Source organism: Cydia strobilella, chromosome 1 (genome assembly GCF_947568885.1).
Source record: "Cydia strobilella chromosome 1, ilCydStro3.1, whole genome shotgun sequence".
NCBI lineage: Eukaryota > Metazoa > Arthropoda > Insecta > Lepidoptera > Tortricidae > Cydia > Cydia strobilella.
In genome coordinates, this window is record NC_086041.1 from 29,463,632 (window position 1) to 29,607,810 (window position 144,179).

At 37.1% G+C, this 144,179-nt stretch overlaps 1 protein-coding gene and 1 long non-coding RNA gene across 2 annotated transcripts; both read right to left on the reverse strand.

Moving 5' to 3' along the window:
* Positions 1-21,569: 21,569 nt before the first annotated feature.
* Positions 21,570-107,232, reverse strand: LOC134743585 (uncharacterized). Its single transcript, XM_063677145.1, has 2 exons — positions 106,914-107,232; positions 21,570-25,385 (listed from the first exon to the last, which is right to left on the reverse strand). Exon 2 carries the CDS (start codon positions 25,341-25,343, stop codon positions 23,040-23,042), a length of 2,304 nt encoding a protein of 767 aa, XP_063533215.1. The 5' UTR covers positions 25,344-25,385; positions 106,914-107,232; the 3' UTR covers positions 21,570-23,039.
* On the reverse strand, positions 35,594-36,201 carry LOC134747490 (uncharacterized). The gene is made up of 2 exons (XR_010128332.1): positions 35,935-36,201; positions 35,594-35,902 (listed from the first exon to the last, which is right to left on the reverse strand). It is a non-coding gene; the product is annotated as an uncharacterized LOC134747490 (long non-coding RNA).
* Positions 107,233-144,179: the final 36,947 nt, after the last annotated feature.

Sequence of the window (144,179 nt, forward strand, 5' to 3'; positions counted from 1 at the left end):
CCTTTCTTATGTATGGTACTATCCCTTTCGGCTATTTGATGATGATGATGTATTCCTGTTATCCCTCATTAGGGACATAGGGCTCGCAGAAGAATCCTCCATTTGTCACGATCTTCGGCTATTTAGGGTTGTCAAAATTCAGGTCATTATCTTATCTATGGTCGTACACGCAAAGGGACGTCAATTTGTGCCAACCCTAAATAATTGCTCGGAGCAATGCTGAGCCTAACGGAGCCGAGAATGCCTGAAAGGATCAGAGGGCCTACCGCGAACCGCGTTCGATGTGTTGCCTCCCTGTCACATTTACGTACGAATTTACAAGTGCGACAAGAGGCAACATGTTTCGCCCCTTGAGCCCCTTCAGTCGACATCGAGTGGTCGGAGGCGGATGCTTCGCTATTTGTTGCCGATATTTGTAATTGTATTTAATATTTTTTATGAGTTATTTTTATTGCTTGTAAAATGTGCCCCTGTGCACTTTTTGTTTGCTGAATAAATGTTTTAATTTAATTTATTTATTCTATATTAAAATCTTACATTGAATCAAACAGAACATTGCCGTGAAACCCTATCTATCGGGTTTGTATCGTCACTACATTCGTGGATACATTTTAGGTATATCAAAAATTGTCGTGATACATAGGACAAACATAAATTATTAGTTAGGGCGGGCGAAGCGAACCCTCAACAACATTAGGTACATTTAATAGTAGCCTTTCAATAATTTTATTTTTTTCGAACTTGAATTCGTAGGCTAAGTAAGTGCAGTGAGTATGCACTTTTGTCTCAGGCGATGCCCCTTGGCACGATTGTCCCTGGTCAAACAAAGCTGATTTGGCCCGGTAGCCACGAGATCATATTACAGACCTTGAGTAAATACGATTTGATAAAGGAACGTGTACATTAAGTCAACACGCGTTTTCATTAGTTAGACCTAGTTTTATTTTCATTGACTTGGTTAAAACTATTCTCCATATTTTTTCAGTCAAAATCAGTTTTCGCAAACCAACTTGGTTTTTCTTGTTAAAACTACAAAGTGAAAATAGTTAATGCTTTAACCAAGGAACTCTCCAAAAACTATTTTCAACTGAAAAAACCCAATGACAACATCCAATGAATTTAGAAAAAAATATATTTTGTGACTGGTGAAAACGCATTTTTACTTACAAATAGTTTTAACTGTGTCATAACCATAATGTAACCATTCGACTCAATATAATTTTTACCACTTTTTACTTACTTACATAAAACTGCACACCTCACTTTAAATAGTAGATTGTATGACTAGGGAATAAAACGATCCATTTCAGGCGAGGTGTGCATATAGCTACCCGAGCCGGAACGGCGAGGGTCCATAGGCACAGCGAAGTTAAAAATGGGTTTTATTACCGAGTTATACACTCTACTTTTCACTTTGAATAAAAAAAACAAGGTAGGTACTTATTTTATATTTTATGAAATATTAAAAGTACAATTGGTACAATTTTTAATATGTACCTAGAGCTATATTTTTCCCGGGTAGATTAATTGTATTCTGAGTAAATTGGGGATTTATTGAATTCTGAGTCGATTCGGGAGTAAATGTAGGCGAAATCAAAAATATGTATACATATTTTCCCTAGGGACTAAAATACGATTTTTGCCCCGCTTTGCAGGTCTAATATGAAGCACTTTTAGAGCATGAGAAGTGAAAAAGTTATTTTTATACCTGCATTTTCCCTTCATTATGCAGCTCTGTAAGCGAATGCAACCAGAGCAAAGCCAACCGTATAAATTATAATAATTTAGTTCACATGCGTCGAACCGACACCTGCTCGGGATCGGGACGGAGTTCGGGATAGTACATGATTTAGAAATTTCAGATTAATTATTCAACACATAGATTAGCGCTAGTTTCCTAGCGGTAAAACGTGCGACTACCAAACCAGAGGTTGCGGGTTCTAACCCAGGCTCATAATAATGACTTTCTTGGAACTTATGTAGGAAAAAATTGCCGCCTGGCGCTGGAAAGACTTGTTGGTTCGCGACTTCGGCAAAGTACAAATTAAAAGCTAAATTTGACAATTAGTCAAGTGAGACAATACCTGTGAGGTACAAGACAGTACAAGTGAGGCAGTATCCTGTGTTAGTATACTTCTGTATTTGTTCTAGATAGATCAAACAAAGTCAACTTATTGATTTGCTCTTAGCAATTCTGATCGAATTACATACAAATAATTTTGTTTACCGTAGTTCACTTCCGCCCCTTACAAACTCCGGTATTGTTGGCCGAAGCCTTTTCATAATGTTATTGCTTTACTAAAACGGTTTACTTATCCTGGAGTTAATTCAGTTTATATTAACAGCATCCGTAAGCAAACAGCTATTTGCAAGCTATAGTAAATTATTTAAAAACCTAAAGCTTCATGGTTTATATGTCAGTTTAGTTCAATTCTGTGATGGCTCTTGTTTTTGTTTTGGCTTAGGTATTTAGATTTCTCTCTCTCTCATATAATCCTCAGATACTGCTTCGGAGTACAAGATCCAATTCCAACTTTTTCTCCAGTTCACGATCTTGAGCATTTATTTACGACTCGATGGGCACCCTAGCTTTGCGCTTTGTAGATGCGATTATTTTATAACCAGTACTATTTTAAGCCCGGATTCGCAACTACGAGGAGAAAATCTTCATGCTCGCGTGCGTGTGCACCAGGGACCGGCCCGCTATCCCTTATCGGGGTTTTATAAGGGTCATAGAGCGGTACTGCCATAGTAAATTTTGTAACCCCAGTAAATTCACTGCCATCTGTCGACACACTTTAAAACTAAAAATTAAGATTTATAAAAATACGATAAAATGTATTTAAATATAGATAAATGATTTTTTTTATATGCATTAATTATTTTTATGATTTTGACCCATGTTCTTTCACTGATATGCGTTAAAATTGTTAAATAACAAACGAAACAGTCAACGCCATCTATACGACAGTGGGCCAAAACTAGTGGCGCCCTCTGAACGTGAATCAAATTTTCTTGATTTTCGAGGCACGTTTTTTCCTTAGACTGTAAACATCTATTACGGAGTTATATCTATCTTTGATAAGGGTATTGCATAAGGCTTAACTCACCATACCTTTTTCCAGACGAAACCCTTTGTTTTGCTTTTAAAAACCCTTATATAAAGCTACCACATTTGAGTAATCGGTAGCCCAAATACCCTTACAAAACCCTTATCATCCGCTCACCAACACCTTGCATATTGCTTATAAGGGTTAGCCTTAAAAAGGGCTTCACTTTTAGCATATAAGCGTGCTAATTTACCTTGTTCATAAAGCACACATTACTTCGAATCCGAGCGATCGTCGGCGGCGATGGCGGCGTTCTTTGACTAGGCACGTATTTTCTTTCCTTTTCATACACTACCGTAGATATATACTAATCCTGTCTCTTTCACGCAAAGGGAAACCTTTATAAAAAGCGCTTAAAGATAAGGGTAACCCTTATTAAGGGCTAGCCTTATTTTTGGTTAGCTTTTCGGTAAGGGTTAGTCAAAGGTAGGGGTATGAATGGGCTTGCAGTTCAAAAGGGAAAGTCTTTCATCAATGTGTTAGCCGTGTTTAAGTGTTGCCCATTGAAAGGGTTTTATCGCGGAAAGGGTTGTCCGGTCCCTGGTGTGCACACACTGGGAGAAAACCCGGATGAAAGGAAACTAGAATAGCAGTACTGTGGTAGAAACACCCGTTAAAGTAGAAAATTTGTTGAACTTTAAACTACCGCCAGGGTTAGAAAACTTGGCTTGAAGGCCTAAGTCTTTGCATACTGAGCATCCTGTAAAAAGTGGATCACAGGGTATTTTAGTGCAAGGGACGTACCTATACTGCGTTTGTAGGTTACGGGATTAGCATGGTTTTCGAAAAGCTTTAAATCATGGGCAAAGAAAGTGCCAAGTTTTTTCATTAGCGCAGTACATTTCGTCCCTTTGCTTTTCGCTTTGAATAATTAAGTGGAAATTATTTAGTACGATAATAATAAATTAAAATTACGCAGCGAGTGTTCGCTCGCCCTTTGAGACTTTGGACGCAGTTTAAATAAACATACAGCAGAGCGACTTCCTTATACATTGTATTAGATTTTATTGTTTGTGATACTAAATAACATAGTAATAGGTACTAGGTCTTATACCTACTTATAAAATGCCAGGGTTCCGACATAGCCGTAGACAACCGAAAGTTGAATTAGTCAAACCTACTCGTAAAGCATAATCTCTTGTGTTATTAGACTAACGGCGCGATTCGAGAAATGAATTAGAGATTCACTAGATATGAAATAGTAAAGATATGTGACGTTCCACGGCAAAAGGTACCTTATGGCGACTGGCGCTTACGTCGCATAGCACCGCAATAATTTGCGCCACCCAATATTAATTGGAGCGGCGTTAATAATAGCGTAAGCGCCAACCGCCATAAGATACCTATACCCGTGGGACGTCACATATCTTTACTATTTCATATCTAGTGAATCTCTAATTAATTTCCCGAATCGCGCCGTAAGAGGAGTTCGTTGGCAACCCTAAGTACCTCATCAGGTAGCTAGATTCGGCATGCATTTGTTACAATTAAAAAAAATATATTTATTAGTACTTAGGATGTTGCCCGACTTAATCTGGAATATTTCGAATGCAGCCTACTTCTAGGAGTGTAGCCGTATAATATGCATGATTGCTCATCTACGAACGCAGACGCTTCGGCTGTGGAATGAGCTTCCATGCCGAGGTTTTCCCGAGGGGCTACTTGGGTATTGGTTCTTCAAAAAAGGAGTGTACAGGTTTTTAAAGGGTCGGCAATGCGCATGTAATATCGCTGGTGTTGCAGGCGTCCATAGGCTACGGTAACTGCTTACCATCAGCCGGGCCGTATGCTTGATTGCCACCGACGTGGTATAAAAAATGCCCTTTCCCGGCTTCCGCAATAATGTACTATTATCACTGTTAATTTTTCTTCGGTCGGCCCACTGTTCTGTACTCCCTGTGCTTGCCCGGGAGTGCACGTAATAACAATACGTTTGCACGATTTACGGCCCTTTTATTACGGTTGCACGAGATCATCAAATTGCGCTCTTACCGCTCTTTGTATTGAAATATACGTCTGAGGTGAACGCCCGATCAATTTATGTGTAATCAACAAAATTAATCTTTTCGATTAAATATTTGACACAACACGTAGCTTCTAGAATTTTAAAGACAATAAGTACATAGTTTCTTAAATTAGAAACAAAGTTTACAGTATTTAAATAAAACTATGAAATCGGATTATATTGCCTATATTAAATTTTAAATACATCCATACGCGATATAATCCGATTTGATAGTTTTATTTCATGAGTAACTATCGCGGTAACCGAAAACAATATTATTTACAGTATTTAAAATTAGCAAATTGCGTTTAAAAGGAGACACAGAGATACAGAGTATTTCGACTCAAAATCCTAACTTCTTTTCTCTTATTTCAATAGAAAGACATATATTGAATATAACGTTTTAATTGTAGATATTAAGCTCCATTAAATATTCGCTTCAAGAAGACTCAAAATTATTTCACTTTAAAACAAAGTTTGAGATCATTTTCTGTAAGTACTATAGTTTTCAAGTAGGTTCAAAAGTTTTCACGCCTGCTACAAACATAGAAAATAATCGTGATTTTACTCTCTAAATACCACATGGGGCCTGGGCCTGGGGGTGTTCATACAACATCATTATTTGTATAGGGTAAGTGATTTACTTGTACTTGATAGGCTTATTAGGACATGAATCCAGAGAAAATTGTTGTTTATCACCACGGTGGTGGCGGTGGTGCCGGTGGCATCACCCCACCACTTTAAGACGAAAGAGGACCCGCGCGAAATCGTCTTTTCATACAAACGTAGTGCTCATTTTCCTCTCTGGATATCAACATTATTGAAAATATTTTGACACAGTTTGTTGTATATCAACCACAGCTATGCTCTTCGTTTGGTTTTTATTAGGGTTCCGTACCCAAAGGGTAAAAACGGGACCCTATTACTAAGACTCCGCTGTCCGTCTGTCACCAGGCTGTATCTCATGATCCGTGATAGCTAGACAGTTGAAATTTTCACAGATGATGTATTTCTGTTGCCGCTATAACAACAAATACTAAAAAGTACGGAACCCTCGGTGCGCGAGTCCGACTCGCACTTGGCCGGTTTTCTTTAATTTTTAATTATTATAAGAGTTAGAAGCATTTAATTTGTATGAAATCTGTTTTTCGCTCCTAATTTTTACCATAATCAAAAAATATAAAAAAGTCAAATGTAAGGGCATAGCTATGGTAAATATACATACAATTATGTAAAAATATTTTCCATAATGTCGATATCCAGAGAGGAAAATGGGGACTACGTTTGTATGGAGAAACGGCCGTCCCCTTTCCTCTTTTACCTACTGACTAGCTTCTAGTCTGTGACACTGATCGATCTTTCATTTTCTGACCTTATCCTTTACGATAGAATACATTGCACTAAATTGCAAGATATATTCGTCCTTTACAACTGTATTCCCACGTGCAAATTTCCTTTTAATTGAAGAAAAAATGGAGTCAGCGGCAAACAGGGGGCTATTGTAAAGCGATCGTAAAAAAACTACCATTTCAGTAGGCTTGTACGTGAAAGTCCGAATCAGTGTAAGCTCTAGCTCTGGCCCTTTTGCTCCTATGTCGCTCGCCGAGCTCATTTCATCCCACTAGTGTATGAAGGACCTTGAGGTCCTTAACAATAATTCGAAATTGAAGGCCAAACTTAAGTTTGTTGGTTGAGGTTGGCGCTAGGCAAATGTTGGGAATAAAGTCACTGTTTTTTGTGCTACGGGCGTCAGACGGCAGGCGGCGGCGTGTGGACATATGGGTATAGATCCGGACGCGGCAATTTTTGTGGTGTGGTTTTTGAAGAATAGCAGTAAAATATTCAATAACTCCCTCGTAAGTATGATAAAATTAAGACTTGCCAGTTGTTAAATAGCTACCATTTAACAACTGGCAAGTCTTAATTTTAACTTATAAACGCACTATTGCTGTTTTAATATAAATAAAATTACAAAAATACGAAAAACCTATTTAAAAAAACTATTACGATATGTTACGCTATTTTAAACAAATTCTTCTCAAAACATTCGTTTAAAACGCAGCGCCGGACTAGGGTGCCGCCAGCAGCGAGGCAAGGCCCAAGCTGCCAGTGATCAGCACGGCAGAGAGAGGAACCGGCGGACTATCCGCGCGCCATGTCCAAGATCACCGCCTTCTGCATCTGACCCTTGATCCAACCACCTAGCGAGTCTCTCAAGATGTTGGTCGAGACTCTTCGCTATTAACCCGTTCGCTGAAACGACTATCGGAACAATGATCGTCGAATCAACATCCCACATGGCGGTTATCTCGTGAGCCAAGTCTGAGTACTTACTGGACTTGCATTCTCGGCTTTCACGAGATACTCATCATGGGGGATGGTGATGTCAACAAGTACGGCCCGGCATTGCGATCGATCTATTGTCACAATGTCAGGCTTATTGGCTACAATAGTCCCTGATAATGAATAGTAGATGATAGATCGACCCCAATAGAGCGTGGCATGACCATTCACTAGAACTGGCGCAGGTATATAAATACTTGTAGTACGGTACTTCGCGGTCCACAAGGCCGTATAGAAGAGCAAGACAGGAAAATAAAAGTAGGTAACTATGTTAAAACTTAACAATGTTGTATGTTTGTTTTTAATAAATTGTAGAATTTGACAGGTAAATTTGGAATTTTATGAATCAATAAACTTGTTGGCGATTGTCGATTTGGAACCAGCGTTCCATTAAAAATATCTTTGAAAGTATACCTATCATAAAAATGTTTTCACGAAATAGGTAGGTAAGCGATATTTTTTAAAATGGACTGCCGTGTGTTCACATTGGTATCTCGACTGCGCGTGAAAAACGCGACGTGATTTATGCCGGGCTACCTCGGATAAGTTATGGCGACGCGGATGCACGTCGCGGCCGTGCGTCGGATGAACCAGTAAATGGCCGGGTTCCGGATTCGAGAGAAGAACTGACCGGATGGCAGAATCGACAAAACATAGCAAGACTTTTTGGCACACATGTAAGGTTCACTCTTGTCTTGTAAATCCATGATTCTGCGTTACGATAAGGGTTTACTTTCAGTCACGGAAACCGACATGGCTGAATTCTAGAATCGACGGTACTGGTCAGGCACAGTAAACATTAAGAAGCGTTTACAAAGTGGCGCTCACATACACCTATAAGTCATGCCGTAGAGTAAATAAGGATGAAAGAAGGTACCATTTATTTGTTAATTAGAGGTCATGATTAAGTTTCATAAATCAAGGCAAAATTTTGAATATGAAGTATAAGATATAAATAATTAAATTAAATAAATAGACATATAATATGCATACATTGATTTTTCCTTTCTTTAACCCACGATAATGCCACTGGTTTATTTTAATATAACTACGTACTTAAGAACTTTTTAGATTTTCATCACAATTTTAGTAAGTATATAAAAGTTTTGATGTTTAATTAAAATAAGCCACTGCTCCTCCTATTGCTACCATAAAATTTTAATTGACAGTTAATCTTTTAAAGTTTTTATGGTCATCACAACTTTGAACGCCTATATAGTCGAGTTAAAAACTCAGAATAACTACTTCAAGAAGTCTTTAAATTAGCAAGTGACCTCCAAAAATGACTTAAATATTTCAAATTCTCGTTGCCATGTGCAAGAACCATCCGAACGATCCTTCCTATTTCGAAGATCCGTGTGCCGCTTTTAAAAACTTCACTTAACGGATACATTTTTAAATGCCCAGAAACGATTACGGTATGATCTTCGACTCCTTGAGGAGTCAGAAACGTGGAATACTAAAACATGGATGTTTTATTGGAATGGCTTGGAAGTAAGTACCTAATCGCTTAGCGGTTTCATTTTCATTTGCAAAAAGGTAAAATTTCTTATGTTCGTCTTTCGTTTATATAATTTTCCAACTTTTTACCAACCATTTACTATTCCTTAGAATCTAAGGCATATAACATGTATAACATACTTATCTATAGGTATATTTAACAATAAGATAACAATTAAACATTACAACTACACATTTTAATAAAAATAAAAATACACGAACAAAACGCTCCCCGCCGTCCCCTTTCTTTTAGGTTTATCAAGCTACAATCATTTAAATTGTTACTGACAATATCCAGATTTACAAATAATCAGATGAGATACGAATGTCTCATCTGATATTCATAATATAATTAATCAAGGACAAAAACAACAACTAAAACTTGGAATCTGTAAATAAAACAGTTAAACAAAATTACAATCCTGAATAATAAATGTGTATTTAAATTACCGTGATAAGTAGGTATGTCACACAAATAAAGAGACTTAACGAGCGAAGTTTTATCAAGGAAAAAAGTTGAAGATGGTATTCACGTGACAAATTAAGAAAGAAAGTATCTGGTGAGAGGACAAAAGTTAAGAAAGGACATTGAGAAAAGATATTAAAAGGACATACAGAATATAAATTTGGCCGTTACCGTTTGTGTTCATAACGCAAAAGTATTTAACATAATATAGCTGGTTATAATTTAGATAGGTATAAGGGGAAGTCCCGTAACCACGGACGGCATATAGTGCCGGACACACGTACTATCTCGGCAACTAACAACGCGAGCAATTCAAGGATAAAAGTAAAAGTGGCGCGGGGGACGTACCATGGACGTGCACGGGACGCGCATTGCTTGTGACGCCCGCAGCTACTGTGGGAGCGTTTTTTTTTTGTGTTTTTGTAGGGAAGGTGCTGCGTCGCATAAGTTTCGGGTGAGTGTTTCGGCCTAAGTACATTTTGTGTTCAGCGGAATGTGTTTAGTTTTAATAAACTTACTGATCACTTAAATTTCGTAGTCCATAAAAGTTTGTTTACATAATTGAAATTGTGTACGTCAACTAGGTACACAATAAAACATTATAATGATTTCCTATCCCTCAGTACCGGCCACAAAAAGTAAAGAAAAAGGTTAAGCTGAGGGGAAAATAAATAAACAAGTGAAGAGCAAAGTTGAAAAAGGAGGAACAACAGCAATCATTGGTCGATGCAGCCTGTAGTATGTTTAGACCATGAAGAAGACTGGATACAGTGCTCCAGTTGCCATGGGTAGGCAAAGGAAGCCTGTGCTTGGCATTCCAGAATGTTCAGAAGATTATATTTGTGATCGGTGTTAAATGTTTTTAAACCGTCCGGTGCTAGGCGTTCCAAATGTAGTCCGTCCGGTACTAGGTGCCTCTTGCAAAGAATGAATTTTTTTCACTAGTTTACTTTTCGTTTTGAATTAGTTTATGTAGAAGTTGCATTTTTTGTGTTTTTTTCATTTTGATTCTAAAGTTTCTTGACTAAAGTAATTCATAAATAAAGATATATTCTTTTAAATACTTTTTTATTTTCTTCAAAAAGGTTTAGGTGTCGGGGACTCCCCCCTACCTAAGCTATTTTACTTCATCAATTTTTTAGGGTTCCGTACCCAAAGGGTAAAAACGGGACCTTATTACTAAGACTCCACTGTCCGTCTGTCCGTCTGTCCGTCTATCTGTCACCAGGCTGTATCTCATGAACCGTGATAGCTAGACAGTTGAAATTTTCACAGATGATGTATTTCTGTTGCCGCTATAACAACAGAGCCCTCGGTGGGCGAGTCCGACTCGCACTTGTCCGGTTTTTATAATATATCTTCTGCTATTAATATTTGTGGATGGTTTTGATTATAGTTATGTTTATTTGAAATACCTACGCATTATTAATACTTCATAATTATATCTTTGCTTTATATCAAACAATTTAAGTTATATCAGTCGCTGTTATAAAACTTCTATAAAATTATTGTAATACAATACCTTAATTGTATAAAAAAAAATCTAACAAAATCTTTAAAAGTTAAAGAGACATTCAATATTCGAATTTAAACTATCGTGAGACATACTAACTTGAAGCAAATATTACTTTAAAAAAAATCTTTTAATTTTTTTTTGCGAGTGACTAAGACTGAAACCGTCAAATTTGCTTAGAATTCAATGTTTTTTCAAATTTCCGTGGGGCACAAATATCCCTATACTATCTAACTTATACCTAGGTACTATTTAATATTATAAATGCGAAGGTAATTCTGTCTGTTTGTCTAGTTTGAGTCCTGTGGAAGGATATAGAATAGTTTTTGTCAGGGCTCGGAACCGGTATTTTTTTTAAACCCTTAAATCGCCCAATATTTTGAATTTTTTTATGCTCATTACGTAGGACTGAATCATGTATTTAGGAAACAATTTTGCATTATTAAAACGTCCCATTAAAAATGAAATTATAAACAAAAGAACGAAAAAGAACGTAATAATACCGGTATTTTTGTATGGAGCAAATACCGGTTTCCGACCCCTGGTTTTTGTTACTGAATTCATCATTCTACGTAGACAGTCGTAGGCAGAAGCATACATTAAACATATTTAAAATATTAGTCACACGATTATTGCCAAAAGGGTAACAAACATTATTACAGCCTTTTTGTTTGAAGAGAAAATGTTTGTATCAGAGCTCGGTACCGTGTGTCGCCGGCCGACTAAGTTGAGACGAGCACCGTAAGTTAATGTGATCTCAAAGTTTCTCTGCTCCATGATAAGTAGTTGAGCCAACCCTATTCAAATTTGTTATAATGCATTTAGTTCCTTTTCTGCTACTGACTTGATTTCCAACAAACTTAGGTTACTAATTAGTTTAGTTTAGTGATGATGGGAGACTTGATATAGGCAGCATTAGAACAAAAAAATTTCATTCGGTATTGATTGTTTAATCAATAGGATAAGAAGATAATTAATATTATAGACAATACCCTCTTCAATAAGGTTTTCTATAAATTAATTATCTCAGCTAATTGACAGGCATATGAAACCAACCACGTATTGATAAATGTGGTAAATAAATGTATTATAGCTTTTCATACATACCTACCTATAACAATGTGAACACAAGTCTCCTTTTCCCTAGGTAAGTACTAAGTACATATACAGTGTGGAAAGAATGAATGGGCCCTGGAGGGATTTAGCTGATTTTGCTCAAAGGAAATATTCTTTTATTTTTAAAAATAAACAACACTGCATTCAAAGATTTTTTGAAATTCGCTTGTTTCACCCGGGAATCGAACCGACAAAAAAAACCACGCTATTTTATTCTACTATTAGAAAAACATGAAAAATCTGTGAATGCAGTTTTGCAGTTGTGTGTTGCAGTTTATTTTTAAAAATAAAAGAATATTTCCTTTAAGCAAAATGAGCTAACTTAAGGTTTTGAGGTACTTTCCCTCGAGGGCCCATTCATTCTTTCCACACGCACTGTATATAGGTATTGAGGCAGACAGCTAACAGGTGAATTACATAATAAAAAGATTTATTAAATAAATAAGCTGCCACTGTATAAGTCACGGAGTAGGATAGAGATGGCAAGTGGGCGTTCCTGTGTATTCTACATATTGTCGTGGTCGACTTACTTTTTTCATATTAGACTTCTGCAGATATTCGGCGAGCGGCTCGCCGGCGCCGACTCGCTGTCGGCACAGTGCAGCCTAAAGACGTGCCGCTCGGCGATCTCTGATCGCTGCGGCTCTAGATGATCAGTTCATAACTTTACCAGCTCTTCAAATGTTTTGGCCTCGGGAAGTGTCGGTGAACACAAATCACACATAAGAGCATACGTGACCTCCCCGACAACTGTTATCAACTGGGGCACCTTCAGTTCGTGTACTGTTGCACTCTGCAGATAATTATTTATCACTTGCACTCGGCCACTGTTTAGATGTCAAGTCAAACGTTTCGAACTTCGCGATGGGCCATTTTAAATACTAAATAGCACGATAAATTAACCGAAAACACGAATAAAATCCGAAATCCTATCGCCAATGTGATAATTGAAAGCCGGTTTATTGCTGACTGACGTTTATTGTCAAATCATCTTAAGTGCAAGTATAATAACAAGTACAAAGCCTTTTTACAATCGTAGCAGAGGTTCTATAACCTCCCATGTAATGAATTCGTTTTAAAATAATTCGCTTCGAGATCAATAACAATAACCATTAAAATGCCTTTGTTTTTCAGTGTTTTATAGTTCAATTTAACTGCGATGAAAAATCCGATACTAAGTAATGTATGTATAATATGTATATAAGAACTTCTATTTACACGAATTGTGACTTGAGTGTAGGTATTTACCCGCCAGCATCTTAAGATATCCGAATGACTAGTAACTTTTATCAACCACCTATCTTGTTCAGCCACGTCCACGTTGGTAGCAGAAGATACCTTGTCCAGTACAGCATAAAGCTCACATTATTACATACTTTTACTTATAAAACCAGATCTGAGGGGAAAATCGATTGGGTCCGACGCTTATTCTACAAGCCGTGTATTTATACAAATTTCTCGAATGGCTGGCGAGTCGATTGCTCGAGAATTAGCGGCAAAGTATACGTAGGTAAGTATGACTAGTACATACTGTCCGCGCGCCAATTCCGTGCATTCGGAGGTCGAGGAAGTGGGAGGGTGTGCAAAATGACACTACTCTGTCATGACGCCCAACATTCCTAACATTCCTCAGCCGTGCACGGAATTCGCGCGCGGACAGTACACATACTAGTAGAATCAATTTAAAATCACGGCTATATTTTATCTTTTAGGGTTCTGTACCTCAAAAGGAAAAAACGGAACCCTTATAGGATCACTCGTGCGTCTGTCTGTCTGTCCGTCTGTCACAGCCTATTTTCTACGAAACTACTGGACCAATTAAGTTGAAATTTGGTATACATATGTAAGTTTGTGACCCAAAGACGGGCATGTAACGTAAACAAATGAATTTTAAACATGGGGGCCACTTGTAAATGAGAAAATTAAAAAATAAAGTTTTTCAAACTATATCGTGTTATATATCAAATGAAAGAGCTCATTGTGAGAATCTCAAGTATTATTTTTTTATAATTTTAGAATAAACAATTTAGTAGCTATTCAAGAAAATCGGCAAAAAATGACCATTCCCCCTTTATCTCCGAAACTACTGGGTCTAAATTTTTGAAAACAATACATAAAATAGATCTTTACCTATAGATTACAGGAAAACCTATTAGAAGTTGCAGTCAAGCGTGAGTCGAACTTAATTACTTAGTTTTTGATCCGACCCCTACGGGTTTTTTAAAGACATTTCGCTCACGTTTCACATAAAAAATACATTGTTTAAATTGTGTAATGTACGGAACCCTTGGAATGCGAGTCCTACTCACACTTGGGCGGTCTAGTTTCACTAAACTTCTTGTTACTCGACAACTAGGAAATAGCAAACGGGGCATTTCTAGGAACCTCTCAATAAAGAAGGATTTTGTTGCTCGGGAAAGAGAAACAGTAATAAGGATTCCCTATAAGGTCCGATACAGACGGACTGCAATCCGACTGCAACTTGTATGGGAACTGCACGCCGATGTTGCAGTTGGCGTGCAGTCAGCCCTAAGTGTTTCTCTTGTCTCAGTATTTCTTTGAACCTCATAATTTAAGCGGCATCTACTAATCAAGGATATTTAACAAGCGTTAATGCGCTGTGTCAAGGTCACTTGCCTTACCTTTAGTGAATCCAAAGATATAACTCCGTAATAGATGGATACAGTCTAAGGAAAAAACGTGCCTCGAAAATCACGAAAATTTTATTCTCGATCAGATGGCGCCACTAGTTTTGGCCTACTCTCGTATAGAGGGCGTTGACTGTTTCGTTTGTTATTTATAATTTTAACGCATATCAGTGAAAGAACATGGGTCAAAATCATATAAAAATAATAAATGCAAATAAAAAAATCATTTATCCATATTTAAATACATTTTAACGTATTTTTATAAATCTTCATTTTTAATTTTAAAGAATGTCGATAGACGGCAGTGAATTTACTGTGGTTACAAAATTTACTATGACAATACCGCTCTATCTTATTATATCCTCTTTGGTGAATCTATAGGTATTCAAAAAACACAATTGGTTCTTCTGGAACCCACGACACGTCTGTGTCCGGAAAGGAATGGGAATGACACCCCACAGGCTCGCTAGATAAGGCAAATAATGTTTCAAGTCCATTCCGTATGATAAGCTCTTTGAAAGCTCCTACGTTGCTACAGAATTGTTTGTTCTGCTCTATTATTACATTACTAGTTATTACGGTAGTGGTTGTAATGCTTCCACTGGCCTTTACCTTTTGGCTGAATCCTCTGTATACAACGTTTATTATTGTATAATCCATCAATTTAAAGGGATTATAATTAGGTATTCCGCTCTTGACACAGCGTTGCAACAATCATCCGTCAGGGATGCAGTGGCCATTGATGATGAATTAGGTATTAATATGAAAGCTACTATGTACTATCAGCATTGTTTGTATACAGTGTGTAAATCCAATCATCATCTTCCTCGCGTTATCCCGGCATTTCGCCACGGCTCATGGGAGCCTGGGGTCAGCTTGGCAACGAATTCCGAGACTTGGCGTAGGCACTAGTTTTTACGAAAGAGACTGCCATCTGACCTTCCAACCCAGAGGGTAAACTAGACCTTATTGGGATTAGTCCGGTTTCCTAACGATGTTAGACCTCATCAGTATTGAATATGCTAGTGATTCTGAGTTGAAAAAACCCAAAAACACCAGGATCTGTGAGAATCAGGTTTTCAATATTTACTTTAGAAAACGTCTAAGTAACTCCAAATGTACTTATTTGTGTCATTCTCAACCAAAAAGGTACTTATTGTCGGTTGACAATAAGGCGCTATTTCCATATAGCTTCAATTTGAAATCAACCTTATCGACAAGCGACAATGTGGTAGGTACCTTTTGGTTGAAAACGTCATATTTTAGGATTTCATGCAAACGTATAAATGAAGTTAATTAAAGGCTTGCGGCGTGGGTTTATCGATGTAGTTTATTGATTTTATTTTAGGTCTTCACACCAAAGTTACCTATTGAGGATTTCATACCTAAAAGGAAGAATTTGTTATATTGTAGTACAGATTAGGATGTACCTAGTTTTGTACAGCGTAGCCAGGAGCGTCTGTCCTGGGTTGTCTCAGGAGATAATTTTGCGACTGTGGGTTTTTTTTACCGAATTCCTTAGGTACATAAAAAGTACAGTAATTCCGCTCAAAGCTATTAAAAGAGTATTAATTTGCCACCTGCTGTACAAGTATTGACAGAAACTATCCTGGCACGTAGTTACTTACCACTTCGTAGACACGCTGCAAGTGTAGCAAGATTTGGGCCTTTACAACTTGTCAGCGCCTGCTTGGGAAATTAAACCACACTCAAAATTTAATAGAGGAGTTAGTGAATTCCGGGAATTACGTAGGTAACGTTAAACAGGGTATTAGGATTGTACCTAAGCTGTATCCTTAGGGTGTTCCAGGCATACACAGGCAACACAGAGGTTACTATTACTATACTATTACGAATTTCCTGCGGACGCAATTGGCCGGACTGACCTTAAGTACTTAATCCCTATCTAATCCCTATTAATATTATAAATGCGAAAGTAACTCTCTGTCTGTCAGTGTTACCTCTTCACGCTTAAACTGCTGCACCGATTTAGATGGGTAAGGTAATAATTTGCGACTCGGGGAAGGACACAGGTTAGTTTTGGGGTTCCGTACCCAAAGGGTAAAAACGGGACCCTATATTACTAAGACTCCACTGCACGTCTGTCTGTCTGTCACCAGGCTGTATCTCGTGAACCGTGATAGCTAGACAGTTGAAATTTTCACAGATGATGTATTTCTATTGCCGCTATAACAACAGATACTAAAACAGAATAAAATAAATATTTAAGTGGGGCTCCCATACAACAAATGTGATTTTTTTGCCGTTTTTTTGCGTAATGGTACGGAACCCTTCGTGCGCGAGTCCGACTCGTACTTGGCCGGTTTTTTATCAATTATCATCATTCTACAAAAACGAAGTCGCGGGCAAAAGCTAGTATGGAAATAAAAATAAACTGATTATAATAAAAAAAGTACGAGATTATTTTTACATTACATAACTCGGGTCGTCTCATAGTCGACCTAAGTTTATTATATCTCATTCTGGGTGCGACTGTAGCTTTGATCGTGCTTTGATCCTATTAACTAAAATGAGAAAAAATAGTAACGGTTCTTTGAGAGGGTGATGTGAATTCCACTTCCGAGGTTAGATCCACCCATTAATACTGATCGTGTTGTCTATGGTGCCCTTAAAATCACAGCTGCAATCGTAGTTTGGCTTAGTCACCTTTTGGACTTTTGCTAATCTTTATAAGGGTACATCTTTCATATTCTTTTGTTTTAATTTGTGAAGCCATCATATATTTTAAATTGTTATTTTGTATCGAAAATCAATTTCTTTAAGAGGGGGCGTAAAGCTAGGAATTTATAGGGGAACGAATTAAACCTATGGCGAGCCGCAGGAAACTTGTATAACCTCAATTACTCTGATTGTATACTTCTAAACTGAAATAGATGTGAGATAGATATGTGAAATAGATGTGTTTATGTGGGGCCACCCCGCCACTAAGGCCAAGGCCTAGGTGTTCAAGGCGTTAGCCCGGATTGCTAAAGGCGCCGGTTCGAATCCGGCCTTCACAACTGGAGGGCTTCGTCACTTTTCTTTAATATTTCTAAAAAAAAAACCTGGGTTAGGTGATTTCAATGTCGATATTGAACCGACCATTGGAAAGGGTCAGGAAAAGTAATGAAAAGCGCATTTCCTCGTAAAATAATAAATTGGACGCGCACTTCGACTTTTTTATTTCAAAAGGACTTAAAGCAGCAAAAAACTACGCCACTTTCGACGTTTGTTGTCGCAAAGCTCACTAACTTCTAAAGGGCGTAAGTGTCAACTTAGGTCTTATTCACGTAGGTCCTTTTAGCCTTACTTTAGTGAAGGGCAGACTTGACCCGTTCCACTTCCCTAAGCCAAGAAAAATAGCCGCTCCCCAGTTAATCGGACTTTTTGTTTTAGTCGTAAGAACCCCTGAACCTATGGAACTATAGATAGGTAAGTTTTATGAAAGTAGGTCGGAACATTAATAATTGTTACACCCTCTTTCTTTGAGTGTCTTCGAGAACTTAATGTATCTAGATAAAGAGTGATACGTGCCTGGGTTTCTGTTGGAAAACTTTTATTCTGCCTTTTCGTTTTTTGTTAGCTGTAATTTGTGAAATGTAACCCATTTGTGGTGTGCATCTTACAACGGCAGATAGTGAAGGTTTGTAATATGTAGTACCGTTAAGACGCCATTAAGCAGGATTTACATTACGAAATTAGTGGCGTGAAGTTAATGTCGTGACATTAGTTTTACCAACAGTTTTACGTGTAATTTATAACTTTCGTAATGCATGCATAACTTTCGTAATACATGCATTACGAAAGTATTAAATTACACGTGAAACTGTTGGTAAAGCTACTGTCACGAAATTAATTTCACGCCACTAATTTCGTAATGTAAACCCGCTTTAAGTTCAGACTGCGCCCGCGTCACTGCTTCAGTATTGCGGTGCGACATTTATTTATTATGAGATTTACGCAGCAATATCACGCCGCAATACTGCAGCAATAAAACTGCCGATTTAATTGCATTGATTTAAAATGTCAAAGTCAACGCAGAGCAATCAATGTATGGCATAATCTGTATTCGTTCCCTGGCTAAGTACCTCAATAAAAAAACAACTACTTAAAAATACACATTTTATTCCAGTTTCATGCACATCTACAGTTTGTTTACTAAAGAGTAACAGTGTGATATCGTGCTCTATCCAGTCAGTCCTATAAAAACCTCCAATCTATACTAAACAATTACAAAAGATAATGTAAAGTGCTGCCGAATGCAACAGGCTTGAGCAGTATATACTCGTACTTTCGAAAAGTTGGATATTTGTGACCGAAGTGTGAAGTCAGCGGCAGTAACTATTTTAATGGTTGATTTGATGGTTAACAGTTAACTATGGTCAACTAATTGAAACCTGCGGCAATCACAATATATCCCCGTCTGCCACAAAATGTGGGAAATTGGGAATGACGCTAAAACTTAAAGCTTAAGGAATTTACTAATTTACATATTTTCATGGTCAGAACATAAACTTAAACCAACTCTATGTTCATGCCAATTAAAATATGATTCACGTTGGAATGATCGGGGTCCGGGGCGAGGCTTCTGACACTTCGTTTTCTATGACTGGTAATCGGTGGTCACGTGATGCTTTCTGTAGAAAGCTGAAGCATCGGACCCGGTCCGGGCCCGGACCTTTCTAGCCTGATTCCTGATATCCTTAGCGGGATTGTTTTTTTAATTTGTACGTCATTCATAAACCAATTGCCATAGTAATAGAGGTAAACATATAACCGTACTGCCGCAACCACGCCATGTGTTCCACCACGGTCCAAAACGGTTTGAGGCACGGGGGCTTCTAAGTCATAACGCGGCCACCCTCATTTTTGTGGTATTAGTAGATGGTTACGTCATGAACTTGACGAATATAGTCTCATTATTCTAGACTGGTTTTTCATATGATTGCTGTGCTGTTGCGACCTTAGCAATATTTCTATTTAAGCTTATTAAAAAAAAATTCACGTATACAAAATTGAACAGAAACTTTCAACATAACTTTCTGGTTACTACTAAGTAAATACAAGATATATATCTTAATATATGTACTGACAAGCCTGTCTCATTAAGCTAACGTAAATCAGTAAGACTAGAAACCTATTTCGGTGAATGATCAGAGCACCTAGTACCTACTATATTTATGAGTGTAATTTCAACCAAGATTCATACAGTTAACGAAATTAAATTCTAGTAAATATCATAACATTTTGTTCATGTAGGTAACATGCAAGAATACAGAACGTTCGATCGAAAAAAAAATATATTTGAAATTCGCAATGGAAGAAGATAGGTACTGGGAAACTTTTTTATTCAAACACGTCACTCAAATTCACAAAATTATTCAATAGTCTATTGTATGGAATACATTGTCATTTAAATATATTTAACTCTAGTATTCTTGCATGTGTTATACTTACTACATTCATAGTGGCTTCAGAGGCCGTACCATGAGTCACTAAAAGTGTCAAAACTAACATATACGCTAACGTCTACGTAATTTACTTTCTATACATCTCGCTCGCACTAATATGCGAGTACGAGCGAGATGCGTAGACAGTAACTTACGTTCTCGATAGCGTTTATGTCAGTGCCAAATCGGTGGTAGCCACACAGGTAACTTGAGGAGGAAGTTGAAAGTGAACTTGTAAGTTATTATATCCTTCCAGTATATTTATTTAATTATTGCTTTCATTTTAGCTAAATTGGGTTTTTCGTTAATATTACTTTAAACACCAAATTACCACGTCCTTTGAAGAATCACCTTCCATTCATAGTTAAATGTTTTGACATTTGTATTGAACATATTTCCTTACAAAACTTTATTGAAGAAATGTACAACTAACAGAGGCCCCAAACTAATACTGCTCAAATACAAAATGTTGTGTCCATCATTAAATATACGTAACACTTCCCTAGTTGACTGACTCTTTCATATTTCATGCTTTAAATCGCAATTGTAAAAAAACCCTCTAATATTAGATATTACAGTCAGCTGCAATAGTATAGAATTGTGTTGTTGGTTTACGATAAGTGCAATATGTTTACCTTACTGTTTAACAGTTTCTGTGAGTAGGCCGTCTTTTTTCTCTTGCTCGGGAAAAATAATCTTTTATTATTGTTCTCCAAAGGAATAATGAGACAATACTAGATATTTAGTTTTTTTTACATTCCGTAGTAAATTATGTACCTATGTTATAATTTTATTATAAATATGTACTTTATCGAAAATCACTTTACGTAACTGGACTGTAGTACCGGTCAAAAGTTTAAGTTCACCTCTTGTGTTCGGTACAAATGAGTACTTTTGTGCGAAACTTTTTGCAGTTCGGATGTCGACATTTGTTTCCAACTGATCCGGGATTGTTTACAGAGATGTGTTTGATTAGTCAGACACAATTTACGTACATTTCTAAACCACTCATTTCCTAAAATCTTATAGGAATGACTGCAAATGCTAGGCCATATGGTCTTGCCACTTTAGACGTACAATGCTCAGAGCTTTGTCGGTTACCTTAGACTGAGAAACTGAAACAAATTTAGGCAGATAATATGGAGTCATACGCACACACGTCGGACACGTCCGGTGTCCCCGCCGACGCAATTCGTTGCGATTCTAATTCTAACCCGTCATACCCATAAGATTTTAGAGAATGATTTGTTTAGAAATGTACGTAAATTCTGTCTGACTAATCAAACACATCTCTGGAAACAAAACGGATCAGTTGGAAACAAACTGCAAAAAAAATCCGCACAAAAGTACTCATTTGTACCGAAAACAAAGGGTGAACTTAAACTGTTGACCGGTACAGTACATGAATAACGAACGACAAATGTGTCTACTTATTAATCTGCTTTGAAATAAAACCGCAAATTTTTTATTTTGAAATATCAAAGAGCCAACCTTTTTAATTTAAGGGAGATACCCTGATATCGATTTACTATACTTATTGATCACTACATACATAATTCCATTCGGAAAATGTCCATAGTAAAATCTAGTATTTACACTGTATTTACATTTACTAAGAAATCTACTTACTTAATACTTATAGTCTTAAATTTAAAACATGAGTGGGTGAAACTTTGGTATTGTATTTATGCGGCGCGAATGTCCAATTTTATATCTTAAGCTACTGACAATAAAGTACAAATAGCTTTTTCTTACTCAAGCTCCAAGGAATCAATGATCCAACCTCTTTCTACTGAGAGAATTCAAGTCCCGCCAGATTACATACACGTTTGCAGAAACAAGCAAACCTCGCTGAATTGTTAAATTGATATTCAACTTCGAATCTTAGCATTATAAGAACAGTGCTTAGAATAAATCGTCGGTTAGAATCTCTACGCAGGAGAAGTTCATTGCAGCAATTTATTTTCTGCTTTTAGGCCGTTTCAGTTACCAAGAAATGGTTATAGCGTACCACAGGAGGTAATCCAGTAAGCATAGATATAAGCATTTTAATGGAACTTCCATTTATGACAAGGCTATTGGAAATTTAATCACAATCGATTTTTACACACAGCTTTTTGCATCTTTCGAAATGTGAGATTAGTATATAAAATTTAATTAAAAATACTACTGAGTTACCTATTGTTTTAAAAATAGAAATTCTGTAAAAAGATTATTTTACTAAAACATTTACGGTTTGGCTTTGTGAACAAAACTAGGACACTTTATTTGATTTTGTGAACCAACTTTTTGGGAGCTGTCCCAAACAGCTATTGCATATACGATCTCCAATTTAACTCGTGGAATAATTTTACTGATCGTCTTAAAATATTTACTAAGACTTGGCCTACTTTCGAGAGGTGCTTATTTTAATGCGGTGACCTAAGTACAATGGTTCCGCAGTCATTCTGCTTTCAGATAATTTGCATAATTCTTTAAAATAACACTTAATAAGAGGGAGCCGGGATTCAACCCCCTCCTTTTCAGAAAATGGGAGCAAACTTTCAGGAATTTCCAAACAAAACTGTTTTCGTATCAATTATACCGTACATTGTAAAAGCTTCTAAAGGTGACGTTCGGATGTCAAGCGCAGCTGCATAATTCCTTGATAAAATGAGTGACGTTCGCCGCCGCATTTATGATGTTCTTTCAGTCACTTATTTTATCAAGTGAATTGTCAGATACAGCGGCTGCAATAATGACGTCGCAACAGTAATACTGCTGCAGTTGACATCCGAACGTCACCTTAATGGTACCCACTCGAACTTACGAACAATAGTATAAATTCAGTCGCTTTATCACTTCGTTAGCGTTCCGAATATTCTTCACGCATTGTCGTGTCGCCGACGTCACATATCGTTCGCTTCACCGACGTAGCCCTCATCTGGGCTTTCCGAACAAATGTCGGACGCGCATTTAGCGTTGGACACTTGAGGTAGCGGCTTGAGCACGGCCTCCGTGCCTTCCCCGGGTAATCTATCGGTCGTTTGTGTATCCACACATCTCGTTTCAACCTGATAACCGCACCGTCCCGTACCCTCCGCTATCCCTACAGGTACCATCACTGCACAGGTTCCCTTAGGATTCACCCAAGAGGAGCAAGGCTCAACCTGCGCGCAGCATGGTCCAACGGATTCTGTCTTATACCCCTCCGGCGGTGACGGCACAAATTCTTCGTTGTAATACACGGTCCCGTTCCCTACGTAAGCGATTTGTCGGTTCCGCGGCACGGGGTACCCTTCCAGAGTCCGCCTTACATTTGTTCCGTTAACCATTTCTAAATTGGCACAAGGCGGCGTATTGAATTCCATGTCCTTAGCAAATTTGCATACAAGCTTTTGACCTTTCGGCCTATTGTGAGGCAAAGTTTGATAAAAAGGTCCTATTACGGAATAATTGGACAATATTGGAGGCCGACATGGGTGTTTTGGTAGGCCGTAATCGTAGGGGTAGCCTTCGCTGTCAAGGAAGCAGCCGGGGTTGAGATGTACATCGGCCGAGTGTTGGTACATATTGTTGACAGGATTATGCGGAATGTTAACGTTGCTGAGCGCCTGCTGATCCTGCCACGTCACTTGGCGCGGCGGCGTAGGCGCGGAGAACGTCGTCTCCTCTTCGAATCCGTCACTCGCGACCTGTGCTTTGTACACGGAGAGCGCGGTGGTCTCATTTTGCGCATTGTTAGCGACGGTTTCAGCGTCGCTAATTAGGTCAGGGTTCCTGTCGACGAAGCCTTTGATGTTGTTGCTTTGATACAACTCGCTCGGCTCATAGTCACGGCCCTGCACCATATAGTGTAGAGAGTGTCGCGAGTGTGCGTTCACTATCACCGAGCCGTTATTCTTGGTTAGCAGGCCGTTATTCCGCGTCGCGGGCAACAGCTGGTTGCACAGCGCTACGTCTTTCCCACTTTCCTTCTTTTTACGACTTCTAGTATCCGTTTTAAATTTTAGTAGAAAAACTGCTATTATTGCAATAAGTAGGACAATTATTAGAAAAACTATTGTAACTATTACCACTAAATGCCGCTGAGGAAACGTAACTACTATCACTACTGGCTCCTCTTTGACGATTATTTTTACAGTGTAGTTGGCCAGCGCCCGCCCTGCTGGATTTTCGGCCAAGCACGAATAAGTACCGTTGTGTTCGCTACCTACATTATACATGAAAAGTTCACTTTTTTTCTCAGTTTCACCGCTTTCCACATAATACATGTCACGAATCTCCGATTGTTGATTCGAGGAATTGTGTATTACTAGCCCTCGGTACAACCAGGTCAATTTAACTTCCGGGAAGGCCTTCACGACGCATTCAAGCGTCACATTGTGCCCCTCATTTGTTTCTAAATACACGGAGGCTGGCGTTAGTTTTGGCAAACAAGCCAGCTCGGCCTCAGCGACTGCGGTGATGGCGCGTTTCTGCAAACGCGCGGGGAGCGAGCAAATTGGCTCCACAGCGTGCGGCATGTTGAAATTTAACAACCACCCGTGTAAATCCCTCAAATGGCAGTCACAGTTCCAATTATTATTCTGCAGGTAGATCCCTCGCAACGTGTCAGGGAATAAATTGTCACCTTTGATATTCGACAGTCTATTTCCATTCAATCGCAGCCATTCCAAATGATTTAACCCGGAAAATGCGTCGTTCTCGATTGTTTCGATTTTACAATCGCTCAATTCCAGCGTGTTCAAGTAAGAAAGACGCTGAAAACAATGAGTTTTGATACTCGTTATAGGGTTATTATTGATTGAAAGTCTCATCAGCGAAGGAAAATAAACAAAATTGGTCGAAGGCACGACCGTGAGATAGTTATTAGAGAGGTCTAACTCGACAAGATTCGCGAGTCCTTTGAACGCGTGATTATCGATCTTTTGGAGCTTGCACCGCGGCAGATGGATCTTCTGCAAGTCGAGTAATCCGAGTTTTTGGAAAGTTTCCTTCTGAAGGACTTGAAGATCGTTGCCTGAGAAATCGAGGACCTGGGTCTCGGAGTCCAGCGAGCTGGGGATAGTTTTGAGTTCCTTTTCGGAGCACTCGACGTAGCGCTTCCCGTTCTTCCACTTGCAAATGCACTGTTGAGGGCAGGCGATGGCGGGCACCAGAAGACACGTGGTGCACAGCGCCAGAAGACGCATGTCAAGGCTCACTCTCATCGTTTCTCACGCCATTCGCGTCTCACTCGCCGCGATCATTATCTGGAACAAACAAAACACCGATTAGAACGTCGCCGCAGGCGTTGACATCCGAGCCTACCCATTGTTTTATCTGTCCCTATTCAAAGGAAGGATCATTAAATCGTTGTTACAAATAGATTTTATCCTCGAGTGCACATGTGCTGACGCGACCCATGTCTTAATGTAAAGGTATTAAAACGACCCAATGAAATTCGGGTACAAAATATATGGATATTACAATTCCTACATCAATACGCCATTCAAAAAATAATTTCATCTAGACGAATTTTCTGTTCAGTATTATACATACATATACATTAACATAAATACGAAGCTAATTACAGAAGTTAACAAATTCAAACGAGGATAATTTTTTTCGAGGGGTCGTAGATTGTTTCATTTGTAAATATTATATCCAGAGATCGAGACGAGGGGTAATGCAAAATACAACATGAAAATGAAACAGAGTATTAAAGTTAAACAGAATTTAATGGACTTAAATTAAAAGTAACGGGACTGACAGTGACGAAGGTTGGCGACAATTCGTTTTTTATTTATTTTGAATCAAATTGTAGGTCGACGGCTCGTCGTCAAACGCTGGTAATTTTTGTGTTCCTCTTACTTTTACTACATATTTTACTTGGGGAAGAAGCCAAGCTCATGCATTATTTAAGGGTGATGCATTATTTATGCGCATCGACCGCGCTATATTTTCTTCGCTTATTTGTAAACCTTATTTGTGATATTACGTTTCGGAAACGTATCCTTTATTTATTGTTTAGTAAGGACGGTGATAAAATTCGCTGTTATTTCTGGTATTTATTTAACGCAAACTAATGACTAACGACGTACGATGATACAGAGAACCTACTAATAGTCGTAACATGATTGTGTACTTTGAAATTTAATACTTAAGACCCATTTTGTTAAGGCGATAAGACTTCTATTGTGTAAGTACTACTATTAATTTATAATTAAGTGAATAATTAAAAATTGATTAATTTTGTCCTTCGCTGCCTGAAACACAGGAACTCCTAGTTCAGGCATTCGTAAACCACTTTCCTCTACTAACAACTCTTAGTCTTTAAGATGAACCTCTGTACAATACTTTTTTAATAAATTATTTGTATTTGTATTTGTAATGTTCCGGGTGGAAAACTTTAATTATACTCAATTAAATGAGTTAGACTCTGATATTAATTGTGTGCATAATTGTGAAAATAGGTTCAAATATTTAGATTTAAAACAGCTCGAGTGAGGCAGCGTCTGGAGGTTTGATTCAAGCTTCTATTCGAGTATTTAAAATGGATAATTGTCAACTAGATATTTAGGTATCAAAGACTTAACATATTTAGGCTAACCCACGCAGTCTTTACTTAGTTGAATATGTTCCCTGATTTCGTTGATGAAGCGTGATTTTCAATTGTTTACGGATATTATGGAAAATCGAAACTGGAGTTTAGTTTTACCTTCGAAATGTATTGTATTCGAGGAACTGTTTTGCTAAACTTTTCGTGGGGTTGTTTGATCGAGGTTTTTGGGTGGTTTTAAGTACATACAGTATACAGATGATGTAGTGTAGATTTGTCATGCTACTTCAGTCAACCTCAGTCCTTTTTGTACCGAGACTGACTGAAATAGCAAGACACGTTCGTACGTTTCCGTGAAAACACGAAGGAAAATAATAGGCTATTTGACTAATTTTTGAAAATGGTTTTAATTTATTGTTTATGACTTAATAATCACACTACATTGATATTTCCGTAAAATTTCCTGTATTAAATATAAAAAAAACAATGTTAAAGTTTATTTATTTTGAACGCGCCTTAAACGCTGTTTTTGCAAAGGGGCTAATCACGTGACACGTGTGACGTCACGCGCCAGTAAACTCAGTCAATGACCTTAGTTAATCTTATGGTTTATGTGCATTGAATTCATTATTTCACTGTAAAATGGTATATAAATGGTGTATAGTGCCGCAATGTTCAAGTACGACTATAAAAAATCCAGACAAATCGTTTGTTTCCATTCTAACGAATCCCAAAAAAAGAAAAATGTGTTTAAAACTAGCGCGAAGAGACCCAAAGAGCATTTTAGCGCATACAAATGTTTTTATGTGTGAAGACCACTTCGATGTAAGTAATATTTAACTGTAAATAAATATGGTAATTAAAGCAGCGGATTTTGTTATTTAACGAAACAAGATTTAATGTATTACTACATAACCTCATAACATAGCTCTTTCAGCATTAGTAGGTATTAGTTAGTAGCATACTTTCTCTTTCAAACTAAAGTGCAGTATGGAGATACTATTCTCATCATCGTATTCTATATATATATCGTCGTCGTATTCGTATCATCGAAATCGAAATATTCGTAAATAAACAATTTCTACGTATACTCACACAGCTGTTTTTACATTTCTAAGTTCCGCAGCATAGTAATCCGGATTATCTTTAAAGAAAAGTGCAACCATTAATGCGTCTATGTCTGGTAGATTGCCGCTATCAGCTTTCACATATTTCGGCTCCATTTTGAGATTCTTATGAATATTGTGCCACTAGATATACGGATAAATCGGAATATATCAGAAAACTGTGGAACAATAACTAAAATTAACTAAATACAAATAAAACAGTTAAAACACTCAAGTCAATCAAGAATGTTTACCCGCGTGTGACGTCATCCGAGCGTTGACCAATCAGAGAGTGTTAAAGTGTTAAGATTAATGTTTGTTAGATTAATAAGATTTTGTGCTAGATTTCGCTGTACTGGCCACAAACTGAGTGCGTACAACGTATGTCCCTGCCCAATCGTTCGCTAGATGTCGCTGTTCCCACGGCAAACTAGGTAACGATATGTTATTATAAAATGTACAGGGATTATTCATATTATTTTTAATAACTTAATTTCTCGCTAGATGTCGTTGTACCGGCTACAAACTAGCTAACGGCATTCCGCTGGTAATTATATATAATAAGATTGTATTTTTTAATTAATGTCTTCTTTTTGGAAAATAAATGTGTGTTGAAAAATTGCATTTGCGTTTTCGTTGAATGTGAACAACACGGAAGTTAAACAGAGAGCGTTCATTTCAAAAAATATTAAATTTTCTTTAGTTTATTTTCCAAAAAATAAGCATAATTTACATTTAGGTTTTTAAAGGGTCGGCAACGCGCGTGTAATATCTCTGGTGTTGCAGGCGTTCATAGGCTACGGTAACTGCTTACCATCAGGCGGGCCGTATGCTTGATTGCCACCGACGTGGTATAAAAAAAAAAAAAAAAATTCAAATATAGTGAAATATACTTTATTAGTTTATTATCTTTCAGGATGACAGCAATTCGTTATATATTTTTAATGTTGTCAAATACCCTATTATGCAACATATCTGTACTTAGTTAATAAGGGAAATAAAAAGGGTAACTTTCATTAATTTCGTTTCCGCCCTCAGGCTATTTATGGGTCTACCATCTATCTATGGTTGGTAGCTAAGTTTTTCGGTATTTTTTTTAGCAGAAGGTAGCTGAGCGTTATTATTAAAATTAGTTTATAATATTATATATGGCATTATTTACGACTATTGACTTATCATTTGACAAGTTCATTAGTACAAATCTCGATTAACTTTAAAAGTGTCAAAAAACAATCGCAATACATAAGGTGCCGCTCGGTTGCCAACATATCATTATTTTCCAACGATTACTATAACAACAACAGGTAAAATATTGTACTAGGTAATGTCGCAACGGTACTGCATTTCGTTAACATTAAAAGTTAACTGTGCACGACATAGGATAGTAGGTTAGTGACAAAAAAACACCTTGCGTGATGGAAACGCCGCGTCAAGTCTAAATGTCGTCACTAACTGACACGAAAAAGTTAACAATCAGATCGCAAAAGTCATCAGTAGGCCGAGCACATGATTGACGCGACAGTATCTCGCCGCGAGATAATACTACCTGTCTTTTACTAACTGTATGAATGTATATGTATGAAGCGGGACGGGTAGTCTATGTCGCGGCGAGATACTCTCGCGCCAATCATGTGCTAGCTGAACCATAGACCCTCTTAAGCGTTTAGTTCCAATACAAAGCAATTACAGGCGCAGCAGCCCTTCTAAGGCTGTTTACACAGGCTTTGATCTCAACTAGGTATGTAAATTACGGGTCGTGTTTGTGATTTTGTGCAACCAGTCTATGAGGATAAAGCCTCCCTAAAACATAATATCAGACGTGATGCCGCTTTTAATGTGCAATATTTAGTGGACAGCGGGGCTAAAACGTCCACAGGCAAAAAGGTCCAAGTCTAACTCTGAAAAAAATACAGGACGATGTTATACAAATCCACCTAACCCCACAATGAGCTTAATAAGCCCCTGTGTTGCGTGTACTATAAGAAGATATTTACAGCGTTATCTAAGCTATGTATTTCAATGTGCATTTTGCTTATTTTAAGCAAAATAACACAAGTTGACCCTGATTTAACATTGCGCTGCACCATGTACACTTTTTTTTATTTCCATTTCCTTAAAGTTCTCAAAAGGTCTGGCCGGTTACAGGAAAGACAAACAAAATTAATGCTAAAGCCCCGTTATGACCCAGATACATACGACCCACCTGACTCGAAGTGACATGACAAATCGATTGTCATTTGTCAAAATAGTTTGAGATTACAGGATGGTACATTCATAAACCCTAGCTGCGGCATAGTTAGTAAATTGTGGTTGAAATAGGCTATGGTGACTTATTTATTTATACTAATAATATAATTTATCATGATAAAATATTTGACCATTTTAAGGCGGCCATGCAGGGCTGTTTTTATAAAAAAGTGCAATTTCCTCCCCATCCTTCTTCTTCTCACGCATGGTACCTTCGGTAATTAACCCACTAAAAACATTTCATGTATCAAGTGCAACTTAAAATAGTAAAAATTAAATAAAATTGAACTAAAAAATTTCGATACTAAATTGCTGCCATGTTTAAGCATTTTTCATCAAAGATGTGACTGTTACGTAGGAAGTGGCGCCCTCATTTATTTTTTACATTTTTTGTCGGACTATAAAGCGAAACTTCAAACATCATAAATAGGCCACAAGGGCACTTTTACACTTCAACATTGAATTTATATACAAGCAAAAAAAAATACGTCAACAATTATAGTTACCTTCCAAGCGATTCGGTTGTGGAATGCTCTGCCGTCGGAGCTAAGACGAGCTAAATCACTCCCCATTTTTAAGGCTCAGCTCAAAATCCACTATCTGTCCCTTCCTCAAACTCGTTAATTATTAGATTCTGTCTGTCTATCTGTATTGTGTGATATGTTTATATATATATATATATATATATATATATATATATATATATATATATATATTTATTTATTGTATATATTACATTTATGCATGTATTGATATTGTTATATATTTAATTGTGCTGATATATTTTTTTTTTCCTGTACTCGTTCTCCATTTATTTTTGCTACCCTTATACATATTTCTTCCTTGCGCTAATTTCTACTACCTGAAGGTTGTCTGGAAGAGATCGCTTTTAAGCGATAAGACCGCCTGTTGCTGCTTAGTTTTTTATGTTAATTTGCTGTATTTAATCATGTTTCATTGTGCACAATAAAGAATATTATTATTATTATTATTATTTTCTCTAAGATTTCTCTTTCTCAGCCTAAGCTGGTAATTAATATTATCTACGGGCCGGAGCCAAGTAGATGATATGTGACACCTAAGTTAAATTAGTATTTTCATCTTCTTGCAGGAACTTTATTATTATTATAGTTATAATATACAACTAACTGCATACTAACTAACTGGCCATAGCAATCCAGCGCGGGAACGCTGCCTGCGTGATGGGCACCCTACCAAGGGCACAAAATTTTGATAGGTATTTTTAATTTTTAGCTTTAGTTATTATAATTGTAGTTAGTTTTATTATTAACTAACTGCAACTACCAATTCAAACTAACGTATTACAATTACTTAGAGATGTATAAGGTCTCTTAATGTCGAATTACATACAAACCCTATAATAATAACAGATACCTACATAAAAAAAATCTCTCTCTCTCCTTAGCATTATTATTGCCATCCGATTGAGGGGTCTGTTTTCCTTGTCCTTTCTCTCCACTTCGCACGATCGGACGTGTCGTCTACTGAAACGTCGCAGGATGTCTAATTAAAATGTTGGTGGCAAACAAGCACACCGCCCGTCCGACGGTTAGCGGTTACCGTAGCCTTTGGCCGTCAGTAACAGTGATGTCGACAATTGTCGCACCTGTCACCGTGGTGAAATAGGGGCCTGGTATCATTTTATCTGTCAATCTCATGTCAATTTAGTTCGCGAGATTCAGGAGGCGACTAGCTGTTAGTCTTGACAGTAATTTACATGAAATGTTTTTGGGGGGATTTTATTACTTTTTTGTAAATTTTGTCATACCAGCTAGAAAGGTCATATTATTCGCTTAAAGAATGTAGAGAAGAATACAGTCATATAAACCGGTAAATTTCAAAAATGAGTCAGTTCAAATCTGCATTGTGAATAAAATAGTTTTTGTTTTATTGTTGTTTTTTTATTAGCATTGTAATCACTACTACAAAAAACTCCCTTTTACAAACAACCGTTTCCTACAGGTCTATTCCAACTGTCTAATGGAATAACTAACTTTATCGTTTAAAGATGCCCGTGGAAAGAAATGTACAGTCAGCGATAAAAGCTTGCACCAATTTTTTTTGCCAAAAACTTATTAACTAAAGGTAAAGTTAGATTATCTTTCTACGTTTTACGGTTTCACGTCGATAAGAGTGGCCGAAATATAAAGATTGCCTCTACTCAGACCAGAGCCGACCGTAATAAATAAAAGGTTTTCGACCCCTGTAATCAGGGGTACGAATCACGTAGGTGACCGCCGTATAAAATAAGAAGCCTATTCGAATTTTAAGAATTAGAAATGCCGAAGGGCCTGCTTTAATTATTTAACCTGACAACCGCGAATTGTTGTCTATCAAAGCATCCAGTAGACCGTATGCTTGTGCCAACAACGTGACAAATAGAACAATGTCAAATAGTGAGACCAACATTTTAAAACTTAAAAGACCATTGTGTTTTACTAGCCCACGTCGTAGCCATCGTCGATGCCCTCTTAAGATGATCTGGTGCACAGGTGTACCTTACCTACACATAACTTCTGCTGATTTAGTCCTTATACCAGGTGAAACGTATTTTATGGCAATATTGGCAATGTCCTTAGATTTAAACATGTCAAAACTTTTCTATGGAAGCGGTGGTGGCCGAGTGGATCTGACGTCCGACTTTCAATCCGGAGGTTGCGGGTTCAAATCTTGGCTCGTACCAATGAGTTTGTCGGAACTTATATACGGAATATCGCTTGATATCAAGGAACACATCGTGAGGAAACCTGCATACATCCGCGAAGAAATTTAAAGGTGTATGTGAAGTCCCCAACCTGCATTGGGCTAGCGTGGTGACTATAGCCCAATCCCTCGTGCATAAGAGGAGGCCTGTGCCCAGCAGTGGGACGTATATAGGTTGAAATATTAATATTATATTAATATTAAAACTTTTCTAATAAGTAAGAACATAGCGCTATCATACCAGTTCGACAGCTATGAAATTAGGGTCTTATTCTCCTAAAATGAAATTAATCATTATGAATCATTCTAAAAACAACTGAAATTTCATGTTAATCTTTCGTGTGTGTGTTGTTAATGTGACGATTATTATGTGCTTTATTTTAATTTTTAAATTTCTTTAAGTTTTACAAGCGATTTAAAAAAAAAATGTTGTCGGTCTGCTCTTTATATGCTACCTATGAGTTTAATTCTAAGTATTCTGTCTGGAATAACATTTTTAGAATTTTAGAAAACTCTATTTTAGTATCCTAAATATTAAAATGACTGTTCGATTATTCCAATCTAATCGGTCTAATTATGTACTAAAATGACAGTTGGGTTGGTTGAATAGTAAATTGGCCAATCGGGTATAAAAACAGTGTACTTATAGTGTGAAAAATGGTCATAAATGGTGAAATTTAGTGTCAAGATTTAATGTAACACATTTTCCTCCATCCTTCTTTGCGGGTTCGATGATGGCGTCAAACAAATAGGCCCAGTTGTCCCAAATAGGCAATCAGTTTTATTGAACATCGGACAGTAAAAATGGCTGGTGTTGGGGATTCATTAGTGAAGGTAAGTTCGCTGATCGATCTTAATTAACATTGATTTATCGGATGCGGCGGGCCGGGGCTTGGAACAAATTTATATGCGAAATGAATGGATTGCTTGCGATTTCTCTTCCGCGTATACATAATAGTTGTGGGCGGACTAGACCTGTTAGTAAGAATTAAATTAATATTCCTCTAAGAATAATTTGTGTTTTTTTTACAAGTAGTCACACTACTATTTAATCTATAAGTAAACGAAATAAATATCATATACAAAGGAAAAAAAGTAGAGAAGGAAAGTCGGGTGGCCGAGCGGTTCAGGCATCTGTCGCGTAAACGGAGGACGCTGGTTCGATTCCAGCCCCGGGCACTGGAGGCCTTGGTCATTTTTTCCTTTGTATACTTATGATATTTATTTCGTTTATTCAAAGTTCAAAGTTCAAAAAATTTGTAAATATTCCTTTTTATTTTCATATTGCTTCATTTAATTATTATGTCAGGCTATATTTAAATTTGGTAAGCATGGTGAAAATCAATATAGGGTTGGCTGGTCGAAGTATTTTACAGACAGATGGCGCTAGTATAGGTTTTACCTTACTTCGAATTTAGTGTCATAATTCTCGTTTTTTTATTTTTTTTATGGTCTTTTAAGGCAAATATGAGTATCATAGAACAAAACTAGAGGCAGGAAAAATCTATGCTGGCGCCATGTGTGAGAACCTTTGACAGTTGCCAACCCCATTGCTCGTCCCGGGCTATCGGCTAACGAAGCTCAAAAGTGAATGCTGTGGGTGTGGGTACGTTTACATGACATTACAGTACGTACGTATACATTAGGGAATGCAAATCTGTTTTTAATTGTATGGAAAAACCGGTTAATAACCGGTTATCAACCGAAATTTCATACAAATAAAAACCGGTTTGCATTCCCTAGTATACATTACAGTGTATAACTAATGCGCCATGAAAGTTAGTTACCTACATGTAAATTACAGTATTATGATACATTTATAAGACTAAATTATTACAGTTGAACAACTATCATCCATCCTATCACAGAACCTCAGACATACACTGCACACAGCCGTCCGTCGCCACGCAAACATATCGCAGTCAGTAGCTGATGTCAGGAACTCAGGAGCGCATTCAACAGTGTGCATGAGAGCACAAGTGTGCACCTGCCAATAAGGCTATGTGCACACTTAGCGGCTGGCCGCGGGTTGCGGTTGCACTTGCGGCCAACCGAACGGCCAGCCGCAGCGCGGCCAGCCGGATAGTGCGTACAGCGACCGTGCGGTTGAGTCGATTCGACCATTTCCAAGATGGACGTCGAAGAGGCTGTCGGTATTTATTATATTTACGCGCGTTACTTAAAGAAAAAGAAACGAAGACAGATTCTCGGTGCATCCATTATTTTCATTTGTATTTTCTCGGAAACGTTCGTATTTGTCATGCTACTTCAACCTCACTAACCTTAGTACTTTTTGTAACGAAACCGACTTAAATATCAAGAGACGTTCGTACGTTTCCGTGAAAATACGAAGGAAAATAATTTTTCAACACACTTGCTCAAAACGACGATTTTATTCCACCGATTTTTGGCTCATAATCCTAGATATTAAACATGTTAGTTCAAAGAGGTTTTATCTCTCCAAACATAGTTTTTAGATTAAATTATCTCGTAAATTACATTAATGAATAAACGTATTTTTTATACAATTTTGGTGTTTGACGATCCTTTTGTGAATTCTTATTATTAAGTTTGACATATCTATAATAATTCAATGTTTTTAAGAATAATAATAACTGCATCAATAAATTGCTCTGATATTTAGATTAAGGTAATATTTAAAACTTGACAATTTAAAAGTGCTTGTTGCTAGGCCTATTTGAATAAAGAATATATTGAATTGAATTGAATTGAATTGAATTGACGTAATATTTTATCTATTTGATCTCTATCCGTCGGTTAGAAATACGAAATTATTAGCTTTTTTTAATTTTTTTTATTGGCTGTTTGTCTATTTCGATCGCGCCTTTGCCTTGCGCGCGCATTTGAATCGTGCGTAAAAAAAATAACGCGCAAGCCATTTTCCGTATTTGTCATAAAATTGGAATAGTTTTGCATATTTTTAGTTTATATATTGACGAAAGTGTCATTTTCAAGCATTGAAAATGAAGAATACATATAATTGACGCTGCCAGTAAATCTAATAAAGGCAAGAGCCGAGCCTTTTACCATCAAAACCGGGTGAAAAATAATTGGCGGCATATGAAACTTTTATACAATGGAAAATCAGCAAAAACGCCCAGTCTTTCTTGGAAAACGTGTTGGTAGCTTACTTCAATGAACTGGCGAATTTTAAGTGCTTACAAGCCCAGCACGCTTTTGTGCAATTATTCGATGTTAAAACTGCAGCCACCATTTTGAAAATTGTAGGTACTTTTACTGTTTTGACAAAAAAAAACTAATTTATAAGTTTTGTTTTTTCCTCGCAAGTGTGTTGAAAAACGTCGTATGAAACGCGTGTGCATTGGTCAATACATACATCGGCTTTCTTATTGCGCGCTCGCTTACAGCTCGCGCGCACAATATCGCCTCGTGTGTAGTGGCCAACGTAGCCCAATTGTATCATAATGTACTAATGCACTACATCTGTAAATAGCTTTCGGTTTACTTGATTGCTTTGGATAATACTTTTTTTATATTTTTTGTATTTAATTAAGTTCCCTTTCAGCATTTCTGCTTTAATTCACTAGTGGAAACTGTTTTGGATTGTATCTTATGAATATTAGTTTATATTGTGTAAGATTGTAAGCTGTCTGATTACCAATAAAATAAATTGTCAAGCAGTTTAAGAAGGTATCGCATAAATCTTGACGAAATTCAACAATTTATCTTTCACGAAGTCAACAAAACTTCGTAGACTGACAACACCACCTTCAAACACCCAAGAAGCATCTTAATTATATTCCATTTAACTATATTTAAACTCAAACTTGATATCATGTTAATTTTACAATAATATTTTATTTTATAGGTTTATCTCGTAACTCAGGCGGTTCGTGAGAAGTTATTCACGGTCAACTGACAATAATTATAGATTTATTATAGATTTGGCTACATACAACCGATTATATTATGTGTTAATTACACTATTTGATTAAAAGTGTATCAACAGTCTGTGCTGAGTGATAGGGTTCAACTGTGACAAGGATTTTTAGTGAAATAGATAGAATCTAGGAATAGATGAGTTAATTTAATAATTATTGTTGTGAAAACTATCAGGTCACACGGTAAAAAGGGAATCCCTTTGAAAATATGATATGAAAAAGATAGTTATATCACTCGCATTAAAATTATTTTTAACAAAAGAAGGTAAGTAAGTAGAAATTAAATGACTCTTACATAGCCGCCTGCTTAACTAAAACTTTTAATACGCAGGACGGTTTATAGCGGTAACTTTTTCCACGTCTGTTAAAGCAGCTGGTCACAATATCTAGTTGCAATTGCATTTCCGTTCTAGATACAGTGAATCTAAGTTTCACTGTATGAATAATGCCACGAACAATCCCTGTCCTATAGGCTACGAAATTAATTAAAACTTTCTCATTAACTTGCTCTCAGCTAGTCTGGATAGAACAGAGAGTGATTAAATAGTGTTTTATCAACACTGAGAGTTCAGAGCTAAGTTAACAACTTGGCTGTACAAGATTGCACTTATTTAACTAATTCTACTCAAAAATCGACGATAATTTAAAGGCTATTTATATTTACATACATAATATATGTTTCATCTGGTTTTTAGGGGGTAAACGCGCAAATATATTTAATTATAAATTATATCTAGCGAAACACAAGAAAATTTAAAATGTCTGTTTATGGTCCAGTTCGTTTTTAATTTGTTGTATTTATTTTTGTAATTGTTAAGTTATCTGTTGTCTGGCACCTGCCGTGCTTTCAATGCCGTGTCATTATTTACAGGTGGATGGATTCTGCTACGGGCGTTAATTTGAGTGGTGCATGTGCGCGGAATAGTTTTGATTGCTTTTTTGAGTAAAAAGTTGTCTTTTTGGAGTGTAATTGTGTATGTTTTTGTCCATCTGTGTTGTATAGTGTCCGTTTTCGTGATTGTATTGTTAGTAGGCGGCAACTACTCGCATGTGAGGCAGATGTCCCCTTCTCCTAGGCTCCGCAAAATGGAGTCCGACCAATTTGATCCAGGGATTAATTGAAAACCCACCTTCACCAGCTTACAACATGGAAGTTGAAGAAACTCCGGCTGCGGTTTCCCTGGATCAAATTCTCCTACTAATTCAAACTTAACTTCAATTATCACGATCAATGACCTGAAACCTAACAAAACTTTCAAAAAAAGAGAATTTGCTTCAATTATTGCTGCAATTATAGCTAGATCATAGCTAGATCAAATATCATAGACAGAGGTCGCCCCCGTCTCGCCGCAGTCCCCGCTGAAGCCTTGCGTTTCGTTCCAACATGCCCGCCCACGTTGAAAGCTTGGTCTTAAAACTGAAGATTTACTTTTCGACTGGCAGTGGACATATTTTGCTGAACGCACGACGGATGATCCCAGACGATATCCGGATGTAGGCCACGCGATTGATGCCATCATATCCAGGGATGACGCTAACGATTCTGCCAAGCTTCCATTTCATTTGATTTGAGGCAGGTTGTCTTCTTTGATGAGGTATCGGTTTCTTGCCTCCATTTGGTTCGCTCCTGAAGTTCAGAAACATATTTTTTATACCAGCGAACCCAGTAGTGTTGCCTCAATTGTTCGATCCTCAGTAAATTAATAATCTAAAGTTCAATAGGTATACAGCGCGATTCGTAACCACTTTACAGACCTGTAACTTTGTACGTAGTTCAGTTGACTGTATGTTACAATATCAGTGCATCGTTTGCACTGATATTGGAAACATCAAATAGATAGGTAGGTACAAATGCGACAATGTGAGTACGTCCTATTAATATTAAAATCTAATTAGTTAGGTAATAGAAAGTATGTTTCTCAAATACAAAATGTTTGTCGTCAGGGCTATTTATTGAAATCAAATATAAAATAGGCAAAATATTTTATATTTCTCGAACACGCCCCCCTGCCTCGAAAACTAGGGCTTACAGCTGAACCGCAAAGCCATATATTTTCAAAACATTAAATCATTTCCATAACAACGGCGTTCCACATATAATTTATAGAAAAAGTAATAAATGTAACGGCCAATTTTTGCCGACGAAGCGAAATCGTGTGCACAATGTGTCCTCGGCCGCCAACGTCGACAAAGAAACTTTTCACAATGAAATCCACATTAGTTTGGTAGTTTTGCAAATGTAAATAGGTGGGCAATTTGGCGCTGAATGTAGGGAAAAGCATTTAAACGGGACGGAAGATTAAGGCTGGATAAGAGGTCTTATTCCGCTTTTGAGTTCCTTGGAATTCAAGGAAGCTTCCTATTAATTTAACTAATCTTGTACCACGTTTATTAACACCTACAACTACACCGCTACACCGGCTGCACTTAGCTGAGCGGCTAATAAAGAAAGCGTTAATAAGATTTAGGTAATAAGAGTGAGCCGCCGAACTGGATCTGGTTAAAAAAAGAATAAGCAAGACCATCTGGGCCAGGAGAAGAATCGGAAAGTGAGTCCATGACAAGGCGCAATTCGGAAAGATGAAAAGGGGAATAATGAAAGTCGTTATTTTTAGGGTGATCAGTGGAGTAAGACGGAAGTCTGGACCGGTAGCCATAAGGAGGAGCCAATCTATCCGAAAATTCGTTCAACCAAGAAGGTGAATTAAAAGAAGATGAGGGCGGAAACGTCGAGGAGCAGGCATATCGAAAAGTTTTAATATTTCGCCTAACAACAGAAGGATGAGTTGCAGGGGATGTTGACTCACAGAACTTTAAAACAGTAAAATGCAACAATTTAGTATGTATTTTTTTTAGTTCCACTTTATTTAATTTCTACTATTTTATGTCGCAATTGTCAGGAAGAATTTGGCCGTCGAACGTCAACACCACCGTCTCTGACGGGGCCCATTGGGTAGTGTTGTCTGTTTGGTTCCTTTTCTTGAAGTTTAATCGCCTTGCCTTCACAACCTTACCGCATTCGTATGGAGTCCTAATTAAATTTAGCATGTCTTCGTTTGAAAAATCTGATGGGATATTTCTGGAAATTCCAGTCTTCGTAATATGGTAGGAGGGAATGTACTTTTTGCAATTTTTGGTGGCGAGAGAGCTAGACAGAAACTGATTAGCACCAGCAAGTAAGAACAATATCTTGAGAATTTGATTGAGAGGGCGGACTTTCATTATTCTCAACACCACTGTGTTCTGGGCTTCCTGAGACAGGGTTGGCAACTGATTAGCAGAGGGGGCTACATTAGGCGACTGGGAGGATGCGTTTATCAAATTTGGGGTACCATGAGCAGGTGGCATAGAAGCCGGTAAATATTGCTTTGTACACAGATATACCCCCCGTATTTTAGAAACATCGTCCTGATTATTCAAGCTAGAGCCATCAGCATTCTGCAGGCCTTGTTCTTCTAGTCTCTGGTCAAACAGTCATATCATATCACTAAAACGTTTCGCGATTTGGGTATGTTTTAAGTTTCAAGGTTTGGATCAATCAAGTTTTAAGAAGTTCCCTCAATTTCTCCTGGAACCCATCTTTAGAACTGGACCTTCAAACTTTCGAAAAAGACAAATCGCCAAACTTAAAATACGCGTCGTTGAAGCTCTCTTCATCAGCAGTTCCACTTCATCAAAATGGTACTTTTTTAAAATGCAAATACTAGGTTTATTGATAAAAATACAAATATTGGACCAATCTGGAACGATATACTTTTTTAAACAAAAAATTGTTTAAAAATTTGGTTCATAAATGACGCAGTTCTGAGGTAATAAACACACAAAACGAACAGTCGAATTGATAATTTTTTTAAGTCGGTTAAAAAGCGTGGCAGTCTCTCTACAACACGTGTCGCGGTAAAATATTGCTGAGCCTAAAGTACCCAAATATATACACGTTCACGTTTATTCATGCGGAAATACTTACAACACTAAATCCGGCCTGTATATAAATAAGCCTTTCTAATTATCCCTAAAAATCCCCTTTAGATCCTTTTGGGACCACGATAATGGATTATTTTCCTCTTTTGTGGGACACTTGTTTATTGGGAGGAAAACAATTATGAAATGGAGCGCGGATGAATTTTTGACAAGCTGTGACAAAGGGGACTTGTGTGTAGGTTGTATTAAAGACATATTAGGTTTTGCCTGCGACTTCGTTTGCATGGGATGATGCTGATGATTGATAAAAAAGTATCCTTCATATGTCCTTCCTACACCAAATATAATCTTAATCGGTTCAGCGGTTTGAAAGTGAAGAGGTAATAGACAGGCAGGCAGACTTTCTCATTTGTAATATACTTACGCATTTATATCAGTAGGGATTATAGGTATGACGTGAATCTTAGATTAATCTTCTAAGTTGTTTACCTTTATGTCGTTAAGGATCATACGGTGATAGGTGCGAGTTTCTTGCCTTGGACGTACAATCGTAACACGAGATAAAATAGAAATTATACTGTTTATAAATTACTTACAAGAACGATATCGCACTATTCGCACTTCAAAGAGTGACTAGATATTTAAATAAAAAGTTTTATGAATGCAGTCTACGACAGCTCGTTATAGAAATCACTTACCTTTAGTTTTCAGCAAAGGTATTTTGTCTAGTAATTGTTTATCCCAGCCCTGGATGCAGTGTTAGCCGAACGTTAATTCAATTGACCATTAAAAAATACACATTGAAAAGGTTAATTAAAATTAACCACTAACAATTGAAGAAAAATTAATTTCAATTGCATTGAACATTAATTTGCATTAATAATAATTTATTTCGAATAACTAACAATTAAAAATAATTAATGGTTATTGCTTCACAAATCATTAAAAAAATTAAATATTTTTTAATGTAAATTACAAAAGTGTTTGATAATTCGCAAGAATAGATGTACAAGTTTGGGAACAAATCAAATTATTTGATTAAATATTTTGATTTGGGTTTTTTTAAGTAGTCACACTACTATATATAAATTAAAAACTGTAATAAATGTCATATATTAAAGAAAAAGTGACGAAGCCCTCCAGTGGTGACGGCCGGATTCGAACCGGCGTCTTGAGCTATCGCGGCTAACGCCATGAACCCCTAGGCCACCTCGCCGCATTTTTGAGCGAGGTGGCGAGGTGGCCTAGGGGTTCATGGCGTTAGCCGCGATAGCTAAAGACACCGGTTCGAATCCGGCCTTCACCACTGGAGGGCTTCGTCACTTTTTCTTTAATATATGACATCTATTAGAGTTTTTAAGAATAAATGTCGTAATTTTATAAAAGGCGTCCAATGGATCAAAGGTCTGCAACACTGAACTTGTTTTGAGTAGGTATATATTACTCGTCCTCCGTATGAACTCTGACAGTACCAGTACCTAGTGGAACTCAGGTTTGGTTCGACATAGGCACACGCTGTTTTGATCATCAGACATGTCTTGATAAGCACTTGGGAGAGCAGTACCCAAGATAGAACTGATGCTGAACCCCGGTAGTACCTAGTGGAACTCAGGTTTGGTGCAATATGGGTACTGCCAGGGTTCAGACACGCACACAAAACAGCATGTGCCTATGTTGCACCAAACCTGGGTTCCACTATGTACTGAAAGGGTTCAGCATCAGCTCTATCTTGGGTACTGCTCTCCCAAATGCTCATCAAGAAGTCGGATGACCAAAAAAGCGTATGCCTATGTCACATCAAACCTGAGTTCCATTAGGTACAGCCAGGGTTCAGCATTAGCTCTATCTTGGGTACTGTTCTCCCAAGTGCTCATCCAGACGAGCCGGATGACTAAAACAGCGTGTGCCTATGTCGCACCAAACCTGAGTTTCACTAGATACTGCCAGAGATAAGCATCAGCCTTATCTTGGGTACGGCTCTCCCAAGTGCTCATTAAGACGAGTCGGATGACTAAAACGGCGTGTGTCTATGTTTACACCAAACTTTAGTTCCACTAGGTACTGCAAGGGTCTTTTGTTGAGTGTCATTTTAAAATATCACGATCTTACAAGTCACTGAAGCTTGTATTAATATGTTTTTTTATTTACAATTTTAGTATTTCCAATCAATTAGTTCCATTCCGTTACTTATTAGTTTGTGAAAAAAATAATTTAATTCCATTAAACGTTAATGCAATTGAGAGTAATTTTAATTAAGTTTTTGAAACTTTAATGCCTTTTAATAGGCCATTAGATTGACGGTCAATGTAATTAAACGTCTCAAAAATTAAATTCTAATTAACTTTAGTTCAATTGATGCGTAATGCAATTAATTAATTGCGGAATTAATGGTTAATGCAATTGATTAATGATTAGTTCGAATTAACGATTACGGCCAACACTGCCTGGATGATCTAGGCAGTTTTAACCAAACTTGTAGGCTTGAGTCTTAACTCTAATTACTATGAATCGGTTCATCTTCCTAACATAAGGTTATATCGAGGTTGTGTAACAATTCTGTACGGTACGGTAAGTGGAATAGCTACATTAGGATATAACCAGGAGGTACCTAGGCCTCCTGGTTATATCCTAATGTAGTTATTCTACTTTATATTTAAATCTATGACAGAAAGTCTATGTTACGAATATAAAACTGTATAGTTGCCAATTGCCCTGAAGGCTTCGCCCTCCAGGCTACGCTCGCCGCGATTCATATTTATATCATCTTAGGAATAATCCTACACGCCTTTACACAACTAGGTACAGCCCGAATTATAGAAAGTACATTTCTGAATAGAATAATATTAACAAAATTCCTTGTTAACGCAGGTCCTGACCAAATCTTATATTAAAATACGAAATGGGATAGGTACGTAATGAATAACAATCCAACAAATATCATAACATAACAGCATTAATCCGAGGAAATCGTGTTAACATCCCGAATAGGCGACTAATATTATTCAGCTTCGCCCATATGCGGCCCATATTATGTACGCTACTGGCTATTCCCGTGCCAGCTAAACCACGTACAAGTCGAGTCCAGCCAGTTAAACATGTTCTAAATGTCCCTGATAATGTCCTCGAACCGGCTCGCAAGAGGCCTCGACAAGCCAGTCAACTAGAATGACACTCTTGAGTGGTCTGTAGGACCTCAATTGCCAACTAAATCTAGCATATTAGCATAATACCTAACCTACCTAACTCAATTCTAAGGAAAAACTGCAAAAATATGATAGTCGTTCTTTTCTACGTGACAGCGTGATAAAACGGTGTCCGTCACTTTCAATCCAGCGGTATTAAAAAATGACGGTTATTTTATCACGTGGATAAAGCCATCCATAATACGCCTGCTGGATGCGACTAGCGGTGAAGTTATTCTATTAATATTAAAAATGTGAAAATGTATATACTTATTTGGTTATTTGTATGTGTAGAAGGAAGAACAAACTAAATAGATTTAAATGAAAGGTACATGGTTAGTGGAAATATAACCTGCAAGAACATTCGAGTATTTAAAATTATTTATAAGATGTGAAATAGGGCTCGCAAATTCACAATTCGGTATGAGTTAATTTGAAGTAAGTACTTATTTTACTAACGAGGAGCGAATGGGGGATATTTGTTTCATACAAGTAAGGAAAGTACATGTTTATGGCGACTGCTTAACGCTTCATGAAGCGGGGTCTGTAGGAAGCAGTCTACTGTAGGCTCATTCAGCTTATACAATATCTAACGTAGGTGCACGGGCTTTAGCAAAGGTATTCAATAATAATACAATCGTCATTCAGGGATAGACATGATCACAATTGCATGTTCTAGCAGGTAATGTGCTGTATAAATTACGTTGCTGGTTAGATCTGACTCTCGTGAAATTACGTATTATGTCACAACTGGACTAGACCGCCGTCGACGTCCTGTCATCGGCACAGTCGCGTGAGAGTTGTCTCAATATTTTATGAATAGTACAAAGGAATGTTTTTCTTCCACATTACCTTTTATTGGTCCAAGTTTTATGTTATGATATTTTTGCAGTCACTTTTGTACCACGTCGGTGGCAAACAAGCATATCGCTCGCCTGATAGTAAGCGGTTATCGTAGCCTATGAACGCCTGCAACTCTATACGTGTCGCATGCACCGTGCCGATCTTTTGACTCCTGTAGCTCCTACTTTTTAGGGTTCCGTACGTCAAAAGGAAAAAAACGGAACCCTTATAGGATCACTCGTGCGTCTGTCTGTCTGTCTGTCCGTCTGTCACAGCCTATTTTCTCCGAAACCACTGGACCAATTAAGTTGAAATTTGGTACACATATGTAAGTTTGTGACCCAATGACGGATATGTAAAGTAAACAAATTAATTTTAAACATGGGGGCCACTTTTGGGGGGATAAAAAAATAAAAAAATTCAAACTACATCGTATTATATATCAAATGAAAGAGGCCATTGTGAGGATCTCAAATATATACTTTTTTATCATTTTAGGATAAACATTTAAGAAGTTATTAAAGAAAATTGGCAAAAAATGACCATTCCACCCCCCCCCCCCCCCCTTTATCTCCGAAACTACTGGGTCTAAAATTTTGAAAATAATACACAAAATAGATCTTTACCTATAGATTACAGGAAAACCTATTAGAAATTTCAGTCAAGCGTGAGTCGGCCTTAATTACTTGGTTTTTTAATACTGAACACCTACGGGTTTTTTAAAGACATTTCACTCACGTTTCACATAAAAAATACATTGTTTAAATTGTGTAATGTACGAACCCTTGGAACGCGAGTCCGACTCGCACTTGGCCGGTTTTTTGGAAACACCATGCTGTAGTTATCATGTTGATGTTCGCTTCAATTTTGCCTCGTAACCCATGTCACCTGCCTTTTTCTTATACATTTGTTGCATAAAATATGTACAATAGGACATCGGACAAGACTCGGGGTCTTATTGGAGTTTTCAAATATAAGGCTCGAATCTGTACATACAGATATATATTAAAACAAACAAAACTTAACTTTTACCTAACGATAATTTAAAATGTTTGGATTTAAAGCTAAATACGTAGTAGCCCCAGGACTATAGAGCGAGTACGGCTGTTACTGGCATTTAGGTTTGTGTATTTTCTAAAATATTAGTCCTTTGAAGTAGATTTGCTTTATTTCATGGCTTTAAATTAGGTTTTATTTTAAAGTTTATTTATTTATTTTTATTTATTTAATACAATTATGGTTAAACGGCATTACAGTAAAAACCAATGCGCCGAGAATCTTGAGCTGACAGAATATTTCATTTCAAGAAAAATATAATACAAAAGTATTATTATACGGTATACAGTTTTATAACACTTAACTCGTACCTACAGTGTTTAGATTTTTTTTTCATGGAAACTCAAATAACTAAAATTCCAGTTATACAAGTGGAAACAAATATCCTTAAATAGATATAAATTGCAATTAAGGGTAATTAGATGTTTATAGTTATTCTGCGATACTATTAACAAAGATAGATATAACTCCGTAATAGATGGATACAGTCTAAGGAAAAAACGTGCCTCGAAAATCACGAAAATTTGATTCTCGATCAGATGGCGCCACTAGTTTTGGCCTACACTCGTATAGAGGGCGTTGACTGTTTCGTTTGTTATTTATAATTTTAACGCATACCAGTGAAAGAACATGGGTCAAAATCATATAAAAGTAATTATTGCAAATAAAAAAAACATTTATTCATATTTAAAAACATTTTATCCTATTTTTATAAATATTTATTTTTAGTTTTAAAGTGTGTCGACAGATGGCAGTGAATTTACTGGGGTTACAAAATTTACTATGACAGTACCGCTCTAGTATAAGTTACTCTATGCTATTAATATTTAATTTAATTTAGTTTTTAAATTGCTGTATCCTATGCTGCTAAATAAATAAATAAACATAAGACAGAATTTAACATGGAACAAATTCTGGAGCTATAAAGAAATACTTAAGTCAGACCTCCTAGTAAAGCTCAAGAAAAAGGTTCTAGATTCCTGTATACTCCTATGCCTCTCATACGGCATAAAACATGGATTTACTGTAACTACACAACAAATAAAATTTAAAACAGACATGTCAAAGAGCCATGGAACGAAGTATATTAAAAATAAACAGGAGGGACAGGCAACGTAATACATACATAAGAAGAAGAAAAAACCTAATTAACGCCTTACAATACAACATTGTAGAAAACTAAAATGGAAGTGGGCAGGCGATGTAGCACGAATGAGCTAGGACAAATGGGCAAATAAAGTAACTACGTGGCCAGGACCAATCGGTAAACGAACTCATGGAAAACTGAGAGACGTGGTCAGACGAGATTGTTTGAGTTGCTTGAAAGGACTGGACTACAAACTAAAGGCAACGGATAGTGATACTTGGAAGTAGGGATGTAACGATACATGATTTTGCCGATACAATACCGATACCAATTTTTTAACCGACTTCAAGATTTCAAAAGGAGGTTATCAATTCGGTTGTATGTTTTTTTTTTAATGTTTTCCATTTTGAAAATTATTTTTTTGATTGTAAGTATATACATACAGATTGGTCCCGTTTTTGTCAAAACGCAGTTCTGATGATGGGATCCATGAGGAATCGAGGGAACTCCTCAAATGTTAAAGGCTTACATATAGTGATTTTAGTATTTTCATCAACAAATCAAGCACTTACATTTAAAAAAGTGACATTTGATGAAGTGGAACTGCTAATGATGATCAGAACGGAACTCTTCAATGACGCATAGTTCACGTTTGGCGATTTGTCCTCTTCGTTATGTTTGTTAAGCAAGTTAGGTTTTCAAGAAACATTTTTGTCAAGCTCGAGTTCTGATGATGGGATCCATGAGGAATCGAGGGAACTCCTCAAATGTGAAAGGCATACATATAGTGATTTTTGTATTTTTATCAACAAATCCAGCATTTCCATTTTAAAAAATGACATTTTATGAAGTGGAACTGCTGATGATGATCAGAATGGAACTCTTTAATGACGCATAGTTTACGTTTGAAGATTTGTCCTCTTCTTTATGTTTGTTAAGCAACTTAAGTTTTTAAGGCATATTTTTGTCAAGCTCGAGTTCTGATGATGAGACCCATGAGGAACCGAGGGAACTCCTCAAATGTGAAATGCATACATATTGTGATTTTTTTATTTTCATCAACAAATCCAGCATTTACATTTAAAAAAGTGACATTTGATTAAGTGGAACTGCTGATGATGATCAGAATGGAACTCTTCAATGACACATGGTTCACGTTTGGCGATTTGTTCTCTTCCTTATGGACCCAGACTCAAACATGGACCCGGACTCGGACCCGGACCCGGGTCTGGACATGGACCCGGACTCGGACCCGGACCCGGGTCTGGACATGGACCCCAACTCGGATCCGGACCCGGACCGAACTCTGACCCAAACTTGGACCCGGACAGCCGGACACGGACCCGGACTCGGATCCGGACCCAGACCCGGACCCGGAAATGCTACTAGAAAAGTGGGTTAGGTTAGGTTAGAACTGTGACCCTTACAGAAACGAAATGCTATCAGAAAAGTAGGTTAGGTTAGGTTAGAACTGCGACCCTTACAAAAACGAAATGCTACTAGAAAAGTGGGTGGTTTTACCTCCTTTTCTACATTATTAGGCAATATTATAATAATTAGGTAATTATGCAAAATTAGTCAAAAGATGGATTAGGATAATTACGGAAAATATGCTGTCTATTTCATTTCATTGTCTGGAATCTAAGAGTGCACCATCAACAATAAGTAAACATTCAGCGGCATCCCCCATTGAAGTCGGTTTTTTTTTCTTAAAAATTATGAAGTAAATAATCGGCGATACCGATAATGTAATGATATCAATGCCATAGTAGTTAATAAATCAAATAAATATGGAATTATACACTTAATATGCATAAAACATACTTATGTCCTATATTAGACACTCGATTTTTTGAAGTGTTAAGAGGCCGGTGTCGATTTTAGTCGCAAAAATGTAAAATTGATAGATTTAGTCCGTGAAATTTTACACCTTTTGTTACCTAATTGAAATAACAAGTACTGGTTTCTATTAGCATGTCTTCTTATCTTACCTTTTATCAGATCAATTTTTTGAAAACAGACTCACAAAATTAGTAATGTTTTGCTTTTCTGATGGACGTTTAGGTAAACGCGCGTAAAGCACTGATTTTGTCGCTCTTATTTGTAAATTTCGTAAAGTTTGGACGGCTAAACATGGTAATTTTGTATTACACATATCCTGTACTTTTCGTTTATCAGACCACATTTGTATTATTATGACTTTGAAGTAGTGTAAATGAAAGTTAGACGAAATCAATTTTCTCCAGAAATTACATCAAAACAAGTGACAATTTCTCTAACAATCGACTTAATTTCAAAGTAATTTTGATACTTAAACAATCTACAACATTTGCTGAAACTATTCTTGTACATCAATTTGTATAATTTACCACCATGATTTTTTGATGATTTTTTAAAAACTGCCCCTTCTCTTCATGCATTACCGGTGACGCACGCTCGCGACCTCATTATTAAAAGGCAAGATGAGAAGACGTGCTAATAGAAATCAATACTTGTTATTTAGATATTACGTAACAAAACGTGTATAATTTCAACGACTAAATCTATCAATTTTACATTTTTGCTCCAAAATCGACTACGGCCTCTTAAAAACTGTAACAAAAATAAAGAAAAATGCCAAATCAAAATCAAAGAAAACATTTATTTAGGTAACCATCGAGGGCATCGAGCAATCAAAGCAAAAGTAAGTCCAAATCAGTAGTTATACTTAGTTCAATTTAGGTAGATGTTTGGTAACAAAGTTTATTCAAATTATTAGCAGCATAATATCGGCTGAATTTAAATCAACGATGCCGATATATCGGCCGATATATATATCGGTATCGGTACATCCCTACTTGGAAGGATGTGGAGGAGGCCTTTACTCGTAGAGAGGTCCTTAAATAAATAATTATGTGTAATTTATTAATGTATATATATTTTTCTGTATAAAATGTACTTATTCATGAAAGAATAATGTTGGAATGTTATATGTAAGATACGAGTATAGTAATGAATAAAATGAAATTTAAATTTAACTAAGAAATATATGATACTGTGCATTATGTGGCCATTATGATTGTTTATTAAGGAATAAAGAGGCTATATTGTTATTTGTTTGTCCTTTCCATATCTCAGGACCATGGGGTCACGGACTTTTGGAAGGCGTGTGTGGGGCCGAAGCCAACAGCGCAGAGCCCCTTTAGACAATTTAATCTAAAAGCAAGGAATACACATGGCGGATACCATCCCCGAGCGTCTGCGGTACCCAGTTTCCGGTAATCCGTTCAGCAGGCCGCCGGCGTTATGACTTTTACACTTTCAACCTGGAGCATAGGTCCCGCTCTTGCGACTCCACTCTGGCCAGCCAGTCAAGGCAAGCACAGATGCGAGGGCCAGATCCAGCTTGCCACAAGCGGGGATATTTATTATTATGCTGCCATATCCTCCCATGGTGCATGTTGCGACTATACTAAAGGGGCCCACTGTTTACCAGTCCGCCGGACGATATCAGCCTGTCAGTTATTCGGCTGTCAATTTTTTTTCTAACTGACAGGCTGATATTGTCTGCGGACTGATAATCAGTGGGCCACTTTAGTTCTAAGGTCCCTCTGTGCTCATAAAATGCAATAAAGTAAATATTTGAATCGAGTTGAAATTTGATGTCATCTAGCGCCTGACAAGGCAGTGTTTAGATACCTACAATTATTATGCTGACCGGTTGTTTACGGCGTTACCTTTTCGTTTTAACCAGTCCCAGGTTCACTTAAATTCAGTCACTGCAAATTGCCGATCGATTTTCAGAAATGCTCGGCTGACCTCCATTTTTTAATTGTAAATCTTCATCAACTAAAGGATTATGTAACGTAAAAGTACTTCACAAAATACAACCTTTCAGTACGTTAATTGCTAGAAAAGCATCGAATTGTTCTGGACCTCGAGTAAAGGCCAGACGAGGGTAGAAGGTTCCTATTCTTATGCAGATTTCGACGTCGTGATTAATTGTGGATGGCCGCCGCGGAATAATCTCTTCATTTCGGAGACGGCTCGATCGATTCAGCGCTTGGTGCAAATATGCAGGGAAAAAGTTATAATATTAAATCACATTTACAATTGGGTCTATCGCAAATTTATTTTACCTGCGAAGAATTAAAGAACCCGTCGCGGCGCGTCGCATGGTTTTGACTTCTTTACTGTGTAGGATGGGCGAGAGCTTAGGTAGGTAATTTTAACAATTATAGTGTTATGTATCGTAATTCGCAACATTTTCATGTCATTCTAAACTTAATCTAAAGTATATACTTTCGTAAGTGTGCGTAAAGGATGACTCACTTTAGTTCGGCTCGGGTCCAGGCCGGGGCGTCCGACACTTCGTTTTCTATGACAGGTGATTGGTGATCACGTGATGCTGTCTATAGAAAAATAAAGTGTCGGACGCCCCGGCCCGGCCCCGGGCCGTTCTAAATGTGCCATGCGGGAAAACTTAGTCATGGATCAGGTCTCAAGACAAGACTTTTATCCATCAAAACGCTTATATCACATGCCTTAAGCCTTCAAACCACGCTCACGCCATTCAGAATACAGCTCGGTGTAAGTGTGTGCGAATGTGCCCGCCGGGCGAACTTAGTTGTGAACCAGAATGTAACCGATCACGGCAATCTCTACTTATACGTATTCTACCGCTTTCTAGTTGAGCGGTAGCAATTGTACCTAAGCAAAGTTATTAAAGTTTAATCCGTTACTCCTCTATTTATATGTGTCTCTATATGTACCTATACCTAAGAACCTACCTACCTAGAATGCGAACTGGAGGGATATACCTACCTATAGGTATACCTATTTCAAAAATAAATTATATGTACGTCACACTTATAGGAATGTCTCATATCACGAAGGCGGGGTACACGCGGATTCTAGTCTCTAATACCCTATAATAAGAAACATCATTGCCGACTTCGTAAAATGAAATACATACTCCATAGCACAAAAATGTATACACTAAACCTATAAGATAATATTAAGAGTAAATAAGAGCGATTACAGCGGCAGTTAAGCCTTAGGGCTTTGTTCGCTGTCATAATTTAGAATGTACATGTGTGTACATGTGTATGTGTGTTTGTATATGATTCAAACTAAATTTCTTATTTAATACTAAATGCTGTTTAAAAGTAATTGTGATAAATTAGTTCTAAATACACACAGACACTTTATTATTATGTATTTTTCTATAGATGATATTTTTTAACGAAACTACCTTTTTATAGACATAGTCAAAAAGTTTTATTTAAATACTGCTACAATAAAGTAAATTTAGTTTTTATTTAACTACGAGCTACCAAAAACAGTAACCGCAAATTATAACTGAAGCTCGTCTACCAGATAGCAAATAAATGTATAGGCCATTTGTGGTTATGTGATACCTAGAGATCATCTGATATTATATCATATGGATGCAAATTCGGCCCAATAACATGTCGAAAGCTTCTATATCGAGTTGCTAAAAGGACTCACGCTATAACCAAAGCTACTACACTCAACCTAATTGCTAGTAAAGGTAACGAAAATGTTAAAAAAACCGGCCAAGTGCGAGTCGGACTCGCGTTCCAAGGGTTCCGTACATTACCATTGTGAGTGTGAGGTCTTGCAGTACTTAACGAGGTGCTGTGAAATCATTCTTGAAAACAAACAACCATGGTGATCATAGACCGCGAGCCAGGAACAGATTTCCATGACCAATCGCCTCCCGGGCGATAACTCGTATAGTGGTTAAGGCTATGTATGATGAACCCTCGTGGACGTCAGCTGCCGCTCCGTTGGTGGGTTGAGGAATTGCAACCATTTTAGACAAGCCAAGGGGCTTGAATAAACGTGCCAAATTTCATGTGTGTAAGTTAAATAGGTTTCAAGTGGTGAAGGGGTCAAAAGTAGCTCGAAATGGTTCGTGTAATATTACACAGCTGCTGCGTCGCCAGTTCCTTTTCCTTTGAACTTGGCTACCGCTACCGCGTGTCTAGATATGTATGTGAACTAAACGTGCTTTAAAAATACTAAAAACCGGGCTGTGGTACAGTGTAAGTTAAAATAGGATATTTTAATTTAATTTAATTTTATAGGACACATTTCGGAGAGTGTGCCGAGGAACTGCACATCCTTATTCCTTCGTCTCATTTTTACCATCGGACTACAAGACAAACGGCACTCCGGCATCGCTTCATGGTAGGAACTCCAAAAATACGCACGAAGCGTTTTGCTTCCACATTTCTTATGCCAACTGCCAAAGAGTGGAACGCCCTGCCCGAGTCTGTGTTTCCGCATGAGTACATACAATCTGGGGCTCTTCAAGGCAGGAGTTAATAGGTATCTCATAGGTAAGCGTGCTCCACCGTAGACCGCATCATCACTTACCATCAGGTGAGATCGTGGTCAAACGCCTGCCTATTCATCATTAAAAAAAAAAACAGTTAAAACACTTAAAAACAAGAATTATATAACTAATCTATATTAATGTACCTTATATAAGTTTTATTGGAGGAAATATTGTATTTATCATTGAAATAATATCTACTAAAGTACCTATGTTCCTATATATACCCAATAATAACCAACGTTGATAAGATCCAATTCAAAGCAGCAGCATAACTTAGTAAAATACAACAGAGATAACTGTCATCATTCCAAAATACAAGAAAATTAAACAAAAAACAACCGTGTGCCAAGTGCGTTTAAGTTCAAAATCCTATGGGTTGTTTGAATGAATTTCTTAACCAGAATATTCACGAGTATTCCTTAAGCGATAATGTTTTGTACGAATTTCTTATGTTTATGTTGGCAACAATGTAAGCGCCTTAGAGATGATAGAAGAACGTGGGGATGTCGCACAAAAGCTGTGAACCGGGAAAAGAAACCGATATTGAAAATACCGGTATTTACCTGTAGGCCTGTAGCTACTAACTGGTAACAACAATGAAAACAGGTATATATACCATGGAATTTGTACTATTTTTAATTAGATACCCATTAAACTGTAGGTAGTATTAAAGAATGCGAAATCATGGAAATTCATTCATGGAAAATCTCATTCGAATACCTACTCATTAAATTATTTATTATTGCATAATAAATTCCATGTTCAGACTGATTTTCCAATCCAATGTCACACACGTTAACGTGGTGGGGCAGAATATCTACCTACCTATCTATGTTCAAAATATGACAAACCCAAAGGTAATCCGCCACATGCTCATATTAGTAAGAAATGTAGGCACGACTTTGACGATCACCTATCTTAACTAACTAGTTTTTGGTTGGCCGTCACTACAAGTATGTGCGCGGAAGCATTCGAGCGGAGATTTTGAGGTAAACCGCAAGTTGAGCAAAAACGTAACGGTTGGTTCAAACTGTTCAACATATACACATTTTCGTAACCATTTAAATATAAATGCGGCCCTTATATATGTAAGTATCTGATATTAATGTATGCCACCCTGAGAGCATTAGACGGCTCACAGCCCATTACTTATGCACGATCAATGTCAAGACGATATGTATGAGACACGTGGAAGGGAACATGACGGGGACACAGCTCGAAATCGGGCATTCCAACTGCCCGACGCCCGCAGGCGAGTCCATCGCTTAAGCCCAATGATTAAGTACCAGTCCGCCGGACGATATGGGCCCGCCAGTTGTTCGGAACTGTCAAATTTTTGTTCTACGTGACAGGCTGATATCGTCCAGCGGACTGATAACCAGTGGGTCCCTTTAAAGGTTCCAGTAACTTACCATTATTATTCTAAATGACGTGACTGTGAGGTCAAAATGAGGGCAGGGGTGCGAAACTCCTCGCTTCGGGTGTTTCGGACAAACTTGGCTCCATTCGGCTCAGCATTGCTCCGAGCAAATATTAGGGTTGGCACTTCGGTTTTGTAGCAAGTTTCCTTTCTGTACAGTAGTACTATTATTAATTCTGTGATGAGGGATAAAACAATTGAAACGGATTAATGGTATAGGTATCATGCATTTGAATATTTTGACGTTCCGCACCCTTTACAGCGTCAAAGACATCACAATTTATTAATGAATTTAGCAGTGACATCGACTGCGTCAGTGCTGCAGCAGTAAAGGTGACATTTGGATGTTATATAATTACTTACTGTTGCGACATTAATAATAAGTATTATTGACTAATCGTAGGTAATGCGACAGCGAATTAACAGCGAAAGCGCCGCGTCTATGCCGCAATAGAAATAGGGTTGTTGACAATGTTGACACATGTTGAATTTTATAACTAAACCTAGTTAAATAGATAGAAAATGAGAAATTTATCACAATAAATTGGAAACTTAAAAATATATAAGAATAATAAAAAAATACAAGACCTGTTTAATTTTTGTTTTAACTTCCAAATAGGAAAAAAATAATGATACTTACCATTCGTTTGTTTACATTATATTTTTAAATATATTGTACAGCAACTCTATATGCATAAACGCAATATTTCACCGACAAAATCGCAATTTCCTTATTTTCCGTACATCGAAACTGCTTCTGTTACATATGACGTATGTTTTGCATTGCCATTTTGTTAGAAGAGTTTCGTCAGTAAAGTGCGGGACTTTGACCATAATTTGTGACTTTTGTATTGCTTTAAGATAATGGGTCCCATACATACATTTGATCCTCAGAACAAACCTGATCGACTGATACCATTTTTAAAAATTGTCAAATACCCTGTGCTACAATAGCTGCAGCAATCTAGCTGCAATTGGCACCTAAACGTCACTTTGACGCTATAATAATAGTAGCACTGCTTTGGTCGCAGTCCAAGTTTTGATAAAAACTGAATGCTCACTTCCATTTTACTGGAACATGGTAACTAAACTAAAAAAAAAAAAATTTCCGCATAGTACAAGAACAGTATTTAAGAGTCCCCGGCAAGCTCGCGGCCGAACTTCACCTTCCCATACAAACGGAGTTTCGTTCACATTTTAAAACTACATGCTGGATTGTAATGAAACTTTGTACATACAATGGCATGAGGTATATCTAGGTCTGAAATTAGTTTATATAGCTCTAGTATATAAAACAAACGAAATAGAGCAAAAACAAGTTTTGTATGAAAAACTTAAATTCGCTGTATTTTTTTAAATATGGTATTTGAACCTACATAAACTAATTACAAACTTAGAACCTTACCCTATTGTAAGTACAAAGTTTCAGAGCAATCTAGCTAGCCGTTTTAAAATGAGAGCGTAACTACGTTTGTATGGAGAACCGAGCTTGCCGGGGACTCTTAAGTATCTTATTATATCATGTATTACGAGATCGTATCATCAAAGTGCAACGGAGCGCAATTTCAAACGCCGTCACTCGGCAGTTGGCTGCTCCCCCGTGCCTCGCCAAAAGACATTATGTTACTTCTTCACTTGAAGAAGCTTCGACGTTTTGGCCTTGTTCAAGTCATGCGGCCGCGGAAATTGAAAACGTCTTCTGAACTTGAGAGTGGGTTGCCAGGTTTCCCAATCGATTGGAAGTCAAATAGTACTTAACTATAGTAATTAGCAACCAGCTGGTTAATATGCGATGCGATCCTTTTAGCACCTGTTATTATTACATGTAGACAAAACAAATATTATTTTATTTATTAGCCATACAATCAAGTTATAATTGAAGAAAAGGGTATGGCATAGGCATTTTTTTATATACATACAAAAAGTATACAGACACTAAAACAGATGGTTTCAGCATTACTTTACTTCAAAGCACTAGAATTCGTAATAAATCAAGATATTTCTCTAAGTTTTACAAAAATAGAAACACAGATAATAGAGATAACATTACTTAAGTAAAATACATAATGCATTAGATATGAAAAGTGACCTGCCTAATATATTTTATGAGAAAAGTAACTGGCGGAGCAACACTTTGAAGCGGCCTGAGGAGGCTTTTGGGAGTCATTTGGCAATCTAAATGACATACCTCATTCCAACATCTTGACACAAGCTTCTTGAAAACATTGGTGTTCAGGATTCCGTACACAGTGTGCCAAACGGGACCTCACTTAATATATAAGCTTTCGCCGCCGCCATCTACGAGTCAGCTTGGTAACAAATAATTAGGCTGTAGATAGACGGCGGTGGTAGGTAACCTATAGGAAGTAGGATAAGCATTAAGCACCAAAGTTTTGTTCTCAGGGGACGCGAATTAAGGAAAAGTCAAAGTTTCAAAATCTGTTTGAGACAATTTAAAAATACTAGATAGGATATAGTTCTGCAACTAAACTAAAGCAATTTCAACTTCATGTGGTAATCCGTACGCAGAGAAAAATTCCAATCCTGAGAGAACTCACACAATGGAGTTTTCAAACGGTTTACATTCCTCAAACTTTAAACTGCATATCTGACCAAATTCTCTTTTCTATATAGGTACTGTTGTTATATAGTTGCCACGAGAATCAATTAAAGACATTTGCAATTAGGCATTAAACGAACTAACGTTCTTAATTAGGTAATAATGTTTACTTCAAGGAGGAATTAAAACTTTTTAGGGTTCCTTAGTCAACCAGGAACCCTTATAGTTTCGCCATGTACGTCTGTCTGTCCGTCCGCGGCTTTGCTCCGTGATCGTAAGTTCTGGAAAGCTGCAATTTGGCATGGATACATAAATCAATCATGGCATCAAAATGGTAAAAAAATTGTTTGCTTCCGAAAAACCGGGGTTGACGACCCTATCCCCCGCTGGCTTTACAAGGCGAACTGATGGGGTATATATATATGAGCTACTTCGCGGACGTGAGCGCCCCCGAAACTATGAAAAAAAGTACGCCTGAATGTTATAATTATAAAATATAACATTATTTAAGAACAAGAGTGATAATCGGACAAATATCTGGGCCAAACATTTCAAGTTTTGTTTGTTTGTTTGCATTTGTTTTTTTCCTTATATTCATTAACACATTACAAGGTCATTTTTGTAAATTATATCAACGCCAAATAAAGGCCTTAAGATAGGTACGCCAAAAATTTGTCAAAGATACGATATGGATCGGATGTCAGTGACAAAAGTGACATTTTTGTTAGAAGGAACGTCACTTTTGACACTGACAGTCTGACATATCCGATCCATACCGTATCTCTAGCAAATTTTTGCCGTATTTTAAAGTTCGAAACAGGCAGTAACATTTTAAAATTAAAATGTTACTTTGGGGTAGGTATATATGCTACCGTAAAACCAGTTTTAAGTGAAAACGTGTTTTCCATAGTTAAAACTAGTTTTCCATATCGCCTTGGTGAAAATGCGTTTTTACTGTCTAGTGAAAACCAGTTTTCAACAAGGCACTTTGCGAAAACTAAAAAATCCCAGCTAAAGCTAGTTTTCACTGAGGCCTTACGCAAAACTAGTTTTTGTTTCGCAAAACGATTTTGATAGCTTACGCAGTGCAAGTGTTATTTATACGTCATAATACTCATAATTTCATAGAAGTTTGACGTTTAAAATAACACTTGCACTGCGTATGCATGCAGACTTCATGTCACGTTTCACTAAAAACGGGTTTTTACGGTAACAAATATAATTTTTAATATTAAATATATATTTCTTTATGTAGGTAGGTACCTACACAAAAAAAACGTTGTTATATAGGCTGTAAAATTCCTCGATAAATATACATATAAATATTTAAAACATCATTTTTATAAAAATGTTTTCAATATTCCGCTTATAACGAATCGACTTTCATTCCCAAGAGATATTCCGACAATTTTTAAGGGACCGGAAAATAAAGATCTGTACAATATTGTGCATTTTTTCTTTCATCTTATTTTTTGCGTCTTCGGGCCAGTATCGCTGAAAAGATATAATGATGTCAATTTAGAAAACCAATCGTGGGAATTACAAAAATAATTTATTTTTGGCGACATTGAGATAAAAATTGTATTTGATAGTAAGAGCCCCGCCTGTATTCTATGTTTTGTAAATCACTTTTGATGGTTATGTAGAAGGTATATTATACATATAGATAATTTTCTTGTAAAGTTTCTTTATAGGTTTAATATTATTAAAACGTTAGGTCATTATAAAAAATTACTCTTGTTTACCTACTGCAAATCCTTGATATAATTTGATAGGTATAGGTATAGGTATAGGATAGATAACGATCTTAACTCATTTTTCAAAAGAAATTGACAGTGACAGTAAAGTTCTCTTGTCAATGCCACAGCAGTAAAATTTAATAAGTGTTTGGTACTGTACTTTTCTTTTCACATGCAACTAATACAACCGAAATTATTCTAACAACCCCAAACACAATTATTTTGCGTTTTTATCACAAAGTTCCCATTTCCACCTCTTGTCTCCATCATCAGATCAGCTCCATGTCACCATAAAAGTGTCAAAAAAGCATTGTCATCCGATTTACATAATAATGTATGCAAAATTTCAGCTCAATCTGAAATCGGGAAGGGGATCAAATTTAGCTTTCAAGATTTGACCAACACAGAGCAACTAACATACTAAACAGGGCAAGTTAAATAAAAACTTGTAAAAAGTAATGCTGCTAATACAGCCGTCATTCGAATGTCACATTTATTCAGTTTAAATTGTCATTACTGATTGAACGCTTTTATTGAGCTTTAAGGGATTTTATGGGTGTGTAAGAGCTGAGGGTTGTCTCGAATATTTTATTAAAAGTGATGTTTATACGAGTAAACCCTTGTATATGAGTCTGTATCTGCCAAAATCGTTCGTGAGCTCTCGCGCGCGCTGTATGTGAGAGTCTATGTGTGGTGAGGTTGAGTCACCTCAAATTTTCCGTCTAGTATAAAAGATCTGTAGCAAAACGCTCAATAAGTTCTTGTATTCCAGACTCCGCCACATTGCCAGAATAACTCTCCAAAATTGATTTTCCACTTTTATCCCGGTGAAGCTCGTTAATCGATGTGTCACTTTTCACAATAGAGGGTACAGTGGGATTTAAAAAAGGTTTAACGAGTTACACCTATGTGTTGAGGTTCAGCGTACGTGACAGCCATTTCGTAACAGACTTTTTATCACATAATGACTACTAAAGCCAAAAGGCATAAAATAATGTAAAATCGTATGTAGGTAGATTAAAATCATCTGTAACACCATGGTTGCGACGAATAAAGATTATGATTATTGTACTTGGTACTTTTAGAACATAAGTTGGCTCTCTTCATGAGACATTATTAATAGTAAGACATTGTGCAACAAGGGGGGTAAGTGAGATATTGTAAACGAGGGGAATTAAAGGACCGAGTTTGCAATATTCTTAGCCCCGGAATTACACACAATGATTTTCATCACACTTCCGAAGTAAAAACTAAATTTTAAGCGAAATAATTCCTAAATACGGTGACATTTCAAACATTCGTCCGCCATATTGTGATTTGTGACAGGTTAGACAACGGAAGGCACAGACCCATCCGGCATTCAGCCACGATTGAAAATTGTGTAAAAATATTTTAACGGCTATTAAATTAATCAAATTAAATATTTATAAACATATACTAAAAAAAGTCAGTATTTTTAAAGTAAAACTAATTTATACCTACTTGAAAAAAACATTATGCCCAATATGCCCACGGCCATAATGAAATTAAAATAAAAAACTTACGCCCGTGGTCATAATATTAGCTCATTCCATCTCAGTATGCTGGCATACTATACGCCGTTCACGAGCAAGTGTGATGAAAAGAATAAACCTCGATACGGAATAATTCGTAAAACCCATTACTTCATATATTAGAGTTATAATATAAATAACTAGGTGTAGCAAACATCGCTCCCTCAACGTGAAACTAAGTAAGTTTACTCTGAAAACGTAGAAACTAGTAGACAAAGAGGAACTTACATGAGGAACTTGCGTTTAGGTACTAATGAAGGATAGTTTTGTAACTGAAGTTTAGACTCAAATAGTGCTGAGAAACGTTTCAATAGTATTTGATGTCCTAATATGATTTATACACAGGTACGTATTTAATGCTGTGATTCATTTCAGGTAGTCTGTAGCAACGTTACTGTTATAGCGTGGTGATATTCGAATGTCAAATGCAAGTGATCGCAAGTGTGATGAAAAGTATTATGTGTAACTGAACTCTCGTACAATATTTCACTTACCCCCCACGTTGTACAATGTACTATTTTCTATTCCAGCACTATTATTTGTAGATTAAATGACTGCTAGTGAGATCGAAATCAACTTCATAAGAAGCGCGGCGCGCAGGGCCCCGGCGCAGTGTTATAAGGATCCTAACAGCTGCAGTGTTCTTAGGGATATTCATACAATATTATGCAACATTAACATTACTGTTGTTTTTAGGGTTCCGTACCTCAAAAGGAAAAAAACGGAACCCTTATAGGATGACTCGTGCGTCTGTCTGTCTGTCTGTCTGTCCGTCTGTCCGTCTGTCACAGCCCATTTTCTCCACTTAACACGACCAATTAATTTGGTACCTATATGTAAATTTAAGACACAAAGACGGGCATGTAACGTAAACAAATGAATTTTAAAATAAAATAAATAGTTTAGACCTTATTTAAAAAATGGACAAAAATTACCAATCCCCCCCCCCTTTATCTCCGAAACTACTGGGTCAAGTTTTAAAAAAATATACAAAACAGTTAAACCTATACATGACAGGAAAACCTATCAGAAATGTGCAGTCAAGCGTGAGTCGGACGTAATTTCTTAGTTTTTGATCCGACCTCTATGGGTTTTTTAAAGAAATTTCACTCACGTTTAACATAAAAAAATACATTGTTAAAAATTGTGTAATGTACGGAACCCTTGGAACGCGAGTCTGACTCGCACTTGGCCGGTTTTTTTTAAATCTTACTTCTAGGCAAAGAATACTTTTTTCTAATTTTAGGTGTCTGCCGTTGCTGTCTTATATAAAAAAATATTGTTTGCAGCGGTACATAATTAAGTCTTAAAATTCTCGGGCCAATCTTTACAAAACTCAACTTCGTTTCGCCCTGGAATCAACTTTGGCCCTTGAATTTTAAGAACCCTTATTATATACCTGTTGTACAAAATACAAATGAATTATAATCGCGGACTTAATGCGGCGGCGAAAGTCTCTCATTTTATTAAGGAAATTGACAGATACAGTGGCGGCATTAACGCGAAAATCGGAACAGTAATGCAGCAACAGTTCACATCCGAATATCGCTTTTGCTGCGTAGACGAGGTCGGGCAATGTCAGCTTCAATTAAAAAACCGGCCAAGTGCGAGTCGGACTCGCGCACGAAGGGTTCCGTACAATTACGCAAGAAACGGCAAAAAAACACGTTTGTTGTATGGGAACCCCACTTAAATATTTATTTTATTCTGTTTTTAGTATTTGTTGTTATAGCGGCAACAGAAACACATCATCTGTGAAAATTTCAACTGTCTAGTTATCACGGTTCATGAGATACAGCCTGGTGACAGGCAGACGGACAGACGAACAGACGGACTGACGGACAGACGAACATACGGACTGATGGACAGACGGACATACGGACAGACGGACAGACGGAAAGACGGACAGACGGACAGACTGACAGACGGACTGACGGACAGACGGACAGCGGAGTCTTACTAATAGGGTCCCGTTTTTACCCTTTGGGTACGGCACCCTAAAAACAAAGACTTATTTTATACTTACCCTGAAATATAATAAAACCTTAATATAATTATTTTGATTTCGAAACAAAGGCATTTTCCCAACTAACCTTATCGCTAATTATACTAACGCAATTCACAGGGCCTAATCAAATCAATAAATTTAAATAATCTATTATTAGTTCCACACAATTGTGCGTGTACTGCTCCCTATATCGCATGTAATTTTACGAATTGGTATGTTCCACCCTCGAGATACGGTGCTATTAGTAATAAATATATTGGCGATTTGTAGGTATTTGCTTGATTTATATGGGTAGGGTATAATATTCTGTTGTGCTTGCAGTTTTGCCAACAGTAAGTTTATTTAGGGAATTAGACGATATTACCGACATTACCTACTACTTATAGGGGAAATCGGGGCAAGATGAACCTCGGGATAGGACGGTAAATGTGCTAAAATTAAAATTTCAACTGTCTAGCTATCATGGTTCATGAGATGCAGCCTGGTGACAGACGGACATACATACAGACAGATAGACAGACGGACAGCGGAGTCCCGTTTTTACCTTTTGGGTACCGAACCGTAAAAACGAGATCTTAATATTGAGGATAAAATATAATTTCTGTAAAATGCGAATTAGATTTTAGACGATTTTATTTATTACGAAATCCAATTCCCGTGCCTCTATTTCTAGGCACGGGAATTTGAAATGATCATTTATTTTATTAATTAAACGCTATTACTATGGATGTTATATGTCTTTCAGCGTTATTTAGGTCATGTATCGTGGAACACTTACAACTGGACCATATATTATACGAATTTTAATGAATATAGGTACATAGCAAAAAATATAACTTTTTTATTAGTTCGCTGCGAATCCAAGAGTGCTAACAAATTCTATTATTAAAGCTAGAATCGTAAGCGTAACTCAGTCAGACTCATTTTAAAACCAAACCAAATTTGTTTATCGCTTTTTTTTATTTAGTCACTAATTCATACGAACCAGGTGGCTCATACCCAATTTTACTTATAAAATACTGATGCCTATAATATTTTTTATTAAAAGTAACTAATTTGCTTAATTTAATAGCCGTTTAAAGTACTTTCACACAATTTTCAATCGTGGCTGTGCCTTCGATGCCTCCTAAGCTGTAAAAAATTATAATATAGCGGACGAATGTTTGTTAAGTTTTTTTCTTCGCAAGTCTAAAGAAATGCATTGTGTGTAACTCCGGGGGTAAGAATGTTGCAATCTGCGGCTGTCGTAAATCAAAAATACTTCGTTTTCAATAATTTCACTTACCCCCCTCATTGCCCAACTAGTTCAGGCTACTTCTTGTTGCCAGCCTCATTGTTTCTTATTAAATTAACCTGAAAGCTAATATCCTTTGTTAAACATCATTTCGCCAAATTTAATAAGTATTGTATTTACATCAACGCGGACAAATTTAATAATGTAAACGAAGATGAACTTACAAAACCATAATTGTTATTTTATAATGAAACAGAATTATGTAGACATTTTTTTTCAGAGATGTTTCATCTTAACACTTTGTACGCCTTAATTTCAAATACTTCGAGTTGCTAAGGGGTCCACCAGAGCAAGTACTTTGTGTAACCATATAATATAATGATAAATATTGAAATGCGATGAATATACCCATATATTTACTAAATTAAGATATTACACAATTATGATTTAACAATCAACAGTTTATAATTAGCGAACTGTCGCAAAATTAAAATAATTTCAAAAGTTTGCTTTATTTGGTACTTTTATTTGGCACTTTTGAGACACGATATAAGATTTATTTTTATCTCAAAAATCATTATTTATAGGTGTGAAGTGGGGTGTGGGGGGAACTTAGCTTCTTCGTCGAAGCTGAATTCCTTAGGTTAATACTGTTAAAGTTTAGGTTTGATGTATACCATCCCAAATTTTATTTAAATCGGTTCAACGGTTATTGATTCCCCATACAAACTTCCACCCCACTTTTCACACCCTCAAAAATGATTTTGGTTATAAAAACCATCCTATATCCTGTTACGGGACTCAAACTATCTTTTTAGTGTTTGTCTGATTGTAGATAAAGTAATAAGATAAATCAATGGAGTAGTCGGTTTATCTCGTTCACCGTTATTAATTCGATTTTAATTTCAACTGTTACAGATAACACCGGTATATTCGTAACAGTTACGATTCTAGGACGTTGGTTCAGTCAGTATTAAAAGTAGCGTATACATAGAAGAACTCGCCAGAAGTATCCGGTACCCTCTTATAAGTTTGAACATAGATATGTCGACGCGCAGGTGATATAATTAGTAAATTCACATAATGGTCGATTGTATGACATACTTACGATTCATCATAAAAACTTGTACCCGGCATTTATGCTCAACACCGTAATAAAGATCTTGTCAAGTGGCTTTGGAACGAATTATATGGCGTCGGGCGTTTTTATAACGTCTGTATGTGTTCTCTGAATTAGACTGCATTGGTAATAAATTAACTGATGGTTTTTGTAGACTAATCAGTGAGAGTGAAGTGCCAAGACCCCATGGACCGCATTGAGAACAAATGAGTCCATTCTGAGAGAACTAAAAATCGCCAAACGACTCTCAACAATCTGCCAGGAGAGGGCTCTCAGATTCTTTGGGCACATAATGCGATCGCCACACCACAGCCTCGAACGTGACATCATACTGGGGCAAGTTGAAGGCAAGCGCGCTAGAGGAAGAGCCCCGGCAAGATGGTCGGATTCCATTAGACAAGCATGTGGTTCCATGCAGAGGGCAGCCCACATAGCCCTTGATCGCGTTAAATGGAGGGATATAGTTCTTGGTCACGATCCTTGACCCATGAGGGAACGACGAAGAAGAAGAAGTGCCAAGAAGGGCGCACTCTGGGACTGAACGCTGTCCAGTGAGCACTGTGCAGTCGCAATAAGGAGACTGCCTTACGCCTCGCGTTATTATCTAGTTCGTGTTGAGTACCTACGCCTGGGATACCTAGGGACTGTACTATACCTAGCGCAATACCTACATTACGCTCTTATATATATGTCTACAGTTTGCGTTCGTGGTACTACATTCTACACATACTTAAGTAAAGACATGCTGACTGTACAAAGTTTTCGAAATATATTCTTCTATTGCTGACTCTACAATTAGTTTTACTATGAATATCACAACTGAACAGCATTTGATTTAATGGTATGTTAATTGGAATAATTACGCTCGCGCAGGGACTGAAACTTAACGTCGTAAATTTAAGCAAAATGTTTGCTACAAGTGTTTAGTCCCAATGTTTGCGGCACATGTTTTGATTGTAAATCATTTGAACTTAAAGTTCAGTTCACGTGTAGAATTTATAAAGAGTAATGCGAAACGTTTTGGTATATTAATTTGTTTGGGTTCTGGTCTCAATTTGTTTTACAAGTACTGTTTAATTTGGTTTCAGTACCTACTTTTAGAATGATCATTCATTTAATCTACCTTTGGTATCAAATGTAAATAGTGTGCTGTTTGCCGCCGAACTTGACGTTAGGGTGCGGCCAGACATGCAGGGATTCGCCGAATGCCGAGCCGATTATTCATGTTCATACATTCCAAACAGTTCTTTTTTTTTCTTTGAAATAATCGGCTCGGCATTCTGCGAATCAATGCATGTCTGACCGCACCATTACGTTAGCACGAAAATCTCAAAAAATGACTATTTAAAAAGTAAGGTCTCATTCAATGTAATAATTTAAGAATTTCTTCGATACAAAAGAGCACTTTTCTTTCACAATTAATCAAGCTACATTAGCAAAAGGCGAGGGGCGATACTTTTCATCAATCTACAAAAGAACAAGGTTAAAAATGAATTAAGTTAAAAATTACATTACAGACTTTGTCCGAGCGACGACAAAGCGGCCGTCTCGATACTTGATAACTTGATTTATTTCCAATTTTCCCTCAAGGTACTTTACCCGTTAGTTTTGAATAATTCACGTTTAGTTTCACTAGACTTATATTGACCGGGATATAGACCGTGATGGGATGGGTTTAAACTGTCAATTGTGTGGAATCCTGTGAAATCAAACACGCGTAGTGACACTGTGAGTGTAGTATGCTTGGACAGACCAACGAGTGTGAACGCGACCAGACCAACAAGTGTGAATGCGACCGATGGTAACGTTGAAAGCGAACGCAGGCGACGCGCAAGAATGAGGGTAGACCGAGCGCGGTCTACACAACTTTGACACCCACCCGCTATCTTCAGTAACCCGTGAACTTGATGCATGTAACTGCGGCGAAATATCGGGAGCTCATAAATAATACAAAAGGTAATCATCGTCTATATTTTGAAGATCGAATCGGTACGGGGTTCGACTTTGACTCTCAAATCTGAATTTCGTATTGTTTATATTCGTTAGCTACTGCAACGCCGCAGCAAAACAGGTGACATTCGGATCGTAACTGCAACTGCATTACTGTTGCAGCATTACTGCCGCGGCATAGAGGCGGGCGCGGTCACTGTCAATTTTCTTTATAAAATGAGTGATGGATTGACCGTCCTAATCGCGACAGTAATGCAGCAGTTACCAGCACGGGTGCTGCTGCATTACTGCTGACTGCGTTGCTGCAGGGAATGCCTCTTACCCAGTTCATCGACTTTTGTTTTGACATTTCCTGCAGCATTGCAGCAATGCTGCAGACTGTATTACTAGAAGTATTATCAATTAAAGTTTATTTAATTTAAATGGCTTTACTCCTATTTATTTAAACGAATAAAGGATGACTCACGTTAGACCGGGCCGGAGCCAGGCCGGAGCTTCCGGCGCTTCGTTGTCTACGGAAAGCACCACGTGATCACCGATCAAACGTCATAGATGCACATGTTGGACACCTCGGCCCGGGCACGGCCCGGTCTAGCGTGAGTCATCCTTAAATCCCATAATCCTAAAATATTTGTAGTATGTCGATTTAGATAATAGAATTCTGTTTAAGTAGGTTTGTTACAGAATATACGCCTCAGTCCAATTATTGAGACTTGAATTCAACTCCCACTCGACTACTTAACCACTAATAATAATCCTAACTTTATAATGGCTACTTTTAAAGTCAACATCCCACAATGGGCCTCTCCCGACTAGGAAGTCCTTTGAGGCAGCCCAGCCGCAGTTCGAGTGCAAATTGAAGATTCCTTGGCATTAGCAAGGGAAATCAGTTGGAGACAAATACTACGGACAATCGTGTACTTAACTATGTAGTGATTATATACTCACTCAGATATATGTACTTATGTAAATACACTGAGGAAGTCGTTTTATTTAGGTATACCTAGAGTAATTATGTTATTATTCATATTCAAATATAAAACGTTTGTGTATTTGTAAATTTCGGAGCCTTAAAACATCCTTGCAATTTTTTAAACATCCATGAAACTAAATACAATCCATGACAGGAAATAGGTTATTTGATTAGTTTTTAAAGTTTAATTTAGTTTTTGTTTTATTAATAGTACCTAAATTTCTTAGTTCTTAGTGATTGTTTTTTTATGTATGTGTAAATTTAGAAATTTGAAATGTGTTTGGGAGGTTAGCGATTCAGGTCTCAGGAGCAGCAGGCGGGGCTCTTCAATGACGGCTTCTTATTTTGATTTTACAAAATTGTTTTTATTTTAAATTAATTAAATGCAAATTTACAGTGGTTGAAAGTAAGGCGATTTTTATATAAAAATGCAAATAATCGCGTGAGCGGCTTGTGTGTCGTGCCGTGTAGATGGTAAAGTGTGGGGCTATCGCCGCGCTCCCGCGCGGCCGTGGTTGGAACTCCGCCTCTTCTTGGGAAGCCCGCTAGGTGGCGTTAGGCTCGCGAACATGCCCCCGGCCTTGAAAGCACCCGCTTTCAAAGTGATTGTGGTGATGTGGATGGGGCTGGCGCAGCTTCACTCTCTGGCGGCATCAAGAGAGGGCAAAGCTTGGTAAAAGCCCTGCGTATGACCCCACTCGCTGTTTTTACGTCAGCGACGCGGGAAACTCTGTCGTGGCCTGTGAACAGAGCTACCACCCGTCCCAAACGCCATTTGAGGGGTGGTAGATTATCTTCTTTGACCAGAACTAAGGAGTTGTGAACGATATCCTGGCCGTGCGTCTGCCATTTCGTTCTGGTCTGCAGCTCAAAAATGTATTGTTTCGACCATCGCTGCCAAAAGTGTTGTCGCATTTTCTCCAGCATCTCGTAGCGTGGGAGCCGGCCCGTCTCTGCCGTCAAGTCCTTGCAGGGCGGCGCTGTCAGCGGTCGGCCAATAAGGAAATGAGCTGGGGTTAATGCGGAAAGGTCGTTTGGGTCTGTGGAAAGAGGATGCATAGGTCTGGAATTCAGTAGGGCCTCGGACTGAGCCAAAATCGTGCTAAATTCCTCAAAAGTTAAATTCGCGTTGCCAATAACGCGCTTCAGGTGATATTTGCAAGACTGTACAGCTCTCTCACACAAACCTGACATATGTGGAGCATAAGGGGGGTTAAAATGCAAATTAATGTTATCATTAGCGGCACACTCAATAATATTATCCGCGTTGCCTTGTAGAAACGATGAAAGTTCTTTCATTGCCCCTACAAAGCACCGGCCATTGTCCGAATATATGACGTTAGGCTTACCACGGCGCGAAATAAAGCGTTTAAGTGCGAGTAGGTATCCTTCGGTACTAAGACTTGTGACCAAATCAAGATACACCGCGCGCGTCGTGAAGCATACTATTAGACAGATGTAAGCCTTTTGAGGCTTCGCTCCCCTACCCCTACGGTTAAGTACATATACTGGCCCCGCGTAGTCTACCCCGCAGCTCATAAAGGCGAACCCGGGTTCCAAACGTAGTGAAGGTAAGTTACCCATAATAGGCGCGAACGTCTTCGCCTTCATGCGAATGCAGGTTACACAGGTGCGTACCACTCGCTTTGCTAAATTAGTGCCTCCGAGAGGCCACCAGCAGTCTTTGATAGTAGCAAGCAGGAGACTAGGAGGCGCATGCAGTAATCGTATGTGCTCACTTTGAAACAATAGTTGTGTGAAACGATGTTTCGAACAAAGCAAAATCGGATGTTTTTTGTCGTATGAAAAACTAGTCGCATTACTAATACGACCACCGACCCTTATTAGTTTATCTGTGTCTAAAAAGACATTTAATTTATTAATACCGCGCGTGTGTTTAACAGGTAAGTTATTTATCATCTTATCATACTCAACAGGAAAAGATTTCATTTGCGAAAGACGCGCCAGGTGTTGCATCGATGCATTCAATTCGTCAACAGTCAGCGGGCCAGTTTAACGATTTATTTTGTTTGTAATGCGTGTGTTGTTTATAAATCGTAAAACACAAGCACCCGCGCGCCGTAAGCGGTTAAAAGACGAAAACCTGTCGAATTCGAATACATCGGTGTTAATTTGGCTTGTCATACTAATTGTATTTGTTTTTATTTCAGGTAAATCGTCCGGTATTATTTGCGAAGTGCGAGATAAAGTACTAGGTAACCAGTCGGATTCCGGTTCATGCAAAAAGGGCGGTCCATTGAACCAGAACGAATTATCAATAAGCGCGTCAAGTTCAAGGCCGCGGCTAACTAAATCAGCTGCGTTATTTTTGCTACTTACATGTAACCACTGCGCGCTCCCGGTTAACTCGTTTATCTCCGACACTCTGTTTTGAACAAAAGTTTTAAGCGTGTGGGGTGACATTCGGACCCACCCAAGAACGATTGTGCTATCACACCAAAAATACACAGAATCGAACTTCACTTTAAGCGATTTAATTACTTTCGAGTACAGCCTAGCAGCTAACAGCGCGCCTAATAATTCAAGTTTCGCGATACTGACTGATTTCAAGGGAGCGACCTTACTCTTAGAACACAACAGATGCACTGTTATGACCTCATTATTATTTCCCGAAAGCGTACGTACATATGCACAGGCTCCATAGGCCGCTTGACTAGCATCACAAAAAAAGTGCAGCTGTGTGCAATGCGCAGACGCATTCATTACATAACGAGGAATGCGGAGGCTATGTATGTGTTGTGTATGTATGAGTATGTATCTACGCCAGGCTGATGCGACATCCTCAGGTACTTCCGAGTCCCAATCTAAACGGTAAAGCCATAGTTTTTGAAGTAAAATTTTGGCAATAATTATGGCCGGCGAAAGTAGCCCGAGAGGATCATACATTTGTGAAATTACAGATAATATTTTGCGTTTTGTTATCGGTTCGTTATTATTATCCATTTGTATTTTTGCCGTGTAATAAAATTCGTCAGTGTTGTTAGTCCATCCTAAGCCGAGTGTTTTACTTTGACAGTTGTCGCCTAAACATAATTCGCGTGACGTAATTTTTGACGAGGATAATTCCGAAACGTCAAAGTTAAACACCCATTTTCGGAGTGGGAAACAACCTGACTGCAGTACGTCGGTGACCTTTTCACAGATATCAATTAAAGCGTGTTTATCATTATTTCCTGTAATTAGGTCATCCACGTAACAGTCTTCCAATATAGTGCGAGAGACCGCTTCGTCTGCACATTCCTTTGCCAGCTGATTGAGACAACGGATGGCTAAAAAGGCCCCAGAAGAAGTACCGAAAGTTACCGTATTAAGTTGGTAAACATTTAGCGGCGCCGAAGGGTTCTCTCGCCACAATATTAGTTGAAGGTTCCGTTGGTCGGGTTGAATAAGGACTTGTCTATACATTTTCGCCACGTCTGCGCAGGCGACGTATTTATGTTCGCGAAAACGTAACAATATAGAAAAAATATCGTTTTGTATGGTCGGCCCGACTAATTGCAAATCGTTCAGGGATTTCCCAGAACTAGTGGGCATTGATCCATTAAATACAACCCTTAAGCGTGTAGTGAGACTATCTTTTAATACAGAGTGGTGTACAAGAAAGCAGTAAGGCTTTGTGTATGTGTGTATAAGTGACATGTGCCCTAGCTCAATGTATTCACGCATAAAATCGGAGTACATCTTTTTGTGCTCGGGGAACCGCTCGAGTTTGCGTTCTAAAGATAAGAACCTACTCCTAGCTACATCGTAGGTATCGCCGAGCGCATCAGCTGATTCCTTTAGGGGTAAACGTACTAAAAAACGACCATGTTTATCGCGTTGCGTAGTCGAAGCGAACAGCTGTTCACAGGCGCGTTCGTCGTCTGTCAGTCCGTCTCCTATCTTCGAAACCTCCTCGAGCTCCCAAAACTGTTTTAATTGCGTGTCTAAAGTTTGCGTGAAATGACAAGTAGTCTTATTTAATTTAATGCGTTTATTATTTATAGGACCCACGACGATCCAACCAAGTTTAGTATCTTGTAAATAAGGCCCTTCTGCGAGAGGAAATCTATCCTTATTTAACAAGCCCCAGAAATAATCACCGCCTAACAATATATCAATATCTGATGATTTGAAATAATTAGGGTCCGCGAGTTGAATATTGTCTGGAATGCGAATGGAATGCGCGCTTATCACTGCTGACGGCAGTGGTTCCGTTAAGACAGGAAGTACCATGCAATTGATGCGTGTATGGTAGTCACCTTTAATAGAATGTAGGTTAAGCTGACACGAGTGTGTGGTTTGCGTGACTAATTTACCTAACCCTGAAATATTGCAAGTGGACTGTACCAAAGGCGTATTTAATTTATCTATGAAAGATTGCGTGACATAACTGTGTTCTGAGCCATTATCGAGAAAAACTCTAGCCCTATGTAATTTATTGTTGCTATCGGCAACTTCTGCTATTGCAGTACTCATTAATACCGGTTTTAAAGGCGGTGAGAGTGTGTGCGAATTAAGTGTGAGAGTGTGATAAGTCGAGGTGGCGGGGACGGCACTCGCCGGTGGCTTATTGTTTACATTGCCAGCCGTAGCGGATGCACCGTCACTGTCACTACTCAGGCTATGGATCAAGCTATTATGTTTTTTCTGGCAGATCCTACACGGGCCAAAAAAGCAGTTGTCAACTGTGTGACCAGCGCGAAGACAATTGTGACATAGTTTCTTATCTTCAATTAATTTTACTCGATCGGGAACAGTTAAATCAAGGAAACTATTACACGAATAAAGCGGATGATTAGCGCTACACATTTGACAAATGCGAGGCGAAGTGCGTTTGGAACTGGATTTGTTTGTGTGTGATTGTGAAACCGTGGAGCTAGAAGCATAACTATGCGTTGCGTGTAAATTGTGTGATTGCGACTGATTTGATGACTTTTTATTTTCATGCGTATTTGAGTGCGTATTTTTGGAATGATTAGCCGCAATAGATTCCAACATATCTGCACGGTTTTGTAAAAAAGTAATCAAATCAGTTAGTTAATACGAGAGGTAGAATCCTGCCGATTAGAGTTGATCGAGCCCTTGTGTTCCTCCCACTCGCGCTCCGTAGCCGCGTCTAGTTTCGTGACAATTAAATAAATGACTAGCGTGTCCCAGGAGTCCGTAGGTTCTCCTAGGGTCTTCAGGGCACGAAGGGAACGGAACACCGAGTCAATCAGCTTTCTAATCTGTGTAGCAGATTCTTTGTTTAATGATTGCGTGTTGAAAAGTGACTTTACGTAATTGTGTGTTAGTAACCTATGATTATTGAAACGGTTTTCGAGAATCTCCCATGCGATCGTATAGTTCTCTGCTGAAAATTCCAAGGACTTGATTACTTCCAAAGCGGTACCGGTTAGGGCTGCGCGTAGGTAATGGAACTTTTGTATGGCACCCAGGTCCTTAGAATCGTGTATCAGAGAAGTATACGTGTCCCTAAACCCTAACCAATGCTCGTACGAACCGTCGAAGGTGGGGAGTGATATCGTAGGTAATTTAACCTTATAACCCACGGAATCTGCGCTGGCAGGGGCAGCGGCGCTGCCGTTAGCAACAGCGGGACTGTTGCCAACGTCAGCTAATTCGGACGCTGCGGCCACTGTCTGATAATATTTCCCCTCGAACTCTTCGCGGTATTCTAAATGGTTAGGGAGGTCACTCGACTCTGCTAACTCCTCGATTCTAGTTTGCACGACATCGAAATCTTGATAATAACTCGCGGCATTATTTATGCGTAATTGCAACTCGACTTTTTGAATATTCGTTAAATTAGCCTTATTAAGCGTAGCGACATATTTAGCGAACAACGTGAGTTTACCCTTGAGTGTGCCTCGTCTTTGCGTCAAGATACGCGGACCGTTTAAATCAATAGTTAAAGAAATTGGAGTCACTGATTTAGGAGTAGCCATGGTGTGTGAGAGAGAATGTAAAGCACTTACAGTTTATTCCCGAAACTCGTTGTCGGCACGTAATGGCGGCCGCGTGCACCACGCGACACGTGCTCGACGCTGGAAGGTTACAAAATAGACACGATATTAGCACAATGCCGATTGAAGGGAAGAAGGTGAAGAATGGATGGCCTGACCGTTTCTTGCTGATCCTGGCGCTGGTTGATAGCATCCGGTTCGAAGGACCAATGTTTGGGAGGTTAGCGATTCAGGTCTCAGGAGCAGCAGGCGGGGCTCTTCAATGACGGCTTCTTATTTTGATTTTACAAAATTGTTTTTATTTTAAATTAATTAAATGCAAATTTACAGTGGTTGAAAGTAAGGCGATTTTTATATAAAAATGCAAATAATCGCGTGAGCGGCTTGTGTGTCGTGCCGTGTAGATGGTAAAGTGTGGGGCTATCGCCGCGCTCCCGCGCGGCCGTGGTTGGAACTCCGCCTCTTCTTGGGAAGCCCGCTAGGTGGCGTTAGGCTCGCGAACAAAATGTATGTTTAAGATGTAACGACTTAATGAAAGGGATGAAATTTGCTGACAGGAAATAAGTTCTAGTTTAATTCAATCGATTTTGACATTTGCAGCAGCAATTTCTCGCCGCAATGCCACAGCCAAACGTTATAAATTTACTTGTTAGTTGAAACAAAACAAGGACGCGTTCATATGACCCACTTAAATAACTTTCTTGTAGCCTATCTAAAGAATTTGAAATAGCTGCATTTCGAAATGCAAAGCGAACATTGCGAGGACATCCAAGTTTTCATGACCATGCATACGAAATAAGGTTTTGTTTTATGCGGCGGGATAAGTATGTTTATTTAAAAAGCATCATGTTTGAAATCGAAATAATCATAAATTTCAATTTCGGTTAACATAATCGAATTTAAACTGTTGTGAGTCACACTAACATTAAATAATTTCACGGTTTAGACTCACTTGTTTTAGTCACTCGCGCGACATGTTTCGGAGAGCCTAGGTCTTCTTTCTCAAGCACTAATAGTGCGAGCAGCGTTCACATGTCTCGCGAGTGACTAAAACAAGTGAGTCTACACCATGAAATTATTTAATGTCGTTTAACATGTTGCCTATAAAGCCAATTCGAACATATACTGACATCAGTATGATGTGTTGATGATGTCATTTAGTTATCGGTCATTTCGCTTGTACTTGTCCGTACATGTATTGGCGCGAGCGAGTCGCACTCTGATGTGTTTAGTTATCACTAAATGACATCGTTTAGATATAATTCTGAGGTCACAAAAACGAATCGATTCACATATTATTAAAAACATACCCAGATACATATACAAATATTGTTAAAAACCTAACACTTCCCATAGTCGGGTAGATATATAATATATATATATATATAAATTACCCACACCATATATCAGTACTGCTACTCGACACTATTACAATAGCCCACATCGAACAGAATTACAACCCTACTTAAATAAATTACCAGTCTATACCTCCAGATGTTTATTTCCAGGTCAGCTCTACTCTATATATAAAGATGAGAAACTTTTATGTACCTACCTACCCACTGATTTAAATATAAATCTAATAACAAGATCATTTAAATGAAAAATAAAAACGAGTTTCTCAATAAAATGAGGTAATTCTCTACAGGCTGGAAAACCTACCGCAATCTCAGCCAAGAGCCCAGTATTTACCAGCCATTCTCGTCCGTCTAACTAGTCTCAACTTAAACGAAAGAACCTATCTAACTCTAAAATTCCTCAACTCAAGTCCTTTCAGTTGTAGTTCACTGTTTTCAAACAACACCCTGTAGTCGGGGAAATTCAACGACAAAAAAATCCATCTCAACCCCCCTAACTACGCGATTATGCGGGGAGGGGTTATCGCGAGCTTTGAGGGGAACGACGGATTTATGTCGTGCAGGGACGACATTCCAATCGTTTACCGAGCGCAGGCGTTTCGAACCAGGGACCGGCCCGCTATCCCTTATCGGGGTTTTATAAGGGTATTGCATAAGGCTTAACTCACCATACCCTTTGCCAGACGAAACCCTTTGTTTTGGTTTTAAAAACCCTTATATAAAGCTACCACATTTGAGTAATCGGTAGCCCAAATACCCTTACAAAACCCTTATCATCCGCTCACCAACACCTTGCATATTGCTTATAAGGGTTAGCCTTATAAAGGGCTTCCCTTTTAGCATATAAGCGTGCTAATTTAAGTCGTCTACCTTGTTCATAAAGCACACATTACTTCAAATAAGAGCGATCGTCGGCGGCGACGGCGGCGTTCTTTGACTAGGCACGTATTTTCTTTCCTTTTCATACACTACCGTAGATATATACTAATCCTATCTCTTTCACGCAAAGGGAAACCTTTATAAAAAGCGCTTAAAGATAAGGGTAACCCTTATTAAGAGCTAGCCTTATTTTTGGTTAGCTTTTCGGTAAGGGTTAGTCAAAGGTAAGGGTATGAATGGACTTGCAGTTCAAAAGGGAAAGTCTTTCAATGTGTTAGCCGTGTTTAAGTGTCGCCCATTGAAAGGGTTTTATCGCGGAAAGGGTTGTCCGGTCCCTGTTTCGAACAAACGGTTTAAGGGGCCCACTGAGTACCAGTTGTTCGGCACTCAAATCTTTGTTCTAACTAACAGGCCGATATCGTCCGGCGGACTGATATAATGTGAGCCCCTTTACACAGTTGCCGCAATTTAAACTCGCATACAACACGCCAGATGTAGACATGAAAGTTTCTATTTGAATTTTAATTTCGTAACTCTCTATATATCTATTGTGTAAATAAATGAGTATTTATAGTATAATATTTATCACATGTTTAAAATGCTTCCATAGTAAATCAAAATTAATTCATCATCTAACCATTTATCTGACGAGCTTTACGTGGTACCTATGGTATAATTTTACCACTTATTTTAAGTTTGTGTGTTTATAGGTCTTAAGACCCCAATACACTGGTCAATTCACTGGGCTATCCTGAACTCGCGTCTTTAAAGAGAACACTTAGCCTGTACGTAATGATGAAAGGTCCCTACGTTGGCGGTTGACAAAGTATTACTTGGGAGTATAAGTACCTTGAATTAGGTGAACTGGAAATGAATTGAATTAAAATGATTTTATTTATATTGAAGAAAGGACTGTTTAAGAGGATGTTTCAGTTCAATTCTCACATTGCCGAGTACAAGACAGTATCAGCCCACGCCCATACCACCTACCAGCCAACTTTTTAAAGAACTTAACAGTTTAAGAAAATAATCAATCTGATCTGGTAGAATCTCGTATTGTTTTACCTTTTTATATGCCGACCGGTCTAGCCTAGTGGGTAGTGACCCTGCCTGTGAAGCCGATGGTCCTGGGTTCGAATCCCGGTAAGGGCATTTATTTGTGTGACGAGCACAGATATTTTTTCCTGAGTCATGGGTGTTTTCTATGTATTTAAGTATTTATAAATTATATATATCGTTGTCTGAGTGCCCATAACACAAGCCTCCTTGGGCTTACTGTGGGAATTTAGTCAATCTGTGTAAGAATGTCCTATAATATTTATTTATTTATATGCAATCGAATGTTATCTTGTGATGATCTCAATGGGCAAAAAGGATGTATCTGCAGTTTTTAACGTTAGAATGTTATTATGGAGAATACAAAATTCGCCTAGTTTTATCAATGGAATTAGTGAATAAGTACACACTTTTCTTCTTCTCTTAAAAAAACTGAAGCTATTCTAAGTACCCGTTCGTTAGCACGTACAAATATCACTAATATAGCTGCATCTCATTCCCGCTGACGAGTAGTACAAACGAACCTTAGCGTATGCAGGATTCCCCTGATACTGTCGTTCCATATTTAGGCGCGTTTGTGCAGCCTCGCAATGAGCTCGCAACGTCGCATAATTTTTCATTTTCGCTGGCATCGGTGGAGGCAAATTTATGTAGGTATAGGGTTGAACGATTATTCATATTCAATATATTATTTCGTAAATGCACACAAAAATTACACGTCAAATCTAGTTATTAAGCCCGGTTCACATTTGTCTGACGTGTCGTGTTGTTTTGTGTCGTGACGCTAATCGGTTTCATACATTTAATATGGTTGAGTTCACATTTGTCTGATTCAGGCTGCGTCAGACAAATGTGCACTATTAACACACAAACACAACACGACACGACAGACAAATGTGAACCGAGCTGTAGGTTTCGTTATTGATGGGGGGGGGGACCAAGCGTTTCTGATCCATTCCATTTTTTACCAAGCAGAACTTGTCGTAAGCAAGAGCTTATACCGGTACATTGTAATATGTAGCAAAATTTTCCCGGTATTTAGCGGTAAATGTGTTGCAAAGGTGTAACGTCAACATGTGATTAGCGTTTAATGTGTGAAAGCTGTTAGCGTATGCAAGAATTGTCGCCCTACTATAGTAGGCACTATAGACGAGAGACATTCACCCATTCGTCGTAGCCCGTCTACGAGACAAAGCGCCTTCATTCCCTACGGGCCCCGTAGCATCAGCTACGAGTCTACGAATGCAAATGGCTCTTATTATTTGTCAATTGAATTTTGTTGAGTTTATTCAATTATACTGTTGTAGTTGTTTTTTGTTCTCTAAAACTTTTACAGTTAATTTTATATTTTGATTGTGTTTTTTTTTATGATGTAGGAGGCAAACGAACAGACGAATCGCCTGATGGTAAGCGATTGCCGTCGCCCATGGACACGTGCAACGCCAGAGGGGTTGTAAGTGCGTTGCCAGCCTATAAGATGGGAATACGCTCTTTTCTTGAAGGTTTGAACGTCGTATCGGTCCGGAAATACTACAGGCGACAGTTTATTCCACAGTTTCACAGTCAGTCGATAGTAGACTGGACTGCCTACCGCCTCAGTAACATCATCATCATTGGCCACAGCATCTTTGCAGATGATAGCTGCAGCGACTAAGGAGGTATTTTGAGGAGATAGTCTACAGCTTGCATCGACTGCGATGGTTGTACAAACCAATGGCCGATCGGCATTTCTTGCCGCATCGATCACAGATATGACTTGACTCCTCAGCATATTTCTTAACAAATCCATGTATCTTAGTAACTAGTGAATTATAAATAACCCCCGACTAACCGCGACGAGTTGAATTCATGTAAGTAATCCATGCCTCCATCTGTTCCCTACCATTTCGTCCCAAAGGGATGACCTGCTATTATTTACAACCATTAACTTATGCATTATAAATTCACCTTCAACTACTCATAGTTACTGCTAATGTCGGGATCAGGTTACACTGGATTGTAACTTACAGTTGAGTTTAAACGTTTTAACGAATAGTCAAGCAGTACCCCAGCCGTGATGATTTATAGACATACGTTGGGCCGTTAATTTATGTCAGCAGAGGGTCGTGGGTTCAACGATTAATGTTTACTTTAAGCCTATGTGAGAATGATATACTCGGTTACATAATGTTCGTAATTGTGTTTAATTTGTTTAGAGTGCCTGCCGCCTTACGCTGCAGTGCACTTTCGATATTACAATGGATATTGCGGCCACTTAGGCATTGTCGCAGGAGAAGTACTCTAAATTACTAAATAAACACAACTGTGTTGTTAAGATAATATGAGCGAGTGCAGATCAAATGATTTTAAAAAAAACCACCTTTAAAAAAAATGTTGCTAAATAGAACCAATAGACAAATAGGTGTATTCGAATTATAATTTTGTAAGTTCAGCAACAACGATAGCGATTGTTAGAATGACAAAACCGTGAACCTACAGTTGCGCTCAAACTTTACAAGTTGTTGGCATTTTGAAGTCACTAAGTAGCAACGCTCGCTCACAAAAATAATATTTTACAAACGAATAAAATGTACTGAGAGTGATGGGCTGGCACAATGAGATCGATTTGTTAAGTTTTTATGCCGCCCTCGAGTTGCTAAATCCAACACAAATATTCTGTAAGCTATTGTGAGATATAAGTTTATACGAGTACATTAGCATTCAAATCAGGAGCAAAATGTGCAGTTTAACGTGTAGAATATAATATATACAAATATATAAATATAAATATATATATACCGTTTTAATATATTCTATAAGATTATGTAAGAGGTAGAGCTCAGCAATGTTACCACGCTTGAATCTGGAGCACTCTAATTGTGTACCTACATCCGCTATACAATAACACACAACTATAAAGTGCATGTTGGGGAGCAAGTACCTTAAAACTTAAAAAATGCAATTATTCTATATTTAAAAACTGTAATAGATGTCATATATTAAAGAAAAAGTGACGAAGCCCTCCAGTGGTGAAGGCCGGATTCGAACCGGCGTCTTTAGCTATCGCGGCTAACGCCATGAACCCCTAGGCCACCCCGCCACGGCGGTGCCCGTCCGAATTTCTCGACCATATGCCATCTTAGTAAGACTAGGCGTCTTTGACCAGCTCTAAGGGCAAGCAGTGCGCGCTTGCACCTCCTAAACGAACTCCTTACGGATTTACGTTGTAGCGAGAGAGACTGGTGCTGCCATCTATGAACAAGTTTGGGAACAAATCAAATTATTTTATTAAATATTTTGATTTGTGTTTTTTTTTTTTTTAAAGTAGTCACACTACTATATATAAATTAAAAACTGTAATAGATGTCATATATTAAAGAAAAAGTGACGAAGCCCTCCAGTGGTGAAGGCCGGATTCGAACCGGCGTCTTTAGCTATCGCGGCTAACGCCATGAACCCCTAGGCCACCCCGCCACGGCGGTGCCCGTCCGAATTTCTCGACCATATGCCATCTTAGTAAGACTAGGCGTCTTTGACCAGCTCTAAGGGCAAGCAGTGCGCGCTTGCACCTCCTAAACGAACTCCTTACGGATTTACGTTGTAGCGAGAGAGACTGGTGCTGCCATCTATGAACAAGTTTGGGAACAAATCAAATTATTTTATTAAATATTTTGATTTGTGTTTTTTTTTTTTTTTTTAAAGTAGTCACACTACTATATATAAATTAAAAACTGTAATAGATGTCATATATTAAAGAAAAAGTGACGAAGCCCTCCAGTGGTGAAGGCCGGATTCGAACCGGCGTCTTTAGCTATCGCGGCTAACGCCATGAACCCCTAGGCCACCCCGCCACGGCGGTGCCCGTCCGAATTTCTCGACCATATGCCATCTTAGTAAGACTAGGCGTCTTTGACCAGCTCTAAGGGCAAGCAGTGCGCGCTTGCACCTCCTAAACGAACTCCTTACGGATTTACGTTGTAGCGAGAGAGACTGGTGCTGCCATCTATGAACAAGTTTGGGAACAAATCAAATTATTTTATTAAATATTTTGATTTGTGTTTTTTTTTTTTTTTTTTAAAGTAGTCACACTACTATATATAAATTAAAAACTGTAATAGATGTCATATATTAAAGAAAAAGTGACGAAGCCCTCCAGTGGTGAAGGCCGGATTCGAACCGGCGTCTTTAGCTATCGCGGCTAACGCCATGAACCCCTAGGCCACCCCGCCACGGCGGTGCCCGTCCGAATTTCTCGACCATATGCCATCTTAGTAAGACTAGGCGTCTTTGACCAGCTCTAAGGGCAAGCAGTGCGCGCTTGCACCTCCTAAACGAACTCCTTACGGATTTACGTTGTAGCGAGAGAGACTGGTGCTGCCATCTATGAACAAGTTTGGGAACAAATCAAATTATTTTATTAAATATTTTGATTTGTGTTTTTTTTTTTTTAAAGTAGTCACACTACTATATATAAATTAAAAACTGTAATAGATGTCATATATTAAAGAAAAAGTGACGAAGCCCTCCAGTGGTGAAGGCCGGATTCGAACCGGCGTCTTTAGCTATCGCGGCTAACGCCATGAACCCCTAGGCCACCCCGCCACGGCGGTGCCCGTCCGAATTTCTCGACCATATGCCATCTTAGTAAGACTAGGCGTCTTTGACCAGCTCTAAGGGCAAGCAGTGCGCGCTTGCACCTCCTAAACGAACTCCTTACGGATTTACGTTGTAGCGAGAGAGACTGGTGCTGCCATCTATGAACAAGTTTGGGAACAAATCAAATTATTTTATTAAATATTTTGATTTGTGTTTTTTTTTTTTTAAAGTAGTCACACTACTATATATAAATTAAAAACTGTAATAGATGTCATATATTAAAGAAAAAGTGACGAAGCCCTCCAGTGGTCAAATCAAAATATTTAATAAAATAATTTGATTTGTTCCCAAACTTGTTCATAGATGGCAGCACCAGTCTCTCTCGCTACAACGTAAATCCGTAAGGAGTTCGTTTAGGAGGTGCAAGCGCGCACTGCTTGCCCTTAGAGCTGGTCAAAGACGCCTAGTCTTACTAAGATGGCATATGGTCGAGAAATTCGGACGGGCACCGCCGTGGCGGGGTGGCCTAGGGGTTCATGGCGTTAGCCGCGATAGCTAAAGACGCCGGTTCGAATCCGGCCTTCACCACTGGAGGGCTTCGTCACTTTTTCTTTAATATATGACATCTATTACAGTTTTTAATTTATATATAGTAGTGTGACTACTTAAAAAAAAAAAAAAAAAACACAAATCAAAATATTTAATAAAATAATTTGATTTGTTCCCAAACTTGTTTATTCTATATTTATTTAAAAAAAAACATGAATTTAACCAATAAACATAAAGTGCTCTATACTCGGCAACGTCCAAAATACTTGACATATGTTTTTTTCGAAACTATTATAAATAGATTTTTTTCATGATTTTTCTACAATAACAACCACATAATAACAAAAAAAACAATACAAAACAGTTTTTTTGAGATTTTTTTCCCTTGAACATTCTTAAAAAAAAAGAAACAAATCTGCATTATAAGATTTTTTTAATTTGCTTCCTTCGTTCGGATTCGAACCGACTAAAAATTTAAAAAATACTTAGGTAATATTCGATTTCATGGATATTTTGTACGACAGACGAGTGTAAGACCTAATGTTTCTTGGGGAAAATTTAACATTAACATGAAATGTATCGACTAGTGCAATAAAATTGCAAAAGTTTTTTTTTAATTTATAGTCGGTTCGATTCCCAGGTGATACAAGCGAATTTAAAAAATCTCTGAATGTAGTTTTGTTTATTTAAAAAAATAAAAAAATGTTTCCTTTAAGTAAAATGAGCCAACTTAAGGTTTTACATAATCATAATCATTTATTTGCACATAAAAAGGGTTTTACATAGACATTATAAAAGTTACATTGTCTACAATTTACAATTACAATTACGATTACAATTTGGTTACAATTTTTCCACACTACACTTACATATGTAGTGTTGTTTTCTCTTTGGTGACTTAAGTTGCCAAAGCTCCTGGCGATGCAATGGGGCTGCATTTGACAACTAAGCGATGGAATGCAAGGCTGCTGCATTTGACAACGTTGATACGTACGTGTACAAACGGTTAACGGTTTCAAGCATCCATAGGGTTTCAAATTCCACATGCTATCAGGAGAGTCCTTTTTTTTTAACGTTGGGGAAATGCGTTTACGCATGCCACCTGGTCCGGGGGAACCAGGAGGGATGACGGACTAACCAGAGGACTACCGTCTAAAACCACCAACGAGTGCCGAATCCGCCTTAGATGGGGTGCCGCAGGGTCGATCAGGAGAGTCCTACGATTGTCCCTATTACATTTTAGTAGTTCGAAAAAACAGACGCACAATTGTTTTACGTGGTTGCTAACTTGACAAAACTCCGTCTCAACAATCGTACGTTTACAAACAAAAACACGGCTTCAATTCTCATTGCTTACCAAGTATTCGTCTCAGGGGAACCAATATAAGTCGCACCCAAAAAGCGTAAAAGCAGATGGAACACGTCTCAATATGCCGAAGTCAATCGCTCGGCGCTCGCGTGGAGAATACTAAGTCACGACATATCCCCGCGAGTACAAAGCTAAACAGTATGATAAAGCAAACATACCCAAGTTAAAGCAAACAGTTCGTTAATGGTTGATCTCATTCTGTCTTCTGGGACGAATACTATATGTTGCTGTCGAGCTGAGCCTATAATCCGTGGCACACGGCTAAGGAACTGCTGTCTCTACACCTTGCGCATTTAAATTTAATTTGTCTGACACTATTAAGCAACAAGCAAATGTCGTGTCTTACAGGGACCTAAAGAACCTGGCCGAGGACCGAGAAAACTGGCGCATACTCCACCGACAAGAGCCATGCTCTTAAATTATGATGATGATTAAGCAACAACTTGGATACATGTAACTACGGAACTTGAGTAAAACTTATCCCATCAAAAACATTACATGTAAAAAGATGCCAGTCTCGCAACGCAATACTTCTACTACAAAAAAGTTTAGAGATGTAGGGTAGGGTGGTCTAAGACTGCGCACTTAAGGTTTGAGACGTGATAAAATAAAAACAAACGGTATAATTGAAGTCAACTTTTGTTATTTTCTTCCCGAATAACAAGACAACATAATTTTAAACTCTATTAGTAAATGAGATCAACCAATCTTGATATATTAGAGCATAATTGGAAAACGAAAAATGCGCATTCTTACACTACCCACGTTGTAAGAATGCGCAGCAGGATGTGTAAGATTGCGCGGGTGGTGTAAGAATGCGCGATACCTAAGGAAACGCGGTAGCATATCCAGCCAAGTTTAATTATTTACATAAGTCACAAGCAAAGGTGGCAGCACCCGTGTGCGCTGTGTATTGATCATGCCACCATTCATTACAAGCGATACACGTGATCCAGTCTTCAGTAATTGGATCTTTATAGATTTCGCCACATCACGGGCATGCCCAAGAGGGTCAACATCATTTACAACAACATAGCTTGTATAAATTGTAGATTGCTCTTTGGCTTCAGCAAAATTAGCCTCGTGTTTTCTCGTTCGGTTACAGAACTAGCCAAGAAATCAGCTTCAGTGAATACCTCAGGATTACAAGGTGATATTCCTAAAGGTTTAAAACTTTCAGCAGCGCATGCGGGGTTTGCAGCTTTGGGATAAGCTGGAGTGAAGATTTTAAACATTTGGAATATTTATAGTTTTTCCTGGGTTATTTCTGAGCCATTTTTCACATTCATGTGGAAATGGATGTGTAAGACTGCGCGCGCATTTTTACACATTCGTACCATGCGCATTCTTACACATTCCTCCATTTTCACTAAAACATACTGGTAACGCCACCTATGCAAAATGACGTGAACTAGCGACGGCCGTTCAAACGCGCCATCGCATACGCGATCCAAATTCAAGATCTCATATTTTAATTTACCTAGGTCTTATTAGTGACAATACATTTACGTTGAAGAAAAATACGATCAAAATGTGATAAAAACTTCAAACTTAACCTAGAGTATCTTATTTTCACAGTAAACTAAATTGATTCCGGGAGCAGTAACAGGTGCTATTACACTTCAAAACAGCACTGAAGTTAGCCACGAACTTCACTTTGTATTTAAGTTATGACGTATGCGCATTCTTATCGACCGCGCAGTCTTAGACCACCCTACCCTAATGTGATACCAAGTCGGTTATTTTAGTCAGTGCCAGGGGGTGTTAAAACCGTATCAATATTAGATATCTTTAATTTTTAATATGTATAATGACTTGGCCATCGCACCGCTGCATAATGACATAAGGATCATCATCAACTATTAAAAATAATTCTAATTGAACATAACGCTAGCGTTAATCACATGCAGTTTGAGTATTACACATATTTAGGAGTACGGTACGAGTAAAGCATTATGTGCGATTGATTATGTGTGTGTGCAGCTGTCTAATTCATATTAAGGAAAAATGAGTATAGGATGCTTGAACTACAAATCCCAATGCATATCGTGAAAGATGAATATCTTCAAGTAGATGTGAAAATATCCGTGCAAACGTTCATGATGGATCGGCGTCGACGCTCGCCGTGATCGATCCGGCGATTTGTCGCGACGACGGACGATAAATCTTAGGATTTCTCGCGATATGGAAATGATGCAAAGATTTTGCGTTCACAGTAAAACGGGGGACATATTTCATGGAACTTGAGTTTTGAGATGTGGAGCTTATTTTAGGAAATCAGACGAATTAGGTAGTTGTTTTAATGAGCATTCACTGCATAATATCTTATCAAAATTAAATATTAAACAGCAGAATGCAAAAAATAAACAAAAATGTCTGCAGCACGATTCGCCATGTTCCGTGGATCATTCGAAAGTCTTTCAAGTTCCATGATCTGACTAACGAAACCTATTTGTCATTAGTTTAATTTTCAAATGTCAAACAGACGGCTGTTTAGTACGTCCTTGCCGCTAGTTTCACTCCAGTGCTGCATTGTAACCTTACAGCACGTATGCTATTAGTACGGAAAAAAAATACAGATGGCAGAAGGCGAAAGAAAAAACATATAAAAAATCAAAAATGCGCGTTTTCCCAGAAATAAGACCTAGCTAATAGATCGATTTTTCGCCACTGAAAACCCCCATATAGCAAATTTCATCGAAATCGTTAAGAGTCGTTTCCGAGGTCCCCGACACATATATACCTATATATATATATATATATGTATATATATATATATATATATATATATATATATATATATATATATATATATACAAGAATTGCTCGTTGAAGGGTATAAGATAAGATCAGCTCGAAATTAATTTCGTCAATTTTAAACAAAGAGCCAATTTAAATGCACAAAATATGAATGTAGAACAATAACAATTGGTTTGGGTTAATTTCGTTTTACTAAACAGTGAAAACCATATTAATATAAGTTTATTTCGATTATGTATAGATATTTTTAGCCTGATGATTTGGTTTTGGAAGCCTTAATAATGACTATGATCGCATCAGATTGAAACAAATTACCGCTTCTATATCTCGATTTTATTTTATTTACAAACTAGTATTTTCTGTAAGTATTTAATTACAAAACAAGACAAAGTATTTTGGCAGTTTCAGATCTAAAATTGTTTGTGAGTAGAAATTTCACTAACTAGGAATTCAACTTTGTAAATTGGTTCACGGCTTCACATTCATTAACCGCATTTTAACCGCATGAAACGTACATGTGTTACGAGTTTAATTAGTGAGCATTTTCTAGTAGGTAGGTATTTCTTGTTATGCGATACGAGTTCTCCTTGCGAATGTACAATAATACAATAAATACAGGTACTTACTCAACATTGTTTTTTTATAAAAAGTATTTTAGATGAATCAATACTTTATTATTTTTGTACGAAATATTGACTTTCTTACTCTTAGGCTTTTTTAATCTTATAACAACCTGTATGTTTGGACCATTAGAAGTTTTTGCAATTTTTGTCTACTTTGCAGTTTTGCAACCCATTTTGTTGTGGCTGTTCTTTTTATATCATCATACTAAGGCGTTTCTGGGACAAGACATTATTATGGGTAGAGAAAGCCAGGACTATGAGATATCACAACGCCAGAAACCAGCATGGGCAGCATACTCCAACCTAACAGCACAACAACAGGCCACTTTGACCACTGCGTTCTGCCAGTATACTCCTTGCTGGGCAGCTGAATGGATATATAGAAAATAAATCCTATACCGGTTACAAGTACCTAACTCAAAAAGCGATGGAAAGGAGATCGAAAAAAATGTTGCTGAGGTACAGAAAAAAAACATGAAGTGGTATTGTCATCAAAATAAATTTATGTAGTCAAACGAATGGCGAAAATGAAGTAGGAGTGTCATGGCTATGGCTAAAGGCTGGTAGAGTGGACACTGGGTTGTCACACTCATCACGGTATAGTTATGATGGGTAGGTGTTCTCATTGTATTATAAATTTATAAACATCATAAATTGCCAACATGCCTGTCAACAAGAAAAATTATAAACAAAAATCATATACAATGCAAGAAGAGTAAGAGGAGATTTATTAAAGTTCCGAAATTGGAACTGAAATTCTTCTCATGAAATCTTGGACCAATGACCGTAAGGCTTCGGTATAAGATAAAAGCAATAGGACTTAGGTAAATAGTTTACAATTAGGAATTCGGTTGTTTACCTAACAATTTCCTTTGCATGACCAGCACATGCTAGTGTAAGTAGTGATCATTTAAATTCAAGATAATCGCTTGCAGTTATAAATAAAAAAAACACCTTTCTATCATTATTGCGGGATGCTCGAAGTAGCACATTTTACTTTGTAACAAATCGAAACCTATGTATTTGTCTAATTTAAACGTCACATCCTTATGAGCTACACCCGTCACCCCCATTGTTTTTAGGGTTCCGTACCCAAAGGGTAAAAACGGGACCCTATTACTAAGACTCCGCTGTCCGTCTGTCCATCTGTCCATCTGTCCGTCTGTCTGTCTGTCACCAGGCTGTATGTCATGACCCGTGATAGCTAGACAGTTGAAATTTTCACAGATGATGAACAACAAATACTAAAAAGTACGGAACCCTCGGTGCGCGAGTCCGACTCGCACTTGGCCGGTTTTTTTATTCCATATATCCCAACAATATACACATCGTTGCATAACAAGGTGAAATAATTTAAGTATCTTAACAATAGGCAAGTATCCTAAAACCGCGTTTGTCGACTAAACGAGTAGTAAAATTCGTAATAGCATGTCGGCACTTTATGGCCCATCCTTCTGGACTTTAACAGCGAGTTTGGTTTCTATTCTTCGGAGGTTTTCTTCATAATATTACTTAAGCTAACAGGAAACGAGAACAATCATAGTTTTATTGAACTCTTGACGGTCAAAGAGGTTTTTTTTTAAGTTTATCACAATCTATTTTTATTTTTTATAATTGTACCTACCTGACATAATTATCTTATACCTAATATTATATTCATACTGATGTGTTTTGCTATGTAATTTAGATGTAAATAGTTGTAAATATGAAATACTGTATTTGACATGTAAAACTATGTTTTATAAAGGAATAAATGAATGAATGAATGAATGAATGAATTTATCAATATATTTTTATCACAATCTTTGTTGCATTTACAGGTTTTAAAATTCAAAATTAACTTTCAAACAGAGGCCAAAATATACTTAAGCGTATTCGACAAAAAATACATGTGACGAAAGAAAATAGGTAATATATTAATTAGTAGACGTATGTATGTTACTTTATAAGAAGTAGGGCTTACCTATCTACTACCTACATGATAAGTTTAACTTTTAAAAACCGGACAAGTGCGAGTCGGACTCGCCCACCGAGGGTTCCGTACTTTTTAGTATTTGTTGTTGTAGCGGCAACAGAAATACATCATCTGTGAAAATTTCAACTGTATAGCTGTCACGGTTCATGAGATACAGCCTGGTGACAGACAGACAGACGGACAGACGAACAGATGTGCAGACGGACAGACGGACAGCGGAGTCTTAGTAATAGGGACCCGTTTTTACCCTTTGGGTACGAAACCCTAAAAACTAATCTTGCTTAAACTACTGTAGGTACCTAGTAATTAAACTTCAAATAAACAAAAAAAAATAAACAAAAATAGAGAAAAGGTACAATTATGTATATAAAACGTATGACTGCTAGGTAGCTAATTTAGAACAACTACACTTAATCTTTATTATTGCTAACAGTATGAAAACTATGTTTAATTAGACTTTAATTTTAATTCAAAAATAATTTAGAGCTTCACAAGAAGTACACGAATTTTTACATCGCACGAAATGTGTAAATAAAGCAACGAATTTACATAAACCTCTAGGCTATTACAAGACTTTGCATAAAATTAAAAGCAAGCACGACCAAGTGCGATTTGAGGGCGCCGTGAAACCATTTTAAAACTTTGCTTTGTCAATTTAGGCGAGCGTTCACGTAACATTACGTGTTCAAATTTAAACGTGCAGTAAAACGGTTAACTATGGGGAAAAATGGAATAGCATAGCGTATTAAGAATTTAGTCCGATTTGTCAGTTGGCACCCTCCTATTTTCGCTTGATGAAAGTCTAAAATGATTTTTTATCTTAGCAGTTATTTACATTTTAAATATTGCCTAATCTGGTTTTCTACTGTAATTATTGTGTATAAGTTTGTTAATATTGTTATAAAAAAAAAACCTAATCAATAATTACATCGATATTTGAACCAAAAAACACTATGTAACGTCTATCTCTCACTATTTAAAGTATACACATAACGTCGAGTATAAAATATGGATTTTAAAAGTAAACAAATAAACACGTGACTCGTGATTGCGTCAATTACACGATTCCATAGATTAAAAATGTGGACTGAATGACAAGCTTCGTTACTATAAACCATAGAGTAACTTATACTAGAGCGGTACTGTCATAGTAAATTTTGTAACCCCAGTAAATTCACTGCCATCTGTCGACACACTTTAAAACTAAAAATAAATATTTATAAAAATACGATACAATGTATTTAAATATGGATAAATGATTTTTTTATTTGCATTAATTATTTTTATATGATTTTGACCCATGTTCTTTCACTGGTATGCGTTAAAATTATAAATAACAAACGAAACAGTCAACGCCCTCTATACGAGTGTAGGCCAAAACTAGTGGCGCCATCTGATCGAGAATCAAATTTTCGTGATTTTCGAGGCACGTTTTTTCCTTAGACTGTATCCATCTATTACGGAGTTATATCTATCTTTGCTATAAACTAAGACTAGATAAGGCGACTTTCTTCTTTGTTTTATCCGATCTAGTGTATCTATTCCGAAAGTCATTTTAGAAAAGGTAGAAACAACGGTAATGGTTACAGTTCTAGTTAATTTTTATATTGTAAACAATGTGTGTATTTAGATTGTAAACAAAGTGAAATCATAACTTTCGAAATAGAGGTAAAATCAAGAAAAAAAAAACAAATACCGCCTTGGGCGAGAATCAAACTCGAATCGAATTGTGGTTTCATTAGCAGAACCGTGGCTGAGAAAAAAATTAAAACCAAAAATTGCCAATAAATGCAAAAATAAACATAGTCCAAAACCTTAAACGTAATGCGTGGTTTACATCACATTTATCCCTTGATGAAAACCCCTTTTTAATTCACGAGCGACTGGAATTATAAAAATGAAGACCCGCTTGCCGAATATTGCCAATCAAGTTGACTAAATTACCAGTTTTTTTTCCGCACAGCTTCGCTCGTGTGAATGATTTGGTATTGACAAACCAGTCAATTTAATCGACCGTTTTTTCCGGTCAACTTCCGCCGACAGGCTTTTATTTATTTTTTCTACTCCCGGACTTTTTTTGTCATATAAAGTGTCGTGCACACATCTTTAAAACCCTACCTTATAGTTGTCAAGACAAGTATTTAGTCTATTCCCCAAAAACGCATTTGTGCATACTCGCAGTATCTTTTTCGCATTTTTCGATACTTCGTGTAACACTCACTTAAAAAATATTGTATGAAATACATTGTTGCCAACCGTATTTTAAATGTTTGTCAGAGGACAAATATGTGAGACATGATTTTTTAATTTCATTTTTTTTTATCCTCCAACAGGAAGTGTCTCAGATTATACTATTTAAAATAGGTATATACCGTAGGTAGAAGTCCACTAGATGATATGAAAAATATTCGTTTTTACAATTTTATTTCAAAGTAAGTGCTTGGTCGTAGAAAAAGTATTGTATGCAACGTTGTTTAACTGAGTCAAAAAATACTCGAGACGTCTTTATTAAATTGTTACTCTCGCTCTCGCCTTTTTTGGCCTCTCTTAAGCAACGGTTGCATAAAATACTATTTTAAAAGCAGTAATTAGATTTATATGAATGGCCGTCGCATTAGCCGCGCTGCATTTTGGGAGCAAATATAATTATGGAAGTATCAGCCAGTTTTTAGGCGCAAATTTAACGCTTACACTAGGTATAATTTATAAAATGATAACAAAACATTGGCATTTTTGAGACCTAATTGATAAAACGGACCAATAAAAAAAGTGGTGTTGTGCTAAAAAAGTTATTTAAAAATACGTCGCTAAAATTAAAATCGTTTTTTTTTTATCTAAAAGAAACTTCTTACGGCCTGATTCGAACTTTAAAATACGTTAAAATTTTTCTAATGATACGATATGAATCGGAAATACATGTCGTATCTTTAACAAATTTTTGGACTTCCGGTTCGAACGCCATCTTGATAGTAGCCTCGTGATTAATTCCTTTGTTTTTTGCTCATTAATATTGTTTTAAGTGTAATATCGATAGCTTTATTATACAGTAGGAGTGTGCATTGAATAGAGAATTAATCTCAAAGCGTATTTAACCACCATTTAGGAGTCAACGGCCGGTAGTCCACGTGCTTCTCGTAAAATCCAGCTATCGGTTTTACGAGACAACTACAACAACCACCGAAAAACGTCGTGCCCTTAAGGGTTACCGACGTCAAACAGACTGCGTCCCGCCGGCATCGCGCCCCGCTTCGATTCGGACGCGGCGGCCCGCGGCGCTGCGCTGGGTCATATCAATCGGACGTTAGGCAGCGTACGGTGCGTGGTGCGAGCGTAGCAATATATTAGTTATTTTGTGATTGAGATTATAGATTATATATGGCGACAGAAGGAATAAGAAACCTTCCGCGCGCGCATGTTGTATCGGGCGCGAGTCACGCCCGCATCGCGCCGCGTCCGCGCCGCGTTCGCGCGACCGATGAGGGCGTGTTGAGAGCGCGAGGCCGGCGCGATCCGCGCGCGACCTGTTTGAACAGGCATCACGCGGCGCGGACCTCCAACCGTGTCTGGCTCTAGCCCCAGAGGCCCATAATTTTATTGTTTACCGTGCACTGGCTGAAGTTTTAATCAAGAAACATTAATTCGATTCCACGTGGATTCCACTTTGACGTTGGCGAAATCATCCACAGTATCGATCAGGCTTTCCACATGGACCAACTACGTATGCACAACTAGTTGTGGCATCAAAAATATGTATTCCTAATGGCACAACTACGCCCAATTGGCACAACTAAGCACAACTAATGTGCTCTCTAACCATTCCTTATAACACAACTACAGTCAGAAGAGGAAATAGATAGCTTTCATATTCATTTTACAACATTTCCTTCGCAACTTAACTAGACGCGGGGCTCCAATTTCTGAAGCTACCTGACGAACCTAACCTACCTATCTATTGACTTAGTGTGACGTCCGAGAAAACATTACACTTGGGGAAAAAGCGTAGGTAGGTATTAGGTTAGGTTACCTAACGAAGCTTCAGATGCCCGAAGGGCAAACCGGCCAGAAATAGGAACCCCGCGAAGCGGGGCTCCGTCTAGTTAAGTTGCGAAGGAAATGTTTTGTTTTTGTTGTTTTTTTCCACAAATGTGCACGAAAAAGACCTATACATATATCTGACGGCGACTGTACAATTCTACAAAAACAGGCAAGACTAGAATAGTTGTAGTAGTCGAACTAAAATTAAATGACAGTAAACCAGTTGTGTCTATGGGAAGGATTTAGAAAAAAAATCCTTATAGCACAACTAGTTGTGCATACGTAGTTGGTCAATGTGGAAAGCCTGGTATCGATGGAGCCATACTACCTAAAGATTGAATTGAACAAATTTTTGACGTATCTTAAAGTTCGAATCAGGCCGTTAATGACTTCTTTCTTTTACACAAGATCAGAGAAACCAATTTTCCCAAGGCTGAAACCTAGTTATATCTCTTTTTCGTCTTCGTAAAGATGCACGGTCTGTATTCAGTTTTCGATAGATCTAAATTACTTAAAAGTAGTTCACCCAATCGCATTCAGTTTCAGTACTATAACTTTCAGCTATTAAGCAGTCGTAATATTGGCGGTACCGAAATCCGGCGGCGACCCAGAGTTATGTATTCATCACTCCATTTAACTACTTTATGGTCTGTCTATATTTTTATTACGCACGCCCTGCTCGTTCTGAATGTGTATTAAATAAAATGAGGTTTTTAGTACGGCCGTCTGCCAGAATTGGAGTTGTTGGAGCGTTCTTTGATTTAATGTCTATTATTTACTTCGTACATAAAAATACCTTCTACTCTTCCAGTAAGTACTTTCCCACTTGGAAAGGAGCCCGGAATTCACTTGGGAACCTTATCTTAACAATTGGTGCAGGCGCTTGTTTTTATGCAGAATCTGCCACTTGAACTACTAATCCCGGAGGGGTAACTAGGCTAATTTCTATCTTTGTAACTTTATTGTGAATAATTTGGTCTCCACACGACATTCTTCTTCAATTGCAGTTAATTGCGACGAAATTATGACTTAGAGGACCTCCTCGCAAACTAAGATAACTGGCTAGTTATACGTTTTCAAACCCCGGCTCATACTAATGAGTTTTATGGAACTTATGTACGAAATATCATTTGATATTTACCAGTCGCTGTTCGGTGAAGAAAAACATCGTGAGGAAACCGGACTAATCCTAATAAGGCCTAGTTCTCCCCCTCTGGGTTGGAAGGTCAGATGGCAGTCGCTTTCGTAAAAACTAGTGCCTACGTCAATTCTTAGGATTAGTTGTCAAGCGGACCCCAGGCTCTCATGTCTGAGCCGTGGAAAAATGCCGGGATAACGCAAGGAAGATGATGATTCACGTGAAAGTGACATAATATAAATACAAAAACCACCGTTCATTTTGTAAAATAAAATCGAATATAGTAACAATATTAAAATCGTATATCGAATATAGTAACAGTATTATCAAGATGGTCTACCGATACTGCGTTTTCTATTTGGATCAACCTATACCATTGTATTACAATAGTTTTGATTGCATAGTTTACTTGGTGACTAGCGATTTAAAGTTCTGTCAGTACGGGAAATTGATTTTATTTCAATTTACGCGAGTCAGAAATCGAATTGGTTCGAGTGCTTCATTTAAGAGAACTTAATTGGAATGAACTATAAGCCATTACTAATTTAATTATTAATTATAAGTAATCACCTACCAGTCAGTCAAGTCTAGTCAATTATTTTATTAATAGAGTTTATTTATAGAGTTTTAGTAAATAAAACTATGAATTCGGATTATATCGCGTATATTGAATTTATAATACATCCCCACGTTTCGAACCCTTTACAGCGTTCGTGGTCAACGGGTGACTGACGAAAAGTTACAATGTGCAAAACAAACCCACATACAAAAATAATAAACCATAATAAACTATCAAGTTTAAGGCTGGTTGTACATGCAAAATCGGTTTATAAGGCTAGTTTTACGTTTTCGTAGTTTTATTGCTTGAGTAACTATCGCAGTAACCGAAGACAATATTTTGTATTAATTGGTTGATAAAATATGGGTTTTATTTGTCGTTCATTAATTCATTAATTTTGTCAATTATTAACGTCTTAAAAATATCGAAGGATGGTAAATATGTATTAAACCTAAGACAACATTTTCTATTATGCTATTTTCCATTTAGAAAAAAGGTACAGTTTGTATGCAGAAATGACCGTACGCTATTATATTAACGATGGTTAAGTTTTTTTTGGAAAAAACGTATAAGTATAAAGTAAAATGCTACGACAGGTATTGACGCCAGTAAACCAATGTTTTACCCCCGTAATTTTATGACAATAAAGGTCTTCTACGCAACTACATATTTAAATAATTATAAGTTCAATCCTTAACCTAACTACAGTTACCGTTTTATTTCTTGCTATCGCGTCGTTATTGATTATTTTCGTTTCAGATTTAGGTGGTTTGTTAACTAGAAAAACGATTTTAGTCTCCACTTCGATTTCACCGTAATTATTGGCCACACGCCAACTTACACTCGGGCGAATCTAGGTTACACTCTCCACTTACGACTTAGCCTTCGATTACGTATATACTTACGTAGAACATTATGTTTTACGTGATTAATGATTATGTAAGTTCCATGTGCGATTTAAACAAGAACGTTGGAGTATTAAGGGTATAAATTATTCAAGCGCTCAGGCTGGTACCATTATCTTCCCGTATAGGATTTGGTCCTGCATACTTGCTTGATTCGTTCATCAAAACTCATCATTATCATTAGTATCATTTATTACAACTTTTCCTGTATTTCTAAACATTATCGTATCGTTTGCAGACGCTTTTAGTTAATACAAAATTGAGAAATACGTTTCACAAATATCTATGCAATTTCATTGACCCTATTAGTACTTGTTAAATATTCTCCATATAAAATACTTGTTGGCTCCACGGAAGTTTGCTGATACAACTTTACTGTTTCCTTCCGTTTCGTCTTGTATGGAAGTCTACAAGGTGTTAAGAGTTTAAAGGTCATGTTTAAACAGACTAAAGCCTAACGCACACAGGGCGGGTGCGGGTCGGATCGGCGGCAGTTAAGCATGCCGTTTTTGGGGTTCCGTACCCAAAGGGTAAAAACGGGACCCTATTACTAAGACTCCGCTGTCTGTCTGTCTGTCTGTCCGTCTGTCACCAGGCTGTATCTCACGAACCGTGATGGCTAGACAGTTGAAATTTTCACAGATGATGTATTTCTGTTGCCGCTATAACAACAAATATTAAAAACAGAATAAAATAAATATTTAAGTGGGGCTCCCATACAATAATAGTAGAATGTTAATCAAGGGATGAAATGATGCCTTTCACCCAAATTAAACACTACTTACGAGGAAAGTAAAATGCATTTTTTTACATGACTAAGTCTACATTTTTATAGTATTTCTTGAGGGTACTATCAATTAACAATTAAGGCAAAAGCATCGTTATTTATGGAATGGAGAGTCAAATATCAGAATGGAAATTGTATAACAAATCCATTTAAACTCAAATATCAATTGCTTATCTTAAAAAAATTAAAAAAATCGTACTTCGAACGTACAAGCTCTAGTGCAGACACGTATCATTTTCTGCACACCTTTTAGAACAACAATGACCCTCTTTCAGAGCGTGAGAGATGTAAATGTGATTTTTTGCCGTTTTTTTGCGTAATGGTAAGGAACCCTTCGTGCGCGAGCCCGACTCGCACTTGGCCGGTTTTTAAAATGAAAGCGTAACTTCGATTGTATGGGAGCAGCTTTTTGGCCTCTTAACAGAATCACTTTTAAGTAATGATCGGTGGGCCTTATGTTTTTGCTAGAAGGTTTACGAATTTTAAAAGAAATACAGCGATATCGCCCACGCAATTGCTGCAGCAGAAACTACTGCAGTCGCCACCCGAATGTTATCTTAGCAGAGTTGCCAATGGTATAAGCGAGATACGTTGGCGAATGATCGCAAAATGAGTAAAATTTACGTCAAAATGTAGTACGAATAGACCTCTTCGTCAAATTATAATACACATGAGTGATGAGAGGAGACGAAAGCTGTTTATAAAGGGACCAATGCTAGGGAGTCTGAGCGATATGCGTGTTTGAATTACTACTATACAAATTTACTCCACCCAAATATAAATTAGCGGAAACGTTCCGTTTAGAAAGATCTTAGGAATATTTAGCTATGTTTTTAAGTATACATCAATTTTGATGCTGCATAATTAGGGTGGAAAATCAAACAAAGAATGAAGGTGAAAAGGAATAAGTAAAGTAAGTACCTAATAAACACTTTATTGTACGAAACACGACAACAACAATAAATACCTAAGATATATTATGTAATTAATTTTATCTCGCTTAAATTAGTGATTCAGGCTAAGAAATTTCAGGATACGGATTTTTAAAGCATTAAAATGCTTGCTAAATTTTATTTCCTAACTTACGTCAGTATTCATCGACGTGGATATCAGCCGGTAGAAAAATGAAAATTTAGCAATTTTCTATGGTCATTTTTATTATTAATCTCATATTGCTCCCTAGCCTTATAAATGTACCATTATGGTACCATAAATAATTGCCTTTCATTTCATTGTCAGAAAAGATAGGTATTTATATACATACTATTTGAAATTAAAAGTTTTTCAGAATTTAAGTTTAATATGTAATAGTGTATATTATTTCTCAACTTAGCAGTATCATTGAGCAAAAAATGCGAGAGTAAGTTAAGGAGGCTTATACACTTTCTTTTCATTAAATTTACAAAAAATAAAGCCAGTACACTCAGTTTCTACGAAGACTGGTTAATAATTCATTGCTTTACTTTCTCGTTACCGACTTGTAATCAAATAAGATCAAATTTTAAACTTTGTCTGCATATAAGCAGTGAGTTTCTAACGTTGTTAGAATACAAAATGTATTTTTACTGATGAATCCTCTTCTTCTGACACAGTTTTAGCCCTTTCTTACAAATACAAAAGACAAAATGAACGATTAAGACAAACGATGATTATTGAAGCTTGTAATGCGTTAAATAAGAGGGATAGTGTTTAAATTGTTATTTTCATCTTTTTAAACCACTATTTGTAAAGTATGTACTTATGCAGTACACAGGTATATACTTAAGGTAATAGGTATATACTTAAGATCAGGGATCGGATACCGGTTTTTGTATGGGAACGAAAACGGTATTTTTGCGTTCTTTGTTTATTATTTAATTTGTAATTGGGCAATAATACGAAATCGTTACCTAAAAACAAAACTGTAGTATAAAAACTTTGAAATATATGATTATTTCGAAGTTTTTGCAAAAAACCGGTTTCGATCCCTGCCTAAGATGCTATCTATCTATATCTATAAGAATCGAAATTGTTGTAATATTTTGTGCATATCGTATAAAAGTGGGACGGAGTCGAAGGAATAAATTATTTACAACTCCCTTTTTTTTGTGATACACTTTTATTGCTGACTGTAGGTACTTCTTCTCATTTGCATTTCTATCGAGTACTTCTTAAGACCTTTCTAATGAGCCTAAACTTGATGTGTTTGTGTTTTTCCATCGAGGAGTTCCTTAGGCTATCTACTGGCTGCATCATCAGAACACCTCCATGTTAGCATATTATGTTTTTATTGTTTAGTGTAAGTTTTGACTGTAAATTTACTTATATTTTGGATTTGTACGTATTTATCTACTTACTCTTATTGTAATTGTGTTGACAATCCTTATTGGAGCTATAATTTTATTTTCATTAGTATTGTTATTATTTTCATTTTTATTTTTATTTTGACGATCATGATAGAAATTCTTATATTTTTGACATTAATGCAAACTTATTATGTAAATTGTCTTTCATGAAATAAATCATCTAATCTAATCATCTAATCTATTATTGCATTGTCACCGGAATTACGACAGTACTACAAATTTCAACTGAATCAGATACCGGGAAGTGGTTCAAATTTTAGGTTCAAGATTTGAAGCACTATATATACCTACATACAAAGGTATATACGCAGTGAAGCTAAATAAAAGTGTGTAAAAACTCAAACTGCAGACAAAGATGATAATAATAGACGGCAGTATAACTTTATTTCAAGTTCGTCTTTATATATATATCTAGTTTTAAACGGCTCTAACATAACATTCGAGTTTATTTTCTACTCACGTAATATTTACTTCGCTCGAATAAATAAAGACTACATTACATCATGTTAAACCTTCAAGTTTCGAGTTCACGAACTTTTAATATTACGACTATCAAAATATGTGTGTACTTATTTCAAGGTTGACATCCGTCTTCTTAGATGTATACCTATATTACGACACCGTCGCGACACCAATAGAGGGCCTACCGAGAACTACGTTCAACGTGTTGATCTCTGTCGCACTTGTAAGTTCGTACGTAAGTGTGACAGGGAGGCAACACGTCGAACGTGGTTCGCGGAAGGCCACCAGTTATATGTAGTTATATTTATTATGATTTTTGTAATCAATTTTTATTATGTAATTGACAATGTATGATTAATACTGAATAAAAATCTATCTATCTATCTATCTAAGTCCCCTTTGACAATCCTTAAGTGAACTCTCTAGAGCATCTTTATTATATTTATTATAATAACGATCGTGTCCGTAATTAAACTCTTGTTTACTACTTAATTTTTCCCTGTCTTATTTTCCTTATTATACAAAAGAAGATTTCATTAAGATATGATACTCTGTTAATAATAAAGTAAGTACGGTTCAATATGAGATGGATTTTATTTATTGTAGCACTCAATAAAACATGCTATCATTTTCCAGGATTCGTTATTTATTACTAAATGAAGGAAGTGCGAGATATTTACTTACATTTTCAACAGAGTAATTGCGAAGGGCTATCTTTGACGCCGATCTATTTTGTTTGTTTATCTGTTAATAAGAGCTTTTGATACTATACCTACTCTGAATAATTGTTATCGTTTTAACACACTACTCAATTATAAAAAAAGTTAATGTTTTCCGGCCAATGATTATCTATGTTAGTTTTAAAAAGTATACCTGAGGCCACCTCTTTGTTTCATATTCGTCCATTGCAACTTATCAGTTATCTATAGGTAGTGACATACGAGTAAATAAAATTTTATATTATAATACAATATTTCACTAAAACATTTTTTTATTATTGGCTGATTGTAACTATCATTGCCACGTTGGCTGTTGTTAACATAAAAAATGAAAAAGTAAAACCGGCTAATTTCAGTATTTTCACGAAAAATTAAGTTGTATCAAAATTATTCAACTTAAATTGCAACCGGGAGTGTTTTTGTATGAAATGAGTTGTTGTGATAATTTACACTGCAAAAATTAATGCAGTGTAAATCATTGATGAGCGTAGTGTATAGTGCTGAATTAACAATATCATTCAAGTACAAGGGAAAATTCGTAACTGTAAGGTAGCAAGTGTAATACTCACGTAAACAATATTTGTTTTATTGTGATTTTTTTCGCAAATGTATTAAAAAACGTCGTTCAATGTATGTACGTGTGCAGTGTTATTATTTACTTGTCCCTTGTCTTTTATTTGCCTACGGCTCATAAAAGACATCTCGCACCTTACCATTTTATGTCCGCAAAGTATGCGTGGAAATGCAGGCGTTAAACGCCTGCTGGAAGTGATGGAACGCTACATACAGTTTCATGATTTTGATACCACTATCATAATGAGGTACGGTACGTATTTCTTTTTTTTACATGTTTATGCGACCAGCTTCTTTCCACCGCGATACAACCGGCTGACGATTTATTTTATTCACAATAGCATCTAACCTATCATCATTATATGAGCAAAGTATCAAATCAAACGGGAAGCGATGCCTTTTTTTATAGGGTTCTGTACCTCAAAAGGAAAAAAAACGGAACCCGTATAGGATCACTCGTGCATCTGTCTGGGTGTCTGTCTGTCTGTCTGTCCGTCTATCACAGCCTATCTTCTCCGAAACCACTGGACCAATCAAGTTGAAATTTGGTATACCTACATAATATGTAAGTTAGTGGCCCAAAGACGGACATGTAAAGTAAATAAATGAATTTTAAACTAATGTTAATGTTAATGTTGGCCCTAATGGGCCACTAATCGAATTTAAAATCTCCGCTACTCACTCAGGCACTGTTAGTGCTTGAAAATGGAGACCTAGGCTCTCCACACCTGTAAAAGGCGCACATCATGGACTGGAAATATAAGAGACTGGTTAAAAGTGAAGAGCATAGATAGACTAATTCGCATGACTGAACATAGAGAGACATATAGACATATGGTCGCCGACCTCCTGGACGGAGATGGCACGTAAAGAAGAAGAAGGCTCTCCGAAACATGTCGCGTGAGTGATTAAAAACCCGTGAGTAAAACCGCTAAGTTAGTTTAGTTAAATTAGGGCCACTTTTGGGGGGTAAATCAGAAAATTAAAAAATAAAGTTTTTCAAAATATATCGTGTTAGCTCATTGAGAGAATCTCAAATATACCTATATATTTTTTTATAATTTTAGGATAGACAGTTTAGAAGTTATCTCCGAAACTACTGAATCTAAAATTTTGAAAAAAATACACAAAATATATGTTTACCTTAAATCACAGGAAAACCTATTAGAAATGTGCAGCAGTCAAGCGTGAGTCGGACTTAAGTTTTTGATCCGACCCCTACAGGTTTTTAGGGGCGCCCTCACAAACGGCAAAGAGGATGAAACGCCGGAGTGGGTTTAGTGGGTAGGGCCAGGTTCTCCATCCCTTCTCGCCAGTTGAGAGGGGACAGGAGCGGCGAGTCCCATACACCCCCCCATCAACAATGGCCTTCTCGCGGCCGGGGGGACGGTGCGTAAAAGCATTCGCCCACTCCGTGAACAAAAAAAAGGGTAAAAACGGGACTCTATGAGACTCCGCTGTCCGTCTGTCTGTCCGTCTATCCGTCTGTCTATCACCAGGCTGTATGAACTGTGATAGCTAGACAGTTGAAATTTTCACATGATATGATGTATTTCTGTTGCCGCTATAACAATAAATACTAAAAAGTACGGAACCCTCGGTGGGCGAGTCTAACTCGCACTTGTCCGGTTTTTTACGTGTTTCAGTGGCTGCCAGTCCTCAACCCAACGGAGCGGCAGTTGACGTCCTCGAGGGTTCATCATACATAGCTGTTAACTACTATATAATACGAGTTATCGCCCGGGAGGCGATTGATCATGGAAATATTTTCTTAGCTTACGGTCTAATAATAGTACTTTTACGTCAGCTTACCTAAATCCCCAAAACCCATTTTCGTGATGCTACACGGAATTTGGCATTTACTCCATTTACCTAATTGATATTCGCAAAAAGCTTTTATCAAACAACATAATACCTACCTCCGGGATGCTATGTTTTTTTAGGATTCAATTTTTGAGATACGAGTAAAATATTTATTTAATAACAATATTTATGAATATTGTAGTAAATAAAAAAGGCTTACATACCCTACCCACATCATATATTAAAACATGAAAATATTACATCCTCTTTTGGTAGCTGTGTAAAAATAATCGTGGTTACGTATACCTACTTTTTTATTTTCCGTATTAAATATCACTACCTACACCTTAAAATAAAGGAAAGCCCCCCGCCGCATCTGTCTGTATGTATGTACAATTGTACATTGTATGTTCGCGATAAACTCAAAAATTCCTAAACGGATTTTCATGCGGTTTTCACCTACCAATAGAGTGATTCTTGAGAAAGGTTTAGGTGTATTTTTGTCGACGTTTTGTGTATCAATTATGAAGCCAGGGCGGGTCGCTAGTTCGTTAAATAAATTTAATTATCTGTGAGTTTGAAACTCAAACTTGAGGATTGAGCTTGAGGAAAATCATGACAATCACAACTCGGTTTGACTGCGTGGAAAAATGACAGAAGTTGAAACTGTAATGGCTCCTTTACACGATGGCCCAACATAGGCCAGTCTAAGGGACGCAGCTATTTGGTGGAATGAGATAGCAATATCACTTGCTCCCTCTAACGCATAAATGCGCCTCTTATTAGATGGGCCTACCTTGGGCCATCGTGTAGAGGAGCCATAATGTTGGCAAACATGTGCAGCGGGCTAAAAGTTTGTATCGATTCGGGGGCTAACGGCTATGTCAGGAGATTGTCACTTTATAGAGACTCGACCGTCGAGTACGCTTTGATTTTCTCTTTAACTTGCCGGGCAATCCAAAATATCAGGGCGTGTTGCATAATAAACTACAACTTATATTACAAGCGGAGCTCCTAATCTAATTTCACTTATTAGAAAAGGAGTTCCGCTTGTAATATTAGTTGGTTTATTATGCAACACGGCTCAGGTTGACATGTTTGACCCTTTCGCCTTTGACAGCGAACTAGAAAAGTAAGTACGTGTAGTATCAGACAGAAGGGATTTCAAAACTGAAACGGGACTTAATCGTGTGCACTTAATTTTATTATTATTAAATCCGACGTTTCGAACGTGACATTACGTCACAGGCAGACTGACGAGGAATTGTATCAACATCTTGTAGCTGCGCGGGTTTCCGTAATACCAGCACTTGATCTTGATTATTCACTTGTACGCTAATAGGGTTGTCACTTTGCCTATAGTTAAGGAACACTACGCATCTACCTCCGATCTCCAGCAACGCACCGATGGCAACCCATGAAGGATTATCTTCAGCGCCGATAGAAGGAATACAGACGCACACTTAATGGGATAAACAACGCAGATGCGCTCTCAACCTACTCGTATAATACAAATACAGGCACATGTAATGCATGTAATGCAACCTATTTTATGGCGGGTGTTAATGCCGTTCCCACAAACTCATTCGTTATCTTAATGGCAGCAACAGCACAGACACCCCAGAAACTTCTTGTGGCCTACGTGACGTGACCACACATCCCCATATCTTTCCCACGCTTTTGGATGAATATAAGCAGCAACCCCGACCGGCGGAGGGCAGTTCTCATCCAGTAACGATTTAGAAACCAGGCTACACGTGAGCTTCAAATCACTCGGTCTACCGGTACACCCTCGCCTTCTACACTATATTAAATTAAGCTCAATTTTAAAGTTCAATACAGTAAATACCTCCTCATCGGTGTTTTATAAGAAGACCTCCGATCTCTCAAGATACCTAACTCTACACATAACGCTCTCGACTTTCGATGGTTTGTAACTGGTCATATTTGTCATATTTTTCGAAACTTTTGAGAAATTTTGAGATATGTAACAAAACGAGACTATGTAAATAAGACAACATAACAGGTCGTGTTGTGAGTATGTTGTACTATGGCTCTTTTTGTGTCTGAAAGCTTAAATTTACCATCAAAGACCTTAAAGCGACCTACATATTTTGCGATTCCATAGATTTTCTCTTGTTTGTACAAACAGCACTCTCAGCAGCTCTTTGTTACAAAAGGCATAAGGCGATGGTACTTAATGATGCCGATGACTTTCCTGTTTTTCGCCTTAAATTCGATTTGAGCAATCCGGATCCCATGAAACTGTATAGGATTCGAGTCCCGAGGGAACCACTTTCGTTAAAACCCTTGTTTTGGGATAATGTATTCTGTTTAATGCGGATTCGCTTTTCTAGATTTATGGAACGAGGCCGTGGGTTGGTAATTAAAACTTGATGCGGGAGCGGAACGGACATCAACTTTCAGCCGTAAGTAATTACTTTTCATGTTATTCCTATGTCATACAGGCCAATCCGAACGTACAGTGAGGTTCGAAATTGCATGGAGAAATTATGAATTATTCCATTCATAATTTCTCCTCACCTCACCCCACCACCTCACTGTACAGTGAGGTTTTTGAACCTCACTGCACAGTGATATCAGATTGACATAATAACTGATATCACTCAGTTATCGTGTATTTCCCTCGTACTCGTCCATACATCATGTATCATACGAATGATAACTAACAGGCCAATTCGTACGTACTCTGACATCAGAATGATATTTGAATCATTATCGTGCATTTCAATCGTACATGTCTGGCGCGGGCGAGACGCACGATAACTATCATACTGGTGTCAGTGTACGAGCGAGTACGTTCGAATTAGCCCGTTTTTATTTTGCTTAGTGCTTGCAAATGGAGCTAGGGGCCTCCGAAACATGTCGCGCAACGCAAGTGAGTAAAATATGTGAGTGAAACCGTTACACAAACGGTTTTATTTGTTCATGGGTGTGTTAAATTTTACTTTTAGTGGGTACATACTACCTCGTCAATTTGTTTATCACTTCGTTTATCACACGTCCGTCTGTATGTATTTTCGCGATAAACTCAAAAGTAGAGAGAGTTTGTCGTTTGGCTTTTAGTCAAAATCCGACTTTTTCTTTACATAATAATAGGTTAGGTTACAAGGAGTGATAGTAACCTAAATATTTAACCTGCTGTCGTCTGATTTCTCTGACTATTGAACTTATACTATACCGGCTTGTTTCTTAACTCTTCGTAAAATATGAGAAGATAGAAAGATAGAATAGTCTTTATTGGCATACCTGAGTAAAAAGATACAAAAGAAAAGGAAGAATATACGTGTAGGTAAACGAAATAAATACAAAGGAAAAATGACCAAGACCTCCAGTGCCCGGGGCTGGAATCGAACCAGATGCCTGTCGCGTAAGCGGAAGTTCTATTCCAGCCCCGGGCACTGAAGGCCTTGGTCATTTATTCCTTTGTATACCTATGATATTTATTTCGTTTATAGTTTAAGTCCCCGGCAAACTCGGTTCTCCATGCAAACGTAGAATATCATTTTAAAACGACTAGCTAGATTGCTCTAAAACAATAGGATAAGGTATATCTATGTCTGTAATCAGTTTATATATCGTCAGATACTATAGTAAAAAAATACAGCGAATTTAAATTTTTCATACAAAACTTGTTTTTGCATTGTTTCATTTGTTTTATAAACTGGAGATAAACTAATTACAGACATAGATATACCTCATGTATCATTACAATCCAACACGTAGTTTTAAAATGAAAACGAAACTCCGTTTGTATGGGAAGGTGAAATTCGGCCGAGCTTGCCGGGGACTCTTAAATAGTAGTGTGACTTGTAGAAAAAGACAAATTAAAATATTTTCATAAGAAAGTTATTTAATTTGTTCTTAGAAAATATCGTTTGGTACGTAATATACAGTGGGGTAGGTAATGAACCCAAACGTAGCCAGTTATTAAGAGTCACCCGAACTTAGCCACCGCCATATAGGTACAATCGAAGTTACCCTCTTATTTTTAAACGACATTGTGAAATAACATGAAATTTGACATGAACATTCAAGTTTCTCTTACAAAACTTCTACTTGCTCTATTTTCTTTGCATAATTGTATGGGAGCTTTTTAACGGCGGGTTGGTTCGGTTTGACCCTTAACGCTATCCTGCTCCGAGGGTAATGACCTAAGGTTTCTGTTAGGAGATTACTGTTAACTTGGTAACTGTTTATATTGTTAAGTAGGTTTTTATATTAAATTAGAGGTATATAGGTACAGTGTGTAATATAGCTTCACGTGCATCGAGCTTAATGTATAGAAGATATCGATAATGTTTTATCATTTTATGGCATCCATACATACATACATACATACATACATATATTCATTTAGAAGAAGGAAGATTTAATTTTTTCTAAGGTGTATCATTGTCCTATACTTAGGAATATAACCGCATAAGATCCATTATAAAGATATTTCTGGACAAAGCAAACGGCGACATATGTGTGCTACTCGTACGAGTTAAAAACGGTGAAATGCTCTTTCTGCAATAGGTAGTCACATGGAAAACATAAGACTTTTAGAGTACCTAAAGTGTTAATAGATTACTACCCATAATTATATCAAACATTTGTATATCTGAAACTTTAGGATGATTTATAGTAACCATGCTCCTTATATAAAAAGTACACATTAAAATATGAATACCTCACTCTCGCTGATTAACCTAACTAAGCACGCTCTCAACTTTAGATGACAACACAAATATTCAACTAAGACTTGCACTCGCACAAAAGCCGCCAACAGACGGCATACTTACGTGTAAAACATCCCAACACACACACACAACACAGCACTGCAGCACAGTTCACTATACACATACATCAGCGTGATATGAACGCATTTTTGCTACAAACAGAAGTAACGTTCGCAACGTGCTCTACCCCTGAAGGTAGGTTTTGACTGAGTCGGCTATGCCGAGGGGTGGGAGGGGAGTCTGGCGCCGCGCAGGCGGGCGAATTTACCCCCGTTCACCCTCTATTGGAACTTTATTTTTTCTGCTATCCGATCGCCACTTGAGTCTGCTGATTCTGACACTTAAAAGCTAGAAAAGCGCAATTAGCGGTTAGGTTCCGATGCCTTCGTCTGATTAACTTCATCTTGTAGGTTCTTTTACTCGCGATGGGAGTACAATTGGCAATTTTACGGCGGCGGAGAGAAAGGAGCACAATTACTTTCCAATTAAAGAGGGTTGGGTTTATAGGGTCAATTCAATCCTATTCTAACGCGTAAAATCTGCGCCGATTGGATTTAATTTGAACTAAACATTGGTGATTGGTGAAAATGTTTTAAAGTGTTTAGTTTCATTAATTAATTTATAAAAAAACAATGTGATACCATTTTACAACGATGTCAATTAAGAACAATTTATAACGGGTAAAATAATATGATATTATTATGCAATGAGTTTTTAGCCTTTGTTTTCAGGTCTTCGATCGAGCACCTAATCATCCTAAAATGCAAACAAAAAATAAATTCAGCTTTATTTGATTTCATCTTTTAGCCAAATATATTTAATATGGCTGGTATATCGGGTGCTTTTGACCCGGGGATAGAATAAAGGTTGTTTCATTTTAGAAATAAACTCGGTACTTATATGTCTTAGCGCTTTCCCGGTTGCACGGGTGTACCTACTCTAAAAAATTAAGATCCGTTTTGGCAACCTAAAAGGTACTGGCGCAGGGACTAGTTTTTACGAAACGAAAGGAACTTTCACACCTGGGTGCGTAGACAAGATGCCAATCGTTCACGCTCGGTAGTGAACGAAACGCAACTGTACATGGAAGAGTGATAGAGAGATCTATACGCTACGCTACGGAAACGGTGAAAGATTGGCATCTTGTCTACGCACCCAGGACAAGAGAATGGCCTTATTGCGATAGATCCTGGTTCCTCATGGTGTTTCGCTTTATGAATTTGAAAGCTAAATAGTACATGTATAATATTATAAGTTTGGAGAAAATAGTTTTAGTAGTTACTACGAGAGTTGAATTTCAAACCTAAGTACTTTACCTACTCTATTATCTATTAGTTATTAGCTGCAGTATTACGGCAACGACAGCAACGCAATTTATCAGGAAAATCGACAGTCTCCGTTGCAGTCTTCCTCTGAATGCCAGCTTTACCTTCGATTATAATTCGCACACTTAACCGCGAGGCCTAATTTAAACAAGTAACTCCGATCATTCCGTTAATAATCCCAAGTTACAGGCATCATGTATACGTGTATGTTAATATACCTACTACAGTAAAGCGCAATTTCAATCAGGACGATGGTTTTACGATCTCCTCATTAAATCCAGTCATTAGTAAATGTAAGCAGAAATGAATATCGAATATCGTTAGTGTTGTGTATCAACTGAGTGTGCAAAACGTTCAATCTATTAAACAAGTCCAAGTGCGGGTAGTTAGAAAAACTCGCGCAGCTAGATGTTGATGTCAACTTTAGCCAGTCTTTCTCCGAGAACACGGGGATAATGCCGTCCCCGTCGGAGGTAAATTTACGTTTAAGTATACACGTTAAAGTAAATAGTAATGTGTGAAAATCATGAAAGTTTAAATCAGTGTTACGGTAAAACGATAGGAAAGGTTTCTGATTTTAGCAATCTATATAAGTAGGTAGGATGTTTGTATTTGAGTAAGTTTGTGTCGTGTGACTGTGCGACTGCCGCCCCAAAACCTCGAAGCCTATGAGGTGCCAATCGATTTGATGATGTTAGTGGCACCGGTAGAGGGTAGAGGTAAGGAGAACCTCTCCGTGTACGAAAAAGTGTCCGTCAATAAACCTTAAGTGGGTGGCGCCGCAATACCTAGAACATTTGATAAAGAATTTTAAATCACTGACAGTGCACTTCGTCAATAACTGCTTTCCTATTAGTGGACGCCGTACGAGCTCAATTTCAAAGAAAAACCGCAAATCGATGTACAGTTTAGCCATTTGGCACACGCATGCTAGAGGTCAAAACAATTTTTTTTACCACCAGATGTTCTTAAGAAAATCCTTTAGGACCGCGCTGTTATTTTTTTTGTGTGGGAAGAAAAATCAGAAACCTATCGTGTGTGGGTATGAAAGGGCTTTTTGAGGCGATTCATAAAATATACCACAATTACCACATCATTATTACATTTTAGCCATTTTTTTAATTAAAAATTACACTATATAGCTGACAGCTGGACACTTTTGCAACTGTTCTCTTATAAAAGAGTTTTCTCCTCACCTCTACCCTCCATAGATTAGACTACGAATTTGTTTAACTTACTTTCAAAAATATGTTTTTAATTTGTTTTCAGTATTCATATCAAACTGAAGAATCATTGATCTTGCTTATTAATTATTTTAACGAGAAAATAATATTTACCGTAAACAGCATTATATTTTACAAGGATAAATACATATTTTAGATTATTCTGTTTTAAATTATATTTTTTATGTAGGAGTATGATACCTACTTAATCGTTCAGTTACGATGTCAGAGACAGACAGTCAACACACACAACAAGACTTAAAGAAAGCACTGAGTAAGTTACAAACGCTATCAAAATTGTGCACATGCAAACAACTCTCCACTGTTGACGGAAAACTATAACAAAAATCTAAAACTGTAGCACTGAAAATTCAATGAACGACTTATGTTCTATTAAATTTGAATCATACAGTTTTCAGAGTACGACAACAACTGCGGAGCTTTTTGTAGAGCTAATGAAAACACACAAAAAGACAAGAGTAACGAACTGTGATGTGATAAGTGCGTGGGCACACAGAAACAAAAACTGATGTAGAATACATTTTCACACATTCAGTGCCAGCGAGTGCTACGCGCTACGAGCGTAGCTGATAACGTGTAAAAACCCGTGTGTCGCGAAAAGTGACTACGGACTGAGCGCCCGCCTGGTGGGACGCTGGCAGTGAATGCGTAGTAAAACGAGTACGTTGACTAGAACACTCGTAGCAGCGTTTACCAATTCTTATTGCCGAATATTATTAGATATTACGAGTATACAGGGTGACCTTAGCCATTGGACAAACCCTGAAATCCCACGTAGGATTTCTTAGGAATGCTCTAACGTTAATATTTTTTTAATAAGAACAAAAGATAAAAAAATAAATTTTCAATCAAGTTATTTCCTAAAATCGACAACAAAAAGAAACATACTGTATTAATCATTGGCAGTGCTTTTTACAATTTGTTCGAATATACAGGGTGGGCACAGGGATTCCGACACACTTTAACCATGAATTCTAGTGCCTATTTGGATAAAAAAAAAGTAATATAACAATGCCATAGAAAGCCTAATTTACGAGATATTCAATTATTTAAGTAATTTCGAAGTTAAAAAAACTCAAGGCTAACACGCCCTTATGTGACGTAATCATACATACCAAGACACAAACAATCACACATGCAAAGCAGAAGTGTTAAAAATAGTAAACTTACCTGTCACCTGCTATAAACTAGACTAAAGACTAGACTTAAAGTGTCATATTGGTGTCGCATGTTGTCTTTTTCACTCTTTCAAACTAAAGATACGTTCACAAGTTAGTACTATCGTTAATTGATTTATTTTGTTCCAGAAATTAAGTAAATTAATTAGGCAATTTTGGACCCATGTTGATATAACATTTTTCTTTCGTAACACTGCCAGGAATCCACGGTTAAAGTCTGTCGGAATCCCTGTGCCCACCCTGTATGCGGCAATGATGACATTTGTCATATTACCTCAGGAGCTACTAACACATACAGGCTGCTCCAAAGTAAAAAATCGTAAGTTGTCAATTTCTTCGTAACCGCTACACCGGTTGTTATGAGACTTTGTATACTGGTTCTAAATACCCTAATTCATATGTATATTTCGGGTTTGTCCAATGGCTAGGGACAGCCTGTATAGCTGTTCGTAGAACCTAACATCGTCAAGAAACCTGAATAAATTTGTGTAAAATACCCAATCTGTAAAGCACTGGGGCATAGCATAGGGACATGGGCCGTGATGGACCAAATCGTATGATTTACAAGCATATAAAAAAAATAGCTTACGTTTTATTGTTATTTACATTATGAATTGTTAACGTAATTTTTGTAAAACTTTTGCACGTGAAAATTTCATGACTAGGAATTAATTTTTGTCTCCTTGTATTTTTTATTTTGTAGTTTCAGCGCCTTGGTTTTACTCTAATGCTGTTACTTATTTGATCAATAAAAGAAAAAAATGTTGGAAAAGGTCTTTGTCTGACAGTAGACGTCTTACCTTATGTATTTAGTCATGACAAAAACACTTTTTAATAAACATAAAACGCTGTCTTTTTTAAAATTAGGTTCATCTCTCTGTGTGTCCTAACCTCAGCCATTTATTGGTAGACGATCGCACTAGGCCCGTGCTGTCCATCCCGTCAGACTAGTACGGCATGGTTGTCGCTTTTTGCGGGTCGAATTTCCAATTTAAGAGAATAGATAGACTCCAACGTGAAATATATCGCCGACAAACTGTTTAATGGGGTCCGCACCTGATGGGTGACATCAGAACTCTTTTATTATTACGCCTCGGCGGTCCGTAAGTTCACCCATCTGTATGATATGGACCGCCAATATTCGATATTAAATAATGCTTGATATCCTTTAAATAACTAATACTTACCTACTTTTAAAACTGATTCCCAAAAAAACCATTTACGTTTAAATTGTTTTCAACCGACTTCAATATTTGAATATTTAAATTAACCATTAACTATTTAAAATTTATCTTAAAACTTACCTACACTATCATCTCCAAAAATTTTGGGTGGACCAATATTTTCATACGAACGTACTTACTACTACATAGCACCTAAATGATTTTAAATACATCCAATGGGATCAAATAATTAAGTAATATCGTTAAAACAATAAAAACTTTCAATTGATTGTTAATTTTTTCATTGTGATTGACATCTGTATATACAATTTATAGATTGTAATAATGTGATACGTCCCACAATAAAAAAGGAAAAATATATTAACATTTAATAAAAACTTATTTATTCCACAACTTTAAAAAACAAGCGAAGTAAACCTAACGTATAAATCTAGGGATAAGAAGCCAAATAAGGGAAGTAAATACGAAAGACTTCCTTGATCTTCTCCCTGCAGACTTCGACGCTCAAGCCGCTCTTCACGCACTGCGCGAAGGCATCAGCGGGCGAGCTGACAAGTGCCTGGGCGTATTGGACGGCGTTGCTCGCCCATTCGGGGCGCGCTTCGGTGTAGAGTAGTGAAGCCACTAGGCAGATAATAATCTGAAAAAGAATGGTGAATTTTCACATAACGATGTTATAAATCGCAATATTCATAATATATTACGACTACAGGGCGCACGCAACTACTACATACGTAATAATTATATTAAGCGCCGCTTGGACCATCCCACTAGCCCGGGGTTAACCGGTTAAACCGTTAACCCAGTGTCAAATTGTACTGGTAACCATGGTAACTACAGGTTTAACCGTAGTGAATGGTGCAAGTTAACAATAGGTTAATACGTTGACGTACCTAAATGATTGGTAATTTTATTATATTAGTAAAAAGTCAGATAAGTTATTGATAGATTGTTTGATAAATGAAAACTTATAAACTGTTAAGTAAGTTATAACTTGTTAAGTAATTTCAAATGCTGTTTATAGTTATTTGTTTTACAAAAGGGGCAAAGCTGTTGTTTAACCTCTCGTGTTAATATTGATACCCGAGCAACCGAAAGATTCCAAAATTGAACCACAAGCGTAGCTAGTGGTTCGAAAAATAGAATCTTGAGCGTTGCGAGGGTTTCAAGGTACGAGGGCTAAACAAATTTTGCCACCGAGTAAAACACGAGATTTTTCACCACACCAACACAAGAAAAATACTAACTGTTAATTATAAAACAACTCTTAAACATAGGAAAATAACTCAAAATTTGCATTTGATTACTTTCTCACATGTGCATAAAATGCAACTTTCTTATCAGTTATTGAACAATCAAGAGCCTTTACCAGCTGGTGTGGTGAAATATTGACATACAGCCTTTGATTTTATTTAATTGTCGTTCAAAGGAGTGACGAATATCGCTGAGCTATTTGATACACAACAAAACCCACACACAGATGTTGTACGTACATGACTGTATTCGCGGATTATGTAGCACAACTAGCTTTATTTTAAAATCTGTTTTAAATAGTTATCTACTTGTCTGACTATTTTTGTCTGTGTAGGTATACAAATAAACAGTATCTATTTGTTCATTTTAGTAATTGCAATATTTACACTTCAAAATATTAGACACAGATTTTTAGATGATTGTCTATAAATAATGAAGTTAGTTAATGTATTTAAATCAACAAAGTCTAATCAGTAATCACCCCGAATCTACAGGTGCGTGCTATTTTCGTAGAAAAGTTAGACCTAGTCAAATTATTCTTAAACATTCAGGTAATAATATTAATCAAAAGTTATAAGGCATAAAATGAATCCATAAAATATAATAAAACCGTTACTTGATGACATCTTGTAACCTCTTATTAAGTTAAGTGATCCCAAATGGTACAAACTACAAACTACGCATAAATTACCACTACCTCGAGAAAATTAGTTGAGCTAATATTTAAGTGAACAACGCTGAGTATAAACGATTTAGTGAACGAACCAACGGGGATAATTTGGTTATTATACAAGGGGAAACTTTAGTGCGGGAAGCTCGTCTCTTCTAGACTTGAGACCAAAGATAGATATAACTCCGTAATAGATGGATACAGTCTAAGGAAAAAACGTGCCTCGAAAATCAAGAAAATTTGATTCTCGTTCAGAGGGCGCTACTAGTTTTGGCCTACAGTCGTATAGATGGCGTTGACGGTTTCGTTTGTTATTTAACAATTTTAACGCATATCAGTGAAAGAACATGGGTCAAAATCATAAAAATAATTAATTGAAATAAAAAAAATCATTTATCTATATTTAAATACATTCTATCGTATTTTTATAAATCTTCATTTTTAGTTTTAAAGTGTGTCGACAGATGGCAGTGACTTTACTGGGGTTACAAAATTTACTATGACAGTACCGCTCTAGTATAAGTTACTCTATGCTTGAGACTGACAAGCCAAGGAAAGTTATTTGTATTAACAATTTATTAGTTTGGCTATTTATATCTTGCTTGAGTTTCGTGTCGGTACCTAGCTTTTACCGAGGACTATAAAATCGTAGGAGAATAATCTATCCCCTTCTACTTTAGGTAAATGTGTTATCTTGTGTTATTTTGGTCAGGGTTAATGTTTGATTAATACCTATGTCACGTGCTAAATACCTACCTAATGATTCGGTCAAATAGTGTTTTTTGGAAAAACAAATTAAAGCCAGCTTGTAATTAATGTAGTATTGATCCCTTTGAGTATGGTGATTTACGCACACTAGCGTCCTCTCCCCTCCCCGTGACGGAACCCCCCTTTTAGCATGAAATATGTCCCGGTTGACGGTTTTTTATAATTTTCGAGTAAAGTATTAGTTAGGAAAAAAGTGTCAAGGTAAGAAATAATCCTTAATACATTTTAAACAAAAAAGGTTATACGGAACTTTTTGGTAAGGGTAAGACTAAGATTATTAAGATTATTCTAAGACTCACCATATTTATGTATTAACTTGTTGAATTTCAATATAACATAGTACTACAGAAATCATATGGGGAGACCCAGCTTGTTCAACGGCTAAATTTTGTCGAAGTTCATCTAATAACATGAATATGGTGCATCATATCAAAGAAATGAATATAACCTGTTTTGTTAAGAATGTTATAAGGAAAATTTTTTTCATTGACACTTTTTTCCTATAATGTATACTATCCCCAAAAAATAAAAATAAACTGTCAACCGGGACATATGCTAAAAGGGGGGGGGGGGTGTTGCGTCGGGGGGAGGGGAGGGAACGCTGATGTGCGTAAAGCACCATACCTAAAGGTATCATAATACATTCATTTTATGCTGGCTATAATTTGTTTGTCTTCCCCATACATTAGATCATAACTTGGCCGAATTATAATTATGTCCTAAATATTTAATTGCAAGGAATACATGATTTTAATTGTAAAATTATGTCCAAAATTTGGTCTTGTACTAAACTTAGGAGTCCAAAGAAAAGGACTTCTAAGTTTAGTTTACCTACTACCTTAACTAGGTAATTATAAACGAAACAATAAATGAATGCTTAGTCGCAATCTATTTTTAACTTCACTTAATTAATTATGTTACTCCCATATATAGTTAAGGCCTGTCTCATTTCAAACATAGACAGAGAGAAGCATACTATCTTTGTCTTACACTAGTACTAGCACCCAAAAGAAAGGGACGAGAATAATTTTCCTGGTTGTTACTGACGGACAAATTGGTTTGACCAACTCTACTTACCTCCATGTTTAATGCATTAGAAATGATACGCGAATAATAGAGATATATTAAAAGTTTCGATCTAACTAGCCACCAAGGAGGAGGGGGTAGGAAGGTACCTATGTCAAAAATAAAAAAATTCTAAATGTTTTATTTATAAACAGTGGTTTTCACAGGTTAACTAGTTACTGTATTATGACTTATTTAATGAGGGCTATCGTTTTTTTGCTCACCAGTTGGCGCCTCTGTTGATGGTGGTCCAAAAGACTATAGAAAAGCTGTCAGTCATTGAAGTGACAAGTGACATTTGACATTTCGAACTATGGAAAAGACCACCATCTACACTAGCGCCCCTAGCGGCGAATTCATACGCGTTAGCCCTTATTGTATTTATATACATGTAAACGATTCTTTTTAATACGTTTTTCAGGGATCCGTAGCCGGATATAACGGAACTCTTACAGTTTCATAATGTTCGTGTCTGTCTTTCCGTCCATCAGTCTGTCCGTCAGCCATTTTACTCGAAAACTATAAGCACATATGTATAAGTGTTTGTATTTTGTGAGCCGCTACGTAGTTCAGAAGTAAAAAAATAGGGGGCGGGGGCACTATATACATGTACCTAAAAGTAAAGAAAACGTGTGACACGTCACTCGATAAGTGTTATAAAACAATTTTTTTGATTAAGTGAACACTTGAATATAATAGCTTTGCAAGTTCATAATAATGTGCTTCTTCCCCTCTAACCATTGAACCGGGCATACAAAAAAAATCGCTTAATAAACACTTTCCACGAAAATTGTTTTAAACGTGCTTCCCTGTTTATCAAAGGACGTAAGTGCCGCGAAATTTTTCATATCGTATGAACGTAAAGTATTTTTCCCCCCACTAGCTCGGAAAGTTGTCTTTTATCCTTCAATACAAGCGGGGAAAAACGCGTTTTATCCACTAGTGGGGAAAGTAATTTGACCTTGGATGGAGCGTGTTTAAGTAGCTTGACAGATAACAAAACGTAAATCGTTCATGATAATGATTCGTTCGATATTAATTATCATTAAATAAATGGTTTGAGAATCTAATGAAAAATACCAAATTTAGCTTTATTTAATGATTTTAAGCCATAAACCTTAAAATTCCATAAAAAACGTTTGTTTTATTATAATGATGTTAAATATAATTTTGAACGCACAAGTTGAGTCGATGCAATTTCAAAACGTATCGTTGACATTTCATACGTCAGAAATGTCAACATTGTCAAAATTTTTTTTACTAAAAAACTTTTCTCACCGACTCGCGTAAAAATACACAACTTCCAGAGTTTTCTGTTATAATATCGTAAAGAAATGAGTGATTCCAGTGATGAAGATGATCTAACACCTATGGATGTTGCATTTTCCTTGCTATAGTGAGGTGAAAAGTTTTGTGTTATACACGGGCGCAAATGTATTTTACTTCTCGTGTTTCAATTCTACACTCGCGGGTAAAATACAACTTTGCACCCTTGTATAACAAATAACTATTCCATTATGCTTGATCCGACACGTACTTGGTCGGTTTTATATAAGGGATTAGTAATAAGTTTATATATTATATTAAATACCTAGGTACTTACAAAAACTCGCATCGTTGCAACTAAATATTTGGAATAGTGCGGTCTGAAAATGTAGGTATTTACGTCCGGCAATATCGAGTATTGTTGTTTATTTAAAACTCAGTTTTGATGATTGATTCAATTTATACCACCGAAATGGTGTCAATGGCAGTATAATATTGTTATAACATAGATTATGCCTAGTATATTGTTGAAACAATTAAATGCTCATCAAAATTATCAACTCAGTGAGTTCATATCGTTTAATTATATCAATTATAACGTCAATTATAACCTATTTTGTCATTATAATAAATTCGGTCATGTTGACGTTTAATCATGGAACAAATAATTAATTTAATTAATTCAACTGGTGACTAAAAAATAAGTGCATTCCCGTTTCCAGGGAGGTTTTGGAATTATACTGAGCATCTTTTACTATGGGACTAACCACGAAATTGCGAAAAAATTTCTTACCCTCCTATAGAAAATAAACCAGCCAAAATGTATGAAACAGACAATTTTTTTCGCGATTTCGGGGTTAGTCTCGTAGTAAAAGTTGCTTAGTATAATCCTAAAACCTCCCTGCCAACGGGAATGCACTTATTTTTAGAGTTCCGTACCCAAAGGGTAAAAACGGGACCCTATTACTAAGACTCTGCTGTCCGTCTGTCAACAGGCTGTATCTCATGAACCGTGATAGCTAGACAGTTGAAATTTGCACAGATGATGTGTTTCTGTTGCCGCTATAACAACAAATACTAAAACAGAATAAAATAAATATTTAAGTGGGGCTCCCATACAACAAACGTGATTTTTTTGCCGTTTTTTGCGTAATGGTACGGAACCCTTCGTGAGCGAGTCCGACTCGCACTTGGCCGGTTTTTTATCCACCGTGTGTAATGTGACTGTTCCTATATTTGCATTTCTGTTACTGAATAATTTGCGCAAAAATATTTTTGTAATTCTAATGATTATGTTGATTTAAACTAACACGATTTTTTAATCATAATTTCAAAACTGAAACGGGATATAATCGCATGCACTAAATAAACATCAGGCCAAATTTTGGCCTGACATTTGTTGATTTGGCAAGACCCGCGCAGCAAAATACAGTAATACAGTTCCTCGCCAGTCTGCCTATGACCACGAACGTAACGTCACGTTCGAAACGTCAGGCTAAATAATAAACGTAAGAGCACGCGATTAAGTCCCGTTTCAGTTTAGAAATTATAATTTGGCACAGATATAGTTTGTATTCTTAATTACTGTAGCTAAATAATAAGTTTTCGAAACACATTCCTTTTTGGATGAGAAATAGGTAAGCGGAGTTTCGAGGTTCGGTGTAAACCAGACAACTGACAAATAATATTCTAAAATAGCTAATTTAATGTGCATCGTTGTTAATAAAGTGGCTATTTTAGGCACGGATAAAAAGAGTAGCAATTTTCTATTCGTTTATTTTTTCAACGATATTTTCGTAAGGCTTCTTGAAAGCTCCCGTGTGGGTTTGACGGGATTCCTTGGGGCATGTCGCGGATACCATAAATATTTAGTACCTACTCATTAGGGTGGGGTGGCGGACGCGGCTCTTTAAGGAGACAGACATTGGCACATTTCGACGCACACTATTTATGTAAGTATGAGGAAAAAGGTGGCAAATCTAGCACTTCAAGAGTAAATTTTATCAAAAAATCATTACAAATATAAAAGATTAGATTAGATTAGATATATTTATTTCTTAAAGAAAAAGGCACAGTATTTTACAAAAAGGGATAAAACAAAGGCTTTTACTAAAAGATCGTCAACTTAAGATTAGAACAGAAATCAAATAATAGAATATAAAATTAATAAATAAAACAAATGTCACAAAAAAAGAGATGTCAATGTATACATAGCTAGGGCCAACCTAAAATCTCATTTATAATTTATTTGTATTATTTAATCTTGTATGAACAACTGGATTTTATCAGCATGAAAATCGTTTCTCTAGTGATTTATTCATTAATTAAATTTGTGTTTTATACGTTCCTGCTTCTTGCCGATTCCTGCAAGTCAAAACCCTACGCAATGCTCGACTTTCGGCCTTGGCATTTCGGCTTTGGGGTATTTGATCTTGCTATCCGAGCTACTTTGCATCAGTTTTGTACATACATTTTCGCACACAGTGGCATCAAACAAGATCAATCATAAAATATCTGTGAAAAATCCCACATTTTCATTTTTACAAACTTTTTATAATGCCTCGTATTTTATTTTTGTACTAATTATGTAAGATCTATCAAATGACTTCCCTTTCTCTAAATACGTCCATGGACTGATGAGATCACTAAGTAAATACAATGAAGTGTTTACTTATTTACTTACTTATTACTTACTTAAATCCTTAAATACCGCGCATAAGGGTTATTTTAGCTCTGAATGCGTCGTTTCTAGTGCAAAATGAGCGCCATCTCTGTGAGCGGTACATTCAGTTCCAAGTAATGGCTTCTTCCCTAAACATCGATTTACAAACTATGCTATTATAGTTACCTACATCTGGTTTTTGACCCGACCCATTCAGGTTTTTGAAGGCGTTTCACGTACAAAAATAAAACATTGTTAAAAATTGTGATGTACGGAAACCTAGAAAGGCGAATCCGACTCGCACATGGCCGGGTTTTTTTTTTAAATCATAAGCTGATCGGCGATTCGTCGCGAAAAACGTTTGACCCTATTTTCGCGCCCTCAAAAGCCAGGAAATGAATGCCCAAAAAAATTTATAGAGGGAAATGCTTGGAACTCAATTTTTGACTACGTAGCTTTGTTTGGACTAGTTAGGAGGTGAACATCTCAAAACTCCCCGGCCGTAACCCTGGTGCCCCAGCACTTAGGAATGGTGTCAATGTTAATACCATAAATGAATTCAGCACCCCCGATTTATACGAAAACGTAACCAAACCCGGCCTACCAGCTTCACTAATATAGAAAATCAAGATAAAAATGAGCCCTAAATAAACCTTCAAGAGCAGATATCTCAAAAACTATACAAGATATCAAAAAACTTGACCTAATAAAACTTGTAACAAATTAAATCACTTTTCATTTTGTGTAAGTGGCCATGTCGCTCAGACGCATAGTTTCCGAGATATAATCGAAAAACCGAAAAATTTAACCTTCAAACCCCCCTTGCCCCCCAGCACCAGGGTTACGGTTACTTTTGATATTTAATATGTTCATCTCCTAACTAGTCCAAACAAAGCTACGAAGTCAAAAATTGTGTTCCTAGCATTTCCCTCTATACCTTCTTATTGCTTGGCCTATGAATAAAAAAACTTGGTGGAACTGTAAAATGTGTAAAGAATATAAATAAGTATATTTTAATTTGCATATTTAGTCATATCTTCAACAGTTTAGGTTATGCATTTTAGTAGAATAACCTTATTTCGTGTTGTTGCGTGATGTTGACGGATGTGTTCGTTTTCCGGTCAACGCTCTTCGATGGCTTGATCGCGCACAGGACAATTCCGAGCCCGAAACGCGAAACGATTGGTAAGGTAATGTATAAAATTGTTTACATAACTACTGGCACTACTACGCATACCTATAGCAACTACATAATTGCGATTTGTTAAATAATTACTGGTTATAGAGGCGTTGAAAGGTTTAAGAAAATTCGTGCTTTGGCGCTGTACTCACAGCTTTCCTTTTATATAGGTGAGTCTCCATCAGTTTTATTGATAAAATGCTACATTTGCAAAACCATTAAGACGAACGCTCAGTTGCGCCCGCAAGGCGAAGGAAACTCAACAATCCCTAAATTTAATTGAATTTAAATGTACACACCGTCATGCCACCGCCCCTTAATGTATGCGGTGGCGTCTTCAATTATGAGAATTGATACGTTAGTGCGGCATCCATTAATATTACTAACGACGATATGACACTTTAAACTCTACTCCTTGGGGTTAAGTAAATTGATACATTTGAATTATAGTCTGTGATGATAAAAAACGTATGTATGACGAATAGAAGTTAGTTCACGTACTCTTTATCCATATCTGTTACGTCCTAAAATCTCTTATTTTATAGAAAAACGATCTGAGTAGACAAGATGCCAATCGTTAACGCTCCGTAGCGTAGCGTAGTTATCTCTCTCTTTCACTCTTCCATATTAGTGCGACGGAGACAGTTGCGTTTCATTCGCTACGGAGCGTTAACGATTAGCATCTTGTCTACGCAACCAGGACTTCAGTTTCACTGAAGTGGTAGGTGGTATGTTACGAATGCAATCTAAAAATAAAACATCTGAAAGACTCTTCGAAGGTATAATCGATATCAGATATGTCGGAGCGGCCCAAATGCTCACATGTATCAAAACACACCTCTATATTTACATAGTACATTACTACATAGACCGGGAAAATAGTTATTTGTACAACAAGAGCGCAAAGTTTGATATTTCTTCGAGTGCTTAAATATTTAGAGTCCCGTGCAAGCGAAAGATTATATAATAGATTCACGAGCGAGGAGTATTTTAGAATCTTGAGCGTAGCAAGGGACTCAAAAGCACACGAGATGTAAATAACTTTGATCTCGTGTAGTACACAAGACTTTTCATCTCAGCAGTGAGAACATATTTAGGGAGGAAAAATACAACCTGAAAAAATGTAATCCTTCTTCATCAATTTTTCGCTTATCTTTTCTTAAGATATTCTAACAATTAAGTTTAATTACCGTAATAAAACACAAAAACAAAACGAAATAAATTTCAATGAATTAATATGGAAATAACGAATATCAATTGACAGTTCAATCGACAACTTTTTTTTAATAAAAAAAAACTGTCCGAACTGTAGATACTACTATTTTCTCAACTATAGCAGAGATCGTTAAAAATAGCATTATTTATTTTGCGTTATAATCTTTGTATTTTTTTAAGTTCATTATTTATATTTTACAATACAACACGTAAAATATAGTGTTTCAATGAAATTTGAAACTTACTGCAAATAACCTTGCAGTCCAAGTATTTTATTTAGAAAAATTACAAAGCCTATTTTGCTTTGCCGCCTTGCTCGGACGTTTCTTTAATAAATTGGCAGTGTTATCTACTCCAGAGAAAATGACTCATTTTGTCTGCTACATTCATTGCATTATTATAGTAAAACAGAAACATAATATAATTTCTAAGAACAAATTGAATTATTTTCTATGAAAATATTTTAATTTGTGTTTTATTTTTCAAGTAGACACTACTATTTAAACTATAAACTGAAATAAATGTCATATACGAAGGAAAAAGTGACCAGAGCTGGAATCGAACCGTTTACCGGACAGGTGCCTGAACCGCTCGGCTATCCGGTCACGGTGGCATGGGTCGAAATTTCCAAGTATATGACAATTTCCTGAAGGCTAGTGGCGCCCAAGCCTTATTTCAGTTTAAAGTTTAGATAGTAGTGTGTCTACTTGAATAAAAACACAAATTAAAATATTTTCATAGAAAATAATTTAATTTGTTCTTAGAGTATTAATGGCAGCGCCATCTCTCTTCGCTAGCCCGTAATCACCCGAGTTGATTCAGTTAGAAGGTCAAACCATACTGTTCTATCTTAGAGATGGCCAGGTGGCGCCACAAGCCTTCGGGAAATTGTCATGTACTTGGAAATTTCGACGATGCCACCGTGACCGGTTAGCCGAGCGGTTCAGGCACCTGTCCGGTAAACGGGGTACGCTGGTTCGATTCCACCTCTGGATACTGGAGGCTTTGGTCATTTTTTCCTTCGTATATGACATTTATTTTAGTTTATAATATAATTTGCATGCCACTCTCTTCAATTATATTTGTCGCCCTTTCTTGTCTGCTCATCGGCTTGAAATGCCGAACAGAATCTGCAAGTGACGCCGTTTCATCCACTGTCTTTAAATGAAAAATACCTAGTTATTGATAGTTACCAAGAGTAGCTCTAGTGTTACGAACAAAACAATTATTTAAAAAAAATTACGAATAAAGCATACAATCGTGCTTTCACGTCACACGGGACTAAATATTATCCAATTTCTTGCTTACCGGTCAGGATCCAAAGGAAATCTCGCCATAAACTTCCTTTCTTTATTTTCATATCGGTAGGCAAGAATTCCACAAAATATAGTACAAGTTTTATATAGGTATTGTTTCCTTGGTCGTATTTTTGTAAATATGCACAATCAGTTTCAGTAAACAATTTTTATATAATGTTAGCACAATTTAAAACCAAAAATACGACGAAGAGCTCGAAAACTAACAGAAATTGTTAAAACTCCCGACAATACAATATGGCCGATACAGATACATACGCAAACTACACATACAAACATACATATGCAAACTGAATGGTGTATATAATAAGTGTTCCGGACGTTTGTATTTTAGTTTTATTTTTATTTTGGGTAGTTCCATTTCATAACTTTGACGATAAACAGGAAAAAACACCTCACCCCGTAGTCCCTCGTAATTGGGGTGGGATGGGATTTCATACAAAGTTGATTTTGGAAGATTGTTGGATCGTTTTTTTTTATTATGAGTATTACTATAGCTCCATTTTAAATTGGAATACATTATTTTTGTAGCAGTAGCCCTAAAAACACATCTCACCCCCCTTTCAAACCTTCTCTCACAATTCATAACCCAACTCACCCCATTTTACGGTACGCATGCATGCCAAGTTGCGTGCTTTCTACCGGATGGTAGGACCATAGTTGAAGTTAAGAAGCCGCACTACGTACCTATATCCAACTCCGAACAGAAAGTAATATATTTGGCAATAATGTTTCCGACCCGACTTTTCGATACATTTGATATTTCCAAATGATGAAAGATCCGGGCACATTCGATACATTTCATGCGGTGCTGGGGTTAAGCGTAGCTAGCTGGTGAAAAACGACGAATATATCATTTGACTATTTTGAACTTATGCCCTTTTTTCGACTACAGAACTACCTATGCTTTCAAATTTATTCTAAAATATGACTGCTTTTACCGAATATTAAGTAAGTCTGTTGCAAACGTTTATTTTGCACTTATAGTCATTGCGCTAGTTTCCGTCCATGCTCTAATAGTTTTCGTCCACTTGCAAGTATAGCAAATAAGATATTCCATTTTTTATTTGCTACTAGCTAAATTTAATTTTTATGTAAATAGATATATTGTTTAGACAATAAGGATTGCAAAAAGTCCAAATTTATGCAGCAATGTAGGCTTATATTCAAATTTGGTCAAGTGGACGAAAACTCGCGCAATGACTATTCGGAAATGTTAATAGAAATTAGAGCCACGTGAAACTCGTTTCAATTTACAATTATATGATTCTCTTGGTACGAACTTGGTCGTACAAACGGCTAAACGAAAAAAATCATCCCGCTTTACTTTGTAGGAGAGGTACTACGGAACCCTAAAAAAAGAAAGTACGGGCTATTAGTTATTCTGTGGTACGGGCACGTGGCCCTTTTCATGCGTAGCTTGGGCCGCGTGCGCCGCAGGAATTGTAGATACATGTAGCTGAAGTGGCTTCACGCGTTGTAGGCCAGTGTGAAGGGTGATGGGGCGCGGGCGGGGGTGACTGCGCCTGGTACCAGCCGTTTCGTTCGCGAATCGAGTCACTTTTGGTGCGGCAGCTATAGTATTTTTCAAACAGCATGGGTACGGCGACCGATGTCATCTCCATATAATTTATAACTATAAAACGCAAAATCTCGCAAAGCAGTAGTAAAACATTATATCATTGCCCTTCAACATAACTTTGCCCACCGTGTACTAAAAGTAGTTTCTGAAGAAAGTGTATTTGTAACTACCTACTTTAAAGTTATTTCGCTTTTACTGAACTGTGACAGTGGGCAAAGTTATGTTAAAGGGAATGTTATAGTGTTTTAGGTACTGAGATGACATCTGTCAGCGTACCCATGCTATTTGAAAAAAAATATAGTCCAGTGGAATTTTACGCGTGAAACTTTCAATTTACGATAACAAGATTTATAAAAGGACCATTATAATCTGTGTGAAATGCTCAATATACCTAATTAACGTATTTAGTTGGATAATAATTATAATAATTAATACTGTATCCGTGTAAATAGCCTTACAAATTCGATATTAAGTATATGTGATATTTCTTAGAAGTTAACAATGCGTATAGTAAGTTATCCTTAAAAGATAGACATAGGTGCCTACCATCGCCATCGACTTTTTTGTAGACCAATAAAAGAGAGGCAATCCCACCGTACATTTAAATTTAAAATTTGATTATTAAGGTGAAAATCGCATGAAAATCGATTTAAGTAGTTTTTGAGTTTATCGCGAACATACATACACACAAACAGACAGACGCGGCGGGGGACTTTCTTATAAGGTGTATAGTGATGAACAAAAACTATACTAATCATGAAAGTTGGTAAAATACCAACAACAAATGACAATAAATGACTTTATTTTTTTAATGACAAGTAAAGATGTAAAGTAAAGATGAGTGTTTGCTTATACAGTCATGGTATTAAATACGACCTCATTCCCATACATTAAGAAAGTGTATCCATATCTTTGGCACTTTCGGCCCGATTCGAACTTAAAGATACGTTAAATATTAGGTCAAGAAACGATATGGATTAGATATGTCAGTGTCAAAAGTGACGTTTTTCAAACAAAAACTTCACTTTTGACACGTCTAAGTTGATATTTAGTACCTTGACTGTACCTAAAGTATTTCGCTTGCAGGTTCCATACATGCGATATCCGACAAGCATTATTTCGTTATTTCGAGTTTAAAGGGGCCTACTGACTATCAGTCCGCCGGACGATATCGGCCTGTCAGTTAGAACAAAAGTTTGACAGTTCCGAACAACTGACAGGCCGATATCGTCCGGCGGACTGATAGTCAGTGGGCCCCTTTAGTTATTCGATCTGTTTCCGATATGATACTGATCTGTCAGTGTCAAAAGTGACATTTCTTCAACCAATAACGTCAAAGCAGATCTAATAACTAAAACTCGAATTGGCCTGCTATTTGATTAAATTCATATCCACATTATTACAATTGTGAAGTTTACAATTTTTTTGAGTTGTTGAGGTCAAATTTCATTTCTCGAGTTATAGAGGTAATAAATCAAGCTGCCCAAGACCGAAGTCAATGGAAGAACAAGATTTGAGCCCTAAACCCCAGCAGGGGGTAACAGGAAAAGAAGAAGAAGAGGTAATAAATCGAATCGAGGGAATCGTTGGTTACTTCGTCTTAATGAAGTTAAATCTTTCGAGTTATGGAGGTTTTGGGCTCTGAAGGGACGGGAATAGCATTTTATTTCGTGCTAATGAGGATTTCGTCTTTTCGAGGTTCAAGTTAGCGAGGTTCTACTGTATTAGTAGGTAACAGCTTACCTACTTGTAACTACTTCTGCAGAGATGACTAGTTCAGCCTAATGCGGAACGACAAAAACGTTTAGGCCTAACACACATCAATATGGCCCACAAAATAATAGTATAACCAAGCAGGGTATACCAATGTGACCCGAATATTTGGGTTTACAAGGTTATTTTAATATTGAGACAAATTGTGTGAACAAAACCTGGAACCCTAAATTATAATTAGTTAATTGTGTTCATCGTGGTTAATTAACCTTCACATTTCACATTTAATTAGGGATATGTGGTTTGTGCGATTTCTTTGAACATTAAACGAGGCTGTAGAGTTTTGTATGTGGCATATTAAAAACGTGTCATAAAACGTAAAACGACGCATAATTAAGCTCTTTTAAAATAAATGGTAAAACATTTTTGTACTAAAATTCAAACGCATTTTTACAATGTCGATAACGAATTACTTAACCATTTATACAACACGAACATATTCAATAGCTAGCCATACACGTACGGATTTGTCCGTCGGATCTGTCTGAAAGATGTGTCCGGCGGACACATCGTTGCCTACCAAAAAGGTACAAAAGGAACCCTTATGTTGCGAGTATGTCCGTCTGTCCGTCCGTTTATCGCTAAATATCTCGAGAACTACTTAAGCTATCGATTTGAAATTTGGAAGTCATGAACAACGCTGACCCAAATACATCTATAGTATGTTTTTTTTATTAACTATGCAAAATGACCAATATTAAAAGGGGGCAAAATTTCAAAGTCTAGATACTAGGTAAAGTGGGGTATCATTTGAAAGAGCTTCTAAAGCAATCTGTTTTTTAACCGACTTCAATTTCATAGAAGGAGGAGATTCTGTATTCGGTTGTGGCTATTTTTTTTTATGTATGTTCACCGATTATTCCGAGACCCGTGGTCCGATTTGAGTAATTCTTTTTTGTTCGAAAGGAGCTACTTCCAAGTTGGTCCCATATTAATCTGGTTTTGATCTGATGATGGGATCCCTGAGGAATTGAGGGAACTCCTCAATTTTTAAAGGCACATGTATGGTGATTTGGGTGTTTTCATAAGCAACTTGAGCATTTACTCTCGAAAACGACCAATTTGATGAAGTGGACCTGATGATGATGATTGTTTTGATGATAATGATTTCAGCGATTACTCCGGCACCCATGATCCGATTTGAGTTATTCTTTTTCTGTTTGAAAGAAGTTACCTCTCCAAGGTGTTTTCGTAATATTTTTGGTTTTGATCTGATGATGGAATCCGTGAGGTTCCGCTGTGAGGTTGAGTGATCGGGGGTTTGAGGGATTGGGTCAGTGGCGGGGCGGAGACTGGATTTAGTGACAGGAATGATTTCCCAGACGGACTCGAGGAAAATTCTGATTATTTAATAAAGTTTACGAATTTACAGTTTTTAAATATGATTATGTTTTTCATTCATGCGTCGTGCTCTTAACAATGTCTTAAAACTAAAAATGGAAAAATAAAACTTTTATAAAAAAAAGATAAACCGACTTCAAAAAGGATGAAATAAAATATTATCCTTTTTAGGGTTCCGTGTTTAAGTATATGCGTTACCAACTGATATGTTTGAAGTCGGTGCCAAGCCAAGTACTCAAAGTAGTAACAATACCAGTCAAAAATGATCAGCTTTATGTCTATAAATCCCATTACAACTGTACAAATATTATAAACGTGAAAGCAATTATGTCTGCCTCTTTGTTACCTTTTCATGGCTAAACAACTGAACCGCTTTAGCTGAAATACTGCATGAAGGTTCCTTGAATTGTTTTATATTTTGAAATGTAGTCCTCTGGATAAGCGACAGGAAATAACTCAGTCCCAATTGCGTGCTATGACTGTTCAAGAATTAGTAAGAAATGCTCTTTAAAAAAATACGACGACAAAACGTATTAGATTTACACTAACGTGCCGACAAGCATGGTACGAACTGCGCCAAGAAGGTTCAACCGTGTGTTCTGTTCTGAGGTGTACAGAAAGTTCGTTTATTGTCGTCGTGTAACGCTGCGTCTTACATAGGCGAACACTCGCGAACGCGAAGCGAAGCGACGCGGCACGGCGCGGCCGGCCCGAGGCGTTCGCGTTCGCAACGAGATCGCCCACGTAGGACACTTCTATATAGGTATCAAAGGATTAATTAAGGCGCCGTGCCGCGCCGCTTCGCATTCGCGTGATGTTCGCCTACGTAGTACGCTGCGTTAGGTAATCCAACGTACATACTTATATTGCTGCATCTTTATCGAATTGCACCAAAATCACTATGAATATATGGTTTAAAATTTGGCTTGGCACCGACTTTAAACATATCAGTTGGTAACGCATATACTTAAACACGGAACCCTAAAAAGGATAATATTTTATTTCATCCTTTTTGAAGTCGGTTTATCTTTTTTTATAAAAGTTTATATTTCATAGTGAAAATAATTGATTTATGAAAGAAAATGGGTGTCATGAATTGACTAACTTATCTGTAATATCTTATTATGTAATTATGTTCATGAATATGCAATAAATGAAACATGAAATATGAAAATGTGAAAACTGATCAATTTTATACATAACATAAAATTATCATAAATATCACAGGAAAATGATGATGATGATGACGAGAATAAACACACCTTCTTTCAAATAAAACAAAAATTGTTTAAATCGGTTCTCATGATAAAGAATTATCCTTGAAAAACCAACATACATACCTACAGGGGCTACACAAGTCGCACAAATTAGTTAGCCGATTTGCCGATAGATGGCGCTGTACACAATTATGCTTAGATACTTCTGGTCAAAAGTGTTTTCTGTTTATAGTTAGGTACATGAGATACATTGTAATAGTTGTGTACATGTACGGAACCCTCGGTGCGCGTGTTATTATTTGTTGCTTTAGTCATCGATGAAACAAAATTAATTTTGTAATACTGCTGAACCGTACGTCCACTTAGCCCAGCGGTTGCAAACCTTCACTATGAAAATTCAATTTAACTGTTGTTATCTGCACCACTGCCGCGCGCCGCGCGTCCTTTGTTTTTCTTTCATTTACCCCGCTAATCATAATTGTTAATCCGACCGAGTTTTTCACCCCTGCCTTTTTTCGAACAATGCGTTTTTAGGTTGATTACTGGTTATTACAAACAGTTTTCTGTTTCTGTTGAAAATAAGCTGTACTGAATGGCTGTTCTAATTTTATTTCTTCAGTTTGAAAACAATATAATTAAGATGTTTTAAAGGAAATAAATTTTAAATTGCGATGTGCGAGTAAGTTATGTTTTTTAATGAATTTTTTGTTTGTACGAGGTAAGTAGTTATAATCTGTTTTCATTTTAAATTATTTTAAGACAAAAGAATTGTCACAATTACAATGGGGACTACCGCGCGTGCATTCGCCGTTAGGAGCGGGGCGCCACCGTGTCGCGGGTCACTTCAAATGTCACTTTAGTTAGAGTGTTCGATTTTGTAGAATAAAGTTACAGATACAGGTCGCTTTTCCCTTTCCCTGATTTTTTTTTGAGCATCAGGCTTGATGAATACATATATTTTTTTAAGTCGGTTCAGTTATGGAAATTTTTCAAAATGTCGAGGTCTACAAGGTCACAGAGCCATTAGGTAGATACTCTAACTAAATGGCGCAGCGAAGCAGTACTGCGCAATCGACTATCTCTTAATCTGCTTCGTCGAATCTGATTTCCCTCGCCACATCCTAAGTTGCAAATAACTGGCTCGAACTTAACGGTACGTGATTCATCTGACACCGAATCGTCGATTCATTAAATATAAATGTAAATCGTTTCGTCAACGATTACTTTATATAGGTAAACTGAAATGGCAGTGGTTGAGGCGGTTTCGAACCGTCGTCTTCAGCTCTTTCTTGAGTGGAGCATGCGATTTTTGAAATTTTTAAAATCGATTTTAAAAATAATTTCTTTTGTTTTCTAGTAGCAACAATTAGTTTGGCGGTACTTATGAAAATGTAAGGACGTGACTTCAGCCGTCAATGTAAGGTGACGCACGGGTAGCAGCTGCATTACTGGTGCAACAAGACTACTGCGGCATTGACGCGGGCATTGTCACCGTCAATTACTTGTATGTTTTCGGTATTAACCTAAACTCAACAAAGCCTAGTTTCTTCTCTGCAAATGATGATAGTCTTTTTTGTAAAACAAAATATGCCTGTGCTAAAAATATGACCGCTGCTGCTCTACCTCAACTTACTCGTACTTAGCGCTTTCCCGGTCGCAGCGGGCCGATTGCATAACAACTTGTAACTAATGATATTAGAGGAAGTCTCTTTTCAATCCCTTTGATTTAAAAGAGACTTTCGCTAATATTATTAGTTACAAGTTGTTATGCAATCGGCCCCTGTTTTTTTGTTAGATTTGGATATAATTTGGCTGGCTCAATTGAGCGGGATGAATACAAAACCAGTCCCAAGAAAAAAATATGTAGTTTTCCATTCCTTTCGAAAATACCATAGGTACTTTTCGTACCTCAGTGAAAGATTTTTTAGGACATACGTTGAAATTGCGCTACAGAATGGGAATTATCTAACCATTAAATTTTATCGAAGTCTGACGAAAAAAAATCGATAACATATTAAAAACTGGCCCTTTCTTCTTTAACTACCATTGTACTTAGGCAATCATACATCTTTTAGCAAAGGAGCCATGGGGCTGCCCAGCATGGGCTGGGCACGGTATGGTGTAAGTTTCTACGAACCAAACTTAAGCCACTTAATACGACTATACACAAGTTGGAGAGCTATTCGATGAAGATCCCGCTGGAGGGATTATGCAAGTGATCCAGGAATTATGTCTAACATAACTATGCGAGTGAAAGGGTCATACACAGGCTTAGGTTCCAATGTGTGTTTTGTTCCCGAAACTTGAGGACATGGTGAAACAAATAATTACTATTATTAACCTCTGTTAAGACTGGTTTTGCCGATATAAGTCACAATCGAATTTTTGACTTTCCGGAACTATAGAGAATAGAGGTAGTATACCATGTCGTTTACCTCTTCTATATGTTTGTTCTTTGTATTGTTTTGTTTTTGAGGTGTGTTTTTCTGGATATGTGTGTGTACTCATATTCGACCTATTTAACAAATCGCGCGGTCGCCATTCGGCTTCAGTTTTTTGTTTGAATTTTTTAATAGAGCTCGATCATAAAAAAAAAATATGTCTGCGGTCTAATTGCCGCGACCCATACAAAATGTATGAAACGAGTCGTGGCAATTATACGCAACCGCAAACATATTCTCAGAGAATTCTCTATTTAAGAATAGTACTGCTGTTGCAGTCACAAATTAGATAAAAAAAAATTGTTTGACGTATATTAGTAGAAAACGGAATGTCTTAAGAATACCCACTACGCTTAAAATATTCCTGCAAATAACGAATTTCCTTAACCACCTCGAGCAATGAGAACACTATTTCGCAGCAAAACTGCTTTACATATTTTAATACTAGCACTAGCGCGCTCGAAGCGGAGCAACATTGTAAAATTTCCTAATGCTATCTAGTAAAATGTACAATTTTATAATATCTTGCGCAAAGTTCTTAGTAAAATTTACCCAGGCTGCTGTGTGTTGCGTTTTCTTACAAGGTACTATCGTAATCTCCGTTTTATACCATTCTACCTAAAAGCTTCATGATACCTTTTTTAAAGACTTGCCAATGTATTCAAAAAATCTGAAAAAAAAACATTGTTTTTAGTGGTACATTTTACATTAAGCGGATGCCCCGTAGAAAAACATAACTTATAAGAACCACCCTTACCTAGTTTTTTTAAACTTATATTTTAATAACGTTAAAACAAAAAATGTATTAATTGAATACAACATTTGACATAAATTTAAATTTAAATAAATCAGGTGTTCGAAATTTTATATTTTGCGTCGGAATTTCCAAAGTAGTGCCTAGTATTTTAATTGTTAAAGTACTTCGTAGTGAATTCATACTTTAAGTTAAAACTAATTAAAATTAATTTGAGAACGCTCGAACTTGTCAAATCTAAAACTTGTCAAAAGTAACTAGAAGTAAAAAGAAAAGTTTAAATTTATTCAACTAACTTATGTCTCGTTCTTGAATATTTTGCAGATTTAAGCAGTTAAGGGTTAAATCATTTGAAATTGGGTTTATAGATCTATAGAAGTATTTTTTTACTATAATTAATCTAAAATCTGAGTGCAAACACGTATGATTTTTCCACGACAGTAAACGATTATCGTTATGTAACGTTTCGTTCTTTAATACCTACGATTCCTACTACTTACTGAACATATTTAGTTTAATAATTAGTATCCACGATTCTGTCTGAATAAAATTTTAATTCACTTTTTTATAAGGGATATATTAGACATTTGTTATGTCGAAACGTCGAAAATAAAGGCAAAAAAATTTGCGGTAGACTCGTCAATTTTTCAGTCAATATCGCCGTCACATTTTTGCAACTCCCTCACCTATTGACATTTGAAGAGAGATTTCAAGCACGCTCGACACCATTCCTTCTGGCACAGCATTTTGAGACTTTATGTCGCCAAATCAACGGGATCTTGCAACTTTTGGCAGCTCAAAAGAGTAGAATTTTCTATATACTATCTAGATTTATTATTGGCGTCGTAAGATACGTACTTATTTAACTATCTATAGGTATAGGGTGAGCAGTAATAAGCAAAATAAAATTAATTAGATTTAATTAACAAAAACGATAACGAGTAACAAATTAACAAACTATTATTTTAATCCTTAATAAGATAAATCCAAATTTGTTCTACTGTTCTTTTTTTTGTTTACAGTAGCTGTAATATGAACACTAAAAAAAGTTCCCAACCAATTCGTCTGACGTTGTTAACTTCCTCTTTTTTAGTGCACTGGCGTCACATGGAGGAAAGCAGGAATGTTGGACAGGAATATTCACAAAAATGCGTAGGTTTGATTGAAGTCACAAAAGGTAGGTATCTAATTTACTAACGACCTCCTAGCCTAGTCGATAGTAACCCTGCCTACGAAGCAGGTAGTCCCGGGTTCGAATCCAGGTAAGGGCATTTATTTGTGTGTTTATCATGAACATATTTTGTTCCTAAGATGTGTATTTATCTATATAGGTATGTATATCGTCGCCTAGTACACGCTACGCTTTGCTTAGTTTAGGGCTAGGTCAGTCTGTGTTGGATTGTCCCCAAAAATGTATTTATTTATTATTATTTTTTACATGACCTTACGCCCTAATTGATGTCCGACTGTTTAGTACGACGAAGTAGTCCCACAATTCACTAGTTTAATCGATGGCACATAAACAGGCCAGCCTGATTATGCCTCTGGCAAGCCGCCAGTAGACGTCAGCACCTTCGACGGTTAAATTGGACCGGGAATATCTGGTTATTTATAGCTTAGTAGGCTTAATGCTCGGTTTGACGGCTCGGAGCTACTGGCTCGTTAAGACTGGTATTATCGGCTGGTATTAAGCGACCGAGCATGGCAATACTCGAAGCTCAGTGCCCACAAGGCCGACGCTGCTAACGCATGCAATGTTTCCAACTAAGGCATAGATTCAGCAACCTTAACGTGTTTTTTTCGTAGGTAGCATTTTTCGTATTGTATAAAGTAGCGGGTTATGACAATACATCTGAAATAATTGCAGTGAATGCTTTTTAAAATTCCTTTTCGATAGCAGCAATTTCAACAATGTAAGAAACAAAGGATGATTAAACAATTTTTTTTGTTGTTAAAAGTTATGTAAGCCTCGAGGCTGTGGGTTCGATCCAGAGGCTGTGGGTTGAAGTCTCACCCAAGTAATTTTTCCACTTTTAAATTTATTCACAGCTTAATAGTATCGTTTGCAGACGTTTCTGTTTGTTGAAACTTTAAAAATATTTCATTTAAAAAATGTAAGCCTTTATAAAAATATTCGCCCCGAACTGAGACCATGCATTTTGTAAAAAACGTGTAGTAAAATAATACTACCTAGTTCATGATTAAAACGAACGTAACAACATGGCGAGTTCGTTTAATATAATTTTATTCTTCTATTTTATATCGGAAACGCAATGGTACATTCGTACTCAATCGTGGTATTTTTGTTTACCATGTCGTATTCCCGTTTTTATAAAAAATGGTGTTGAATATTATTACAAATTTTAGCCTTTTGTCAGAATAATAAAATAAATAATTTTGTTTGTTGGTATGAGTCTAAGTAATGTTTCAAGAAAATTCTTAAAAACACCATTGATATTCTGCAAAAAAAATATATTATATATTTATTATTATATATTATATAATTACTGTGTCTAAAAATTATATATGAACATAAATCTTTTGCTAGCGCGTTTCAGAAGTAGTACACGGATTAATGCCATTTATTGTTTTGTAATGTTATCCTGTTTGCATGTAAATAATTAGAACACAAAAAATTATCTGCTTCACGCATTTTTATACAACTTGTAGCGAGTCCCTGCAGAATTTCTGAGGTCCTATTAAATATAATTTATTAACTTTATCATTATCAAACATTTTTGAATTTCTTTTATTAATCTTATCTATGGCTAGGTAATACATGTAAATAGCGATGTCAAAGAAGTCAGCTGCTAAAGTCAACTGATTGTCACAAAATACGCGATATTACAAAAAGCATTTGTAAGTCCAGAATAGTCTCTGAGCTGTAGGCTCATATTTTACCAAAGCAAATCCCTGAAACAGCTTCTGTGCTACGTAATAATATGAAAATGTACATTCAACGGGATTATGTATGTACTGAATTGTACGAAATGCGTGGAAATAAAAAAAACATAGGACAGACTAAAAATAGGGGAATAAGTATCTTATTATTGTGAGATTTCCAAATGCCACGTATTTTATTTAAAAAAAATTTTACGACACCAGCTGGTAAAGGCTCTCTTGATTGTTCAAAAACTGATGAGAAAATTGCATTTTATCCACATGTGGGGCAAGTAAACAGATGCAAATTTTGAGTTGTTTCCTTATGTTAACTGGTAGAATTGACTTTTAAATAATGATTTTGAATGATAAATATTTAATGTTTATTTAGATTTCATTTGGTTTAATTTTCTTTGATATCTTATAGTTATATTTTCTTCGGGCTGTGGTGTGGTGAAAAATTTTGTGTTTAACTCGGGGGCAAAATTTGTTTAACCCTCGTGCTTTGAAAATATTAGCACAAGCGGTTAAACAACAACGTTCCCCCTTGTAAAACAAGCTTCGCACGGGTAGTTAGTAATTTACACAAAACTTTTACAAATTATACATTATATTTGTTTTATTTTCTCCTTCTTGTGCCTATTTTTAGCATATACAAATCGAAATTCGAAGTGATTCGAAGTTCGAGTATACAAATCGAATTTCGAAAAACGGTATTTAAGACAACAGAACGTTGAACGTAGTACGTTCATTCCTTTCCTAACATTATATTACATGAGAAACTATTTTCTTTTAATCTCACTAAAGGTCTTTAAACTGCTCTGTTGGCAAAGCGATGCATATTTCATTTTGAAGACAAAATGGCATTGCCCGATATATTAAAATATTATCTAGTAGAAAAACTCTTCTAGGGAATTTCATTTTCGCTTTTTTACTTTGCACATTTGATTTTAATAACTAAAAATATGTCTTTAAAATGCTTACTTGAGAATATAACTATACCCTACTTAGGGAAATGCTTAGGTATATAGAAAGCATCACGTGATCACCGGTCAACTGTCATAAAAAAGAAGTGTAGTGTCAGTTGCCTCGGCCCGGGTCCGGGCCGTTCTAGCGTGAGTCATCCTTTACACTGCTGACAGCTCTAAAACGCCTTTGAATTTATGAACGCGTTGCCAGTTCTACGAGTAAAAGGTACAATTTAATACCGTTATGCAAATAATGCCACTACCTTTACCTGCCCGGTTGAAATTAAACAAAGTACATATTTACGTAGTCTGTCCGTTCGCTGCAGTTGGCTTCAGGGTTCACCGTTTGTACCTATATCAAGGTGAAAACATCTAGTTTAATTTCACCTGACTTGATTGCGTTTTTCTTGCGAGATGTTTTCCACTTTGCATCCCTTTTTAAAGTTAAAATCAGTATTTTTGCCTTCATTACTCGTACATCCAGAAAGCGAATCAAATATTACAGACTGAGCTATTTTTGTAAAAGCGTGATTAAAGTTTGTTCTCATGGCTCATTTCCTACGCATGTAGACTCGCTTGTTTGTGATACAGGATGTACCTATTTTTACTCAGTGCGTTTCTTTTATTATATGTAGACTCAGCAGAAGAGAATTACCGAGAAAATACGACTTAATTGTAGGTTAGCACCTACCGGGTAGTCCCGGGCAGGATTGACATGGGATTTGTTTGAGAACAAGCATCTTCTTTTCTAATTGAACAGTGTTCTCAAGCATAAGTACAAAATGTCTTATAGAAAACGCGCACAAAATAAACAAGGTTCAAACTTCTTAATGAAAACTCCATGATTTTAGTTTAAAAAAATGCAGAAAGAAAATCAAAAGTTGTGCTTTTCCTAACCTACGTTGCGTGAGGTGGTTCTTCTCGCTCGAGTTTCATACAAACTCTCTTGGCAGTTAGCTCCTGTTATATAGGTTTTCTTCGGTTGAATCTGTAATGTTTGGGTAGTATATATTTTTCTGACTACGCCAACGTAAAAAAATACTAGAAATTGATTCATAATTAAATAATAAAAATAATATTAATCAATTTCTAGTATTTTTTTACGTTGGCGTAGTAAGAAAAATATATACTACCCAAACATTACAGATTCAAGTGAAGAAAACCTATATTACAGGAGTAAGATGCCAAGAGAGTTTGTATGAAACTCGAGCGAGAAGAACCAACTTAAAGGAAGAACTGTTAATAGCTAAGCAGATTCCATGCACATTACTGGCGTAGTTACTACTACTGGTAGTAACATTACACTATTATGAACTCATGAAGGCGAAACTAAATCATAAAACTTACGAGTTGAAGCCATATTGGAGAGGGGCCAGGTTCATCGTAAATAGTTAGTTAATTATTATACTCTAGTCAACCCTCTTAAGAAGGTAATTTAGAAGCGTCATTGGAACTGTGTAAAAGTTATATTACTTAAGACGAATTTGGGTTTAGGTATAAACTCAAGAGTAATGCAAAAAAGTCACTTTGTGACCGCCATAAAACACCCAAATATTTTTACGGTTCAATGCATCGTTATTGTACGCTGACGGACCGTCACGAAGCACACCACGTAGAGTAGATCCCGGGAATTCCCGTATCCCCGGGAATTTTCTCTTTATACTGAAAACGATCCATTCTTAATGTTAACGATGGAATGTAGCATAAATTCCCTGTTTTTTTTTCATACAGGGCAACATACTCGTACTATTACCTTAGTATATATTATTGTTTTATGCTTTTATTACTTTATCATCTTTTGTATTAAGTGATCATATTTTGTTGGTTGATCAAATTCAATGCGGTATTAATCTCAAGAATACAGATATAAATAATAATATTATTATAAACGTGAACATTTTTTAAAGATAGGATTATACAGGAGTTAAAAGCAACATGCATGTGACAAACCTTGACTTGCAGGTGAACATGAAATATTATGATGGCAAAAATACATAAGTACCTAAATGTTACTTTCTTAAAGCTTACACTACAGAAATCAATATTCCCCTTTTTAGGGTTCCGTAGTCAACTAGGAACCCTTATAGTTTCGCCATGTCCGTCTGTCCGTCCGTCCTCGGCTTTGCTCCGTGATCCTCAGTTCTAGAAAGCTGAAATTTGGTCAGCACAGTAAAATAAAAACTAATAAAAATTTTTTTTTAGGATAGGTACCTCCCAACTCCCATACAAAACTTTTTTGATTTTTTTCTTTTTTCACTTTAACTCACTCAGTGTGCGGAAGTCGTTGGATAGGTCTTTCAAAACGGATACGGGTCTCCAACAACTATTTTTTGATAAAGTGAATATTTTCGGAAATAATCGCTCCGAAAGAAAAAAAATGTGTGTTCCCCCTTCTAACTTTTAACCATGGGTCCAAAAAATATGAAAAAATAATCGTCAAACAAAAGCTATATAAATACCTACGTTCAATGAAAACTATATCAAACGTGATCGGTCAGTGGTTTTTGAATTATTGCATAGTCTTCTTTTTTTAAAAGTAAAAAAACGTACACGTACGTGCTGCGTAGGTACTCCCTTATTCTTGTAATGTACATGATACTTACTAATAGTTGACCCTCTTCTGACAGAATGGTAACTACGGAACCCTTCACTGAGCATGGTGACATGGTCTTGGCCGATTTTTCGTCAATATTTTCCGAGTGCGCTGCCAGTATTTTTTCCACCCAGGAATATCCGGTATCGGCACGTCCCTACACACGAGTCCCAGCTCCACTGTAAATAAAACCTGAAATGGCGCCGAGATGAATACGGGATTAATTTGGCTTACAATGCGCGGACAAACCAGAGTAATTCCGTTTCATTTGTGTCAAAAACAAAGCAAACCATTGTCCACGAAGCACTTATTGTTGCTCGTAATTACTTTATTTTAATTTAGAAACATTTTTTGGTGCGGCCGGCCGTAAAAGCCGAGGTCTCGCGAGAAATATAAAGGGAGAATGTGGGTATCGGTCTGGGGTAGGGAGTCAATCGTGTGTTATGCGTTCATCACGCTCTGACGACATGATATTTCTTTCAGCCGCGACCCCTTTCGGGGTAGCATTCGGGACTGTTTACTGCATCTCGTGGTACTGCCGGGTTTCATAGAAAATTTGGAGAATTAGGTTAGATTATGGTAACGTATGATAATAAACTAATTTTTGGCACGCCTTACAGCCGTTTGACGGACTTCTATGTAGGTATGTAAGGTGTCATTAGATTTAGTCATGTTTTTTTTTTAAATTCGCCTATTATTTTGTAATATAGTAGCGAATATCAACTAGGAGCCAGATGTACAAAACCGTCTGCAATCATAATCGTAGTTGGAGGACAGTAGCTGCTGGTGGCATATTTAATGAGGATCAGTCGACTGAAAAAATACAAAAAAATCGCCAATGCTATTGACATCTCACCATAGTACCTTACCATTTATTATTGTTACTTAGGTATTCAGATGGTCAAATAATTTTCTGCTAACCGCCGCCATATCTGTAAGCTGGGAGTAGTTATAACTGCACATATCAATATATATTTTTTTGTAGTCATTTTTTGTAGACGGAATTTGTATCGCAGTAGGTATTTGCGATGTTGCGAGGTATCAAAAATAATCTAGAATCACAACTCACACCCGAGCTTTTATTACACCCTAGTAACTTTATTACACGGATCTATTCTACTTCTGATGACATTATTAAATGATAAAAATATAGTTGACAAATATATATTCGTGGGATAGGTGCATCGATATTAGTAGGTAACAGGTGAAGATGGGATTTTAAATTTATTTAATTAATCAGTATCTTTAATATGATTGAAACTTTAGCACTTAGTTTAGGCACTAGTTTTATAGTGCCTACGCCAAGTTGCCAAGCGGACCCCAGGCTCCCATGAACGATCGCAAAAAGGCAGGATAACGCGAGGAAGATCTCTTTAAACTGTTTTTTTATAACTTTTACAAAGATAGCTATATATACTTGAGGAAGTCGGTGGTTGGATCCGGTACTTGTAACAGAGACAGGCTCGTAAACAAACACATAATAACAGCATAAACCTATTTAAAATGAGGTTAAGTACTAGCTTTATATGCGCGTTGTCCCGTTTGTCGTGCGACGGCACTTGACTCAGTTTTATCTCGCCCAAGTGCCATTGTCCATTATTGTGCTCTCAAACCATCAAGATCTTGATAGTGCAGCTAGCATTAGACCACAGGGTCGCAGGAAAGCTGTCTGCTGCTCTATTAATACCTCTGAAATTGCTAAGGAGCCAATTTGATGTTATTTCATGCTTGGCTTTAAAATTGTGAGTCTTGAATTCTAAAGCGTCGTCAAAGCTCTTTTTTTCCATCAGACTTACTGGCTTCAATCCTTTTCATTAGATTCATCATCATCCATGAAGTATTTAGGATTCCAAGAGTAACTAGATAGTTTTATTCTGCTAATTATTCATCGAGCCTTTATCCACGGAAATCAATCTAGCTAAGTTTCATCCCTGGATAAAATCGTTTTCCCGTGTGTCTTGGAAAAGCACATAAAAAATCAAAACCCCTTTATCACTCGAACCCTATATTTTGATAAAATTAAGTGTGCGTACACATCTTTTGTCAATATGCTGTATCAACGGAGCCCAATTATTAAAACAGTCTAAATTATTACAATGCTAAGAGAGTAAAAGGCATATTGGAAATATTAATTTATATGTAAGTAATTTAAGTCAGCCATACGTCCGACAGAACATTTCCTTTTACAAACATTTACTTATTTATTTTATTTGCTTTGCTTGGCTATTTTACTTCGCTGAATGTATTTTATTTTTAAGCTTAATATACCTTCATTAAATAATGTTAGCCTAGGAAATGTTTAACATTGGAAAGTATGAAAATCGAAATTTTCATATTTTCCAATGTTAAACATTTCCCAGGCTAACATTATTTAACCATACCAACCATAACAACCATTTAACCACATATGTATATGTAGGTAAGTCTAGAAACTTTCGCAGCGAATCCTTTGATATCTATAGAAGTATTCTGCAGTTTCGCAGATAAGTGATTTCATTACTTTGTTGTTGTATTGTTTCATTGTTTGTTGATTAAATTAAAAAAAAAGGTGTTCTACGTGGGCGATCTCGTTGCGAACGCGAATACCGTGGGCCCGCCACGCCGCGACCCGCCGCTTCGCTTCGCGTTTGCGAGTTGTTCGCTTACGCAGTTAAGACGCTGCGTAGATGCGCGTAGGTATATACAATCAAGGTTGGATCTACCTGTATAACTAATCCTTAGTTATTGAAATAAGCGTTTGAACTGCTTTCGAAAAATGGCCGACAGTATTTTTTAAGCTTAGACACAAATTACCAGTGGAAAAGTTCACTGTCTTAGGTGGGACCCACGACCACGACGACGAGTATTGTTTAGACTAAAAGTTAATGGTATAAAATTAAAAACCGGCCAAGTGCAAGTCGGACTCGCGCATGAAGGGTTCCATACCATTACGCAAAAAGGGCAAAAAAATCACGTTTGTTGTATGGGAGCCCCCCTTAAATATTAATTTTATTCTGTTTTTAGCATTTGTTGTTATAGCGGCAACATAAATACACCATCTGTGAAAATTTCAACTGTCTAGCTATCACGGTTCATGAGATACAACCTGGTGACAGACGGACAGACGGACAGACGGACAGGCAGACGGACAGACGGACAGCGGAGTCTTAGTAATAGGGTCCCGTTTTTACCCTTTGGGTACGGAACCCTAAAAAGTATATACAAGTATATGGCTGTGTAAACGCAGGCTTCTTAAAGCGGTTCTTACAGGATGGCGAAAAACACATTTAACTGCAAATTCCCTTTGGGTGGAACCGCCTGGAGGTATATAAGCCTGTTGCGTTTTGCAAAGCCGCGTAAGAAAAAAATTTGCATGTCAATGAGTTCGCGGTAACGCTATATATGAAGAAATTGATCTTGGGATGGTAGTTTGCGAGTCTCTAATAGAATGGTAGATTTGTAATGATGTAGACATTTTTCATATAATTTGTAATATATAAAGAAACAGTGTAATAAAATTATCACATAACCAGTTAAGTACATGATCTCAGCTTAATTATAAGATTAATAAGTTAATTGTTATCTATTCAATATTATAATTTCTAATTAATTTTGTGCTTGGTAGTTATTGAAATGTAAATTAATATAAGTTTAGTATGGGGTCCCTTTGTTTGACATAATTATTGAAAGTCATAATGTAATGATTGTCATATTATTATTAGTCATAATTCTAAAACCATTAACTTTTCAGGATATTCCTAAGATTATCCTATAGATAGGTTAGGTTAGGTTTGTTTTATGGCAATCCTGAAAAGTTACGCGTTTCTGAGAAAAACCAAATTATGACTAACGAAAATGTGGACAAACAATATTTATTATAACAATATTTAATGACTTAAAACTTTATGAGAAACAATAGCGACCCGTTTAATATAATATTAAGACGTATGTATCCAATTTACATTTTGTTACCTCGCCTTGAAATAAATAAATAAATAATTGGTTCAGCTGAATAAATATTACTAGCAGCATCTTAGGCATTCTGAAGGTACTTAATTATGTTGTGATCAGATGTGCTCCTTATTGTGGGTACTGAAAATCTCCGTGATAATAATTGATAACGGATTGAACGTTTTAATGAAGACAGCAATGCGACAACGACAAAAAAGCAATTTATTGAAGAAATTGACACAAATATTTACGCGCTGCGATACAGCGACGGCAAATTAAAATATCGCTACTATTTAATACTAATACATAGATAGGTACATTATATTTCCCTACATACAGGTACATGTAAGAAATATTATTTCGGCAGGTAAAATTAAAATCATTGTGATTTTTAATACATCTGCAAAGAAAATCATAAATGAATTGAATAGTCTCCAATCCGCTGTAGGCAAGAGACTTTAGAGATAGGCCTTTAGGCCTGTGTGCTAAGCAGCAGTGGAACATTTATAGGATGAAAGAATGTCGTTTTCTCGTGTCCTAGCTGATTCGAACATGGTTATATCAATACGCCGCTACAGATCGATCGATAAGGAATGATGATATTTCGATTAAGTATCTCCCCGCGAGCACGTCAAATTGCTCTCGCCATTAGGGGATTACCGACGCATTCACTGGCTGTTATGCAATAGGTAATATTAACAAGTACAACCACTTAGCCCGCAACATGCTGCCGGAGCTTCCCGTGCAACACAGTAACCCAGAGAGATATAAAATAAAGACTCGCAATCCCCAAAGTCTCTTCGTCACTGTTGTCATGGACGCCACTTAGGAAAAAAAAATATACCGCGTCGGTGGTAAACAAACTTAAAGTTCATCGAATAGAAAGCGGTTACTGAGCTTAATATATTTATTTATTTATTTAAGCTTTGTTTGTTCTACAGTCAATTTCTTTCTTGTTTTTGTGTTTTTACTTTGGCTTTGTTTTGGGGCTGACTGCAGATCCCAACTGCTGGGTAAAAGCCTCCTCACTTTTTCTCCACTCATCCCTGTCTTGGGCTTTTTGGAGCCAGTCTTTTCCTGCGACGGAGGAGATATCGTCTATCCATTTCTTTTTGGGCCTTCCTGAGCGCCTCCGTCCTACAGGTCCAGTCCAGTTTGTTGCTTCCAGTGTCCATCTTTTGTCCCGATATCTGGATACATGACCTGCCCATTGCCATTTTAGATGAAGAGTTTGTTGAAGAGCGTCTGTAAGTTTGGTCTTTTGACGTATTATTTCGCTTCTAATTTTCTGTATTTTTCTTATATTTAATAGACTTCTCTCCATCGATCTTTGACAGGTCGTTATAGCTTTACGCACTTTATTTGTGTATGTCCAAGTTTGGCTTCCGTAAGTTAGACTTGGCAGGATACAGGTGTCCATAACGATTTTCTTGTGGGCTATGCTGTATTCGCCTTTCAGGATTTCTTTCTGGGACCAAAACTTTTTCCAGGCTGTGTTTATGCGTCTGTCCACTTCTTCCTCG

Excerpts from the sequence above, each read along its gene's own strand:
- LOC134743585 (XM_063677145.1), bottom strand. The coding sequence starts at position 25,343 with ATGAGAGTGAGCCTTGACATGCGTCTTCTGGCGCTGTGCACCACGTGT.